We start from the raw sequence: 112,928 nt of genomic DNA on the forward strand, positions 1-112,928 counted from the left end.
TTTGACGATTACAGCGTTTTCTCTTTATAGACAGATATTTACCTTGCGACATGTACTTTCATCAATGGCATCGGTTGAAACCCAGAAAACGGCCAGAAAAACCACCAAAAAACTGATCAATTTCATGTTGTCTCCGTAAAACTGTAATCAGATCATAGAAATAGAGATTGGTTTCCGGCAGTGTAAGAACTGGAGACTGGTCCCCGGCTGTTTCAGAAATACAGATATCATTAGTGATCTTACCTGTTTAATGTGTGTTGAGGTTTAACGTGATGTCAAAGCGACTGACAAATGTTTCATTTTGTCGATTGAATCATGCGAGTTTTATACATATTTTGGGCTGAATAATATTTGATCAGAAGTTGCTGAACGGCTTCACATTAAACATCCCACTCAGTAGATTTAATACCAACTATTTACAGGATCGAGATTCGATTATTTCTGCTTTGTTTAATCTGTCTGCATCTGTTTTTCTACTGTATATTGCTGGAAATTTGAAGGACGATGGAGGTTTTACATTTCAATCGACAATTCCACGAAAGAGTCAACTTATTATTGTAAATAAACTCATGTTAACTAAACTCATAAAAGATAAACTCATTTTAACTCTTGAGTCAAATTCAACTGAACTTAGGTACTTTGTCCAGTGTAAATGGATCCTAGAAACAAGTCTAGAAGTGTGGAACTTGGTCAAAAACTGTAGAAGTAGGTCCAGAACTGGATCTATTATGCGGCTTTCATGAATTATATTTATGGGCTTTCAGGAATATTATTGAGCTTCAGTTATTTCAGTTGTTAAACTATAGCAACAAGTAATGTACGGAAACTGAATTTCATGGCCAGTGTTGCTATTATCAGATAACCTGCGTTGATGCTTGCGTCACACGTATAAAACAATAACAGTAAGAAGATTTTAACAGAAACCCGATACTGGAGAAATGACACGACCGCAACACTGATTAACATTTAGAAACCATACCAGATCCACAACACTGTCGAAGTAGGCCTAGAAATGTGGACCTGGGTCCACAACTATGAAGTAGGTCCACAACTGTGAAACTGGGCCCACAACTGCAGAAGTAGGTTTAGAAGACAGTGTGGAACTGGGTAATCGTGTCGAAGAAGGTCCAGATTACTGTGGACCGTAGAAGTATGTCCAGAAGTGTGGAACTGGGTCCATAGAAGTGGGTCCAGAAGTGTGGAATTGGATCCACAACTGTCGAATAGGTCCAGCACTGTATGACTGGATCGACAACTGTAGAAGCAGGTCCAAAATTGTGTAACTGGATCCACAACTGTAGAAATAAATCGACGAGAAGTCGTTCAATTTGAAGAATGAAAGTTTTGCATATTTGATGGGCGCCGTGATAATATATGGATTAGGGAGTCTAAAAATTCAGTTCAAAGATTGAAAATGAACTTATTTTGACAATAAATACCAGTGTTAAAACATCATTTTGTCTGAACACCGTCCGGGGCTTATTCAGACGGTACCCCTAGACTTCATCGCCCCTTCCCATTTAAATTCATTAAATTTCCTCAGGTTTACAATTCATGAGCATACAGATTTGTCGGCATGAATTCAAACCGTGGCAGAAACTTCAAGACATGACTTGGAGTATTTGCCATGGAGGTGATCTGATAAAACCGACCATTGTCATCTAATTAAAACAAAATAATTACTGGTCGGTTTAAATAGAATCTAACTGGTGATCAATGCAATCAATGATTTTATTGATATTCACTGCGTTAAAACAATCGACGTAATGCGTTATTTTCGCCCATTCTCCCCAAACTAAACAAGTTCTCGTCGATTTATTGCAAATACAGAAAAAACACAGAATATGTAAGTCAAAACGTCCTTTTTGCAGGTTGAGACCAAATTCTGCAGTTTTGCCCATGAGTTCCACACTCCTGGACCAAGTTCCATAAAACGAGATTCTGTTCCACAGTTCTGGATCTATTTCCACGTGTGGACCCAATTCTTCAGTTCTGCATGGACCCTCCAGTTGTAGACCCAGCTACGCAGTTCTGAATCTATTTCTACCGTTTTGGATCCAGTTCCACGGTAATGGAGATACGTCTACAGCTTGGTCCCAGTTCCACAATTATGGTTCTACTTCTACAGTTGTGGATCCAGTTCCAGCTGGACGCATTTCAACCATTGTGGATCGGTTATATAGTTCTGGACCCGCTTCTACAGTTGTGGACCCTGTTCCACAGTTCTGGATCTACTTCTACAGTTTAAGACCCAGTTCCACACTTCTGGACCCGTTTCTACAGTTGTTGACCAAGTTCCACAGTTGTGGACCTACCCCTACAGTTGCGGTCATGACTCCGCACTTCTGGATTTTGCTTATTTGGGATCCAGCGCCACAGTCCTGGACAAAGTTCCTAAGTTCGGTTGAATTTGACTCAAGAGTTTGAAAATGAGTTCATTTTCAATAAGTTGCCTCTCTGTGAAATTGTGGAACTGTAGAACCGGAAGTAGTTCGTATGATATTTGAATCTAAAGTTTTAATCTAGTCTTTTACAATAATCAATTCATGTGTGCATAAAAAATATGTCGAACCTCCATCGTCCTTCAAATTTCCAGCAATATACAGTAGAAAAACAGGGCCAGACAGATTAAACAAAGCAAAAATAATCGAATCGATCCTGTAAATAGTTTGGAATTAATTCAGCAACTTCTGATCAAATATTATTCAGCCCGAAATATATAAAACTGGCAAAATTCAATCGACAAAATGAGACATTCGTCAGTCCCTTCAACAGCACGTTAAATCTCAACACACATTATACAGGTAAGATCAATTCTAATATCGGTAGTTCTGACTGCCGGGAACCAGTCTCCAGTTCTATGATCTGATTGCAGTTTTTCGGATACAACATGAAATTGATAAGTTTTTTGTGGTTTTTCTGGCCGTTCTCTGGGCTTCAACCGATGCCATTGATGAAAGTACATGTCGCAAGGTAAATATCTGTTAGTCATATCACGTGTGTTAATCCATCGCAGCTACACTCCTGAACCTAAAGTCTACAAATCTCCTTGATCCTACGTGCAGTTGATATTACTTAGGGAAAGAAGATTAATTAACGGAAATACCTCTCAGTATTTGAAACAAATCTCTGAAGATGAGTGGAAGTATTCCACCCGAAACGTTAGAATGAAATAACAACTGTTGTTTAAGATCTATATTGTGGGTTTTTACGCAGGACTGGAAATAGTCTCAACTATTTATAACCTCTTAGTATAACCTCCTGATAATCGTGACATCAATGTTGTAATTTAGGGGTTCAGCAGGAAAAACCATTTTCAATTACATTTTTATTATATAGGTAGCATCTCTTGCTGTCGAACATTACGGCAAGGCCATATCGGGACCACTGAGCAAATTAGATTGCGATACCATCGTTGACAGCAAGATCTTGGACGATCTAAAGTTACAAGGTTCACAACTACCTAGCGTTTTGGCGAAAGTCTTCAAGTCAAAACAAGGCAAATCGAAGATTTTCGCTTACGTACGAAACAATGTCAACGTCATTAGAAACAATTTGAAAACTTTGAAAGAAGCATTGAAAAAACTAGAAAACTAGAAAATTCCATGCATAAATGATCGATAATTCGAGCAACATCGCATTTATACTAGAAGATGTATGTTCTAATTCTATAGATTCCGGGATTCCTTGTTCTATACGATTAAAATTTATTTCAATGTTTGAAAATGCAAGTAAATAGTTCTTAGTCGGCATAAAATGAATGTTATGATGTATTGATTTCATTGTCGGTTCGATCGCAGTTTGCAGTTCCCCCGGAAACCGGTGAGCAGATGAAACGAGTTCCCGGTGTCTCCAGACGGTGTCCAATGCACGGGACAGGTTTTTTCAAGGTTAACATTACGGGTAAGGGAGTTAGTAGTGGGACGATCTTGCATGCCAATTAACGCAAACGGGAGATTGTGAATGATAATATAATAATATGTTTTCTTTTAAAGCGCAGATCTAAGAAATAATCGCTGCGCTTTACAATATAAAACACAATACAGAAAATTGTTAGAATTACACATGCATTATAAAACAATACATAGTAGGTTTTAAGAGTAGGTTTGGCTAAAAAGGTATGTCTTAAGATTACGTTAAAAAATATCAACGCACGCACTTTCTCTCAGAGATATTGGAAGTTTGTTCCAGAGGATTGGACAAATACATTTAAAAGATCGACTGCCGTACGAAATACGTGGAATTGGTGTGACTAGAATTGTTTTATCGTGGCTGGAACGCAGAGACCGGGTCGGATTATATTGAGACAGAAGGGATTTCAGGTACTCAGGTGCTAGTCCATGTAAACATTTGTATACCCACCATAAAGAGAATCTTATATTCAATCCGCACCGAGATCGGCAGCCAATGTAAAGACTGTAGGACAGGTGTTATATGCTCACTCTTCTTTTTCTTGGTGATAAGGCGAGCGGCATTGTTCTGAACGAGCTGAAGGCGCTTGATCAAAGTGGCATTGAGCCCACAAGCAGCGAATTGGCATAATCAAGCCTGCTAATCACCAAAGAAACAACGGCTGCTTTGCACGCTGCATCGTCTAACAGACTTCGTATTTTACCTATGCAATACAGATGGTAGTTAGCAGTGCGACAAATATTGTTAACATGCTTTGATAAAGACAAATGTTCATCCAAAATTACACCTTGATTCTTAACATAAGTTGATGGATGGATTTCAATACCATCAATAGTAATATATAAATCACTGGGTAAAAGGCTTTTGGCATATGGTGAACCAAGTATTACGAATTCGGTTTTATCGCCGTTAGCTTTTAATTTATTAATTGTCATCCAATTGGACAACACCTGGACAAGTTCAGCTAGCTGAATGGAACCCGGGGATAAGTCTACAGAATTTATTCCAACCTGGGCAGATATAGCTTTTTGATATTTACTTGCTTAAATTTCATTCTCTAAATTTCGATGGATCATCCAGCCGATGATTACATAATCAGTTGGACCAGGACGGCATTAAGAATCTTCAACTTATGACAACACAATTTTCAATTCAATTCAATTCAAAATTTATTCAGTAAATAATCATATACATGGTTGCGGCTGAATAGAACATAAAATTATAACAAATTCCCTGCGAACAATAAAGTGAAAAATGGCGTTCGTGTTGCCGGACAGCCAGACAGCGTTGTGATCGATAGCTGGAAGACACGCGCGCACACCGGTCACTGTTGCAGGTATAAGCTTTCTCATTGAACATGTCAAGTTGGCACTTGTTTCTCCCCCTGGCGTTTCCGCACTGCACTAGTAGATCCGTTGACTTAAGATCGTCCAAGATCTTGCTGTTGACGATACTTTCGCAATCTAATTTGCTCAGTGGTTCCGATATGGCCTTGCCATAAAACTCGACAGCACGAGATGATACCTGCAAATAAAAACAAACGCAATCGAAAATGCTTTTTCTTGGTAAACCCTTAAGATACAACAGTGAAAATCATGATCATAAGAATACAAAGAGGTTATAAATAATTGGTACTATTTCCAGTCTTGAATACAATTGCGTAAAAACCCACAATATAGATCTTAAACAACAGTTATTATTTCATTCTAACGTTTCGGGTGGAATACCTCAACCAATCCTCAGAGATTTGCTTCAAATACTGAGAGGTATTTCCGTTAATTCGTCTTTCCATGAAGAATATCAACTGCACGTTGAACCAAGAAGGTTGGTAGACTTTAGGTTCATGAGTGTAGCTGCGATGGATTAACTCTACATATTACATTCGATTGGTGAAACGCTTTGACGATACAGCGTTTTCTCTTTATAGGCAGATATTTTACCTTGCTACATGTACTTCCATCAGCAATGGCATCGGTTGATACCCAGAAAACCGCCAGAAAAACCACCAAAAAAACTGATCAATTTCATGTTGTCCCCGAAAAACTGCAATCAGATCATAGAAATAGAGACTGGTTCCCGGCTGTGTCAGAAATACAGATATTACAAATGATCTTACCTGTATAATGTGTGTTGAGATTTAATGTGGCGTTGAAGCGACTGACGAATGTCTCATTTTGTCGATTGAATTCTGCCAGTTTTATACATATTTTGGGATGAATAATATTTGATCAGAAGTTGCTGAACGGTTTCACATTAAACATCCAACTCAGTAGATTTAATACCAACTATTTACAGGATAGATTTGATTATTTTTGCTTTGTTTAATCTGTCTGCATCTGTTTTTCTACTGTATATTGCTGGAAATTAATTTGAAGGACGATGGAGGTTTTACATTTTTCATCCACACATGAATAAAATCTTGTAAAAGGCTACATTATGAACTGTATATTCAAATATTAATTAATTGGCACCCGGTTCCACAGTTCCATATTTCCACAGCAGAGTCAAATTATTGAAAATGAACTTGAAATGAATTTCAACTCTTGACTCAAATAAAACCAAACTTTAGGACTTTGTCCAGGACTGTGGAACTGGATACTAAGTAAGCAAGTCCTGAAGTGTGAAAAAGTGTAGAAAAAAGTAGGTCCAAAATACGGTGGATCTGGATCAACAACTGTAGAAGTAGGTCATGAAGTGTGGAACTTGGCCCACAACAGTAAAAGTAGGTCCAGAACAATGGAACTGCGTCGACAACTGTAGAAAGTAGTCCAAAATTGTGGAACTTGCTCTACATCTGTAGAAACATGTCCAAAACTGTGGAACTGGATCCAAAACCGTAGAATGGGCCCAGTACGGAACTGGGTCGACAAGTAAGGAAGGTGCATTCCAGTGGAACTCGATCCAAAAATTAGGTCTACAACAATACAGTGGAACCGGGACAACTGTACTAAGAAAGTTTTCAGAACTTGGTCCAAAACTGTTGAAATTGATCCAAAACACTGTGGAAATGGATCTAGTTTTATGAAAAAGTGCGGGATTGGTTCGAAGGAAAAGTTCGAAGTTTTGACATAAGAATCTATTCTATATCGTGTGTTTTCTGTATTTGCAGTTGACATTGACGAAAACTTGTTCAATTCAATTTGGGGAAAATCGGCGAAAAAATCTAATTACACCAAACGTTTTAACAATAGTAAATATCAATAAAATCATTGATTGTATTGATCACGAGTTGATTATTCGTACTATTGATTATTCGTAGATGATAGCTTTGATCAGATACCCTCTTTAGGAAACATCCAAGTTATATGTAGAAGTTTCTGCCACATTTTGAATTTGCCAAAAAGAATCTGCATGATAAAAATTGTTAACTTGAGAAATTCTAACGAGTTTGAAACTTTAGGGCAGTCTAGGGGTACCGTCTGACTATGCCTCGGACGGTGTTGAGACAAAATAATGTTTGACGCTGAAATTTGAATTTTCACAGTTCACAAAATAAAGAATAATTATAATGAAAAAATAATAATAACTTGTCCCTAGCCCGAACAGACAGAGTATCATCAAACACACGACCATTCAAACTTATTGTATTGCAAGGCCGCACTTATTACACATTGTTTTCGATTATACTATGATCCCGACAGCTGGTGTAGAATTCGACCTAGTACCTTTACACTCCATCAGTAGTCTATATCTTCTGAATAACAAAATTTATATTTAAACATGTGGAAATGTGATTGTATAACAAGTTGAATATGTCCATGATGAGGAAACGCCGTTTGTTAATCGTCGAAGCATTTCGTCAATAATGATCCAATAATCCATCGTAGCTTAACTCATGAACCTAAAGTCTACAAACCTCATTGGTCCTATGTGCAGTTGATATTCCTCATGGAAAGACGAATTAACAGAAATAACTCTCGGTATCTGAAACAAATCTCTGAATATGGGTTGAAGTATCCCACCCCAAACGTTAGAATGAAATAGTAGCTGTTGTTTTGGATCTATATTGTGGGTTTTTACGGTTTGAGGGTTTTTATATTGTTTATCAGTGTTGTATTTGAAAGGTTCACCAAAGAAAAAGCATTTTCAATTGTGTTTGTTTGATTGGCAGGCATCATCTCGTGCTTTCGAGTGTTACGGCAAGGCCATATCGGGACCACTGAGCAAATTGAATTGCAAGTCTATCGTCAAACGCGATATCAAGCACCTACCAGGTCGACAAGGTGACTCTTCGCCGAGGGTCTTCAATTCTAGAAAGGGCAGCTCGCTGACTAATGATTTCGCAAGAAACAATGTGAAAGATCTAAGAAAAAATTTTAGATCTTCGAGAACAGGCTTGAAACAAATGAGAAACTAGAAAACTAGAAAATGCCACGGAAATGATGGATAATTCGAACAACATCGCATCATACTAGAAGATCTATGTTCTAATTCTAATTCGGTTCTAGGTTTCGGGTTTCCTTGTTCTATACGATTCAAATTTGTGTCAATTATTTTTTTATAAATGCAAATAGATAATTCTTCTTCGGCATTATAAATGAATGTTGTGATGTATTGATTTCATTGACGGTTCGCAGTTTGCAGTGCCCCGGAAACCGGCGGGCAGATGAAACGAGTTCCCAGTTGTTCCAGACGGTGTCCAATGTACGGGAAAGGTTTTTTCAAGGGAAGCATTACGGGTAAGGGAGTTAGTGTCTCGATATCCAATACCAATATTGACTAGACCAACCAATAAAAGTAAATGGGAGATTTTGAATTGAGCCTGAGTATAATTCCACCAAATCTATATCAATAATTAGCTGGCCAGACCAGGAACTGAATTTTTCAAGTATAGCTGTTTAATATTAACTTAGTTTAATTTCATTCTCTTAATTGCGAGGGATCCTGCCAATGATTGCATACGTAAGTATAGTTGGACCAGGACAGCATTGAGAATCTTCAACTTTTGACAACTCATGAGGACAGCTGATGGCTTAGTTCGGCATACTCAGATATTAAAATAGATCACCAAAATAATAATGATGGGACTAGTTTCCTTGTGCCTATCGACTCTTTATCGACTGGCCTTTTCTGGAATGTAATGAACTTTCTTCAAATATCCCTATCAGAGAAGGAAAGATCATCGGAAAAATTAGGCGTTCGCGCGATCACTATCGTTATCTGGGAGATGAAGGCATAGGTTGTACATGTATTTAGTTATTCATCGTATCAGTTCATACTAAGAAAGAAAGATACGCACAGAATCAAGAAATTGATCAATGGGTTTGTATTAATGAATAAGTTCCTTTTCTAAGTTGTAAGCAGCGCTGTTTGGACGACCGGTTTTAGGGATTAGATTCATCCAATAATCTCTACCGTGTCTGCAATAAATAAAAGAGCATGATATATAAAGAGACGCTTCCGCGCAATGTGGATACTGGTATAAAAACGTCAGGATTATCCGGCTATCAGTTTACTTTTGACGATCATGTTCATATACACTCTGTCCATATCCAGCCGCGAATGGTAAATTATGATCTTTTCCGGGTGGTCTGAATCCTCGTTCCTCGGATAACTGTAATCAATATAATTATAATGTTAATTATCATGTGAATGGATTTCCCAATGTGATTTGGATAATGAAATGCGATGCAAGATTTTGTGTACAAACCTCTTCGGACATTTCACGAATATGATAACTCTCGAATCCGCAACATCCTCCGATGTACCTCACTCCAAGTTCATAAGCTTTACGGGCATAGTCTCTACATTCCCAACGAGTAAGAATGCGTGGTTCCATCGCTGAAAATGAAAATGCAACTAAATACACATGTATTAGCTATTTCAATGTCGAGACGATCGAAATGTTATTTCAGCTCACCTAACATACACTCGGGTAAATGAGAATATCCTTCAACTAGATACTCAGTTTCAGGAGAAAGGAATCCGATTGGCTGCATCATCAGAAATGGAGATAAACCAGCTTCATTCAGGGCATCTTTCATCAATTTCATCGTTTTCAGTTGCGCGTTATAATCAAACTGGCAATTTAAACCCACAATATCGGCCCCTGGGTGATTGAAAACAAACACCTACGATTATGATTTAATAAACTTTGCACGACATTGAAACATGTTTGAAAAATAACGCATATTAAGAGGGATGTTTCTTGAGTGAAGGCATGATTTGACACCTCGTTTAGCCATTCTAACTGCACATTCTCCTGCACTGATTCCATCGATACACCCAACTGGACCTATTCTCATCGTACACGCTATAGGTTTGTTGTATTTCTTCATGACATCAATCGCCCACTCCATCTCTTCGATTGAGCAGAAAAACTGGATTCGAAAAATACATGTATACATTCGACACTACAGTGTTATACAAACGTTCGATTTGTTGATAGTGAAATTCCATGGTAAAATAGCAATGAATATCATCCTTGTCTTGAATAACAGATGCTTACCTCTGCTATAAAGAAATCGACATCCTTTTCTTTGAACACGTCGCATTGCTTTTCGAATTCTGCTTGAACCGCTGCCTTCCCTTTTCCAGCTATGTAGGTCGGTGTAGGCGACAAACCGCCGCTAACTAGTAGATTGTATGCTGTGGCAACATTACGTGCAAGATCGCATGCCGCGTGGTTTATTTCAGATGTCTAAGATAAATACATTATAAATATGTACATCATTACCACGGCACTAACCATTCAGTACAATTTGTATGAATGAATAGTTGAATAGAAATACTGAATAGAAATAAGAGTGAGATAGATAAAGACCACAACCTACGTTATAATTTTTGGCCGACTCACTACATTGAAGCATTCCATCCGTCGCGTGAAAGGTGAATGCTTGCATTACATCAGCTCCAGCTCGAGCAAATTCTTTATGTAAACCACTGACTTAAAAATGGCAAATTAATGATTTTTCTTTCATCGGCTAATTCGTTTTGACTTTGATATAACCCAACAGTTATTCTAAAGGACGTTTTTTTCTGGCTGATGCCTCGTAGTTCGCCATTGTTTAAAGTCAAGTGATTCAAAATGATGCCCACAAAACTATAGATTTTGTTGCAGGCAGGAAGGTGTGCTAAAAATGATCGGGTAAAGTTGGCTAATTGTGTTATGGGCTGTGAATAGAATAAGTCACAAACATGTAAAACCTACCGGCGTCAGGATGTTCTAGAACGCATTCAGGAGTATACAACCCAGCAGTCATATATCCTCTTTTTTCGAATGTATTCATGTAACTACCGTCGCCAATGATTACGCGTTTTGCTAATATCTCCAGTATATTCGGTTTAGCTGCCATATCTAGTATCTTGCAAATAAGGCCACCTTGAATCGTTTGACGTCTGACAAAGATTAACAAAATTGTCTAACGTATTCTACTAGGCCTATTAGGTCAACAATCGCTGTCCCATTTGATGGTTATAGAAAATGATTGCCTTGATATACATGTCACTCGTATATTCTGTTGTTGTTGTTCTATGAGGTTCCGTCTAGGCAATGAGAGTTTTGATGTATATCAAATCATTTACTAGACCGTTGCCATTGGGAAAAAGATATCCCCCAAAAGTTGCATCTGTTCACGGTGACGAATATCCGCGATATCATAAGCTGAGATCCTGCCCTTTCTGATGATATAGACGAACACTATCAAGTCCATTCAATTTGATCAAGTATAAAGGTTTATTAAGGTTTTTATGGGTTCATACGAAATTCCTGGATGCTGCGGGGACCTGCTGTTTGAGGGATGATTTCTCAAGGATTCTAGATTTTGGCAATTTGGTCGGAAGCCTTCATGAGTTGATAATTATATAATGTGTTTTTGTACGATATAGATTAGTTGCATCATATCTATAGAACTAATTACTGGATGTAATTAATCTATACCGCTGTTAATTCGTTGCTGATTTTAATATGTCAATTAGATCTTAATCGATTTACTCAATTACAATAATTAGAACAGCATTGAATTAGTTTACCTTCACAGAAGTCGAAAATGTGTAATTCAGTAATTAATGTCAGTCGCCAGTGTTTTATTAATGAGATGTGCTCCTCTCTCACGTGTCAGGTTTGAGTGACAGATGATCCCGGTATAAAACAATCTGATGAGACATCAACTAATCAGTTCAGCCAATGACTAGTCATCATCATCACTTGGATTAGCGGATAATCAGTAAGCGCGGGATTACGAATTAAAATTCAATCGATGATTTACGGATTACCACTCATAGGATTTAAAGATTACAATGGATTATTACGTCGTTAAAACGATTGTGTTGATTTCAGTAATCTATTTAGTAACGGGTTAGTCTTCATATCTTATCGATAATGACAATAAAGTTATTAAATTATCAGATGATAAATGATAATATTGAAATGTTGTTTTTCATCAATTAAAGGTTGAAAATATCGGAATAAAAAATATAAAAGTGGAGCTGAATGGATTGACGAAAAAGATCCCCGTAAACAGCACTCGTGTTCGGTAAGTAAATTGTACCTGGATTTCTCAAATAATATGTCACGTCTGAAGTAAACTACTGCTGCTGCTGCTGCTGCTGCTGATAGCTACGAACCAGTCCCATCTGCGTTAAAATTTAATTCATTAAACTTACAGAAAAACATCTGATTCTAACTCACTAGATCCTGATTGTTTTACATTAGCAAAGCAATGGTTTAATGTTTCATGATATTTTTTTCAGTCCGGTGTTCTGACTCTAAGTAAAGTACAATGTCGCGCGGGATGTCGTGAACAGATACATAAACCGGGTCAATGTTGTCCGGCCTGTAGCAGCGAGAAAGAGAACACTAAAGGATGTGTTCTGAATGGAATAACCGTCGAAGATGGGAAATCAATGACAAAACCCGGTGAAAAATGTACATCATGTAAATGCCAGGTATAAATGAATAATCATGTTTGATTCTAAAAAATTTAAGCAATTCATACGTATTTCACTGATATATACACACGTTCAATTTCATATTATATAAATATCATTGTTTTCGATGTATTTCAGTCGAGTGAATTGACGCGTATTCGGAAAGTTTGCGCAGTTTTAAATTGTCCACAAAAATATCAAGTACACGAAGAAAATGAGTGCTGTCCAATTTGTAAAGGTAACTAATCTTTCAAGATGTCCAGGGGACATGGGTTCGAGTCCTGGCGCGGTGGCATAATTATGTTTGGTCATAACTGCATCTCTTATCTACCCTCTCTTAATTAATTGGGGGAAAAGAAACATCGATCCCTAACGATTAAGAGGGCTCAACGGGTTGAGGCATAAACAACATAAGTTCTTGTCGTTTAATCTACAATATTTGATTTTTCTTGCAGGTAAAGAAGCCGTATCGGTCGGTTCTATTCACGGCAGCTGTTTATTTCGCGGTCATCTTCATCAAGAAAATCGACATTTCATGCCGGATAAATGCACGAAATGTTCTTGTTACAAGGGCGGGATGCAGTGTTATCGTAAATCGTGTCCAGATCTGAATTGCCCGAAACAATTCTTGGTCTACGATAAGAAATCGTGTTGTCCGAAAGGTAAGCGTCCTGCTGGATGTGCATACAAAGGCAAAATGTACAAGGTAAATATCTTACTATTTGAGTTAAGAGCACATGACTCTTATTGTGAACATATATTCTAATAACCGTAGGACAGCATAGACGAAATATCCCTGTACATTGTAGTATGTTTTTCATAAAAGAGCAAGAAACTGTCTTTTTAAATTTGAATTAAATCTTTATCTTTAATGCTACTCTGTCCTTTATTCCAACCTTGAACTCAGTAGTATTCTATTTATAGATTGATCAGATCTTGAAGGATGGATCCTGTACTGATTGTAGTTGTAAAGATGGAAAAGTCACCTGCCAAGAAATAACGTGTGGTTCAACTCCTAAATGTTCACAGGTAAATATCTTAGTTTCCATGGCTGAAAACCTGGTAAAATTGAGGAACTAATGTTAAGATCATTATTGATTGAAAAAACCAATAATTATTGTTCTATCATTTCTTGAGTGAATACCTACTCGATGTTTCGACCATATCCTAATACTTGTTTGCAGGGATACTATTGGGGTGATAAATTAGTAGTTTGCATAGAGGGAGGGAAGCCAGAGTTCGGGGCAGTGGCTGAAGTTAGTAAATAACCTACGTAGATGCTTACGTCGCACATAAGACACTGAATAGAAGATAGGTGAAAGTGACGTGAGTATCTGCGTAGGGTTGCTGGTTATAGCGGCAGCCTTGAGCTCTGGTATGGCTAGGAAATAAACAAGTAATAAACTCGTGACGTATAATATATGTAGAAGTATACGTCACGAGTAACATGAAATAAGATAAAAAGGGAGGGTCAGCACAGTAAGGGGGAGAGAGATGCTAGAGTGGCGGAGAAGCCTAAAAAATACGAGCTGTAGGAAGGAATAAGAATTGTGCGGGAAAATAAAGAAAGAACGTAGACCCACGAGAAGAGTTGTTATTATTCTGGAGTCAGAGGGATATCACTTATCGGATTAATCGGAACCAACAACGACAACACGAGGGGAGAACGCAACGTGGCCCCCACAACAATTGGTTGAGAAATTCAACCCCGCAACATTGTTGGAGAACCGAAAGCAACTCCACAACATTGGTGGAGAACAGTGGTGTATCCTGCACCTCTCGCTGCCAAGCGATCGTGTATATTTGGTGAGTGAACAGGGGTGAAGTAAAAGTGTAAGATGAACGTTACATTCCGTAACCGTTATAATTACATGAAATACGGGCCGCTACCGCGGGTTAAGTTGAAATATTGCGGATAACTCGATCTGTGTATAAAAATCATTCCCGTCTGGATTTAATAGCTGTTTGTTTGTCTTATTCGAGAAATGTGTAATCTTCGTATCGTCATATTCAGTTGAAATGAATTATAGAGCTTCCAGTGCGGAAAGTAGTTGTTTCTTTCCATATTTAAATTAATTGAATTATCCGATTTGGTGTGGCGTTTTCGTAAGATCGTGTTTTGGACACTACGTTTTACATGGCAGCAAATTGAATTTACGACTCCGAATTTAGATTCGTGTGAATTAACGGACATAATGGCGTTCGGAAACGAAGTGATTCTGCGATCATAGCGCGATAAATGAAAAACAGTGGAGTATTAGAGGCATTATACAAACGCATTTCATCATCGGACAGTTCATAGATCTGCTACGGGAAATCGACCTTGGAGACGTTCAACGGACTACGATTGCGGCTTATAGTAATTGTAAATAATATGATATGTATTTCCGCATGTTTTGATTGCTTTTGTAGAATGATACTCAGCGTTTTTAAGTTGCTTGTGTGCTGGGTTATTGTATCTACGTAGATATAAATATGCACTACGTAAATCTGTTATAGTTTGCTAAATTTGCTGGATGGTATTTCGCGAAAGAATGATTTATTAGTCTAGGTAAGCCACTTGGTTATCAGTGTAACGATTGAAAGCGCTCACTGCCTGTATATACCTAACAAATAACTGTGGTGTTTATGTGGTTTTAAGAAATATAATGAGTATCGCGAGTTAGTATAGAATATGTTTATTGTGAAAAGGTTAGATTGGGCGCTCAGTGGTGAATCTTACCGGAGGGGGTTTGAATAGAGTAGTTTATATGAGATGAATTAAGGTGGACCAGGGACCTGGATGAAGAGTAAGGGATGCTCTAGGGGTGGTCCGGAATAAAACGGGGGATTATAGCCCGAAGGATGAATTCTGAAGATCCTTTGAAACAGTATAATGTTTAGTGGCTAGCCTCTGGGAAAGATTGGATATATATGTTGGACATTATTAGGGTCGAATATCAAGAAATACCAAATGGGTGATTCGTCGGCCGGTTCCCTATTTATCCATTGATTTTATTTACTCCGGTAAGGCGTGACATGGGGGATGATACGGAAATGAGAAATGTCACGATACAGCTATTTGTTAGGTATGCTGAAATGGCCATTCAGGGGATTGGTTTTTTAGAAGTAAAGGGTTGCTCATTGCGTAATACAATAAGCATGATAAGTATTATTCGGTGGATTGGGTATCTTAACTGAATGGTCGTAGATAGCAGGGATGTGTGCTCGCTATGTTTTTTTTCCAAACTTTCAGTCCGTCTTGACCTGTTTATATACAGGATGATGCGTCGGCCGTTTTACATGTGGGGTTATATCCCCTGATTTGCGGGAAGGAATTAGAACAATTCGAATATCAGATGTGGGTGGTTTGGAAGACCATAGGCCCAGGAGTTAAAGTTAATTTTTGAGAATCGGCTGTTTGAATGGCACTGAATGAGTAGTGTCCAGAGGAATTTTCCCTAACTTTTGGGTGATGCATCTTAATGAGTTTTGTGGTCACTTTATGACATCCTTCCATAAATATATGGCGGCCTGCCTGTCTATTTCAACGGTTCCAAGCCGCAAATAGCAGTTCATGTTATCCCTGCCTAGACTACGGATAAATGTGCTTTCTGAGGCAATGGGTGGGGACTAGCAGCTGACATCTCAATAATGCGAATGTACGCATGCGGTATATTCATTTTTGGTATGTTTTGGCTTACCTTTATGTTACGTACACATAGAAAAATTATTATGAAATTGTTTGTGAATTCATTGTTGAGCATGTCTGTTGCCAACGTGTGCTGGGCACATAATAATCAACTAAAATAATGATGTATTTGGCATCTGTATTAATTTACGTCGTTGATTGGGGTCGGGACAGGTTTGACAAATCATCTGATATCGGTTAAGGTAACGGCTGATAGTTTGGACAGTGGGAAATTGACATGTTTGCAATGGTAATTTTAAAGACAAATTAGGCTGCACACACTGATTATTTTTTTTTGGTAAAGATAACGAGAACGAGAAGAGTCAGAAAGTTGAAGTGGTTGGTCATATATTGTTAAATTATTAGACTACATGAATGTGGATATAGAGAAATGGGTGATTGTCTATGAAAGCTATTTGGGAAGTTGTGTTTGATATGTTTTTTTTTGCAACAGAAAATAAGTCGGAACAAATTGTTAGATGGAAAAGGCCAAGCGCCCCAGCTGCTTGACGTTTATTTGAAAAATTATACCAAAACACGTGACAACCTAATTTGCTGTCACGTACAAAATTACAATATCATCAATCTAACAAAGAAATACAAAGTCATACAAAACTAACTAGGTCAACCGCCCCAGCTGGATTGACCTAGTTTCTGATTTAAACAATTATCGGAAAAAATACTACGCGGTCAAACGCCCCTGCTGTTTGACCTATTTATGAATACAAGTAACTACACCACTATTGCTAAGAAGTCGAACGCCCCAGCTGTTTGACCTAGTTCGGAGTAAAAAGTCCTCGATTAATCGTAAGTGGGCTATAAAAATGCCACAAAGCCACCCACCTGTGGCTGAGCCCACACGATCACCTCGCAATCCTTATGTATTTACGGAAGGCCTCGGAATTCCACCGGCCTGCCGCCCTAATCTGTGCGTCGGGGACTCCCCTCGATGCTGCATCGGTTGCAGCGACGATGCGGAAGGAGTGACCCTTGAACGCCCTAGGTGACAGTTTACACCATTCCAGCAGGCACACGAGGGGACGGTCGAATGCTCGCCTTAACCACGGAGCTCCACTGCAGTCTATAAAAAGCGGGCCTGGACGCGGGCCTCGGCGCTGTAAATAAGTGGTGATAGTCGATCGGGCATCGGTAACCCTGGTCGAAAGGGAGGAAAAATCAACCTGTATGACCTGAGGGCCAACGCGTGCGCTGTGCTTAAACTTCTTTAGGATTATTTGGAGACCAAAGGCGGTGAGTGCCACGTCTTCGAGCTGTACTACACTCTGCGTTAGGGCGAGTGTCCTCGGTTAGAGCTCCCCTAGGCGGAAATAACCACAAAACGCGATGGTCATAACCGATTTCACTAAAAGGCGGTTGTAGGACAGACTTTCCGTCACAGCAAGACAGTCAAATAAACGGGCCAAAACATCTGCGGTAATTGGGAGACGAACGTCGAAACTCCGCGATAGATTTCTCGCGCCTGCTAACATTTTCTGAATGATAAATGATCGACAAGGGTCGGCCTCCCATTTTATCTTGTGAAAATATGAAATTGCCGACAATGTCGACGCAGTAGCTGCGGCCGACAAACCCTTTTCGTGCAAATGTGCGACGAACAAGACGATGGAATATACCGAAACCGGGACCAAAATTGTGATGCCCAACTGCTGGCCAAACGCGACTAGCTTACCCCAAGACCGATCATAGGCCTTCGCGGTTTCCGTCGTCAAAGCCGCTGCTAACAGGGCGTCTATAGTAGGTTTATATTTGCTGGCAGCCAAGACTGGGGAACCGGCGTAGGTTGAAGGTCGGCCCATGGCGCTTCCATGCGAAATCGACGAAACTGGAACCGAGAAAGTAGGTCGGGTAAAATGTTATATTTCCCGGGTATATGTTCGCTAATGAAAACGATGTCAAATTTCAAACAAACAGAGACCATCTTGCGGACGAGGGTCATCATAGCCTTGTCCCGTGAAGATTGTTTATTAATAACGTGGACCACCGATTGGTTATCGGAATTAAAACATATAGTCTTATTTTTCCAATGTGCCCCCCAGATTGATAGTGCGGCAACGATTGGGTATCGTTCAAGGACCGCGATCGAACAAGACTTCCAGCTTAAAGGCCACGAACCGTGGAACCAGTGGGTGCCGTAAACGGCACCGTAACCAAAAGCACCGGCGGAATCAGTGTACAAATTCAAACGATCGTTAGTGAGCTTACGCTCATCGATGAAAAATGATCGACCGTTAAAATTTGAAAGGAAGACGTTCCAGACCCGGAGATCATTCTTCGCGCTCGCCGTCAGCGAAATGTGCAACGAACGGTGAGGCACGCCCACGGTGAGGTCGATCAGCCTCCTGAGAAACGGTCGTCCCGGTACGATGACTGAGCAGGCAAAATTCAACGTCCCTAGTAGTGACTGTAACTCTCGCAAAGTCACATTCCGTTTAGACAGGAATGTTTCCACCAGGGCCATGCATTTTGCCAATTTATCTTCCGGCAAACGTGCCTCGTGCAAAATAGTATCGAGCGTGATGCCGGCAAACGGTAGGATTTGCGACGGGCGAAAAGTTTTGACTTCCTTTATGGGTACGCCGAGCTGTTCGCATAGGTCAAGAAAATTTATCAGATCGCGGTCGCACTTAGATTTGCCCTTAGCAATAATCAAAAAATCATCTAAAATATGTACAATGTGGGAAATCCCGAGCTTATTAATCGCAATCCATTTAATACACGACGAGAACCGGTCAAAAATCGCGCAGGAGCTGGCTGCGCCCATGGGCAGAACTGCGTCGACGTAAAAAAGACCGTCTAAAGTGAAACCCAACAGTGGTTGGTCTAACTTATGTATAGGGATTATCCTGAAAGCCGACTCTATGTCGGTCTTTGCTAGGAAAACATCGTCACCAAGGGACTTGATGATTTTAATCGCATCCTGGATTGTCGAGTATTTAATGGTGGATGCCTCCTCGGGAATAAAATCGTTTATCGACGAGCCTTCCGGGTACGATAGATGGTGAATAACCCTAAAACCCCCGGAGCTTTTAGGAACTACCCCTAGGGGTGAAACGTGAATTGGGGTACCGTCCGGCATGACTGGAGTCTGAAAAGGGCCCAGAACTCTACCCGTTGCAAGCTCTTTGTTGACTCTTTCACGTATCACGTCAGGGCGCTCCCTAGCGGACTTAAGGTTATCGACGCATTTGGTAGGTGAGGGGCCAGAGAAAAAACTATCTAAGCGAAAACCCGAAGTAAAACCTTCAATAATAATGTCACGATCCTCGGCCTTGTAATCGTAAATGTATTTTCTAAGTTCGGAAATTTTGACCGGCGTCGGCAAACTATGATTTGTAGGTGGGGTCGCTACGTTTATATCCAGGCGAGGGGCTGGGCGTTTTCCGACGCGGACAGTGAGCGGCTGAATGTGGGCCTCTGCCTAACTTGCATTGGTGGGCGTATATGCAAGATTTTCGGGGACAGGACGAGGCGGCGCTATTAAACGCGTAGCAGAAATTGACTGCCTGGCCCGAAGATGCTCGAAAGGGCCGTTTCAAGTTATTATTTCGAGTCTTCGCTTCCAACCACAGCTCCCAATTGGTGGCGTCCCACCTGCCGGCGACATCTGAAGCCGCACGGAGCGCACGAAAATTCTGGTCGTAAAACACCCAATCCCCGCCCTGGGACGCAAGGTTCTGGACGCTTCGACCGTACTTGATCAGAGGTATGGCGTCATGAGGATGACGGCGCAAATGGACAGTAGAAAAGATTTCGAATGCCCTTACCCACTGCTCGATCGACTTAATGGCTGTAAGCCTGGGTGTCGCTATAGATACGTGAGGCGTTTCCTGACCGGGGGCGGGCAGCACGTTAAAGGAATACGCCGCATCGGGCTTGCGCAAAAGCACCACGAAATCCAGCCATTTTCCTGACCAAATAGATTCTTTTATCTTAACCGGCACTAACGCATCCAATGCCACCGCGGCGGGTAGAAAAGACCCCGGTCCGCTCAACTGTGGTTGTTGATAAAAACCCATACCATCGGGGATGATATTACCTGCTTCCGGCGCTGCCACATCCAAGGCCTGCGGTACTGTTATGGTCCCCTGCTGAGGCGTATTCTCAGCCTGCTGAGGTGTATTTGCAGCGGTGTTTGCAGGGATGGCGTTGACCTGGGGTAACAAAGAGACCGCTCTTTCGAGAGTCTCCAGCAGGCGGTCTGCCCGAGCCTCCTTCTCTGAGATAGCCCCAGCTGGCGCTTTCCTCCGCTTGTTTGAGGCTGGGGTTGCCTGTTGCTTTCTCTTGGTGCGCTGCATTATTACTCTATATGACTACTAAAACACAAAATACGTGCGGGTTATTAACCGTATCAGTATTATGAATAAGACCTGCCTACTGCCGGCAGCAGGAAAATTAAGCCCTAATATTAATGATTATTTCGTGGGCACCTGCCCAGAAGCAGGAAAATTAAGCCCTTATACTAATTATTATTTCCTGGGCACCTGCCCAGAAGCAGGAAAATTAAGCCCTAATATTAATGATTATCTCGTTGGCACCTGCCCAGAAGCAGGAAAATTAAGCCCTAATATTAATGATTATTTCGTGGGCACCTGCCCAGAAGCAGGAAAATTAAGCCCTTATACTAATTATTATTTTCCTGGGCACCTGCCCAGAAGCAGGAAAATTAAGCCCTAATATTAATGATTATCTCGTTGGCACCTGCCCATAAGCAGGAAAATTAAGCCCTAATATTGATGATTAATTCGTAGGCACCTGCCCAGAAGCAGGAAAATTAAGCCCTTATACTAATTGTTATTTCCTGGGCACCTGCCCAGAAGCAGGAAAATTAAGCCCTTATGTTAATGATTGTCTCGTGGGCACCTGCCCAGAAGCAGGAAAATTAAGCCCAATATTAATGATTATATCGTGGTAACCCGCCCAGAAGCAGGAAAATTAAGTCCAATATTCATGATTAATTATCCCATGGGCACCTGCCTAGAAGCAGGGAAATTAAGCCCTATATCAATATGTATCACAGGAAAATTAAGCCCTCATATTTAACATTTATTCATGGGCACCTGCCCCGAAGCAGGAAAATTAAGCCCGATATTAATGCTTATCTCCTGGGACCTCCAGTACAGTAGCATATTCTAAAAACCTTTACGGTAATGATCGGGAAAAATGCACGCCCTAATCAATGGTTATTGCAGGATTAGGAAAATTCCATGGGCCCCTGGCCAGAGGCAGGCAAAATTCAACCTTTCATCAATGAAGACCAGGTAAAAAACTTAAAGGTAATAACGTGCATAGAAACATCAAACTGTATCATTTCTGAGCATCCGAGCATTAAGTTATTGGCTCAAGGATTACTGAGTACGTAAAGTATATATATATATATATTTAAGGAGGCTATATCAATCACTAATTTATTTATTTATATGTTAACGAATACTATATAATTTTTTTTTTTTTTATAATATACAAGCAGTTATGTATGTGTGTCCATATCACTACGTATTTCCATGCTTCAGACCCTTTCACTCCTATTAGTCCCGAGACACTTCCCGGCCTTAACCATCGCCCCACGGAGTGACCGATATAGTTTAATGTTGCCCTGTTTGTTCAAGTGAACTAGATCCCCACCATACAGATTATATCTAGAATTCCAAAACCCCCGATGCCGCCAGGAAAATATCTTTTCGCACCCTGTACAAGCGGCGTGCAGAAATTCCTGCGCTTGTCTAACCCTACTATTCCCAGTAATTTCGTTAAAACTGCGCCATCTCTGGCGGCGAATAGGGTCACATATATACACAACACCACCCGTACGCTCGACAATGGCATTAGCGTATTGAAATATTTTCATTCCAACATACGCTGGGGTTAGATACCGGTTATCTAGGTCGTTTGACCCAATCTGCAGCAAAACTAATGTAGGCCGCTGCTCACAGATCAATGAGAGCACATCACGGTTTATCAAAATATTATTAAATAATATAGTTGCTCCCCCAATACCGATCAAATGAGGTGCCGCAAAGTCTAAACCAGCTAGACCCCAATCGGAATTAACAATAGAGGAAGCAGAACTATTCTCTCTCACAAAATCACCCAGGCGCCTTATATAACTATGGCCTACGACTACAATGTTCTTAGACATCCTATCTAAAAATACCGGTATTCAAAAGTATCGGATGAGTACGTAAAAAAAAGGATAATTAACGATTAAAAAAGGAGAAATGAAAATGTTTGTTTTTTGCATGACTACAATTGTATAGGCTTGTTCTCATTAAATGTAAGATCAATATACAGATGTACATGCCTCATAATTGTTATATATTACTGATGAAAAGAGTCTCATATTTGATATTTGTAGATGATTGCTTTCCCTTAGATAAAGTTCGTGTGTTAAGTTTATAAGTATTTAGAAATTTTTTTTGGCTTACCGTAAAATTCTATGGGGTCCATGTAGGTCTCGTTGATGAATAAGATGAACTGATGATGAGTGGGGTGTGTTGCTTAGCTAAGGTAGAAGTTATGCGGGATGGGATAATAGGGAAAGGGTCAGAAATTGTGATTTATGGCTACTTTACAGGTGTTGTAAATTGATGTACGGAATGGTGGTTGTGTATCATTAGTCTTGATGTTCTGAAGGTTTTGTGTAATTTTCATTACCCTGCGGCTGGCTTTAAGTTGTAAGAGATGTTGCTTATAAATGATGTTCTGAAGCCTGTGCACTTTTGAAAAGATTTTTTTTTTGGAAACTACAATAGGGTCTTGTGACTTTTTGGCGATTGGGGACCAATCGTCTGGGGAGGAGGATAGTATTGGGGTGATAAATTAGTAGTTTGCATAGAGGGAGGGAAGCCAGAGTTCGGGGCAGTGGCTGAAGTTAGTAAATAACCTACGTAGATGCTTACGTCGCACATAAGACACTGAATAGAAGATAGGTGAAAGTGACGTGAGTATCTGCGTAGGGTTGCTGGTTATAGCGGCAGCCTTGAGCTCTGGTATGGCTAGGAAGTAAACAAGTAATAAACTCGTGACGTATAACATATGTAGAAGTATACGTCACGAGTAACATGAAATAAGATAAAAAGGGAGGGGCAGCACAGTAAGGGGGATAGAGATGCTAGAGTGGCGGAGAAGCCTAAAAATACGAGCTGTAGGAAGGAATAAGAATTGTGCGGGAAAATAAAAAAAGAACGTAGACCCACGAGAAGAGTTGTTATTATTCTGGAGTCAGAGGGATATCACTTATCGGATTAATCGGAACCAACAACGACAACACGAGGGGAGAACGCAACGTGGCCCCCACAACAATTGGTTGAGAAATTCAACCCCACAACATTGTTGGAGAACCGAAAGCAACTCCACAACAATACTTTCGGGCTGTTTTTATTCTAAATGTGGGGGTTTATTTTAGTTTGATATGTTTTAATGCTGCCCGTCATCCATTCTTGGAGGGTTTTTCGATGGCGTTTAAATCATTTCATATTTTCGTGAAATCATGAAACTTGAATACATTATATCTTTTCATTTTTTTCAGAAATCTATTCTCTATCGGTCTAAAGGAGAATGTTGCCCTCTATGTGTCGCGGCTCATAGTATCTGTTCAGTTACTAACTCGAACAAGGATTATCTATCGTACGCTTCGTTTGACGGGTTCAATTACAAATTCGGCGGAACTTGTCGCTACACTTTACTTCAAGACGTCGCAGATCGTCGGATTAACATCCGCGTCAAGAATGAGTATCATCCGTATCCGACTGTCAGAACTAAACTCGTTACAATCATCGTATCTTCGTTATCTATCGGGCTTCATCGAGATCTGGATATCAGAGTGAATCGTAGTAAAATCGCTGTTCCGTTCAAACATGAAAACTTTACTATCGAAGTCGTCAAAAACGCGACAGTGGTCGTGAATATGATAAACGGATACAGATTAACCTGGAGTAAACAAGGCGATATCAATGTTTACGTAACTGCGAGTAAGCAGAATAAATTAGGCGGTCTTTGCGGTAATTTCAATCAAGTCGTAAAAGACGATAGTAAAATGAAAATCAAGCAGGAAATTGTCTCAGACTCGGAGGTTTTCGCCAAGTCGTGGCGGGTCGGTGGTAAATGTAACTGCGACGAACCGTTTAATAGTAGAAAGTCGTCGTGTAAAACTGTGGATCAGCGAGTTCGCGCTCATCAGAAATGTGCTGTCTTAAAGAGTCCGGCGTTCAAAAAATGCCACAAGAAAGTCCCCGTCCAACCATTCCTCAGGTAAATATCAACTTCTTTAGCAAAGAAACCATTACGCGTTGGGGAATAGGTGGTTCACGAAAAAAGAATTTGTAAAATTCACGACCGAATTAACCAGTTTCCTCAGTTGGCTGGTACCGAATAAGGAACTGTCCATATCTCATAGAAACAAGTTACGAAACTCATAAAATGAAAAACTAGTTTGATAATTATTTGTTATCTATTTTATTTTCAGGGCTTGCACTGATAACGTTTGCGAATGTCCTTCGGGTAAAAACTGCGAATGCGCCATCGTGAAGTTTTACGTGAAAGAATGCGCCGAGCACAACATACATCTCAAACTGCCTAAACAATCTCAATGTGACCATTCTACTCGGCAGAAACAACATGACTCTTACTCTTCAAAGAAGAAGAAGAACTTGAAAAAACAAAACAAGCAGAAAAGAAGAGGAAAAATGCCGTTGTTGTTACGATCATTAGGAGGTGTTGTAATTGGTGATGAGTTCGAGAACGCCATATTGGATTAGAACGGGCGAGATCCTACATAATGATAAAACCTGTTCTGAAAAAATGTGGACTTTAAAATTAGTAAAAAAATTCAGAAAGATTTAGTGAAAAAAATGATTGTATCTAGTGGAAAAATTATTGATATGATAATTGATTCTCGGTGTTATTTTTCTGTTGCTGCTGCTGCTGTTGTTGTTATTAATTAAACTTTTTATTTCAGAGTTTTTGCCATTTCAGGATTTATAGTCATTTCGTAGAAAATGTAGAATATTTCTATATTTTTGTGGCATTGTTTTCAATGTCTTTATCTCTAACATTGCTTTACATATATATATATATATATATATATATATATATATATATATATATATATATATATATATATATACACTGTACGATTTTGTTATCATATTGCGACTTTGTTTTGCAGGTTGTAATTAGTATCTTTTTGTAAGTTTAAGCATTTTTATATAATTCTCTAACTCAAATTCATTGTCTTGAAGTTTGTAATGTTACAACTTTTATATACTGTGCTCTTATAATGAATTTAAATTCTATTGATTTGTTACTTAAATATCTGGGTTTTTTCAGGATAATGTAAATAATCGTATGTTTTTATAACCACTATGTTTGAAATAAAACATTTGATATCATTTATAAACAATTTTCCGTCAAACTTCACTTGTCCGCAATATCAGCATCATGTCTTGAGTAGGGTGGTGATACTCGAACATCCCCGGGTGCGGTCGCAAAAAGGGAATTGTGGAAATTTTAACTAGTTTTTTCTTTTGAAAGGCAAATCAAAATACAAGTGGAACACAGCGGACTTCACGGGACCAGAAAATATGTTCGTTATAACCGATAGTTATAACCATTATATAATCGATAACATTCTCTTACTTGGAACGGAATTCTTCATATTTTTGTTGTCAACCGAGTTCGAAATAACGAGGTTCCACTCTATTTCTGAATGCATTTTACCAGCCTTTGCCCCTAAAAAATTTAGAAATCAAATCATGAAAATAATGTTCAAGTTCGATCTCCTGCTGTGTTTGCCTGTTTAACCAAACAATTCTCATCGATGAGCAGTGGTTTTATTCGATCCCAGGATCTCCTCCGTAATTACGGGTCTGCATATTTGATATTGTATATTTCATTTTTGTCAGGGGTCGCCGGTCGTCACAGGGCGCCCATAACTTGCTAGGGACGTGTCTAGCTATTATTGTACATGCCAGGGCCACCAGCTGTCCTCGCAGGATATATTCTACCGAATCTTGAATCAGCCGTAAACATTCAAAAACAAAGCTTGATTCTGTTTGGGGCAGTTCATCAACCCGCTGATGTCAAGACAATCCATCTGAAGCCATCTTCAAATTTTCCAAAAATATCTGAACTCACGTGAAAAGGTAGCCACTATAAACAGATTTAGAACGAAACAAAATATGAGAGATAGGAATTGAGCTAATTTAAGCCCCATCAATTTATCTATAGACTATTCTGAAAAAATGGGATACAACGAATATCAATTAGCTTCTAACACCTGCAAGATCAATTCGTTTACTTCACAAAACTACAATAAACGAAACACTCTCGTGCTTAAAGGATTTCAGTATCTTCAGGTCGAGTCATTAAATTAGATTTAATATTCAAAAGCAGCTAGGATGACTTGTATTCTGAGAGACAATACTTTGATGAATATCAATAGTTCGATTGACACATGTTTATGGGATTCTGAGTCTATAACAAACGACTGCTTTGAGTTCGGGATTAAATTATTTCTATGCGGTATTTTGTCTCCGAAAGCTCCTCTATCAAAAAGGAATTAAGTCTGGTATATATAAACGGAGATGAGATTCGAAACATTTAACTCTCATCGAAAGCTTTTCGACTCGTCACAGAGTGAAAGATTCCGTAAGTAGATATATGTTCTTTGTTTTTAGTTTTACTGTATTTTTGTTGAAAGTGTCAGCATTCAATCCTTAGTCAAATTATAGAAAATGGAAAGATTGGCCAGTTTGTCTGACTACATCTACCTATCATAGAATCGACCCATATTGGTCATTCCGATTTTTGGCGAGTATAGGGGGGTATGGCGTTATTTCAGAGGTTGATTTGACCAGTTTCGAGACAAATTATCTGTTCCGTTCTCGGCAGTAAACCCGGGTTCAGACGGGATTGGCGGTATATCGGGGGTTTACTGTATTTTCTAAATGATAATAATCTGGAATTCATTGATTACAGACGAATCGGTAAAATGAAATTGTCGGCAGTTTTTGTGTTGTGTTTTTTACTGGTGGTCGCCGTTACTGGTGATCAAATAGAACGAGCTCTCAGAGACGCTGAGACTGCTGGACACGATCCGCTGGAGTTGATGGAGGCCAGACGAACCGTTCAACTGATGAAACGAGGATGGTTCAAGAAAATCTGGAAAGGAATCAAGAAACACTGTTCAATTGGTTACGACCGAGGCTTCACAGCTCATTGCAGTGGTTAGAATAATGAAATATGCTAAAACATTTAAAAACATGAGTAAATGTTAATCGAGCAGCAATTAAATACATCTTGAGTTTATTCAATTCTATACTCTGTTATGGGACCCAAAAGATTGGTTACAGACGGACAGACAGACAAACAGACAGACGGACGTACGGACGGACGGACGGACGGACGGACAGACAGACAGACAAGTAGACAGGCAGGCAGACAGGCAGGCAGGCAGACGGGCAGGCAGATGTCATTGTCATGCATTTCAGTGTTTACACTGAGAGGTAAACGCAATAGTCCACTCAGGCTAAAGAGACAAGAAGCCTCTTAATATTTGTAACGGTGCTGTAAATTTATCACATTCAAGTAAAATAAAAAATCCTCCTTATGTATTTTGGCAAAACTAATCCTTTACAGTAGGAAGAGACCGATTTGAAACTATGGGGCCAAGGACACCATGCTCAATTGGGAAGTGGTTTCAGCTGCTCAACAATCATAACAATTTCAATATTCAACGCCCCCTGGTGACCATATACAAAAAACCAATGATCTTTAAACTCACAATCATAGAACATGTCAGCAGCTACGATTTTGTAATTGATTGTGATAACAAAATATGCCTAAGTACCAATATATTATGGAAATGCTAAGTATTCTACTATTCAACGCCCCCTGGTGACCATATGCAAAACCCAATGACATCGCAACTCACCACAATTATAGAACATGTCATGAGCTACAACGGGCGCAAAAACGAACATTATGGAGCAAAAAATCATAGAGCAAAATCGAATACTTTTGTTTTTGCGCTTATTTCGTTTCTGCGCTATATTTCGTGTTTTCTCTCATGCTGATGGGCCCTTGGGGGATTCATACGAAAGATCAAGGTAATTGATCGTCTTCAAAATTTCCCTCAGAAACTTCAAAAATGTGTGAAAAGTGCTGATTTTGGCGAACAACAATGGCTATGTACCAGTAGGCCATATGATTCTGACAAGGCCGGTTTTTGGGCTGAAGATGTGTCTAGGATAGATAGTATAGTATTGTAGTTTATTTGTCACATCAATATGTACACATGAAAAATAACAAAATAGGTTACAGACAATGAGGTGGCCGGAGAGTAGAGACGTGAAAGGTCAAGACGATGAAAGCATTGTGTCCACAGGACTGCCAGGGACAGATGTGAAGGGTCGAGACGGGAACATGGTGTCCAAGGGGCTGTCTAGAGAAGAGAACCAGACTAGAACAGCGCGTGGTCCTACGAGAAAGACAACGCGTCATAAGTTTGTCAATCATATTTATTTTTCAGAAAAATTCATACAGTTATCTTTGAACTTAGAAGAATTACATTTGAATTGATTAATGGCAAAATAATACATAGGCAAAAAGCCCCCCGAACGTGAATTTTGAGAGATTTGAATTGACAAACTCGATTTGTAGAAACCAAATGTTAAACTCGTGTCATTCATCGATTATTCATTATTTAAATACAGTAGGAAAGTTTCCAGTAGCCAGGCGTCATTTTCAGGCGGTCATCTCGCATTGTCGCGCAGATTTTAACATTTTCTAAACTAAAACCTTTAGCGCGATTAATAATTAATCGCGCTAAAGGTTTTAGGACAATTATTGTCGTCTATCCCTCCTTAGGCACAGAATCTAAACTTAAGAAATTTCTTGATACCCCTGCCCGATGATGCCCGATACCCCTGACACCTCTGACTCCTCTGACACCGTGACACCTCTGACCACCATCGATATCAGATCCTCTGATGCCCGATACCCCTGACACCTCTGACTCCTCTGACACCGTGACACCTCTGACCACCATCGATATCAGATCCTCTGATGCCTGATACCCCTGACACCACTGACTCCTCTGACACCGTGACACCTCTGACCACCTTCGATGCAAGATCCTCTGATGCCCGATACCCCCGACACCTCTGACACCGTGACACCTCTGACCACCATCGATATCAGATCCTCTGATGCCTGATACCCCTGACACCTCTGACACCGTGACACCTCTGACCGCCGTCGATACCAGATCCTTTGATGCCCGATACCACTGACACCACTGATACCTCTGACTACTGTGGCGTGACCTATCTGACCAACACGAAACATGTGCCTGACACAACGCAAGTTCTCTCGGATGTGGTATTGTGGCGCCACTGAATCCGTCAATAGCCTCCATATTGAATTGGTGTCTGGTACACCAGTATATAACCCGGTTTTGGTCGGTATTGGACGGTTTTAGGCGGTATTGGACGGTTTTGGTCGGTGTTTAGGATTACCCGCCGCTACTAGGTCAAGGTCGGTGGAGACTTATGATGGCGGCTTGTCAAAAAACTGAAAATTTTCACTTTTAAGACGATTTTACAGCTTGATGAGAGTTTGAAACATCAGTGGATTTGACTGGTATTCACAGTTTGACTGAGGCCCAGTTATCCCCGGCCCTTATTATGAATAAACAAAACTTAAAACGAGCACTCGACCAGGATTTAACAAACCATCAGAAAAAAGACGACATCATCGTCAAAAAACCTAAAAAAGCTTGTTTATCAACGAGAAAAAATGACTATTCACGCGACGGATGCAATTATTCGTTCCGTAAACCACAGGAAATCGGATGTTTTTCAGTGGACAAAAATCGTGGTTTCTGCGACGACGCGAAAAATAAATTGAAAGTTTACTACAACCCTCCGCCCTCCTCGTCGTCAGCAGCAGGGCAGCCCTCGGAGGCGCATCGGGTTCGTTTCGACCTGAAAGTCGGGTTTAGTTCGTTCGATAATCGAGATAAAGTAAAGCCGAACGTCAAGATATCTCCGGTGCCTATCGATTTATTGCTCAAGTGGATCGTATCGAAGAAACATGTTCTCTTACGCTCCGATCAACAAAGTAAGAAGTGAGTAAGAGTGATTTTGTTTTGAAATTCACAACGAAAATCAACATACGGTTCCCACTAGTCTGAATACCAGTTGTTGTTACGGTTCCGTTTCAGGAACAACGGCTAGGTACTAGACAAGGTTCCCACAGAACAGGGAAATCGCATCCTCGCTTGCCAGGGGTCCGGTATCACTCCCGAACTCGCTTCCACCAGCTCCCTGGCCTCACGAAGCGTGATTTCATTAATGGCGCTGTTGCGCATGACGTCATATATCGATTTGCGAAATACTTCTTTGTTCAGTAAAACGTTCGCTGATTGGTCCATTTAACGGGAAAACCAATAGAAGCCTTAAGTCGTTTGTTACAAGCGCTGTGATTGGTACGACCGGATTCTGGTCGGCTAGTAACGACTCCAACGACTCGTGGGGTCAAAGCGTTCGAGGAACAGCTTTAGCGTAGTGGGTTCGAATCCCTTGACGGTTGAAGATGGCTAATCGGGGAAAACTTGAGAATTTTGATTCTCATTTTGGAAATATTGAGGAATTTAAGAAATTTTCCTCAAATCAGGGAAATATTTGGGAAATTCATTTACATTTTATGGTTCATTCACAAAGAGGGCAATTTTTCTTCAGCAATTTCTCTTGAAAATCACCTTTATCAACCAGTCATCACTAATAAGATAAAAACCCACTATCTACAGATTAAAAGAATTTAAAAACAAGAATTTATTTATTCAATCTAAAATATATATAAGACACGACGTTTCGATCTCACCCTAGAGATCATCATCAGGTGTGAGATATAGGTTAAAACGGGGGGGGGGGGGGGGTATATATACAGAGGAGAACAGGTTAATTGAGTAAATTGGTGAGTGAGTAAATAATTAGTGTTTGGCAAGGCATGAAGTAATATACTTAGAAAGAAGGGAATTGTGCGGAGAAAAGCCATTATTCAAATTGGTACTAATATCTGAGTGACGAGTAATTAGGGCAGACTTAACTTTGTGGCGTTTAGTGTAATTGCTGGAAGTATAAATAATTTCGGCTTTATCAAAATTAAAATGATGACCAGTGTTCCAAACGTGATTGGCTACGCCAGTCATCACTAAAATCAGTCATCACTATTGTTGACTATAGAGCATGATTTTCTTCATTTCCGTTCGGAAAAATTAAAAAATCACCCATGAAAAACTTGCAAAAAACCTGAAAATTTTTAATTCATGTTTATCGTGGGAACCATGAATCAAGCGGGTTCTAAAACAGTGGCTTTGATAAACTGAATGAATTGAATACCGTGAGGTTTTTTGTCTGTATTTCAGTTTGTTGACTGATTTCATCTCGTGGAGAGGAATTCTGACACGGATTCTGTGCACGCCTTATGAAACACGCGACGCGTGGATCATCGCGGTCAGCAAATTCAACGGCACGTTTTATCTGTGCGAATTTGAAACGGAAAAGAAACTACGAGAGGCTTTGAATCCGGAACCGAGACATGAACAGATGTCGTATTGGGGATATAAATTTGAGCACTACGTCACATGTGAACGCAGTAAGTAACGATGCAGGTATCAATCACCACCCCCTCTCCCCCTCAGCCTAAAACTACCCCCTCAGTCTGAAACTACCCCTTCAGCACCTCAACCTGGAACTTCACCTAGATCCTCAGTGTCTGGATACCAAAGACAGGATTGTAGAGTGACAGAGATCACTGTGGATACAACCACTGCCGGGACTGGGCGAACCTGGATCTACCCACTTATCGGCCTGGAACTACCCACCTCAATCCGGAGCCACCACAGCCTGGAACCACCCCCACAGCCCGAAACTACCCACCTCATCTAGTATCTACTCCTTCAGATTCAGCCTGCAGCCCATTCAGCGTCCTGCGTTATTCCACATTATCTTGATACCTCCACCTTGGCCTCAAACCACTCTCTCAGTCTGACATTTGTAGCCTATCCACCCCCTTCAGATCACTATTGTAGTGTAGTGTGAAGTTTGAGCGATTGATAAAATGTCATAATCTTTGGTCTCTTATCTGAGAAGGCCTGGATATTGGATCCAGACTGAGAGGGAGCACATTCAAGTTTGAGGAGGTGCAGAATCCAGGCCGACAGAGTTGCAGGATCCAGGTTGAGAGGACCTTTATTGATGGTCAATGGCGTACTGCTCTAATACCTATATAAGAAACACCTTAATATATTGTTTGTTATACCGGTATTTCTATGTAGAGAATGGAGAAGTTGGTTGCCCCGAAGATCCATCAACACCGATCAACAATTCCGAATGTTTCAACACAGTTCTCAGATCGAGATTGAATTCACATTCACTCAGTAAATATTAAACCGCTCGCACTGCGTGAAGTGAGCCTTCACATCTGTCTCGGTTTCTTTAAGAGTGGAATTCTAGTTTTCAGCGCCGAAGTAGATTGTGTAGATCCTGCTCGGACCGATCGGTCTCAAGACGGGTATATCGAACTGAAAACCAGCCGCGAATTCACTCACCCTCGACAAAAAACAAGCTTTAAACGGTAAAGAATATATGTAACCTGAATCAAATTACATTCATCTACGCTGTGATACAGGTAGAATACTGCTGTCTGGACCCTGTACCCCTCAGCCATTAGAATTTATCAGTACAATATCTGATCATCCATAATCCACATGTGTTCATCGCTTCACCCTGCATAGTTTTAATCGGAAATATACCAGACCTCAGACAATTCATATTGTAAACTAATAATGAAGTTATGGTTATTTGATTTCCATAGCGTCCTTTTCCCTGTTATACCTAGGCCTATCCTTTAAAAATTGGTATTACACAATTTATTACCACCAGCCTATAACTCTAACCATGTATCAGTCATCACGATTGGTAGAACACTATATCCGTGTTGACGCGATGAGGAGAGAATCCCACAATGATAATAAAAAGTCCGAAAAAGAAACTTCGAGATAGTAGTTTATTTCAACGTTTCGACTATATCCTAATAGTCATCTTCAGGAATAATGAGGAATTATTCCTGAAGATGACTATTAGGATATAGTCGAAACGTTGAAATTAACTACTATCTCGAAGCTTCTTTTTCGGACTTTTTATTATCATTGTGGGATTCTCTCCTCATGTATCAGTCATCTCTCCCTGGGGAGATGTAACATCCGAGCAGCTGCTCATGAGTCATCTATCAGGCCAGGTACCCATTTACTCCTGGGCGAAGAGAGGCAATGAGGATAATAAAGTGTTTTTACCTGGTGACAATACGCGGTAATGTGTGATATTCGAACCATGACCTGGCTAACCAGAGTCGAACGCTCTAACCACTCCTCTACTCTGCTCCATAATCGGCACACTTGCAAAAACTGATCCTCCGAACTTCACAATACGATATTGAATGAAGGGCAGTGCCTGCATGTTGTACATGTCTGGAGGCAATGGCTCCAGGCTGTAGATATCTGAAAAGGTGCAGGACCCAAGTTGCAGATTGATACTTAAGTACCGTTATGAATATTGAACCACTAATAAAATCTACTTTCCCCCATTATATTTCTCTATAGATACAAGCTGTTAAAGTGGTGGGCGCAGTCATATTTAGCCGGTATTAACAGAATCATCTGTGGATTCAGAAACGATGATGGAATTGTCGAGAGATTGCAGTCATACGAAGTCGACAATCTGCCCAAGATGGCACAGGTGCGCCCCCTTTCGAAGAAACATCGCAACCCGTTACGAATCAATCAGACTTTTAGAATGCTTTCTTCTGTTTCGATGCAGGAAGTACCCGGCTCATGGCGACCTGATGTTTGTATGAAATTCTACGACGCGTTTTTATCGTTCGTCAAAGAGACAGTGATCGAAGATGATCCTAAGTAAGCGAATTAGAAACGTCACATTTCAGTCTCCAAGATCGTGATAAACACATTCATCGGAACCTCGTTACAACAAGTTTCAGTACCAGAAAATATGTTCGTTATGACCGATAGTTCATTATATCCAGTATGAAATTCATTAAATTTTCTTGGAACGAAATTCTATATTTTTTATATCCGATGAATCGGTGTATCTGAGTTCGTTATAACGAGGTTCCATTGTATATCCTTTTTCAACGGCAGTGTTCTTCACCTCTAGCTCAAATATTCAATGAAAATAATACCGATCCGAACAGTGGTATTATTTAACAGACTTCTGAATGTAATGATATGAAATCCCGCACTAAGGATAAAAAGAAATGTTACCTTGAGCTTATATTGACGTTCTGACTATAGTATCCTAAAAGTCGTGTTTGAGAATGTACTGTATTCGCTACTTCAAGAATACAGTATTCCTGAACATGACAATTAGGATATAAGCTCGATATAAACGTCCAATAAATATAAGCTCGAGGAAACGTCTCGGACTCATCTTATTCTTAATATGGGATTTTGTACCTTTGTTTACAACTCGTTCGGAGATAAATAAACTTCGCAATGAATCGTGTGATGAAGAGTTGAAGGTCAAGCAATCACGAAGCCTAAAGTTAAAATATCGGCAGGTTAATAAAGTTCATTTTTAAAAATCTGAATTTGCGGTTTTCTCACTTAAAACCGTGACCGTGGAATAATAATTTCAATTTTCTCACTAAACACTGAAAACCATGCCTGCTGGGGCTAAAATAGCCCACTGCCACTGAAGTCCCGAAGTGGGTTAGAAATAAATTTAATATTTTAACTTTTCTGCTTCGTGATTGTGGGACTTATTTTGAACCGACAGTGTTTTTATCGATAGTTTGACTTTCACCTCTTTCAACTTGACCCTAGTGTAGCTAGTATCACAATGTCATCCATCGATGTTTTCACAGGGCCGTCGGAACAGGGGTGGCCGAAGCTGCCCCACTTTTTTGCTTAACAAAAATTTTTTTTTTAAGCACGCTGTACCGCGTAGCAGCTCGTCGTTCTCTGTACTAGGTGGTTGGCTCACGACTTCTCATGCTTCTGTGGTGAACGAGACCGTGAAATGGCCCCAAAACGCATCTCCGGCGATTGAATTTTCCAAATTTTTCTAGGGGAGGGCCCCCAGACCACCCTTCCGAAATAAGCCTCGCCACTGAAAAATTCCTTCCGATGGCTCTGGTTCATTGGGTTCGTGTATTTCTATATTTACAGAGTTGTTCATCTGTTTCGATTTGATCCCGACGTTAGACGCGATGAAGTGTTTATCGAGGAGCAGCGTCGCGATTCACCGTACGTCTTCCTACCCGACTGGTACATCCACGAAATGACCTGACAAAACGTTAATTACGAAAAACGCGAATTCATTTCAAGTTTGTTTAATTCTCGTGCTTTTAATTTAATTCATCGTAAACATTCAAACAATAACATTAAACATTTTATATCACGTCACAACCGCTTAAATTGTGAGAATAAATAATTTTGTTGGGTAGTTTAAGCTTCTTAACCCTTTCAGTGCATCTACACCGCATGGCGGTGTATATATTAGTGACTTTGCTTGTACGCTGCATTGCGGTGTATTGGTAAAATTAGTAATTAGTATTATCTCTATTCATGGGCGTCACCAGGCTTTTTTGGCGAGTTCGGTTTTAGGAATAGTCTTGGGGTCTAATTTTTGAAAATTTAGACTGGTTCCCATTTACTTGCATGTACAGTCAACCCCCGATATACTGCCCTCCCATATACTACCATCCCTGCTTACCGCCAGGTTTTCTCAATGTACATCTCAATCCATTTACATAGGAAAACACCCCCGATATACTGCCATACTCTCCATACCGCCAAAATCGTTCTACACCGATGTGGGGGTTGACTGTATCAATTTCATTTTGCTAGTTAAGCAAATGCAGAATATGTGCCGATGTTTGTCGACGTGTGAAAATTCAAAAAAGGTGGTTCGTTTGAACTACTGAACCCCTAGGGACGCCCATGCTATTGAAAGATGGCAGCCCCTGTTGAAATATTAACAACTAACGATACGCCGCACCACAGTGAACACGCACTATAGTGGCATGCCCTTAGCACTTCGGGGTATTAGTCAGCAACAAAGAGATTTTGTCTTTTTGAGGTTGTAAACGTGAAGGCATAAATCATCGTTAACAGTGACGAGCGTGCTGATGGAGTCAGTTTCACCGGTTAATAATAAACAAGATGGCGGCGGCTGAGTTGAATCTAACCGAGCTACGGTCGTCGCGTTATAAACATCCCGTAGTTCGATTGATTTATCCGACTGGAAAACGATGTAATCAGAGATGACCGAAACTTGTGACAGTAATCTGAAATGCATGCATGAGCATAATTCTTCTAAGAATGGGAGAATGAGAGATAATAAACAGGAAACCAGTGTTTTGTTGCGCCCTGGTGGTGCCAGTATCTGTGTATTTCATCATCAGGGTCCGATCTAAGCACTTGTCCGATTGCCCGGGACAAGTATATTTTCATCAGCGCAAGTAGGTAATCATAATCACTTGTCCGCCGGGCTAGTGCAATTTTATGTCACAAAGCTTTTTTCCCACTCGATACAACGGATGATAGTGCCACCAATCGCACTGCCTGTGAAGGGCAAGTATTTTTTGGAGGGGGCAAGCCAAATTTCAGATATGCTTGCCCCCTGGACAAGTGGCTTTCATTCCTTAGATCGGACCCTGATAATGTGAGATATTTGAATGGAATGATTTGAGAAACCCTTACCCGTAACTAGTGTTGTTATATCGCTGTAAAATGACTGATGATTTTGTGTGCGGGTTCACAGCTAATAGAACAACACCGCGAGTTTCATCTTCGACTATCAAATACAGTAGACCCTGCAAAATGATTAAAACAAAACGCTACAAAACGCTATCAACCTGAGAACATGAGTGAGAGCAGAGAGAGGAGAGGAAATCAGGGGGAGGAGAGGAAAGCAGGGGAGGAGAGGGAGAGAACAGAGGAGAGGTAGATGTAGGTGAGTAAGGGAGATAGGAGAGAAAGAGTGAGATGGAGAGATATGTATACCTGTTCATGTTTAGCAAGCAGACACGATTTCAACGAGTTGATCGTTTCATTCAGATCGATCATTTTCACGATTGCTCCACTATCACAACTCCTACAATCACAAACATCTCATATATCTAACAGTTCTTCGCCCTTTGCAGCAGGATTTAGCCAGTAATCTTCAAATTAGGGTAACATGTGTGCTGGGCCATGCACTAACTGATTTCTCAATGAAATATAGTAGAGTACGCATAAGTCAACTATGTTTAACTCAGAATACGCATAAGTCGGACCAAAAATGACTGTCCCAAGTGATCCCAAGTAAATGTCTCCTCATTCCAAGTGATCCCAAGTACATGTCTCTTCATTCCAAGTAGTCCCAAGTACATGCCCCCTCATTTCTCATAGAGATGTCATGTAAAAAAAAGCCACTATACCTACATATATGGTTATAATGGGCTAAGCCTAGGGTTAAATCACTTCTGGAATTGTGGTGGACAGACCCTAGATGACCAAGAGCTGGTAACCTGGTTAACGACATGGGACGGATTAAATGGTACTCAAAACTTGACTTCAGAATGCTCAGTATCAGATTAGAACACTTATGTATATATGTATACACGTGTGTGTATATGGGGTTTTATATACCGGTAGGCCTAAAGAGAATCAGTTTTAAGAAAAGATGGAAAGTTTTAAGTAAAGTACAAAGCGGTGGGTCCGCAGATCTAAAAAATCATTTTCTTTGGGGAACAACGAAATTCCAGCGAAGCTTAGAAAAGGCCCTAAATTTCTTCAGCGGACACCACCCTCTCCTTTAACCCTGGATCCACCCTTGGTACAGTAAACCTTGCCTTAAATGGACACGGCCAATTTAGACATTTGACTCTGCAGGACTTAGGACTTGACTTACCTCAGACTGATTTAGCCAGTCCCAGTAAAGCGAGGTTTGCTGTATCATTTTTAGCCTAATGCACATATGGAAATTCAGTAGAAACGATTGAAATCTCACCAGAATGTGATCGACCGATTACTGCAAGCTAAAACCAACGATCTGATACCGTCAACGCAAACCAACGAGTAAACGTCGTCGTCGATCGAGTCGAAATCTAGATTCGCCAGGACCGTCGTGTAGTTGTGGCCGAGGATGAATTTCGTGAGGATCGTTTTCCATTTCAAACGACGACCGACGATGACTTCGCGATCGCAATCCGGATAGCACAGCATCGGATTCGAGTACCTACAAATTAAATGATGAACACACAGTCCTGTTAGTTCAATGCTGCCCGCGCTTCATAAACTAAATCTCTGATATTCTCTGAGACATTCTTAAGGGGTCATTCATTTATTACATACGAATTCGGGGAGGGGTGAAAAAATGGCCGATTTTGCGTACAGAGGGGTTGAAAAATTCAAATTCTATGCGTAAGTAATAAATGGATGATCCCTAATTGAAAATTAACTACAGTGGAACCTTGTTATATTAATCGGTTATTAAAACCTTACCAATAACCTAGAATTTTATCCCCAATAGGACAATTTTCAAACAGTGGAAAAGGAATCGAAAATGAACATCAGCTTATAGACATTTCAATGTGATCGTCCAAATGGTGAATGTTTGAAGTGGGTGGCTCCACGCTACGAGGAATCGAGGTCAAACAAGTGAAAGGAACAATTCATTACTTACTTTGATTGAGACTTCGATAGGTCACCGTGGCACAGAATCCTAGAAGAGTTACGCCCCCCTCCCCTACCGGTGCGTGCTGCTTGTAAATTGCATGTATAAATCTTAGCTGAACTTTGCATCTTATCGACTGAACACAAGACAAATGCAAGCAAAAATCTGTGAGAAATAATACAACAGCTTAATATTTCAACACACTGAAAATAAATAGAGATAATTTTCAATTAGTTTTAACATACATAATCGGTTTATGCAGGTAAATTGACGGCCTGGAAGCACCTCCAGTTAGACATTCTGCAGCCTGGTACCAACAACCCTCGGGCATTTATCATGTTTTGTGTGAAAGTTTGCTGATAAAATCTCAATTACTGGTAAAAATGTCTAAGACGAAGTGCTGAGCAAATGTAAGATGTGAACGATCAGTTATTGAAATCAAGCAGAGAGAACGACTTATTTACGGTGTTCGTAGTTCATTTTCAATCACGTGAAGTCTAAATAACCAAAATGGGAAGAATTGAGACTGAAGAGTCCAGACTGAGGATTTTTTGGGTCTAGGCTGATAAGGTACAGGGTCCTGGCTAAAAGGGTAAAGGGTTCAGGCTGAGGAGGTGCAGGGCCCTAGCTAAGAGGGGTATAGGGTTTAGGCTGACGAGGTGCAGGGTCCTAGCTAAGAGGGGTATAGGGTTCAGGCTGACGAGGTGCAGAGTCCTAGCTAAGAGGGGTATAGGGTTCAGGCTGGCGAGGTGCAGGGTCCTGGCTAAAAGGGGTGTAGGGTTCAGGCTGAGGTGGTGCAGGGTCCTAGCTAAGAGGGGTATATGGTTCAAGGATTCAGATGGTAGGCACCTATAGTTTCCAGATATAGAAGGGTTTCAATCATTTGTAGTTATTTTCAATAATGTGAAGTCTGGATGACCAAAATGGGAAGAATGGAGATATAGTTTGAATCTCTGGGGGAGCAGGGTCTGGGCTAAAGGATCCAGAATGAGGAGCTGTAGGGTCCTGGCTGAGAGGGATGCAGGCTTCTGGAAGGGATGTGTAGGTCCAGGCCGAGAGGGATGTAGGGTTCAGACTACAGAGTGATGGTATAGTTTCGAGATACAGATTAGTAAACCGTACTTGTTTATGGTTGAAAGATCGTAATTTTCTCCAGTGTTTATCATTCTCTTCGTCGTCCTCGATCAATACGACTGTCTGTGAGTTTGAACACAGAATGATCACATTCACGTTGTCCCCCGCTTTAGTAATAACCCGACCTACTCGTCCTACCGTAGGTCGAAACTTCATATTCATCGCCGATAGCTAGAAAAACATATACGGTAATCACAGTAGAATAGCCACACTCTGTTTTTGAGAATAGATAATAAAGTCTGGCTCCCAGATCCCAACTTTCAGAATAATACTAGCTAGGATTTTATGGAATTTTTCAGGGTTTAATGGTAACATATACGGCTTCAATTTCAGAAGGGGTACCCATAAGTTTAAAACCACTATATACAATACTAAAAGATTAGACTAAAAATATTTATAACCTTATTTCTCATTTCTGCTAAGCTTAAAAGTTGACGCGGCCCGTCGCCTATATACCCTGTACATAATTTTTTTTTGAAAAGATCAAGCTAACAATAAAAGACCTGGCAGCTATAGAAATGAACTGATTACAAATTTCATTGCAGCGATCCGGCTGATTAGGAGATACTAGGTACCATTTTCTCTTAGCCTTGTAAGCGAAATTTATCACCCAAGAAATAAGAATAAACTAGGGGTTCAGGGACACCATGCCCACTTGGGAAGTGGTTCGAAATGCTCAACAATCTAACAATTTCAATATTCAACGCCCCCTGGTGACCATATACAGAATCCAATAACCTTGAAACTCACCACAATCATAGAACATGTCAGCAGCTACGATTTTGTAATTGATTGTGATAACAAAATATGCCTCGTTACCACTTTAATATGGAAATACTAAGTTATTCTACTATTCAACGCCCCCTGGTGACCATATTCAAAACCCAATGACATTGAAACTCACCACAATCATAGAACATGTCACGAACTATAACTTTGTAATTGATCATGGTAACAAAATATGCCTAGGTACCAATATAATAAGGAAATACTAAGTTATTCTACTATTCAACGCCCCCTGGTGACCATATAGAATAACTAATGGCCTTAAAACTTGCCACAATCATAGATGATGTCATGAGCTACAACTTTGCAATTGATTGTGGTTACAAAATATGCATTGATACGAATATAATATAGAAATACTAAGATATTGCATTATTCAACGCCCCCTGGTGGCCATATACAAAAACCAATGACCTTGAAACTCACCACAATCATAAAACACGTTATGAGCTACAACTTTCTAAATGATTGTGGTAACAAAATACGCTTAGGTATCAATATAATGTGGAAAAACTTTTTCCCACTTACGAATGAGTACTGCTGACACCAAGATGGCCGCCAATTGCGTCATAATTGGCTGATGAAAAATACCTGTCTCAGGTATAAAACATCCCTTTCCAAAGAATACCCATCACAAATTGCAATGAGAAATGATAAACCAGTAGGAAGCTACAGGACTCAGAATTTGGGCCAAAATTAACATTTTTGGGCACTAAAAAGGTCATAGGACGGCCATCTTGAGTCCGATCGACCCAATTTTTGTTACGCTGATGGGGCCTGGGGGAATTCACATAATAGGTAAATAAAGGTAATTGAGGTAATTGATCAAAGCGTCTTCAAAATTTCCCTCAAAAAGTTCAAAAATGTGTAAAAAGTGCTGATTTTGGCGAACAACAATGGCTGCCAGTTGGCCATCTTGAATCTGACAGGGCCAGTTTTTTGGCTGAAGATGTGTCTAGGGTAGATACATGTGTAACCCAAATATCAAGACATTACCTTGAAGCGTCTTCAAAACTTCCCAAAATAACTGGATTCCGTCTACGGACGGACGGACGATGGACGAAAAGTGAACGCAATAGCCCGCTGGGACTAAAGTCCCAAGTGGGCTAAAAAGACGCAATGGACTCGCTCTCTTTCTAGAGACCATTGTCAGGTGTATCTCAAATTTCACTTAATCTTTTAAATTGTGTAGCCTATACGGCGGTTTAAACTAGTCAATCACATTCTACAACTGTATTAAGCAAAGTTTGGATTATTTTCCAAGACAGCAAGCGAATTACAGGGCAAGCACTACTGAAATTCTTCACTTTTTTTTACCTGAACACATTTTTTGAAAGTAATAATTTTGTGGTCGTCCATTGAAGTGGAACGATCATTAGAATCGATGGCGCTGAAATTCACCGCTTTTTGTTGAACGCTTTTACTCGCTTCATAACTCTCAGACATTTCATTTCGTTTGCGAATTGTTGAAATGTTAGTTGTAAGCTGATCACTAGGCCTAATTCCTTTTTTGTTCACTCCGTTTTCTGATTCTGTGGAATCGGAATCAGACACCGCGATTCGATCTTTTGCCCTTACACATTCTTCGTTTCTTTGCTGCTCAGATTTAGTGTCTGTTTCCAGCTGGTCCGGGCCGCTCTGTATCGAGTTGAGTTTCTCAATTTGAAAAGCACCAAATTCATCAGTAGGTAATTCAAAACTGGTACATAGCACGTTGTGGAACGCGGTAGGGAATTTCGGAAAATGAACTTTCGCAGTCGTGGAGTTTGCCTCGAGCAGGTGTAAACAGCTCGAGGGGGATTTGAACTCTGAAAAGCCCAGACCGTTTGAGGGTGGTTGGAATGACGGGGATTTAAGCAGGCGTGGCTGTTGTTGATGATTACGAGGATGGCTCGTGTTGGGTGGTTCAACCTCCTGAGGTTCATTTTGACTCGATCCAAATAACAGTTCATGAAAGACATCTTCTCCACCATCCCCACGACTACAGGGTAGTGCGGAGAAAGGCACTGGTATCGCCGTCGGTGTCACTGTCGTCGGCGAGTTGTGAGGTAAACCGGAGGAGGCTGTGACAGTCCGAGATGGGTTAAATTTTCGTTTTCTTCGGGTAACTCGGACATTTTTCTTGTCCTTAATATTTTCTGGGGTTTCATCCATCGGCGTCAAGGTGAAACAAGCCCCTAATTGAACCAATTACGAGTTTCTGTCAAATTTCATTTTTCGAAAAGTTGATTCGCTCGACGACCTTGAGAAAACACTCGGAACGGAATTAAATGCAATTTCTTTATTGATTAATCAAAAATTGATCTTGCATAGATAAAACAGCAGTGGCGTTATGGTTCATCATTTAACTGTCCAATTTGAACTTTTTGCAGTTTCTGTGAAGTCTAGTCGCATTCTGACCCTCTGAAAAATGTAGTTCGTCGACCGGAAGGTGCTGCCTCTTGTGGTCGAACATAGCACTAATACGGAAGTAAATGGCGACGTATAGTGAGTGAATCGCAATAATTTTCTCCGTTCGTTAATAGTTTTAAGTCGATCGAAAGCGGCGATGAATAATGTGAATAATGTATAACTCGAGGGGAAGCAGCGGATCAGAGAATTATACCACAATTCATCGTTCCAAAACTACGTCGGCAGTGAACCACGAAACCCGAGCGAAAGCCGGAGACGAGTCGAGTGATGGCTGTGGCTGGACCTACAACTCCTACTTCGCCTACAACTCCTACTCCTAATTCTCCGTCGGCTAAACTCATCGATAAACCGTATGATTATTTGTTAAAGTTTTTATTAGTCGGCGACAGTGATGTCGGTAAGGAGGAATTATTGAATGGATTGGATACCGGCGCAGCTGAGTTACCGTACGGGTTCACAACTAGCGGTAATTATGGCGATTTACTTGATCCACATCTACGTGTTACTATTCCACTTATCATCATTTACTTATCTACATCTACATATTACTATTCCACTGATCATCATTTACTTTATCCACCTCTACGTGTTACTATTCCACTTATCATTTACTTATCTACATCTACATATTACTATTCCACTGATCATCATTTACCTTATCCACCTCTACGTGTTACTATTCCACTTATCATCATTTACTTCATCCACCTCTTAAGTGTTACTATTCCACTTATCATCATTTACATTATCCACATCTAGGTAGAACTATTCCACTTATCGTCATTTACTTTATCCACATCTACGTATTACTATTCCACTTATCATCATTTACTTTAACCACATATATGTATTAGGCCTACTATTCCACTTATCATCATTTACTTTATCCTCCTCTACGTATTACTATTCCACTTATCATCATTTACTTTAACCACATATATGTATTAGGCCTACTATTCCACTTATCATCATTTACTTTTTCCACCTTCCATGATTCCATTTTGATTCCACTCATTTATCCACCTCTACTGGCTGATAAAATTCCATTTCATTCACACCTACAGGACCCAGTACAGTTCCTAATAATAATCCACAGTTCTGAGTTAAGATTTGACTCTTGTGAGTTAACTCATTGAAAATGAACTGATTTTAACTCTAGAGTTAACTATAACTCGCAACTATTGAACTACTTTTTAGGATTTTATATATCCTTTACAGCCAAGCCCCGATATACTGCCCTCTCATATATCGCCACCCCTGCCTAACACCAGGTTTTCTCAATGTACATCTCTATACAAATACTGAGTAAAACACCCCTGATGTGGGCGGTATATCGGGGGTTGACTGTATCTTTACTAAAACACTTCCTCAATATCGGTAATTGCTACAAATTTACTTAACCCTTTCAGTGCTGACTAATCAATACCCTATAGTGCTGGAGATGATTTGAAAATTTTGATAAAATGCCACCCTAGTGTGTTGAATAACGGGAATACCACTATAGTGCGTCTACACCGCGGCGCTGTGTATCGTTAATTACTCATATTTAACTACATTTGACAGGTGCTGCCATCTTTCAATAAAGATAAAACTTATCACAAATTACATCAATACACCGCAGTGCGGTTTACTAGCAAAATCCATCACCGATTTATACACTGCACTGCGGTGTCGACGCACTGAAAGGGTTAAATGAGCATCTTGTACATGAAAAAAGAAGTTGATGATATGTAACTTTAGGTTATGTATGGAAAATCTATAATCTGCCTGGGTATGGAAAATGAAATTGGTTAACTCGGTAGGATGTAAGAACCCTGTTGATAATGATGATTTTAACTCTGCAGGCTATTTGAGAAGGGTTGAAATGCTTCAGCTTGTACTCAAAAGGGCAGTAGGTGATCAGGCAATGCTGCAGAATTCTCGACGTTTATTGTAATGATTTCTGTAAATTTCAGGAATCGATTATAAAACCACAACGATTTTATTGGATGGAAAAAGAGTGAAGTTACAGTTATGGTAAGTGCAAAGAGAGTGCAGAGATGCAGAGCTGCCAACTGTTCCGGATTTTCAGTATTTGTTACTTTTCCATAATTGATGAGAAATACGGATTTGATTTTTTGATGCACATAGAAATATGAAAGATGTTACTGCGGGTCCTACTGTCGATTAATGATCAATTTGAACATGTTCTATCATGTTTCAATGAAATATTACTGAAAAAGTATCAATTTGTTACTGGTAGCACTTTTCAGAGGTTGGCATCTCTGGAGATGGAGAAATGTCCACGTAGTTTTCCCTAGCAGATATAGATGTAGAGTGTTTGAAAAGCGGGGGGATTCGGGGGCAGTGCACTGTGAATGGAAATTAATTCATAGTTGCTGGCATAGGTGATCTGGGGGATCCTACACAGGAAAAAATGCTTGTGCTGTAGAAGGCATTTATTGCATTAAATCAATATTTTCAAAAAATAATTCAGGTATTATAATAATCATTCCTCATTTATTTTCCCGATGTTTTCTTTTTTTTCACCACAACGCTCAATTGAAAAATGGGGCACGCAACCTTCCTGAATGCCCCTCTTAATCCACCCCTGCTGTAGTTTGTGAATCTCCATTATAGAAGATAGGAAGTACGCATGTATTAGAGCAGGTGTTCACCACAGACTGTAACAGTCTGACGCTCTGTTTATATAGGCCCTGATACTGAATAAAAAAACCCGTCTGTCTGGATTTATTTTCCCCCTTGTTAAAACATGTTTATTCTAATAATAAGTGGGGTACATATTGAGCATAGGCTTTGCGTTCAGGACTGGACCCAGGTCTAAACGTTTACTTAAATCATTTCCCCTTTATTAAAACATGTTTATTTTTATGATAAGTTAGGTACATATTGAGCGTAGGGTTTGCGTTCTGGACTGGACTCGGGTCTAAACATGGTCTTAAATCGTGCAGCCGGATGTAAACAGGGGCGGATCCATAATTTCCAAAGCCGGGAGGTGCTCTGCTAGTAATATTTGAGAAAATCTTGAAAAACCTCAGTCCAATTTCCGTGTGTTCTGAGCGTTTTTATGCACTGCTTGATACGCATGTATCTAAAATGTACTTTGAAATGTACGGTAATGTTGAAAACTGATGATAAATGATAGAAAGGAAATTTATGTAAGGGGGCAGGTGCCGTAGCAGCACCCAAAGAAGCCCTGGATCCATGACTGGTTAAGTTTTTGGTAGGGTTGGCTAATGAACCAGGCAGTGTTTAGACTGGTCTGGAATCAAAGCCTTATCAGCGCATAAAAGTGAATGTGGTCGCCTTCACAGGGTCGCTCTCTAGTTTATTCGTTTCCAATAATTCAAACGTTCAATTCAAATTCCGAATTATCTAACGAGGCTGTAGAACTTCAGGTATAAAGGATAGGTTGATTCAATGCACACGGCTCCTATGTTTTGCAAAGGATTCCACCAAATAGAACCCGCAGAGAGTGTAAGCAGTACTGCTGTATTTGCTCGGAGGGCAGTTTACTGTGTTTATCTCGCAGTGTTTATCTCATAGCTCTCTCTCTCTCCCCCTCTCTCTCTCCCCCTCCCTCCCCTCCCCTCCCTCCCTCCCTCCCTCCCTCCCTCCCTCCTCTCTCTCTCTCTCTCTCTCTCTCTCTCTCTCTCTCTCTCTCTCTCTCTCCCCTCCCTCCCTCCCTCCCTCCCTCCCTCCCTCCCTCCCTCCTCCCTCTCTCTCTCTCTCTCTCTCTCCCTCTCTCTCTCTCCCCCCCTCTCCCTCTCCCCCTCTCCCTCTCTCCCCCTCCCCCCCCTCCCCCTCCCCCTCCTCCTCCCCTCCCCTCCCCCTCCCCCTCCCCTCCCCCTCCCCCTCCCCCTCCCCTCCCCCTCCCCCTCCCCCTCCCCCTCCCCCTCCCCCTCCCCCTCCCCCTCCCCCTCCCCCTCCCCCTCCCTCCCTCCCTCTCTCTCTCTCTCTCTCTCTCTCTCTCTCTCTCTCTCTCTCTCTCTCTCTCTCTCTCTCTCTCTCCCTCTCCTTTTCACTTCATTGCACCCCTAACACCCCTCTAAAACATGATATCAGTGTTTAACTGGTGTAAAGAGTTGTGCCGAAGAAACCTGTTGGTTAATGATTTCTACTTAGAACTCAGTAGAGATCTCACATAGGCTGAGAGAGTGGATAGATATAGAACCATTTAACGCCAACCAGTACAACTCCCTCGATTTCTTAAAAACTCCTAAACAGAAAAAGCTTTTAAAGGCGCTTGAAGCTCCTTTTAATTTGAGCAAAAATGCCCAAAACTCCTTAAATTTTCGAGAAATAGGCAATAAGAAATGTTCGTGATTGTACAGACTACACCTCAATTGGTGCAGTTGGGACCAAGATTTTTTTTAACCCAGCTGATAAATAAGAAACATAGTTTAGTTTTTTTTAATGTATACACGATGAAATTTTGCTTTCAAAACCATCAAATAACTGGTTTGCCGAGATAAACAGTTACCACGTCAGGAGGTATCTATTGTTAATAGGGATATGAAAATGATGCAAAATTTAGAACGTTTTCCTTTCAAACTACTTAAAAACTCCTTTATAGCCATAGCCAGAAACAACTGATCTAGACTTAGAGTTTGTAGCCTTTTGTCTTTATAATGTCAAGGACTTCAAACTTTTTCACACTTTCAATCAGTACCAGGTAGTTTATGATTCTGCCGGTAGCTTTTTGATACTAAAGTATTGTGTATACACACTACTATTTTTTCTCAAAATGAATAACCGTAAAAAAATAATCATGACCTAAATACAATATGTAGCATTCAGTGAAATCACAATTCATTGTATATAGAATACGTAAATACTGAACAAGCAGCAGTTAATTGCGTATTTGATGCTGCGAAATTGATGAAGATCATTTGATCCGTACTATATAGAGATAGAACACATGATCCTCGTAACAATAAGAGTTCTATATAATACATGTAATAAAAAGGTTCGAAATTTGCAAATTCTGATTTTAGTTCATTTCGCGGGGCTCTGTTGATATCATTTCAAATCTACGCATGTTTCGTACGTTTTTACACGATCGCGATCATCAGCCGCGATCACACGTGCATTTTTGGCCCGTGCCAAATTTGGCCCGGAACAACTGTTCACACGGGTGCCAAATGGGCCCGAGCCTGTTTGGCCCGGGCCAAATTTGGCCCCGACCAAAAACGTCGGACCAGGCCCGAGCCTAATTTTAGCACCAGACAAATGATTGCGTTTGAATTGCAACTAGCACCGGAAATGATCCACTTCGCTTTGTTTAAGCATTGTTGCGTATCGAGTGAATGGTTTGCGTGTGAACACGCTCTCTAATTAGGCACAGACCAAATTTGGCCGAGCCTGATCGGTGCCAATTTGGCCCGGGCCAAATCGTCTCCGTGTGATCGCGGCTTATCGTATATATCTGTCGGGGTTTAATCTTTGCTACCTTGAATCGGCGCGGGCTATAAGCCGCCTCTTATCCCTCGCATTGCGTATCCTCTAGGCCTATCGGAAGGCCTATTAATCTTAATTGATTACATTGTACAGGGTGGCTTACTCCCTCATCTTTTATTAAGCGTTCAATTATTAAAGCGTCTCGTTGAAAATAATGCCCGCTTTTACGTAATCTATCATATCGAGGTCGCATGCCGGTATTCTCTAGGACTACTTCCATTCCTAAAGCTAAGCATACATCGACAAAGCGATTGGAGACAACTAGTTGCTAGTAAGCGTGTACCCCGCCCACATTGAAAATTTAATGAAAGCTAGCAACTGCGTGGCTCATATCGGTCGTCAGGTCCATAGGGTGTACATCGACAGCAACTGAGATGTGTTTTAGCAAGTATTCTTGAGGGCATCACAAGTCACGTGACAAATTGCTTTGTTTTAGTCAGTTGCGCCATGTGTTGTTGATTATAGAGCGCTCACATCGACGGATATAACAGCAACTGAGTACAACTAGTTGCTCAAAAGTAGAACATCGGCAACTGGCTGGAACTGGAGATAGATGGACGCTAGTCAGTCGTAAGCTCGCTCATATCGAAAAAAATTCGAGCAACTGATTGTATCCAGCCAGTTCCTCTCGTGCGCCGAAAACTGCCCGGCAACTAGTTGTCTCCAATCGCAGTGTCGATGTATGCTAGGCTATCGTATGTACTATTGTGATGTGGTTACGATCGTACATGCATAGAATTGAAAACTCAGTCAGTGCCGATGATAAATTATTGAACGAAATTCAAAACTGAATATATTGACAGTTATACTGTTGGTGATTAGTATTCTCGGTGTACATTGTATTAGTATTGTTTGAATATTGGATTGAGTTTTTACGCGAGGAAACTTAATTCGATTGACCAGCTGCAGTTGCTACTGCTACTGAGCCTCTATACTTACAGCTCATGTAGTTGGTATTATATTTGAAGTATTTTCCGCTCAATGGTTTAACTCTCTGGTTTTATAGATTTTATATGTAATTAAGGCATGCATTGAATTATTAATGAAGTCCTCCTGGACCCAATTCCACCGTTCCGCTGAGTCAGGATTGATTTGACTCAAGAGTTAACTCATTGAGAGAATGAACTATACAGTCAGTCAAGCCCCAATATACCGTCCTCCCATATACCGCCACCCCCGCCTACCGCCAGGATTTATCAATGTACATCTCCATACAAATACTGAGTAAAATACCCCCTATATACCGCCATAATCTCTATACTGCCAAAATCGTTCTGCGCTGATGTGGGCGGTATATCAGGGGTTGACTGTAGTTTTAATTAAGTTAACTTGCATCACTCTGGGGCTGGATCCTGGAATTATTTACGTTATTGAATGAAGTTTGAGCCACTTCAAACCACATTGATGAATTATTCAACATTTCCACCCCTACTATCCTTAGGCATTGGTTGCCGCAAAAAGTGTATTGGCCACTAGGGGGCACTAGTTTAGCCCAGTTATTAACCAAAAAAAGAAATGGACAGAAGAAGCATGGAAAAACTGGAACAGAATCAAAATCAGAATGCAAAATAAAAATGCTTAAAATTGCTTACTTTAGAACAAAAAAATTTTAAGGACCTTACGAAGTGCTTTCTTTTCACAAAAAAACAACTTTCAATAAGGCTAAACAGAAATGATACCTTGTTTCTCCGTAGCGGCCGGGTAATTTTTGTTGAATATAATAAAATTAGTTATCAGTTCATTTCTATAGCTGTCGGGTCTGTTATGGTAAAATTGATCACGATTTTAAAAAAAGTAATGTACAGCGTAGATAGGCAGCCGGCCGGGTCAACCTTTAATAAGCTCAGCAGAAATGAGAAACAATGTATCAATTTTTTTAGCCTAAGTGCTTGCTTTTGACTCACCTGGTTGACGTCCACGAGTTGTGTTCGAATTAGGACGAAGATCGCAATCTTAAGCGATAAGAAAAGTATCGCTTTCGCCCCTGAAAAACTGCTTTCTTTTTCTATTTCGAAAAGTGTTAAACTTTTTTCCTCATCCCGATGAACCCTCATTTTATCGTTTTTTGTTTACGATGCATTTCAGGGACACGTCGGGTCAAGGTCGATTCTGTACAATATTCCGTTCTTATTCTCGAGGTGCCCAGGTAAGAGATATATCAAATTCGCTGTCTTTCTCCGACATTCCTTGGTTTATGTAATGTATGTATGTAACACGTGGTGGCGCTACTGCGCATTTAATTGTACTTAGTGCTGTAGATAACAATATACTAATTAAACTCGCTAGATTTGTAAATGCTGGTCTCAAGCTACTTAAGTAAAATTCATGTACACGTATTGGTTATCTCTATTACTTTTCTATTCTATGTGTATTTCTGTTTTCTTGTTTTTAAGTTTTGTAGATTATAAATTTTTATTGTGTAAATTCTTGTAACCTCTATAAACCAATGTTTGGTTAGAGAGAAATAAACCATTCTATTCTATTCTGTAGGGTATTCTACTGGTTTATGATATCACTAATAAATGGTCGTTTGACGGAATCGATCGGTGGATAAAAGAGGTTGACGAGGTAATTATTATTCGATGCGCCGCTGTAACCGCGTCTACAATAGCTCGTTGTACCCAGGTTCGCCGAAAACCCGCATTCGCAGCGAGTAGTGTTTACGCTTACCGCAGTTTCTGTCCCAGGAATCCACATCTGTAGTTCAAGTTCAATGTCAATTATGGCGCCCGAACGCTGCATCAAACGTGGGTTTACCGTCTACTCTAGAGAAAATGCGGTTTTACGTGAACACGGGTTCAACACGGAGTGTACCCTTCTTTTTCAAGAAGGGTTTTGCTAGTTCATCCCACTGAGGTGTATTAAAATGTAAAAAGTAATTAGTTTTTATTTCTATGGAAAGATGGCTGCACCTGTCAAACATTGTGAAATATTACTAACTAACGATAGACACACTATAGTGGTATTCCCATTATTCAACACACTTTGGTGGAGTTTTTCAAAATTTTCAAATTATCTCCAGCACAATGGGTATTAATTAGTCAGCACTGAAAGGGTTAAACTACAATGTTCACCGTGTTGAATTGTTGAATTGTCGTTTCAGCACGCTCCCGGCGTTCCGAAGATTCTCGTCGGTAACCGGTTGCATCTAGCGTTCAATCGTCAAGTTTCCGAGGACATGGCCGAAATGTACGCGACGAAGAACGACATGGCGTTTTTCGAGGTCAGTCCGCTGTGTGACTTCAACGTTACCGAGTCGTTCGCCGAGTTGTCGAGACTCGCTCTGAAACGAAACGGGATGAGTCGATGTTTGTCTCATAATAGAGGTATGTATTACTGAACTGTCCCCGCTCTTTCAATGCCAACTTCACGAACTACAAGCACAGACAGATCCATAGGGGTTGCTTTGGTTGCTAGAGCAACCCCCTCAGCAAAATCCTTGGTGACTTAAATTGAATTCCAGAGTAGTGATTGGACAGGAGAAATTCTTATACAATGTATATGGTATTATTAAATGCAGTGCCTTAGAACGCTCAGAATGTAATCTTCACTTGCCAGGGTTTGATTTCCGCCCGTCGAAGCTTACGCCAGCACAAACCTTGGCCTCAGAGCCTTCATTGGTCTCTACCCTGCCCAAGATTTCTTTGGCTCCAGCAGCCACAAGTCTATATATCTACCCAATCAGATGTGTGGTATTGTTAGAGCAAATCTGCCGGTGAAAAACAATGCAAGCGGCAACCAGTCCGGTGTCATGGACCAATGAAGGGGTGCGCATCCAGGTTTGTGTTGTCCTGAGCTTCTGCAAGAGGCAATCAAACCCTGGCAAGTGAGGATGTCAGAATGTGTGAAAATGAGAGTAACGATTCAAAATTCTCAGCAGAGAGCTTCGCCTTTAGAAAATCCTGGATCCGCCTCCGGTCAGACGTTCGCGGTCTAACATTTGTATTTTATCCTTTCAGTGCTATCGTTACAAGAATTGTGCTGTCGATCGATCGTAGCCAACACGACCATATATGGTATCGAACACTTACCGTTGCCGTCCTCGTTAAAATCATATCTGAAATCGTACTCAATGACGAATAAAACGCGCGTTCGAATGCAGATCTATTTACACAAAGACAAACATAAACGCACGAAGATTCTGAATCCGAACGACTCGCCGCCGATGAACTGTCGTAAGAGTTGTAGTTTGAGCTAGCGTTCTTCAGTCGTATGATGTATATACAGTATCCAGTATTCTACTACTCGACAGCTATTGATCTGCGGCCTGCAACCATGCGCGCTGCGCTTCACAGTGTTGAACAGGATCGTTCGGGGCTGCAGATTTTCCGATAGGGTGCTCCACGCTGCGTGCTGAGGGTGTGGTTCAGGACTGCAGATGCCTGAAGACAGGGGCGTGTCCAGGAACTTGTACAAGTCGATGAATTTTTTTGCCTTCGTTATTCGTCGACAAAGATAATTAATGCATTTCAGCGCGGGAGTACACAATATTGCCTTATTGGACGCCAAAGCGCTTCATGGTACATGACGAGCTCTTCAAAATTAGCCCCATAGTGCGGGAGTACACCTGATATGGCCTGTTTGGACATCAACATGCTCTTTTGGGACTTGAAAAATTCTCTGATTAGGCCTCTCGATCCGCCCCTGGAAAGGAAGGTGGTTAAGGATGGGCTGGTGGTGGGTTAGGGCTGCAGATTCATACTTGTATAAAAAGTCATCTTTCAATACGTGTATATATTATTACAGAGCCCAGTTGCACAGCCATGACTTCCGTTACATGTGGTCTATTAAGGAGTTAGATTGGCAATGGAACCATAAGATCAAAATAAGCTCGAACTGGTCTTAAATCTGAGCCTTGACCGTGTAACTGGGTTCCGTGTAACTGGGTTCTGGGTTCTAGTTTTGAAATAATTGTGGTCAGTTTTTATACGTAACTTCGATTGAGCAATAATTAATTCTATAGCATACAAATTCAGGGTCTCTATGACTCCTTGATTCCCTAAAAACTCCTTCTAAACAGGAAGTGCTTTTAAAGGTGCTTGAAACTCCTTTTATCCGAGCTAAATGCCTGAAACTCCTGAAATGCCTGAAATAGGGGATTAGAAATTTTTGTCTAGTTTGTAGTTGTACAGTCAACTACGCCTAAATTGGTACAGGGCTAAGTTTCACAAAAAAGTTAAACTCAAATTTTTGGTGTAATTGCCATTGGTTACTTCATGTTTTCAATGAGGACAACAATTCAAACTTAATCGTTTTAGGCTTAAACTTTTCGTGAAACTGGGCCCCATCGCACAGGGACTTGACACAAAAGGATTTTGACGGTGTATCTTAGGTACTATATATAAAAAGATTTTTTATATATAGTACCTAGGATACTGGGCTCAAAATCCTTTTGTTTTAAGTCCCTGTGCCCCGTAGGGATTTGGTTTTACCATAATAGGGGGTTACCAAATTAGAAACCGAGGATATATTTAGGAGTAGTCTACGGTAATTGGAGTATGAAAGTGAGCAGAAAATTGAAATCTTTTTCTAAAACTCCTTATATGCAGGAATGACTGATCAGTAGGGACCCGGAGATTGCTAGGTTCACTGTATAGCCTTCAAAAACGTTGAGTATCGTCAGTATGAATTCAGAGTTCAATTGAAATCTGCTGAAAAATAGAAATGTCGTATCGATCGCCATAGAGAGCACTATTGAAAGGCATTGAATATTTCTACCATTTAGATTTGCAGATTACAAATTCTGCCGGTGTTGTACGTACGAGTATGTCGCGGTGCTTTTCCTATACATATTTACATGTCTCAAATAAACTGTAAATAATTGATGAAGTTTTTTTTTCATCTGCGAAAATAATCTTCCATTCGTTCATGAAAAAAGGTCTTTGTTGTTGAAATCGACTCGAAACAGGCAGCAAATTGTTTTCAAGCAAATCAAACTTTTGAAAAATCTAAATGATCCATGATTTTCGATGTATGTGTCTCAGGAAAATATATACAATGAAAAAACGTTTAACTTCTAAGTGTCTGTAACAAAATTATGTCATTGCGTAATGAATTCTTACTAGGTTGTTAGTTACCCGCAGTTATCGGATGCAGCACCTGCAATCTCAGATGCACGCCGATGTCTAATATCTTATGACCGATTAAACGATGCCATTTTAGTCAACATAGAAATAACTTCTGTAGTGCTAGGCATTTTCACGGGCATATTTCTCCTTACATCGTCTTCTGATACTGGTGCTTTGAAGTAAAAAAAAAAAGATACGTTCATTTCTTTAACGATTAGATTTAGGTGTCACAATTAACACAATCATAATTTCATGTGCCTTTTAAAACCGTTTCATATTTAGATAAAACATATGTACTGTACATGTTGTGAACGTATTTGTAAATAGTGTTTTTACTAGGAAAGAGCCGATGTTTTCTCTTTTCAACCTCTAAAGCAACGACAACGTCTTTACACCTGTTCGTAGTTAATTGCCTTCAACCTTTGAAGTTAATTTATATTTGTGTGTATGGTATCTACCGATACGTGTAATGTAGTAGTGCCCCCTCTATTGGATTCGAATTAAAAATTGGTGTAAACTTCATTTGTAAATTGTTGTAAATATCTTTGTAAATACGTAGTATGGTATAATACTGTAGTATCTGAATGATGTATTTATTTATTGAGTGACGAGGCCCTGCTACTGCGGGTTGCTCTGAATCGTGTGGCCCCTAACTCCACCATAGGGTGCACCGATATCAAACACGGAGGTATTATCTCTTAGTTTTTTTATGACCACGGTTTCATTTTTTGTCAAAATATCGCGGGCCGTGTGAAAACACAGTTGATGAAGATACGAGAACCAGAAAATAATTGGTGTGAATAATGAGAACGAGTCTACGCTTACTTAGCGCAATCTCATTCAAACTGCCGAGAGTATCAACTCTGGTTGAATTTTATACTCATCTAGTTTTCTAAGAATTCCAAGATTAAAACTTTGTCCGTTAGGAGCTGCGTCTAGTGACGCCCCCTCGGACGATAAATATTGTTATGTTAGGCTTTGAAATAAATGATACCTTGTTTCTCCGAATCGGCTAGGTTCAGGGGCACTTATGAGATTTGTATAAGTCCATCAAATATCTTTCAGTGGCCTTTTTTATTTTGTCAACAAAGATTATCGGTACCTTCCGGCGCGCGAGCGCCTTAGATTGTCTTTTTGAGATGTGACAAGTCCTTCAAAATTGCCCTCGGCCTGCCCCTGGGGTCGTTATGTGAAATGAAACAAAATTAACTTGATCATGATTTAAGAAAATAAAACTAATGCGTACAGGCTAGACGGGGCCGAGTCAATTTTTAAGCGCAGCCGAAAGAAGAAACAAGGTAACAACGTTTTCTAGCCTTAAAAACTCGTATATGATATCAGAGTCTACGTTTCTGTGTCCGTTTATTAAAAAGCCAGTGTTTGAATCTGAATTTTCGATAAGTGCTTTGGATTTATTGCTCCCGGGGATGATGCCCGCCGACACCTCCCCTTAGGCCTGAGATTCGCAGTATTATTGACCACTAATATATAAAGATAGTATTTTAATGTTATCTGTTAGTGCCCCTTCTCTATATGATACTGAAATAAAATTAAAAACAATAACATTTGAAAATCATTGTATAATCGTTGTTATTATTAGTTTGTTTTAGCCGTTTCCTCATAAGGGGCGAGAGACGGCTGATCTTAGTAGTTTACGTATTTGCCCATGTCATTCAACAGGATAACCAGATTCCCTGATTTCCCTGATCCGCGCGGGTCCGGCTCATGATAACCATTAGTTAGTTACGTGATCGTTGGTGGTGAGCTTTTTATAATCGGATGGGCTTATACTTATGTGGTTTGTGAAAATATCCGATCGTGAAACTAAACCACAGTCAGGTTACTGACTAGCTAACCATATGACTTCATTCCGTCCCAGCGTTTAAAAAATGCAGTGGTGCCATCTATAGTTGAATAACGATACTAAAACGACTGGTTTCAGTTTTAACAGCGATTTTAGATCAATGTTTCACGATTACTGTTCGGATTAATGTAGTTCTGAGTTATTTTTAATGCTTCGTCACATTTGCATTGTATTTAGACAAAATATTTGAGGAGACTTCTTTCTGTCCCGGCGTTAAAAAATGCAGCGGGTGGATCTTGGAAAGTTGAAAGGTCGGGGTCCAGAAAAAAAAGGAGAGCATTTCTCAGCAGCCATGTCATAGGCCGCTAGTAAGGTCACTCCATCCTAGGGTTAGATATATTTTTGAAGAAAACTGCCCTTAAACATTCAAATACCGATAGGATGAGTGTCAAATTTGCAGGTTTGAATGATCTCTGTCTTAACGAAAAGGGCATCCTCAGTGGGAAAAGACAGAGCTCCGGGCCCCGAGACCACCCTTAAATCCACCACTAAAATGACACCCTGGTTAGCATGTCCAGTTACCGATGTCGCTTTCAAAAATTGTTTGTTTGAATTCAGCGCGACAAAAATCCATCGAAGCGAAAACTTCAAGTATTACAGAGAAAATCTTGAATCGCGCTCTTTGAAATATCGGGGGATTTGTCGACCTCCGACGGCTATTTATACCGTAAAAGAAGGTCAATGAAATATTCCAATTACACGACAATCACAAATACATCGATAGAAATAAATGAATCAAAGAATGGAGCGTTACGGGTAATCGCCGGCGAGTACGCGCCAGTGGTGCCATCTATAGCTGAATAACAATACTAAAACGACTGGTTTCAGTTTTGAATGCGATTAGATCAATGTTTTACGATTACTGTTCGGATTGATGTAGTTCTGAGTTATTTTTAATGCTTCGTTACATTTGCGTTGTATTTAGACAAAATATTTGAGGTGTAAATCGCTATTGTACTTCATTTATTACAATACATAAGAACACCGATCTGGTACATACTTGTTTTTCAAGATATAAACTATGGTTTACATTGTGTCGAATCGAAAAGTGAACGCAATAGCTCGCTGTTTTGTGGACCTCATGCCTACATTACTAGCTTTATGCTATTAAGAGAGTTTTTGAATCCCTTTCGGGGAATTGTTCAAAGCGACGAGTGTAGAATTTAAACATACCATCAACCGAATCGCCCGGATTCAGCATAGACGTAGCATGCCTGGTTGGAAGTACTCAACACCCTTATTCATTCTTCCAACGTAATATGCTGCATTTCGGTGCAGGGTAACGCTTGATAATGCCTTCTAGGACACTAAAGTGTCATTATGAGATGTGACAAGTCCTTCAAAATGGCCTCTGGATCCGACTATTAGCCGGTTTCCCGTATTCAAGTCTTGGGCCCTCGGTGGGCCGACTGAGATGCTGTAGGATGCTTCGTTTGGTCATCGGTATTTTTACGCTCCGATGGTCATTTTCGGTATTTTCTGTCGACGTTGTTACGTTACAGGAATCTAGTATCTGAGTTTAGTATTTCAGTATAGGCGATACAGTTATATAGTACATGTCGTTTTTCAACAACCTGCTGTTTCGTTTCCGGCAGGTGTGGTGGTGGTGGCATAGGTCCCTCGGTCTTGCGACGTCGGTGTCGATGGCAGTCCGAAGGGAGCCTTGTCTGTGGGTCGTTGGCGAGTCGCAAGGCCGACCTACGCTCGCCTTATAGGGATACTAAATAGGAAAAAATCAAATCGCTTCTAATCCAAGATCAAAACCAGCCCCTGATAGATATGAGAATTTTCCAACTTAATTGTTATCAACGTGAAGCCATAGATGATCTTTTCAGTCTGTATCGATTACTTTATTTTATCTAGAACTCATATTAACGAAAAGAGACCACTTGTTGCTATTTATAAGCTGCACCACCATCCACAGTAAGAGCGACACCAGTCGTAAAAGACGCGTCATCCGAAGCTAAGAACCTGACCGCCTTCGCCACCTCTTCAGCCTCGGCGTTACGACCCAGCGGGTGGAATACCGCGCCGGTGTTTTCCATGTACTGAAACACAGATTTCATTTCTATTTGACTGATTTTACATAAATACACAGGAAACATTCAATTAGATAAAAATGTCATATGCGTTGCAACCTTGTCTAGTTCGGCTTTAGTCGTTTCAAAACGTTCCTGCAATTTCGTCAGTACTTCACCAGGGCTGAAATATGATATTTGAATATTCGTACAACCATATGAGCCATTCCGTTTGTATCCTCTGGGGCCGCAGTCAACCCCCCCTCGTCAGACATACGTAATTCGTCGTCGAATTTGTGACGAAAACACATTTCAAACAACAACGAATTCAGGGTTCATTTTTTCAAAGATGCTTTATACTTAAGGCCATTCAAGGCCAACCAACACTAAGATTCAGGATCAATCCAAAGACTTGTTGCCAAAATCAGGGCCGGCTCCCTATGACAACCATAAGCCAGTAACAAGTGGTGAGATTGAAATTCGTTAAAACTCGTCCATTGTTGAAACGTCAACGACATTTAATCAAGTCAAACTGTCTTGACCGGGCTTAGTTCATAATAATAGTTATACCGATTGTTATTTAATTCATTCATAACGCAAAAATATAAAAATAAACGCCATGCTTCAACTGAAGGGACTGTGTTTAATCTTGTGTAAACATGTCCAGGTGTCGTTTCCAAACCTTTGATGATCTTGTGTTCAAGTGAAAAGTATGAGCGTTATGATGTTGAATCGTAACAGTAAGGAAATAATGGTGTCGATCTAGTGGCGAGTTCCGGGCAGGGGGCTAGGATTGTCATTGACCACTGCACAAGTTAAAACTTAGGTAAAATTTTGCTACAAGTTACTAACACTATTATCCATATTATTTGACAAAAAAACAAAGGAACTCACTTTACAGAATTGACTCGAACTCCAAATTCTGCAAGCTCTGAAAGTACGTTAATATTATAGTTTCATTTTAGAATCTCTTTCATCCCTTCAGGAGTTGTGGGCGATATGTGACGTTTACCTATTGCTAGATTACGCATTAGATGATCAATAGCTGCTTTCGACATGTTGTACGCAATCGTTTCCGTAGCCTTAAAAACAGAAAAATAATGGTATATATCTGAAAAATCTGGATTTAAGACCTTGACAGGGAACTTTCGATTTCTTAAACTCACGACAATTAAACTATTGACGCTTGAAACCATGACTATATTTCCTGAAAAGAAAAACGAATTTCGCATTGGGCTAGTTGGTACAGCATTGCGGCCGAGTACATCAAACATATTCAGTTCTAATCAATCTTAAGACTTTAAGACCAGACAACTGTGCAACTGCTGTTTGAGGAAGTTTGGAGGCTTAGTGTCTAGGTCGAGTTCCACAATCCGTGACTTCATAAAATGATACGTAAGACTGGTTTTAAGTGGATTACATTGGTCTCACAAAATGCTAAAAACATAAACACACATCCCACACGTGTCCATTAGACTGACTGCAATCAATCGGTTTTCAGATCGAACTGACTGGTCACACCGCGGGTATAGTCCTACCTTTTTGTTTAATGATGTGAGGTCGCACGAGTTTGGTCAAATAGAACACAGATCTGAGGTTGACTTTCATTGTGAGGTCATAATCTTCCATCGTTTGTGTTTCAAGGTTTCCAAGTTTTGCAGTACCTGCATTGTTCACCTGGGAATTCATAGGTTTAACATCGTACATGTATCTCTCCTCCTAAGATTGAAAAATTCTAAGACATAAAAATTCTCTCTTACCAGAACATCTATGACTCCAAACTTTTCAATAGTTTCATCAACCAATTTTCTTATTCCTCCATCTTCACCGGCAAAATCTACTATTACACTTAAAATCTAAAAAATAAGAAAAACAAAAAAACTAATCCATAGAAAACTGAAGACATTATAAACTGTGGACGAGTCAGTTGAGATATGGACTATGAAACGAATCGTTTCATAGTGGTTGCGATTACGTATGATTTCTGCCAACCTGCGAATCAGTGACCCCTTCGCGTTTACACTTATGAACCGTATCTTGAAGGTCGGTTCCATTTCTTCCGGTCAGGACTAATTTCGATCCGTGTTTAGCGAATTCCAAAGCTATTGCTTTTCCTATTCCATTACTGGCTCCTGAAAACATACATGTTTTCTTGTTATTGGTTGAATGAAAGCATGCAACGCGTAGGTGTTTAGGGGTGGATTAAAGCGCATGTAAGCTGAACATAGACATCGCATACCTGTTATAAGAACGACTTTATTTCTCAACGACAACGCCATTTCACTAGGTCTACGCCTTGCAACAACTAGTTATATTGAAAAATGCTTTATTGTGCCTAGGGCGAACATCCGGTATCGGAGTAAGTGAAACCGAATGTCATTTAGTCGGGACTGTATGATCCGATGGTCGACCACGGGATTGAGCACGGTCGCAGTAGTTCGGACCTATTTCCAAGACAGTGTGAATTACGCGACAACTGACGACCTAAATGTGTTCGGTAGTTGCGACCACCAGTCGAACGAAAACCGAAGTTCACTTAGGCATATATAGGTGTATAACCTGCTATCGTGTTTCGTGTACTGTTTTTCACTATGAAGATATCTCTTATCTATTCAGGCATTATATGCAAGCACGTGTCTGATTGTCGTTTCGCTATTCACTACCAGCTATCGCAAACCTTTTCTCCATAATGCGTTAGCAGAAAAGGGATCCAGGAAGAAAGACACTAAATATTTGGATGAATATATGAAAGCTGTGGGTACTGTAGTGTGTAATGGGGTAGTGTAGTGTGATCTGTGTGCATTTGTGGCCAGCACACAGATCACATTGTTCATTGGGGTTTGGTCCAGGACTCGCGAGATTTTCAGCAACACGGAAGTAACGTGTAATAAATGATGACTTGAATTGCATGACTACCTACCACCCCTCATTACTGTTGGAAAACTAAACGTTCCGCACTGACTAAAAATTAGTAATAACATTTTAGAAATGGCCAGAATTTTAACTTAGGATCTATCTCATTTTTATTTTACAATTGCGATTGGTATAATTTCTTTTTAAACGGCCGTTAAGGCTTCATGTTTCGTCTGCAATTCACTGCAAATAGTTACGCAACTACGCACATTTCAGTGTTTTTGGCAGCTGTACACTCAATCGGCACCGTTCGTGTCTAGCTTCACTGCGGAATTATCATTAATTAACATCGCCATATCACATCATCAACTTATATTGTGCCTTAAAACCCTAACAATTAACCGAAATAATTGAAATGCACACACGATTTCTATCATTGAAAATTGAGAGAGTGGCCATGTTTGTGTTCTGCTGCTTCGCGTAAATCCCGCGCGGAGTGGGGCCGATACGTCTAGAGCGCATACTCTGACTTAAAAAAGTTAGGCTGCTTCATATATATCTCATGGAAATACAAGGCGTCGTGTTGGCATCGTAAGCCGGCTTATCAGCCGAGCGATGCGAGAAATTCTTGAATACAATGTATTTTAATTCAGTCAACCATTGATGATCAAGTTTGATTCACTATACATACAACTTTTCGAATGTATGTTTATGTTCTTTTCAATTTATATGACATTTTTGTTAACTGTCATCGAGAACTGCGCTTACAAATTCCGGCAATGGGATTAGAAATTTAGACAGCAAGTCGGCATTTTAGTTTCTGGTCATAAAATTTCAAACCTCTTCTTAAGGCAAACCGAACCTACAGCACAGAAGGTGATTGGACAGACGAAACGAAATTCGTAAATATATGGCGTGAGCACCATCTCGATAAATATCTATCTTGTTTCGCAGTGAGCCCATCATCTTAATTCGATACGGTAATTAAGCTCGAAATGACCGAATGTCACCACATTCCACCTCATTTTGAACGAGCATACAAATGTATGTTCAAATTGAAACTAATTCTCTAAATGAATATTATGTTCTTCACATGACAATCGGCTCAGTTGGCAGTCGGTTCAGTTGCCAGTGATCGCAGTAGTTTGCGGAAGCAACTGGCTGGATCTCGTATATCGCGCCGCTAGTCGGGTTCATCAGTTGCTGGGAATCGGAGCGTTGACACAAGCTTGGCTTACGAACACGGTTCTCCTCAGTACACTTCTCAGTTGTGTCGGTAGGCGTCGCGTGGCAGGTCACATAACTTCAGTGTTGTTTTGTAAATATTTGTATATAAATGTGTAATAGTTTTCCTCCATATACCATGGAAATGGTTGGAGTGTAAATAAAATCGTAAATCGTAACCAGCCTGTGACCGTATTGAATTTGAATCCAGGCTGCAGATACCTGCGATTTTCAGATAGGCCAAGACGGTTAGAGACTGCAGTTCACCTGGATGAACGCGCTGCATCCGAAGACTAGAATTTATCCAACAATGAATACAATAAGACGTTCAATTATACACCATCAAGATACTATCAATTAGTTTATACACAGAATGAGCTCAAGGAAGAGGACCCCCATCGAAGTTTATTTTATTTCTTATGCGCTGCACCACCATCCACAGGGAGAGTTACACCAGTCGTAAACGAGGCGTCATCAGAAGCTAAGAACCTGACCGCCCTCGCCACCTCTTCACGTTCACCACAGCGACCTAAAGCGTGAACCGTTGGACCAACTTCTTCCGCGTACTGAAATATTGATTTCGTATATACATGTAATTCTTTTTTCCGGTTCTCTGTTGTGACAAGAATTTCCGAATCACCATTCAAATGACACGCGTGATCGTTTTGTACCTTTTCCAGTTGGTCTTCAGCTATTCCAACGCGTCCTTGTAATTTCGTCAGTACTTCACCAGGGCTAAAACGAATAGATTTAGATATACGTAGGCAAACACGTGCATGTATTAGTGGGGGTCGTAGAGGTAAATCGCGTTGAGGTGACCTCCGGTTTAATTGGAATTAATTAGCCAAATACTTACTTTACAGCATTGACTCGTACCCCAAATTCTGCTAGCTCTGAAATTGACACAATAAATCTTTCTTCTATTTATGAATGACCGAGACTGAGCTAGTCGTTTCAAAGGCTATTAATATTTCGTCGATGATATCAAGATTTGTGCAACGTGCCGTTAAAAGTGGATGCTTAGTATTACATATACCTATTGCTAGATTACGCATAAGATGATCCAGTGCTGCTTTTGACATGTTATAAGCAATCGTTTTTGCAGTCTATAAAAGCAGAAAATGACATTAGAAAAATTTAATCGATCTTGTGATGTATGGACAGCCAGTGTTTTCCATACTTACCACGATTAAACTATTGACGCTTGAAACCATGACTATATTTCCTGTAAAGAAGGAAATGACGTTGGTGGAGTTGATAACATCAGGACTGATTGTTCAACATATTGAGGTGGTGGATATAGTCATCTAAACATGGACGTATAAACTAGATTATACATCTATTTTATAAATGGATACCTTTTTGCTTAATGATGTGAGGTCGCACGAGTTTGGTCAAATAGAACACAGATCTGAGGTTGACTTTCATTATAAGGTCATAATCTTCCATCGTTTGCGTTTCAAGGTTTCCGAATTTCGCGGTACCTGCATTATTCACCTGGGAAAATTTGATGAAATAAAATCGCTAAAATCTATTATCACTTATAGGACGCGCTAATATATTTCTAAGTCCTTACCAGAATATCGATGACTTCAAACTTTTCAATAGTTTTATCAACCAAATTTTTTATTCCCTCATCTTCACCGGCAAAATCTACTATTACACTTAAAATCTAAAGCACATAGAAATAAACAATGGAAAACAAAAGAACGCTTGTCACTGTAGCTGAATCCGTTCAGATTGATTTCAGTCACCTGCGAATCCGCGACACCTTCGTGTTTACACTGATCAACCGTATCTTGAAGGTCAGCTTCATTTCTTCCGGTTAGGACTAATTTTGATCCGTGTCGAGCAAATTCTACAGCTATTGCTTTTCCAATTCCATTACTGGCTCCTGAAACACGATGTATATACGTACTACGTGTAAAACTAAGGTAAAAAAAAAACATGTTTCTAAAGATTCAGGAATGAAAAATCTAATTTATTTTTTACTTTTATTTTTTGAATTTACTTTTATCTTTTACTTTTAAAGAATTGACCCGCCATAAAACCTTGTAGCCTTGATTATAAACGGTACCGGTACTCATTTTTACGTATTTGAAAAGTAAACTATGGGTCCAGGGACACCATGCCCAAAGGTGAAGTGGTTTCAATTGCTAAACAATCTAACAATTTCAATATTCAACGCCCCCATCCAATGACCTTGAAAGATCTAATGACCTTGAAACTCACCACAATCATAGAACATGTCAGCAGCTACAATTTTGTAATTGATTGTGGTAACAAAATATGCCTAGTTACCAATATATGGAAATACTAAGTAATTCTACTATTCAACGCCCCCTGGTGACCATATGCAAAGCTCTATGACCTTGAAACTCACCGTAATCATGGAACATGTAGTGAGCTACAACTTTGCAATTGATTATGGTAAGAAAATGTGCCTAGGTACCAATATAATAAGGAAATATTAAGTTATGCTACTATTCAACGCCCTCTAGTGACCATATAGAATAACTAATGTCCTTGAAACTCACCACAATCATAGACCATGTCATGAGCTAGAACTTTCCAATTGATTGTGGTAACAAAATATGCATAGGTACGAATATAATATAGAAATACTAAGTTATTGCATTGTTCAACGCCCCCTGGAGGCCATTCTATCTATTTCTCACTATGTTTCCCACATTTATCCATCGCATAAGCATGTAGAAAGGGAATGACTGGTGTTGCCACGATGTAAAAACGTGTTGTCGGGCCTATGTGTTGTCAGTCCAGCAGTCGGACCAGTTCACAGAATCACAGGTACAAACGTCGTAAAACTATATGATATTCTTCTATCCCGACTTAGGTAAAATGCGTACGTATCTAACTTGGTCGACCGGATTTGCTAATTGATTTTGACTCTTTTTCGACTTCCTCTGATGACCCGACCGGCCATGAGAAACGGGTACATTTTTAGCTCTGGATTTATTAGGCTTCAAAATATACCTTATTTCTCAAAATTCTGAAGTCCAAAATTGTACACCCACCCATCCTCGCTTGCCAGGGGTCCGGTATCACTCCCGAACTCGCTTCCACCAGCTCCCTGGCCTCACGAAGCGTGATTTCATTAATGGCGCTGTTGCGCATGACGTCATATATCGATTTGCGAAATACTTCCTTGTTCAGTAAAACGTTCGCTGATTGGTCCATTTAACGGGAAAACCAATAGAAGCCTTAAGTCGTTTGTTACAAGTGCTGTGATTGGTACGACCGGATTCTGGTCGGCTAGTAACGACTCCAACGACTCGTGAGGTCAAGGGGTTCGGCGAACGGCTTTAGCGTAGTGGGTTTGAATCCCTTGACGAGTGAAGATGACACCCACCAGGTTGTTTTAATGAAAAAAAGAAAAACTGAGAAAGACGGCCATAAAACGGCAAGGTCTTTGTAATTCAAACTTAGCCTGTGCCGGTGTTTTTGCGTATACACACCGATTGATCCCCTATTCAATAACGTATTACCCACGTGCTTATTGAAGAAATTGCATGTTCACTTCAAGAAACATACAATATGATATGCATTTCATACCTGTTATAAGAGCGACTTTGTCTTTCAGTGACGTTGCCATTGTATCTGCGCTAGGCCTACTTATTCTCCAGCCCGTCTGTGTGTGTGCTGATATCACACTCCACGCGAGCCGTCCGGCGTAAGAAGTGGATCAATACAGCGATATCCCAGTACGTACATATCAATCTAACGTCTAACACGAGCTTTTACTGCATAAACTTTATTTGAACTACATGAACGTATGACACGAGGCCTTTATTTCAACTATGACACAAGGCTTATGATACTTTCAGGAACGGAACGAAAAGGATCAGGGCTGAGTATAATAAATACGTATCTTGTTCCTTTCCGTTCCTGCTTTTATCAATTCCGGAATACTGGAAGTAACGCTACGTTCAATGAAATAGGCTGAGACCCACTTCACGTCTGGCAATACGGCAATATGGTGTGGTTATTTATCTCTTGAATATGATAGCACCACCATCCACAGTAAGAGCCATCCCGGTCGTAAACGATGCCTCATCTGATGCTAAGAACCTGACCGCCTTCGCCACCTCTTCAGTTTCGCCGTAGCGTTTGAGAGCGTGGACCGCTGGACCAATTTCTTGCATGTACTGGAAGTAAATAAATGATGTTGAATCTCATTGTTTCTCTTAATAAAAGGCGCGCATCACAATTCAGAAAGAATTCGGAAGTGTTGTTGTCATTGGCCAGTTTCACGAAAAGGTCTAACTACCATCGATTTAAGACAAACTGGACTCCATCGTTGTGAGGGATAGAGCTTAGAACCCGGTTGACAACTTATTAGTAAACTGCACTAGAATTATGAGTTATTTAGGAGAGGTTCCGATAAAGACCTACGGCCACTGTTGTACTTCTTTGTGAAGTTGAGAGAAGAAATCATTTCATGTGTCTTAAATAGCATCACTAAGAATGTACCTTTTCGAACTCTTCCTCGGTCATTCCAGCCCGTCTTTGGATTTTTGTGGGTACAGCTCCAGGACTACAAAATGTAAATTCATACATGTACCAAACATCTAATACATAATATAATCTTAGAAAACAGATGTTAGCCCTAAATACGGGTCATGTGTTAAAGACTATAGTTTATCCACGTAACACAACTGACTCCAATGGGTCACAGTTATCGACTGAAATTGTCTTTTTTAACTTAGAATAAGCATTGTCCCTGTTAATTATTTGATGATATTGGTAGATGTGGTTTGATTTTTCCCTTACAAACCCACCACACCTGCCAGGTGCGAAACGGGGGGGGGGTTGATTTTGAAATCATGATTCGAAGTTATGCACGTTGAACGATCGGCGGTCGAATTAACAGAACTTTTTGTTAAAATTGATGTATAATATAATTGGAAATTTCGCGGCAATCGACTGATTGGCATAATCTTTAACCCGAGCCCAGACCCGGGTCGTAGAATATGGGATCAAAATTAATGGGGAAAAAACTTACTTTACAGAATTGACCCGAACTCCGAATTCTGCTAGTTCTGAAAGTACGATCCAATTGTTTCATTTTAACACTGAAAGCCTCTAACATCCATTCGGGGGTTAGTGGTCTATATAATGTATCTACCTATTGCTAGATTTCGCATCAAATGATCAAGTGCTGCTTTCGACATGTTATACGCAATATCATTGCGAGTCTACAATAAAATGGATACATCAAAGATGAAGAATTTGGAATCCGGGATTGTATGTACGAATTTCAATCAGTTTCAAACAATTGATTTCTTACTTACTGCAATAATACTGTTAATACTAGACATCATAATGATATTCCCTGAAATGAAAATATCATTCCTAGTATTCAATGAAGTTCAAGTAAGGCCGCATGTCTTCAAGGACAGGGCCTAGTTGCACAGTCATACCATGAGGCCATGCGTGGTTACGGCTAGTCTCAGGGGCGGATCCGTGGCTTAAGGTAAAGGGTAGCACAATTTTGAACAAAGGGCTGATCTAGGACAAACAGGACATTTTTGTAAATTTATTGCTTTTTGGTGCAATTTTCATGGACACGAAACTATCGGTACAGTAACATTTAGCCGCGCCTGAGTTTTGGACGTAAGAACTACGATGACCTTAGACTGGTCTTAAATCTGACTGCGACTGGTCCATGTTTGTATATATGATTCTAATACGGGCACCATCTGAATTCTAATCATAAGTTACCTACCTTTTTGTTTAATGATGTGGGGTCGAACGAGTTTAGTTAAATAGAACACAGATCTGACGTTCACTTTCATTGTGAGGTCATAATCTTCCATCGTTTGTGTTTCAAGGTTTCCGCGTCTTGAAGTACCTGCATTGTTTACCTGTAAAACCGGAGAAAGTGTTTTATCTATGTTTTTACTAATTGATTCCCCTCAAAAAGACCCATCAGGAGTATTATACCAGAATATCGATGACACCAAACTTTTCAATAGTTTTATCAACTAAATTCTTTATTCCTTCTTCTTCACCGGCAAAATCTACTATTAAACTTAAGATCTAAAACAAATAGAGAAATTATAGAAAACGAAATAAGACTTGAAACTGTGGATGAATTAAGTGAGTGATTTCAATCCACCTGCGAATCGGTGATTCCTTCGTGTTTACACTTATCAACCGTATCTTGAAGGTCAGCTTCATTTCTCCCGGTCAGGACTAATCTCGATCCGTGTTTAGCGAATTCTACCGCAACCGCTTTTCCTATTCCACTGCTGGCCCCTGAAAAATACGAGGTTAGCCCATATAGTTTCTTCTCAAAGCTTCGGCAGAGGACCTTTGATATCATCGAGTTAGTTATTTTCAGTTTTCCTACCCGTTATAATAACGACTTTTTCCTTAAGCATTGTCATTCCACTCTTGTTCGGAGAAGACTCAAAGAAATAAATGGTGATCTTATCAAAGTGTGCTGTGACATTAGGTCTTCGTACCTACGTACAACAACACGCAATACAGTAGGCTGTATACATTGTTATACGCAGTCATGTAACAGCTTTTCCAATAAAAAACAACGCAAATCTAATAAATGCCGCTCTTGGTTGGTACGTAATGTTGATTTTATCCAATTACACCCGATTTTGAATCCAGTGGCTTGATCCATGATAACATCTCTTGCGTCTGTTCTGAAAAACGTACACCTTTATGTAATTAAAAATTAATTCTTTAAATTCAATGGGCAAAACAAATTATGTTCATAACTCTCTAGATTTTTAAAAGTTATGTAAAATCTTAGGAGAACTCGATCACTACAAGCTGTATCATGTTTTGTGCTGTTTCGGATTTTCTTTTTGGATTGTGAAGTGTTATGCTGCCATTTTCATAAAAGTGTTGCTTCCATCTTTATGAATATATCAATATGAATGTCATTTGTCAAAAGTTTATCAACCGACAATAAAGTTTAAAGTATATATGTATATATATAATATAAAACCTATATTTCCATCCAGTTTGATTGTTTCTCGGAAACAGGTCACAACTGGCGTTGGAAAGAAATGTAGGTAGGGCGTGATTTTAGGAGGTCTTTGTGTTATATGGTAATTTGTTCCTTGCGCTTGTTCCTCTTTTTGGTTCATATCGTTTTCCGAGTTAGGGCAATATTCATATCTAATATCATATCATGGCAGTGGTGATCACAAGAGCAAAGTTATGCTAGGCTGACGATGCGTTCAAACTTCAGTTGATCTTCATAAACGTTTGTCCTATGGAAAAAAATCGATTGCAATATATTGGAATCGATTTTTACTTTAAACTATAGTTTAAAGTTCAAGTTGCCGTATAGCTTTTAGGACGTGAATCATAGCATGACTTGTTGTTATCAGCACCAGGTCCTGGACTTTCGTTAATAATAGATGTTTGCGGAAAAGTCAGTCCACTTCCACTCGAGACTGTGTCACCGTTTGTTAGTGATAACAAAACATATTAGGTTGCAAATTTCACTGGAAGCCAGGTAGCGTCTGTTATCCGTGCCGTCTTTTGGATCAAACCGTTAGGAAGAAATGGTCAAAGCGTATTTCGATCTAGCTTCAATGTTATTGGTTTTTATTCCCTACATGTTTCAGCAGGTGAAAGCCAACCATCTAATCCGTGTTAATATAAAACATGGACAAACTCAGCTGATAGATTACCGTATATATTCCTGATAACTGGGTGAGGTTCGTGGATATTCATACATGTATTCTTAATAGTTAAGAAATGGTTGCTGTAGTTGAAACATACTTATATAGCACCACGAGCCTATAACCATCACTACCATTTTGCTGTCCACCGTAGAACCAGTACACCTCCATTTTGAGCTATCTCTCTTAAAAAGCCGATTTCGTTGAGAGATAATTGTCGTGATGGTTAAAGGCTTGTTGGAAGCAGAATATCTTGTTTGTATTGAAGCTTATTTCATGTGAATCGGTTGAGAATATTTGCAAATACAGTCGATTGAGGTGGAGAGGTCATTTTGAGATTGATGATTGGTAACCCAATTGTTTCTTATAATACAGGAATACCGGGAGTCGTTAATGATATCAACTGTGTGACAAGCCCCTGTGTGTTTTTCCTGAATAGAACTGATACATTTTTCAACCTGTTCAGATCCTTCACTATAAGATATTTCACCATTTACAATAAATTCATGTACAACGAATATTGATATTTCAGTTTAGTTAATTTGTCATTTACGCAATAAACTCTCGCAATAAATCTTAGTAATTTGTGTTCGATTCGCGAGAATTTTCTATTCGCAGTTCACAATAAATCTTACGATAAAGACTTAAAGTGATTTCTTTATATCGACGTTAGATTGATAACGCGAGAAGAGGCAGTCAGTTTTCCAGTACATTCTGAGACAGTCAGTACGCAGGCAGACGACCAGTACACGATCTGTGCGTAAATGATGATAACTCAGATGATAATTGGTCGAACCTACAACAATTACATCATTCACGTGGTGAACAGCTCTCGAATTTACCGTACTGTGTCACTGGCCATTCTGTTTATTGCGTTCCTGTTAGGAATCTTCGGAATTCGGCTACATTCCTTATAATGTTTAGTCGGATTTAGTCGCAGTTTATCGTACGCTTACAATCTTATCGTTCTGTCTCCCAGCGATTCCATACACTGTATCAATTATACGCTTATGCCTGTTTTACGATTTGTTTTCTTGCACGTTAGAGACGGTCCTATATTCATGATGAATTCACGGATCAGTTGTCAAATCTATGAATTTGTAATGCAACTCGCAGTCTGCGATAGTTCATGGTTACAATATCTCTAGAACGTGCGGCAGTTGTGCTCTTCCCGTTCACATCTCGTTTGATATGTACACCGAGATTCGCTAGATTTGCTTCATTGATGATTGCTGCATTGTGCTGTTGCTAAATCCCACACCTGTTTTATCGATACATTTTACTGACCTGTTTTTCGGATGTTACCATGAATTATCAGACCAAATATTTTTCATCACAATTGTTTACATCTACATTTTACAGTTGAATTGAATTGAATTTATTTGCAAAATAAATTGTTACAAAAAATATCGACACAATATACATTATATTCAGAGTAACAATATATAGTGCGAGGAGTAAGGAGAAGTCAAAATTTGACTTATACGAGTCCTTACCCCTCGGTCAACAATCACACTCACATGCACTCATCACTTACACATACACGCACATTCGTTACAAGAATCACCCTTTACATATATAAACAATTAAATGGCGGCCACGTTGCGGGCATTAGTATTTTGCGACCAAATAATTGGTTAAGCATTTTTTAAAGAAAGGGCGTGATTTCGAAGATTTGAGTTTTCTGGGAAGGGAGTTCCAGGATCTTGCACCTTGGATTTTTAATGATTTCATTCTAAAGTTAGATTTCGCATATTCCACTTTTAAATTTAGTGGGCGACGAGAAGGTCGCCCTGTCATGGATTTTAGAAAACAGTAAAATTCATTGAAAATTGATGGTAAGTTTTGATTAATTTGACTAAAGACAAAATTGCACAGCTGAAATTGATATATGTCGTGTAGCTTTAAGATTTCTAATTTCTTGAAAATTGGAGATGTATGTGCTAGCCAAAAAGAATGTGTTATTATCCGAATTGCTTTCTTTTGGAGACGAAATAAGGGTTCCAAGTAAATATTACATGAATTACCCCAAGTTAACTTCGATTCTAACATCAAATTTCAGTTATTCAGAGGTTCAAAAATGGTTTCGTCTTATCAGAAAACTTCAAAATCAAAACGCACAACAAAAATGCTTGTAACAGTTTCGCTCGCATTTGCAATATTCACATTTCCATCCACTCTTACTGTATTTTTACCAGCCTCACCGGAACTGACAGAATTTCTCTACGATAATTTCACACATTTCATAATGTGTAACTATGCCGCCAATTTTTACATATGTCTTTTACCGGGGCATGAAATTCGTGAATATTTTTACGAATCGTGGACACCTTCGAGTTTACACTAATCAACCGTATCTTGACGGTCAGCTTCATTTCTTGGATCTTTGAGTTCAACGGTTAATGAGAAATAAGAACTTTTCATTTGCTATTTTTAACAGGTGCCCTTACGCAACAGGTTTGGGAATGTGTGGAAATTGTTGACGTCATCAAACAAACACTTAATGCTACTGAATGACACGGTTTTGACGGGGTTATTGAAAAGTAGATTCATATTGAGCAATATATAAGATTAAGAACAATAAACTTGATTCGAAAGCATTCCTTGGAAACAAGCACTCTATATAGTCCGACAGTTTCCAGTCTTTGAGAGAACCGTGGACGTGCAGCTACGGGTGAACAATAGCTTAATATTTTGGCGGATTCTTTGTTTTCCTAACTTCAAATTGTTCAGCATGTATTATGTAGTAGGATAGTTTTTTTGAAAGTAATCGTTAGATTATGTTTCAAATTGTACGTGTAGTACACATTAAGCTCACGTGCTGGTGATGCAAAAAAACGGATGGCAAAAATGTCGCATTCGATAATCACAATATCCTGACGTGACGTTGAATTGACGTGCATAAGTCCCTTTGAATTCAGCAATGACATCAAATTTTCACGATGAATGTAATTCGAGGTTCTGCGAAGAACTAGAAAAAGAACTAATTCAACACGATGTGTGAGTGTTTTGGGGTGCAGTTTCCATCTAATGCTGGTCATGAATCAAGGAAGTTTGCTGTGGTGGTTTTGAGATGAAAGCTCATTTCGTCGCGTAGTTTTATTGTAAGTCAATTGTAAGACCTTTCTTCGTTGACATCAGGCACGAAAGTTAGGTACGTTAGGTATGTGATCCTCAGGAAGGTTACGTAGATGTGTGTAAACGGCTGCGACGTGAATGATCAATCGGTGCGTCATTCGTGCACATTTTCGTCAGACGCGCACCATGGACGATTTAGAGCCCATGGACGCACTTATACACCTTTTACACGTATATACACCTTTTTACGCCGACTAAACATCAACGTATACTGCCCAACTTAGACGCAACGAGATGACGGATAAAAATTTCACCGCCGCTATAATAAACATGACCACAAATGTTGGTGGACCGATCGAACTGCCACCACGCGATTACGTAAAACGCTTCATCAATTTCTACCGAAATTCTGTTCCCGATAATTATTCTCACGGGCATCGGAGGCAATGTTCTATCGTTGATTATTTTCCCACGAATGAAAAGGCGCGATAAATCGACGTCGCAGTATTTGACGCTTTTGGCGGGCAGCGATCTGGTTTATCTTCTCACACACAGCCTGACGGATACTTGGATGAACAACGCCGGATGACTTCACGGGCGGCAAAGTTCACTTCGACTTATTTTGGCCAGCAACGTGGCCGTTTGTAACATATTTCGGTATCTGTGGTACATTTCCACGTCGACGTCGACGTGGACTTTGATGTTGTTCAGCGTAGAGAAATGCGTAGCGATACATTTTCCTTTGAAACGCGAACGCTTGATCATATCTCGCAGGCGGAAAATTGCGATTCTTTTCATTTTGATCGTAGCCATCATCACCAATGCGCCGTTTGCGCACGTGTACGAGCTGAACGAAGAAGGAACTCATTGCAATTTTATTTTTGATCGTCTGCCCGGGGCCGGGGCGGTCATCTTGATCATAGTAGATTTGACGACCACGTTCGTGGTACCGTGCTTCATCGTGATCGTATCGAACGTCGTGATCGCCATGACCTTAGTTCGAACTCGCCGCCGTCGTCCAGCCACCGGAAGTGCGACCACACAAAAACATGGCGGACATTCAGACGAAAAATCTTATCGATTTCTCGTCAACTTGGTCTCGGTATCGGTTTTGTTTTTGGTTACGGTGACACCTTCTTGTGTTCTGTGGAGTATGTTCTGGATTCGGGTTCTCATGCACACTCTGCTCGAACTAGATTTCGATGGTCTTTACTACGCTTTGTTGTCGACGAATATTCAAGATTTGAATTTTTTTTGTTTGAATTTCGTAGTTTATGTCGCCTGTTTGGATTTCGGGCAGCAAGAAGCTCGTAAAATCCTCTGTAGGTGCTGCACGATCGCAAACATGGACAAATAGTAGGCCTGTCGGACCTTATATGCTGTATAAACTTGTCCGCATCGCATCCGGACAATTTGTTATATTATTTGAAAGTTGTTTCCAAATACCGATGTATTAAATCAGGCAGCCAAAAAAAGTTAACTCGCATTATCCGGGTTGAGACTGGGAATAATATTGTTTAGCCGAGCCCGGATCGAAATTGATATAATATCTTTTATTAGAAATATGAAGAGCGCCAACAAATGAGAGTGGTTTACGAATGTTTTCATATGGTGACAAATTCTATTAAATATAATAAACTTAATTCGAAACGTCAGCAGCTCATTATTTCTAGACCTTGGACTAAATGTAGCAACACGGGCATTATTGTGAATCTCTCCTCCGTTACGCTCTCGTTGTATTAACTATTTTTCTTTACCTCACCGCAAGATGAACATCCTGGATTTTATGTCTGAATTAGAACAGCGCAAGACATCCTCCTCGAATTTTGACTACAACTTTATGTTTATGAACTTACAAACTATTTGTGATAACCTCAACTACTTTCAACTACTCAGAATTTTTACCTCGTCGTTTCAGGATTGCCCTCTCTGAACTCAAGAAACTAGACTCTGTTCGTATTTCCAAAGCTGATAAAGGTGGCAAAATTGTTCTCTTAGATATCTGTATTTATCATCATAACATGTTCGTCCTTCTTGGCGACTCTAATGTTTATAAACGATTGAAATAAAACCCCCTCTCTCGTATGCAAGCGTCATTTAATAAGAATTTGTCTGGCATTATTCAAAGGTTTCTGGACCCCAAAGACATTCCTTCGAAATTTCTACCACGTCTACCCTCCCTACCTTATATCTATGGGCTCCCTAAAATCCGTAAGAAAGATGTTCCGCTGCGCCCCATTGTATCTAATTGTAATTCTCCCTCTTATCGTCTATCCAAATATCTGGTTAAACAATTATCCCTGGTTCTTGGTTCTTTCTCCCCTTCTCATTTACGGCACAACCAAGATTTGATAGAACGGTTGAAATACATTATTCCTGGTAACGATAGATTCATTTCGTTTGATGCTAGTTCCCTTTTTACTAATGTTCCTCTTAGGCCTACCCTGAATTTTCTTAAGCGTTAACTTCCTTCGTTGGATTTTAATTTTGACATTCCTACTGATTGTATTATCGACTTAATTGAAATTTGCTTTCAGAACTCCTTTTTCAGGAGGTTCTTTCAGAGAAAATTGGACGTTTTTCATTGTTTTGGCGGGGGCGCCATAATGGCATTTTCTTTGTTTTGGACGCCAAAACGAACTTTCAGAGAAAATTGGACGTTTTTTTTCGTTTTGGCGTTCTGGCGCTCTGGCGCCCTGATTTGCATACCAGAAATTTTTCGCTATGGCCATTATCAGCCACCATAGTTTGCTGGTGATTTCATTTTGTGATTAATTTCGTTCGAAAATCAAAACAAAGCTTAAGAATGCACTGGGAAAAATTGTATATAATACTGGATCGTATGGTGGCTGATTCGGGCCATGTTATAAAATATCACAAACGTTACAAATTTTTTTTTGCAGACGCTTAAAAGTCGTTTTATTGCGCAATAAAACGAAAATTACCACGTTAAAACGAGAAATTACCGCGATAAAACAAGAAAAAGTCGTTTTATTGCGCAATAAAACGACTTTTTCTTGTTTAATAAACGCGCGATAAAACGACTTTTTCTTGTTTTAACGCGCGATAAAACGACTTTTTCTTGTTTTAACGCGCAATAAAACGACTTTTTCTTGTTTTAATGCGGTAATTATCGTTTTATCGCGCTATTTTTCGTTTAAACATGGCAATAAAACGACAAAGTTCGTTTTATCGCGCGATAAAACGACTTTTTCTCGTTTTATTGCGCAATAAAACGACTTTTTCTATTTTTAACGCGGTAATTTCTCGTTTTAACGTGGTAAATTTCGTTTTATTGCGCGATAAAACGACTTTTAGGCGTCTGTAAAAAAAAATTTGCACCATTTGTGATTTTTTTACATGGCCCGAATCAGCCACCATACCATACTTTTGACTGATCGGAGTATGGGATAGGCACAAGGCTTTATGCGATGGATTCTAATCTTGATGATTCAGCATGGTTTGCTGCAGAGGGAACATATGTAACGCCCCACCGTCAACAGACAAGTTGACACCAGTCGTAAATGACGCTTCATCCGAAGCTAAAAATCTGACCGCCTTCGCCACCTCTTCCGGTTGCCCATGACGACCTAGAGCGTGTATCTGAGGACTGATTTCTGTCAAGAACTGAAATAGAAATCCCATGCTTAATAGTGAATTTTCTGAGGATTTATTGCAGCTGTGATTGATTTCAGACATGAACCTTTTCATATTGATCATCGGTGATGCCACCTCGTCTGTGAATCTTACTATAGATAGCTCCAGGGCTACAATACAAATACAGTTGTAGCCACGACATTTGAGAAAGACTGCAATGTCTGAGAGGTTCTTATCTATACTCACTTCACTGCGTTCACTCGAACTCCGTATTCTGCCAATTCTGTAATAAACATGTTTAAACATAATATCAATCCTAACCAACAACACTGTGGAACTAGTTCGTGGTGAATTTGCACCTTTATATCTGCATACCTATTGCAAGATTACGCATCAAGTGATCCACAGCAGCTTTTGACATAGTGTATGCAATAATATTAGTCATCTATAAAATCAAAACAAACAACCGAAATTTCCAATTATGAACTTCGATTTAAACAGAAGATTCTGTAAATCTGACCGTCGATCACGCAACTTTATCTGTACTTCGATTCCCTATTTCAAAATCAAACCCCGTTTCACCCCCAGCAGGTGTGGTCAGTTAGTATTGGATCAGTGGGTTCAAATCACAACAAATCAATTGAAATCTACCAATCAAATAAATTCCATGGTCTATGATATCATCCTTTAATCAACAAAAGTGACCAGTGGCATCATTGCGAATGGATTTCAGTTCAGTAAACACTCACCACTGTCAGAGTACATACACTGCTGATCATTATGATACTGCCTGAAATAAAAGACAACATAGACGATATAATTGATGTGTTGTTGCCAACAGGTTACCGTTAGTTTAACAGGTGAGGTCCTTTCCTTGTCGTTTAATGATGTGAGGTCGCACGAGTTTAGTCAAATAGAACACAGATCTAACGTTTACTTTCATCGTAAAGTCGTAATCCTCCATTTTCTGGGATCCAAGCGTCCCGAATATAACAGTTGCCGCATTGTTTACCTTAAGAAATAACGTTGAAGTATATAGAGAATCTAAAATCCCATGAGGTGGCAATGTAGTAAGATACTATATTAGTTACATATTTAATTTATTTTCCTCTAAACGAGAAGTGCAACTTTGCAATGCTTACCAGGATATCAATGACTCCAAATTTTTCAATAGTTTTTTCGACGAAATTCTTTATTCCCTCATCTTCACCGGCAAAATCTACTATAACACTTAGAATCTAAAGCAATTAGAAAAACAATTGAAAATGCTTGGAATTGTGTATGAGTCAGTTGAGATAACGATTTTAGTACACCTGCGAATCAGTAACACCTTCGTGTTTACACTTATCAATCGTATCCTGAAGATCAGTTTCATTTCTTCCGGTCAGGACTAATTTCGACCCATGTCGAGCAAAATCTACAGCTATTGCTTTTCCAATTCCATTACTAGCCCCTGAATTAAAGGCTACAAGTAGTTAAGCTTAACCGTGGACGCATGATATAGTTTATACATCCATGGTTTTTAAGGTTGCATACAGAGGTACTGTTTCAGTATCGGTGCTTTAGTATGAAATGTTAGTAAATGTTGTGTTAACCATTGATTACAAAGCGTTTGTCCAGGGCCTGGTTTTATACACTGGTATTACCTTTAACCCGGGGCTGACTCGATTGATAATGAATTGACCTAGCCCTCGGTTTAAAGGTAATACCAGTCTACAAGACCGGCCCCATGTGTTCACAGTTTTATAGTTAGCTATCCGGACTGGTTGACTTGAACCAGTTTTAGTTTTTTTTTCAGCAAGATCTTTATTTGCCATAATATACATCAGTACATGAAACTTAACTTACAAACGGCATTTAAAAGGCATTATATGCAAATGTAGAGATAAAATATTAGGTGTAAATATATGGCAGACCAAATGCAAAGGTAAGAAAAAAGAAAAGGGAAGTAACTAAGAAGCTGTAAATGCGCGTAGTAGTATTGTTGGTGTGATTTCCGCTTTCAAGGTTAGCATGATTGACTGTGACAAATTTTGCTACTGTAATGGTAAGTTGGCTACTTACATCGAAATCAAAGTTGGGGCTTACATGTAGTAAGAGCCAGTTTTGATTGTTACTATCGTTAGTTATCCAAAGGTTAACTTGAGTTAACAAGTTTTAATTTCTACTAGGTTAGAGTAATCCAAAACTTTGCTCTGATTTTTTCTAGTCTACTTTTGAGAACAAAGCTTTTGATCTAAGAACAAAGCTTTTCTACGTGGTAGTGAAAAACATATGCATGTACGTACCTGTTATAATGACAACTTTATCTTTTAATGATGACTCCATTTTGATTCAGAAATGTGTCTGGAACGAAACTTGCTACCTCGACTGAATTTCATTTGCACAGTGAATACAAGCTTTCAGACAAACTTGTCATTTATCATTTTAGAGTATAATAGCTTTAGGCCAAGTCATGACATTTATTTTTTCAGAAAAGTACGTACGTATCAATTTCAAGTAGTAACCGTGTCTATGTCGACGAGCAATTAGTATGCTATAATGGGCTCGACATTCATCGAGACATTTATGTATCATTGTAACGTAGATTCACAAACTAGCCCAATGCTACCAGATCCTCAACAATTAAGCACTTTAAATTCTAAAACGCACCCTGGTGTCCTATATTTCTCAAACAAAACAACTATTTCCATCAAATCTACCGAAAGATACTGAAGAAACATGAGTCACGGTTTATAATCGTTTTATCTCAAACACATTTCATCCAGACAACGATAACCCGAAAAAGAGTTTTGGTACATACTTCACATTTTCAGAATAACCATTCAACTTAGTAAATGTAGCTGCAACTAATTATTTAGTAGCTAAAATCATTCGCATCAAATGGAAACTTTTTTGAATATTTTGTTGTTAGGACTAATGCTTTGTCTCGAAATCAACTTTTCGGATGGCTTGGAAATTAAACAGATTGGACACCAAAATAAGGAAATACATGCTTAATACCACTTGGCTATAAAAGGGACAAGTAACAGTTACTTGTTCCTTGTTCCTTATTCGGAGATGAATTCTCAATAGTAACGGAATAAGGAATAAGGAACAAGTAATGAACTTCACTGGGGTAACTCTTACATCAGCAGAACTCGAACCTGCCGTCTCCAGCATGCAAGCCGATCAACCGCTAGACCTAGGCCAGTCAGGGGTAGATCCAAAGCTTATATTGGAAAAAGGGCAATAATAAAAGAGGCACAATCCACGATAAGCGGATATTAGCCCCTGCATTAGCCCCTGCAGATCCCATTGCAAGGACCTGAGCTTGTTTCAACCAAAGAAAAACATAATTTTTACAAGGAGCCTTAAGACATCCTCAGATGGTACCGAATTTTTTAAGGGAAAGGATTTTCGGGGACCCAACTGAAAATATAGAGGGTAGCACGTGCCCCAGGTGCTACCCCCTGTATCCGCACCGTATGTTTTTCGAGTCGTCAGGTCTGGTGACAGACCGGTGGTGAGCAAGACGTATATTCAATTATAGATTATGATGATCAGAAATGTTAAGAACCATGAATCGTCACCTCCATTAATATTGAAGAATGAAATGGCAATAAAAGCATATCTTTTTTTGTTTTAATCATTAATCAGGATTTTATTTCATCGACTCATACACAATACTTCACCAAGAACCTTAGTGTCTGATGTGCCACAGGATCGTAGAGCAACGTAGATACACTGTGGAGACAGCCACTGCCAGGACTGGGTGAAACACATTACATGATGTGGATTCGGTACATCCACTGTGGATTTATCTTACCCGAAATGTAAAAATGAGCGACGTCTGAGATAACTACTTTCTTTTCAAGTTCTTTTGCAGTCGAATCATCAAGTGCGTCTTTGGCGTTTGCCATCAACCACGAACAGATTACTAACAGCATCATTGGAAGTATTCTTCTCAACATTCTCATCCGCGTTGACGCTACAAATTAAGATGATGTTTTAATATTGAGAGGTGCAGTGGCCGAATGGTTACCCCCGGTCACTGTTCTCGTCAATCCAAGGTTTATCGGTTCAAACCCTGGTGGCAACATAGTTTCTTTGTCGAAGATTCTTCTCTGGTCTCTCCCCATTGGAAATAAGAAACATCGAACCCGCTTATAATGCCCTGCGTGGCGCTTAGCGGGTTGAGAGTGTTAACAAGAGAACGTTTTGATATTTATTATCATCGCCATAACCAGTCAGCGGCGCCGGAACCGCCCCGACTACAAGCGATCACAAGTTGATGAAATGTTGATGAAACTGATTTGCCTATATTGAAATCTGGTTTGATTGTTGAAACTCAAACTCTGCTGGAAATTTTGGATGCATGCGAAAAATTCATTCAACCAAAGATTGAAATAAAAGATGTCTCTATCTACAAACTGTATAGCTCATGCACCTCTGACCCCTACGCGCATCCCCGACTGATGCCGTCGTAGTCAGGGCCTCTATTATTTCTGTGTTCGGTTGAATGAATTTTTTCGCAGGCATCTAAAATTGCCAGCAGAATCCGAATTTGAAACAATCAACCAGATTTGACAAACATTGAAATGATTGTCAATTTTTGGTTCGGCAATTTCTGATGATGGTTGGCAGACGCTGCCAATATAAACCAATTAGTTTCAGTTATTGATGAAATGACAAATATTATTGCAATTCTATCAGCAAAACTTGATTCTAATTCTAGACATTAGACGTGTTTATTTCTGTTTAAGTTTAACTAGAACTAGGTTTCCATGATATAGATGTATCAATAATTTGTAATGACTGCTAAAAATCAGTTCAAATATCACGGATGTATTGTGTCAGGTTTTCCAAAATTGCTAGAGTAAATCTGTGATTTGTCGCCAGAACAACTCTCAAAATGATCGGTAAGTAAAAATTTTAGTTTTACTGTAAACCAAGTACGATTAGTTTTATTCATGAACTGTTTATTTTCTACAGTAATGTTTAACGATTATAAAAATGATAGTGTTAAAAAAATCATCATCATGATGATTTTTTTAACACTATCATTTTTATAATCGTTAAACATTACTGTAGAAAATTAATATGATATTAATTTGAAGCGTCAACGTTGATGATAATGTTGAGAAAGGTTTTTTTTAAATTTTTCCAAGGAATTGACAAAAGGTACGACAATGGACGAGTGCGCCGATGTCGAGGTTTACAAAAATGGGTACGACGGGCTCTCAAAAGAGCTTTATTCAAAATGTCGTCAGGGTAAGCTAAATTTAAGAGGGAAGTCCAGAAAATCTGGGTCAGTTCAAATCTCAAAGAAAAAGGGGTCATGTTTGACATTTTCAGTTTATAGGAAACCCGCCCATTCTGGATCGTACCTGCTTTTTTTCGTTTACTGTCTATAGCGTAAAACTCGGTTTGCCCAAGGTTTATTTATTCGTGTGTTTAGGATTTGTGACCCCCTTTGCTTGGCTGAAGGGTGGAAAGTTGCAGTGTAGTGAAAAAGAAGTGAAAACCTTATCGATTTATATGATTGTAATGACTAATTGTTGATAGCGAAGCGTGTAAATGATAACGGTTGGGTTATCTATAGAAATACGCAAATACGTAGCTTGAACATTTTGGGGATTATTGGATATCATTTTCGTATATCCAATGAAAAAATAGTCCCCAAGTCCACACACCAAAAGAAATCCTGTTTCTCGGGCGGGGCCAATCGCCAAAAGTGGTAGGTATGGTAGGGATTTGTTTTTCTTTTTTATAGAAAATAAAATTTTGGGCATACTTCTAAAAATGGGTAGGTCGCCGTAAATACTTTTTACAGCACCAAATATTTTGTTAGAAATATGATTAGCAGCTAGACCGCAGTAATAAAATGAGGTTGAGGTGTTTGTGCAATACAAAAATTAAGATTGATTAAAAAACTATATTATTTTTAAACATATTTCAGGGAATTCCTGGAATTTTACAATCCAAGGTTGCCATCAATGTCTGATTAGCAAAGTTGTCTGAGCATGATGCACCATTTCCAGAATCAAATTGTTAAATCTGATGTGACAAAACATTTCTATGATGTTGATCTAAGTGCCGACATCACGATTTGATTAAAAAGAACAATTATTTACGTGAATGGAGAATAGTTTTGTAGTCGGTCGGCCACAAATATATATTTTTGAAAAGATTTTTTTCACCCAAAATTTTGAAGAATGGTCGGTAGGCAGTTTTATTTTATTCTGATAGTAATTATTTGAAATGACCAAATATCGGGTCGGTCGGGCCTGAGAAACAGGGTTTTCTTTTGGTGTGGTCTAATGCTGACGATTTACATTGAAAATTGTCAGGATGCCTCTTCCTTGCTACTAGCAAAGAATAATAAAAACAACTGACGCTGACGTTCGACGCTAAAACGATCCTGATATCTTATTATTTCTCACTCACAAATAAAAACAAATAAGTGTACATAAAATTTACAAGCAGTGACTAGTGAAATACTCAATTTAGTAATAGTTTTTTTCTATGAAAAAAAAATTACATTCAATTTTCGATACATCAAACCGGAGGCGTTCACTAAGTACGTATGCAAAACGGAGCAAAATCAAAAGTTAGATAGCCATTTTACACATACTTTCTTGATACTCCGGCCAGAAACTCTTTTGGAATAGACGTTTTTGGTGATTTGATCTACTCTCTTAACCAAACATTATTACAAAATCGACCATCCAATTGGACGTGTAGTTCGATTTTCCGATTTCAAAATCCAACCTCTTATTTCGTTCCCGGTAGGTACGTATGATGGGTTTGTAAGGAACACTTGAAATAAGCATCGAATCAAACTAAATCAGTCAATCAAATAAGTAAGAGATAAGTAGGAGGGACAATCATCCATATTTGAAGATAGAAAATACACACTGAAACATCAAACAACAGGACCATCGTACATTACTAGCCTATTTTACAGCAACATCATTAGAAATATACGTAATAAGATGATTTACAGTTTACGTCGTGGACTTTAATGTAAATAGCTACTTAGCTATACGCAGATCACACGCTTTTGACTTGTTTGCTCCTACCTAGCTACGGCTTGCATACGTACTTACGTATGCGACATTGGCAAATTTATACGGAATAAATAAATCACTAAATGTTTTTTAATAGACATTCGATTATATATCAGAGTAACTTTTGATAACTTTGAATTTTGTTATAAACTATATCTATACACGTGTGCAATAATATATATATTTACAATTCATCTCTAGATTTTCGAAGCCGTAGATTTTCATCACCATACCACGCACAATTTCATGAACACAAAATCATAAAATAAATCACAAAAGGAATTGAAATCACGTAATTTTTTCAAACGGGTTTAACATTCAATACTTCCACATGCAGAATACAGTCGAAACTCAGGGTTGAGTCGCACAGTCGTGACTTTAGTCCAAAATGGTCCTATGATAAGAATCGGGAAAAATCTCTACCTTGATGGTGCGACTGGTCCCTGGGTTCTGATCACAGATGGTAATGTATTCAAAGCAAGATTAAGATATTGATTTGCAGTACTAGTTCGTGTACACGTGATAACCTAGAGTAACTGCTATACTTTCTTGAATCAAGGTCAAATCCCTGAAATATTCTACATCACTAACTGCGTTCTTAAAGTTTCTTAAACTTTAAGACCCACTACTAGCGCTCGCTAGACTCAATTATTCAAAGTAGACGCATCCTTTAGAAATCCGTTCCACACTCCTCCTCAACCGGAAGTCCGAGACTGCCTCGCCTTCGATTATTGGTCGTCTGAGCTCCGTGAATTTGACCTTCGATTTCCGCATCTCTGTAACCTTTCATTTGTGACGTCACGCCTAGATGCAATTAAAACGAAAGTCAGTTAAATTTGAATATTAGGGAACACGTGTCAATGTAACACGAGGAGAAAAAATTCGTAAATATGACCGAAAACAAAACCAACTCCTATTGGCGGGTTGACATATTTTGTTTATGTATATTTCGTTTATGTATACTAAGAAAGTGCATGAAAGTGAATGAAGTACATTTCTTACTTCGTAAACAATAACATTAGTAAGAAAGAGTAATGTCATTAGGAACGTGAATCTCGTTAAAACCGTACCACTATTAAACTTGTTAATACAGAGAACCGACGGTTCGGCGTCTTGATACCAATACGTCGTAAGAATTATAATCCTAATTATGATGAGTGTTTAAAACGTGTCAGTAATCAAGCGAAACACGTGCGTTGAGCGTATAAGTTAACGCGTTACATCGAAATGAATACACGTAATAATGTTGTTATATGATATGATTATCAATGATACTTAATTTTCAAAGTGGGTTAGGCTATTTTTTCGATTGTGGACTTCTCAAGACCTGCGAGCAATTATCTCAGATTTCTCGGTAGAAGATTTCTGCAGTCACAGAGACCGCTGAATATGTACAAAGATAACCAATCAATAAATAGATACAGATAATTCCTTCGTCGGAAGAGCACAAATCGAAAAAGACTAAGGCCCTAGTGTCTTACTCAATCAAATATCTAAGAAGCTCTTGATCAAAGCGAGTATGCAAGAAAACGTTTTCTTCAAGATGACACAAGTAGTACAGTGTTAATATACAGTGTTAATATCCATTCATTCATTCTTACAATTATCTCTTTTGAAACCACGTACGTCACAATTCATCTTTGGTACGTAGTTAATATTTGATTTAACTACCATACATATCTCATATAAAGGCAGTCATGTTGGATCACGCGTGATTTTTATCAAATCAAGTGAAACTTTGGCAAAATTTCAGTTGCCAAGCGCACCGCCTTGCACACATCCCGCGAGATTTGGGTAAAGTCCATTACGACCGCCTTGATATGAAATAAGCACATTGAACTTCAACTTAGGTCAAATTTAACGAAAAAACTGTGCTAAGTTACACTGTACTAAGTAATATTAGTGTCTCAGAGGAATTTTGTTGTTATTGATATTTTTACCGGTAGATTGAGAAGCGATGGTTTGATCTGTGGGCGCAGTAGGTTTAGACGCCAGTTTTCGACCTCGTCTATTCGCTCGAGGTTGTCCACCAGGCTCAACTGTAAAATCCAATCAGAAGCATGCGCAATACATTACCAGAGTATAGATATTGAAAGCGAAAAGGTTTTTGGTTTGAACATTTCTCCTTAATCCAAACTGACATTATGTAAGGCGAAGATAAAAATGAATCAGATCACACTGATATATTGATCAAATAAAGACCCGATTTTGGTAGAATTTAAGATTGAGAAAAACATGCTGATGAACTCATGCCTGTATCAATCTGCGGCCTGGAAACACCAGACATGAAATATTGTATCGCCAATGTTCCTACTTGTGATCATCCACACTTCGCATGTGTGCCGCCTATTTCGAAAACGCCTGACATATGAATTTTATCAGCACCACTTTCAGAATTAAATTTGCAAGGTTTCACGCGCAGGGGCTTGTTATAAGATAATGAAGGATGGATGGTCTGCACAGATACTGGTATCATCCATCCACCATCAATTAGCCCCTTTCCACAGCGGTCTTTTAATTGTGTGATATTCATTACTTTGCTATCAATGTAAAAAACAAGCCCCTGCGATTTCACACTAAAAGGCGAATGTATAATGGTTCAGAGGTGCAGATGGATACCTGCATAAGGAAAACGGTTCTGAGTTATTTGGATTTCGGAGAAACCGTTCTTTCATTCCTAGAATAAACAGAGCAAAGAATGGAATTCGGATGACGCGGTATATAGTGAATTGTAAGGCGGAGGCGACACGTGCTGAAATGATGCTACATCTACCTATGATTGACGTAAATCGTTTACCTGGCTGTTCACCGTCATACGCGCATGGATCTACTTTCACAGCAGGGATAAGAGGCGGGTCATTACTACGCAAAACGGGAACTACTTTCTGAGCCGGCGCAGGAGAAGGAACTGCTGGGGCGTAATACGGCTCGAAAGCTTCTTTGATCGGTGTAGAACGTGCGGATGATTCGTTCGATGTTACCGATCGTGATTGGGTGGCGTCGGATGACGTCACGCTTCCGGGTCCTATGCCACCGGTTGAGATTTGTAATCTACGAAAAGCCTTTGAAGGGATCGAGTCGCCGCAGTAGAGATGAGCTTCTTTCTCTTCGCTTTCAGCTTGGTTTGATTCTGTAATATTGTTAGTTGCACAGCAGAGGGTAAATTACAACAACTCGTGAACAAACGATATCAAACATGGAAATGAGGGGAACCTGTAAGTAATCCCACCTGGCGGCGTGACGCACAAACGCGTCTTGCGTAGTCGAAAGCAATTGATTTCTATTCAAATTCAAACTAAATTGCTGGCTATCCAAATTTCATCAAAGAGCTAGCCTCGTTTTTCAGATAATTGATTTTCTTGTCGAGTTATAATTGAAATCTCGACGAAATTGAAGCTCGTCAGACCGAGTAACTACTAGCACACCTGGTGGATGTTCACTTACCACAAGTAGTAAAATCCAATATTTTGGTTCATGCTGAATTGCTGTACACAAAATGGACACGTACTTTCCTTTTGTGTTTTTGCACAAGCAAATTTGATCGAAAATCAATTTTCATTTTCACTTATAGATCAAACCTAATATTTCGTTAATGCACATTTGATACTTTTAAGCCATTTCTAACTTAATTTGAGAATTCACACACCCAGTCCCAATAGTGCCTTTCATGAATCACTTCTTAACAGATTTAAAAAATTCAGTATTCTTATTCACATTACTTAATTTAAAAAAAGAACAAATATGAAAAGTATGGATATGAAATGGAAAATGTGGTGGAAGAAGAATGACGAGTTGAAGACTTAAGATAACTATAGAAGTTTAAATAAGGAGGTAAGGAGGTCGTACCTAGTTCATCAATACTGCTTGTCCTTCTATGAAGCATTCTGAATGTCTTTGATGGAATTATTGATGAATTGTTGTTGCTGATTCCGTTTAATGATGGATTGAATGATGTATGATGATGATCTATAACGACAACTACATATCTAAACATCTATCTACATCATCTATATACAGATTAACAAAACCGTGTAACAGAGAAAGTAAATCAATTATTATTAGGACCCGGTCTTATAGACTGGTAATATCTTTAACCCAGGAGCTCCATTCAATCGAAAATGAGTTAGCCCAGTTTACAGTAAATACCAGTCTATAAAAACTGCCCAAGTACATTGTTAACATGGTCTATCTAAAACAGGGACCAGCTGCATTGTCGTAACCTCTTAGTCTAAAGTCGTCTTAAATCTTAAGACCGGTCTCAAGTCGTAAGATTGGCTATAGAACTAAGATTATATAGACTAGTCTTAAATCTAAATCATGACTGTGCAAATGGCCCATAGATGTAACAAAAATTATAATAGATATTTTGCTAAAGTAAAAGCTGAATACAAGCGATCTTTCCTCCTTACTCGGTAACGGTTAACTCGACGAACTTGACTGATGACTCTTGGGTCGTTCTGCTTCCCTGCAAACTTTATGAAGAATTTGCAATCCAAATGCTACCGAATAAGACTGGGCTTAGAAAGACTAAATTATCCTCGAAAAATGGGGGAAAATCAACCAAAAAAACACTTCTAAAAGTTCAAGAAATTGTTGCCAAGCAAATCATGAAGAATAATAATCATCCAAAACAAAATACAAATATCGTTGTGAAATATAACTGTAAATAAGTGGGATACGAAACGAAGAACGAACAAAGGAAAATATATAAGCCATGCATGAAGCAAATTCTAATATCAACCATCGTATTATCAATAGTTCGTCATTTTCAATAGAATGTATTTTAGATACTTACCCGAGTTATTATCTACTAGATCTGGGGGTATGGGGGGTTTAGCCTGGTTTTCAGGAAGTACATCATGTTCCGTAACTCCGATCATATTCTGTAATCTCCTGAACGCTTTTGACGGAATATTTTTCGACGTTTCTCGAATTCCGCCGAATGTCATTTCATCGTCTTGATTTGAAACTTTCCTCTGAAGAACTGTCAACAATAGGAAATAAAAGCAGTTAATCGAAACTGTAAGCAGGTAGCTACGGCATAATGGATACTTTCTTATTGCCTCTTACTGGCCAGAATGCATATATGCATACATGTAGATAAACGTTAATTTTCATCCCGGTTGACGTGTTGAGATAATTTCATATGTATATAGTTGGAAGAAAGGATTAAAGGATACTGAAATGCTGACTTGTCCTTGGATTACTTAAATGGTTGGATTATTGATTCCTGAAGTACATCGACAAACGATGTTACATATTACACACAATTAGAGATGTACGTAGGCTACGGGTGATAATATCAATATCACTTTTCACCTTCGAGAGAAGACCGCGATACGCAGTAAGAGATATTCGGCCCAACCAAAAACGTCGGACCAGGCCCGAGCCAAAATTCTAGCACGGGTCAAATTATTGCGTGTGTATTGCCACCGGTACCGGAAATGACTCACTCTGCTTTGTTCGAGCATTGTTTAGTATCGAGTGAGTGGTTTGCGTGTGAGCGCGCTATCTAATGGGACACCGGCAAGGCTGTGGGAAGCGAGGATTCAGCGATAATCCGCCAGGATCGCTAGTGGCACTGGGTTACCGCGCTTCAATTTTTTCTACATTTCAATTAAATTCGAGTCAACTTTTCCGATTAGTAAATCAGTTTTTTCAGTGAAATCAATACCATCCACTGAGTGAGAAGGGGAATCTTATATCTGTCCGATGAGTCGTTTGATAATTTTCTCATTCGTAAGCCTAAAAGTGAAGTTCAAATTTCATTGAAAATGAACTGATTTTCACTACGAATAACCCGGTGTTTTATCGCGCCATCTGGTGTTGCCGGTATCCCATTAGGCACTGGCCAAATTCGACTCGGGCCTGACCCGGGCTGAATCGTCTCCGTGTGATTACGTCTAAAGGCTAGGGGTAGCAATACCACCCCTCGACAAGAAGAGATACTGACGCGCTTACAGAAGCGTAATAATACGAATAAGAATACGAATGAGTACATTTAAGGATTATTGCGCTGGGTGTAAGTTTTTATAACGTAAAGAAAATCACACTTTTACATTTTTGTATACTCACATTCGTTGCTCTCGGCGGGTGGTAGAACTCTTTGTTGTGGGACCGGTGAATATCTACGTTTAGGAGCTTCATCTCCACCGTGTAACATTGAATAAACCGCCGATTTACTTTTATCCCACTGCGGTTTGTCACCACCCGGCTGTTGACTACAACGATAATGAAAAAAAACCAAAAAATATCTGAAAGCAGCAATAACGGGTTTTCTGCGAAGCAAAAAGAATAATCATAATCAGAGAATAACAATAGGGCATTCTGCCAAGGGAACAGAAACCCCCTATAATGATGGGAAATAATCCGAATTAGCTGATATCTAATTTCATCAAATTACTAAAAACGATTGATGATTAGAAAGAAACAAATGATCCCGAATCAAAATGGAAATAACTAAAGTTCCACGGGTCTAACTTGAAATTAGAAATTAGAGTTAGCAATTGGAACTGAACACATGTAACGCTACCGATGACGTGGAACTGGATCAGGATATCTAAAAAAACTGGCGAATCGGATTCATCGTAGGAAACTTAGGAACAACAGGATCCAGTTCCAAAGTTCTCGGTAAAGTTGGTCTTTTCGAGTTAGATTAGTCCCTTTCCAAATGTAACTTCAAACAGTCAAATTCTATTAGAAAACCGTGGAACAGGTGATACATGATCCAGTGGCACAAACGAGTCTAGATAACGAACTAGACATACTTCCTCATGTTTTGTACGTGTTAGAATATTCCTCCAGAATTCGTTGGACACCTGTACCTGTTCCGTGCAATCTGACGGACACCTGTACACACCAGTAAGTAGTATATAATACTGACTGGTTTCATCAATCACGAGTTTTGTAATAACAAATCATAGAAAAAAAATCAATCTCACTTCACCGGCTACAGAGAAATCTATCAGGAGAAGCAGGCCTCAGTACAAACACGCGTCAATAACCGGTGCATGAATGAATTGATGATGAATTCAATTGGATCTGGAAACTGATTTCAACATCGCATCAAAGTACTGAATCACTTCGATGCATTACAAGCATAATGCAAACGATTCTTTGCATCTATTCAACCATTTATTATTTATTATATGTATGTATGTATGTACGTACGTACGTACGCACGCACGTACGTACGCACGCACGCACGCACGCACGCACGCACGCACGCACACACACACACACACATATATATATATATATATATATATATACACACACACACACACACACACACACACACACACACACACACACACACACATATATATATATATATATATATATATATATATATATATATATATATATATATATATATATATATATATATATATATATATATATATATATATATATATATATATATATATATATATATATATATATATATATATATATATATATATATATATATATATATATATAACTAAAAGCAAATATGAAACTAAAAGCAAAATCAATCTACTACGAAAACAGTATTCAAAACATGCATTGAAACGATCCAATTAAGACAACAGAATAGCCCTGAAGATAGTAAGTCTTGAAGCTCAAAAGTTGATATAAGTTAACCGCCCGATAGACGCCAGTTTTTGATTTACACTCTGTCAGTATAAAGCTTTACTTTAACCAACTTTTGAACAACGATCACAGGAACTGCTACTAGCCTAATGACCCCTGTAGAACATAAATTAACTACACTACTGCATACCTAAGATTAATCTAATTGTATGGATCTACTTAATCCTCTATCGAAAGAATATCATCTCTACTCTATATCGGCTAATAAACTTACGCTTGTTGAGCTGGGGTAGGTTTTGGAGGTGCGGGTATAGGTCTCAGCGGTGCCACAACGTGTTTTATATCAGCGCTATAGATGTTTGATTAAGAGAAAAATGTTCAAAAGATAGATCCAGAGTTAAGAAATGTCATCGTAAAATTGATACAATGGGCTGTTTCTACGGTACTACGTAAAAACTTACGGTGGTTTGAATTCTGGCGTGTTGTTCCTAAACAAAGATGAAAGGCAAAAATTTAATTTTTCTTTCTCGGAATGAATTTTATAGCCACTTCGCCAATTTTTTGTCTACAGATAGTCCAAGACCCAGACTTAACCTCCTTACTTGGGAAGAAAACCATATCATCAACGTATCAACATTGGCATTGTTTCTATAGAGTTGGTTTCCTTTACACTCTCCCGGTGAGAACTTCAAAAATATGACCATAGTCTCAAACACGGTCGCAGAAAACCCAGAGTTAGGTCTGCACAAACACGAGCTCAGATTGTGTTTCTTTTTTATCAGATTGTGGTGTTTTAGGCAAAGGGTGTTGGAAAATGCGTACCTTAAAGGAAGGCTGCTCAAGTGTATTGGATCCATGGTATAGCGGTTATCACATTCTGCGGAAGGTTCAAAACCTGATGGCACCCTTTCCTCTTGCAATAATTCTTATTGTACTGATTGTTATTTTAATAAAGACCTGTGGGAGGGTCTGGCCAAATGAATAAAACTCGCAGATTAGTTTATTAGTACTACGAGCAATTATCTAACTCGTAGATTAGTATAAGGAACTCTAGTGAATCGGTTCCATGGTGTAGTGGTTATCACATCTGCTTAACACGCAGAAGGTCTCGGGTTCGAAACCCGATGGAACCTCGGGCACTTTTTATGAATATGGCATTCATTTTGCACGTGGAATTTTTTCTAGAGACCCTCAAAGTCGTGCGCATTGAAGTCTCAATCGAGGAATAATTTTCTCTCCAAAAAATGATTATGAAAATCCATATTGTGAATAAAAAGATTTCAAAATGTTTCCTTGAGCTAGCTAATTCATTCGATGTTTTCGTGGTATTTGTCATTATCCATACAACATGGGCAGAGTGTTTCATCAATGGCAAAATAAATTCAGTCATATTCATCACTAATGATAGTTGTAGCTAACTGAGTGACAGGATACTTACTGAACGGGTCTGGCGTCAGTCACGACTCCTCCAGTTTGAGCCCTGAACGAATCTGCCACGTTCTCATCGGAATAAACTTGATGCGGAGAATTATACTGAGCGTGTTGAATAACAACCGATCCCGGACCCGAGTGGTGAGCTGGAGACCTCGGATGTTCGGATTCAGCCGCATCAATAGTTCGTTGAGCTTGATTCGGTAACTTAACCGCTGGAGGCCTGCGTATATACGGTATGATATACATATCAACAATTCATTTTTGATATACAACAGAAGATACAATGAGTAACTTAAGGTAAAGAGGGAAATATCTATTTTAGAAATGAATATTGTGACTTATGTTAAATCATAGTTAGTTATTTCTTAAGACGAAAATAAGCATGATTTATGCCGAAACCGAGCATCAAGAGGCAGTCAGCTTCCTAGCGAACTTCACGTAGAATTGAAATGACTTTTTATCTCCTCAATCTCAACACAGACATCATATTGAATGCACAAGTTACATTCCACCTACATTTGAATAACACTCCAGTTCTACAATTATCGGTTAAGTCAAAATCTAAAGTTAAAATCATTTCATTCCCGATGTTTTGATTCATATTTCATTCAGCGTGTCCCCTTACCAACCGGGAGCAATACACGGCGTTAATCAACCCTTTATGGCCAAATTTAAGTAACGACTGGATCCAGATTTTTACTTCAATCCATTTTACTTACCTGGGTCTATTTTTAGTTTTAAACTGTTTAATATGGTCACCGAAATCATCGCCGATATAAGAAAAGGGCTTCTTCGATGATCCACCCTTCGTCATCTGACGTTGAACGACATCGGGCACATGTTCCTTCGATGGACTTCGGGGTTCGTTGTGGGCCTGTAGAAAACACACATAACAACACCATCAATAACACCTATACTGTGAACTGTAAACGTATCTTCTGCGCAGTAATCTAACCGACCCCTTACTTACTAAATTCCTCCTTCGATGCATTATTCAACTACATATATATCCGAATGATAAAACCAGAATGTTTACAAATATCTTGAAAATATCATAGACAATCGTATATCTATATCTAAGCTAAATCCATGAAGAATTTGTATATCACTACATTTTAATCCATATTGAACGCATATAGAACTTATATTTGAATCAGATCATAATGTTTTGACGGTTGCCTGAACGCGGCATCCTGATGCACTGTTAGTTACCAGGTATCTTTTATGTATGTGTGTTATACCTGTATCTACGTACAGTATCTAAACCTATATCACTTTCACACGATGAGAAAAGATGTTTGAAAGCTAGAGGAGACCTCGTATCGGAATACCTAAGAAAAATGCGCTACTAACTTAATTCCTCAAACTTGAGTAAACAACAATTCTAAATTCTATAACGCTTTGAAGACAGACTGATATTTCAGTTCAGCAAAATAAAGTTTGAAAAGGTAAACAAAAACGGTGGTTAAAAGCAAGGCGGTTGAAAAGCGATGAAACGTACAAGGGGTCGGAGAGATAGTCACATGAGGCGTCGTCTTCGCCCCGACACACAGGCTAAGCCATACACTATAATGGTGATGATCTGATACTCCACCACATCATTAGTTGACATAATGAAAATATTGACTCGTACTTAAAACAGAAGATAAAAAAGTACACAGCACATCACACACTCATGCATAGCTACAGTGTCGCCGCCTACTGGTGTGATCTATCATACGTATTTCTTGAAAGAATGTGAGGTTTTTAGCTGAAAATACAGTCAGGAAAGTTTTATCCTACATTCAACTGAACCATGCGTGAAGTTAATCATTTACGTCGTATTATCCACTATCTACTATCCTCACTAGGGGGCGCATTCTCGATAAACGAACTCGACTACCTGTGGATGTTTAGGTATATAGCCTAGCGGTGGTGGAGGGGGTGCTGGTGGTATATGACCCAGTGGAGGTGCAGGTGGGGCTGGGGGTATCGGGCACGATGATGCTGTATTATGATTTAACGTATCCAATGGTGGAGGAGGTGGTGCCACAAACTCCGGACTCTTTGGTTCCATCGACGACTGTGGTGACATCGGTGGAGGAAATTCAGAGGACGCCTGACGGCCATATTGAACAGGAGACGGTTGTTGTTGTAGTTCTTGTTGTCTTTCTTGAGAGAGCCAGGGCATAGGACGCTGATAGGGCAGCGGAGAACCGACAGATCGTTGAGTTGTGAATTGGGGCTGTTGCTGAGAATAAGGAGACACTGGTGGTTGATTCTCTGAAGAGGCAGCCTGGTTGCCATATTGATATTGATGTTGAGAATAAGGAGACATTGGTTGACTGTCTGGATTCTTGGCAGCCTGGTTGCCATATTGATATTGATGTTGAGAATAATGAGACATTGGTTGACTCTCTGCAGTCGTGGCTTCCTGGTTGCCATATTCATATTGTTGATCGATTGTGGTTTTATTGTTACTGTAGCTATGCGACCTATCATTAGGATACTGTTGCGAAGCGTAATGCGAGGATAAATCAGGTGGGTTTAATTGACTGCTGTCACTAGGTAGCACCTCGGTATATCCACTTCCGTATCTCTGTGGTAAACTAGCCGTTGACTGAAACTGAGGCTGTTGATGCTGCGGCTGCTGGTAATGCGGCGGATAACCGGGATGAGACTGCTGTATCTGAGGTGACCTCGGCTGCTGTTGGTACTGATTATAGTTATGTGCCGGATGCATCGAGGGGGGCTCGTATGGTTGAGCTGGCTCGAACTGTGGGTAGCGAGGATACTGTTGTCTGTGATCCTCGTACTGTGGATACGGGTGTTGAACCTCGTATTGTTGCTGGTTGTTATAGTTACTGGTGTATTGTTGTTGCGGTTGGTATTCGCCACCGTGCGACTGCGGAGAATGCCCGTTCGGGGTGCCGTAATATCCGTCGTAACCGTGTTGTTGTTGATTGTAGTGAGCCGACATGTTGGATTCTAGATTTTGGACGGGTTCCGGTCGTTTGGAGTTACCTCCCCTGAAAAACATGAATAAAGTTATAGAAATTTCATTCCGCAACAATCTGAAAAACAATTTTAGGTTACAATGAAATGCAGATCCAGGGGCAGACTTTGACAGGAGCGTGAAAATGAAAACGGCAAAACCGACAAAATTTGAAAACTATTTCATGGCACTTTCTTGGACGAGATTTAAGCGGATATCAATTTTGGTCAGAATACCGCTGCTTTCGTTAGATGTGGATGGGAAAATTGCTTCAAAATGATCCTGACTTTTTTCCATGGGTGGTAGCACGATGCACGAAGCAACAAGAGCACGCGCTTCCATCTGAAAGCGTGCAGATATCGTTCCTTGACTAGTTGCGTATATTGTGGGATTTGTCTGAATTCTCAGCACGGATTACGTGATGATGAAGCCTACACTGCGGATAAAGAGAGAGGATAGGAAATGGAGAGAGGGAGAAATGCAGAATTCGATGTAAAAATAAACGCCGAGAACAGCTGATTCTGTGGAAACTTTGATAACTCTTCTCACAGCTCTCTACAGTGTATACCACACATACAACTATACATCACCATCATCGTTAAACCACTATATCACAGAAATACATGGGTTTATAACTCTTTCGTAATTTTTGTTCTGGCTATATCTGTCATGTTACAATTTCTAAATCATCGAGTAATTAGTTAAGTAAGTTAACGCTAGGCCCTCGAAAATTGAGATTCACTTCCCCGCAATTTAAGGACTCTAAAGTTTCCTACCACATAGATCCAGATTTTCAATATTTTCCCATTAGATGAAAATCATCTTGGATTCAAACAAAATTCTAATCTTAGAGGGCTCAGTCTTTCTTGTGGAAAAGTTTTGCCAGTGTACATACAAGAAAATCATTAGTCTGGTTTAAGACAATTCTATATTATTGATATACAGTACACGAATTGTGCGAAAATTTCATAGTCTTTAAGAATCTTTGATTTTACCTAACCGCTATATACACGTATTCGGAAACAGGCTCATCCCTAGCTTGGGATTCTCAAAAGATTTGTATAAATACAATATCTTTCTCGGTAGAGTTTACATGTTTATACGAACCGCGATCGACTTCAACTTAAACTTGCTATGATTCAATTATAGATAAAATTCTCAACGAACAAATATCTCCTACGTACCTCGTACACCGTCTTCTCCTATACCTTCCGGAAAATACGTCCTTCAGATTACATGAATATAACCTTGTGGATGAGGGAGAGAGAAGCTGGTGGTGGAAGCTCTACTGGTTAGTAGATACACCTCACATCGAGATGATTGAGCGAAAGGAACACATATAACATAGGGGTCTATTTTAATCCAACTTCTTCTAACACTCTTACACTATGATTCAGATCCACCACTTCTCACACAACTATAACTCGATCGTACTCAATAGTTCTCTATATTAAACCTTAAATTAAGTGTATGAATCATGAGTTATTTCTTTTATGAAGGGAAAATCTGATATCTGAAACACTCATCGGGGCAGAAAAAAATTCCAGGCTAATACCATGTAAAACCTCTTCGTGTCCTATGGTATAAGTTCATGTTACATATACGCGTATGTTTGTCTGGAATTTAGGAAATGGGCTAATCGAAAGTATGAATATAAAATTTGATATTTTGACGAAATGTTGTCAATCCTTTCGATCCATTTCCACAGCCATGGTTTGAGTCAGTTAGTTCATTTCCGACGAGAGAAAAGTCGAGAAAATACACAATCTCAGGTGAATATACGAGGAAAATCCCACAATAATTCAGCTAATTCAGCTTTGAGACAATGGGATACCAGAAACACTAGATGGCCCAACAAAACACCGAAATTATTCGTAACAAAAATCAGTTCATTTTCAATGAAATATCGAATTGAGTTTTAGGCTTCCGATTCCGAAAATTATCAAACGAGTCATCCGATAGGTATAAGATCCCCTTTCTCACTCAGTGTATAAGTATTGCTTTCACTGAAAATTTGATTTAAAGTTGACTCAAATTTAATTGAAATGTACGTAGAAGAAATTGAAGCGCGGTAACCCAGTGCTACTAGCGATCCTGGTGGATTATCGTCGTAGCCTAGGCGGTATCCCATTCGCCATTATCGGGTGCCATTATCTTCTGATCATCAATACGCCTATTGATGGCTGATAGTCTCAAATATATAATCACTTCTATTCAAGATCTTTACATCTTTTGCTGAATAATTGCGAGGTTTCTCTCGTGCGTATATGACCCGAGAGTATTATGGTATCTCAGAACTGAAGATCTGGGTCCGAATATAAACTAGATATTTTGAGAATGATAACATAGAAGAACGATAAACATCCATAGAATGGTGTAGTGCCAAATAAAGAACAAAAATATGTGGCTTATGCTGCAGAAAAGTTAATCCCAGTATAGTTAACTATGGGGTCTTTATATACAGTGGCGCAAAAGCACGAAGTATGTATACGTATATACACTATAATTCACTTATAACTACTACTCCAGACTCTTAGATTACTCACTTTTTTATCGTAAGCTGTAAAACATCTGGACACGTTTTTATAAATTCTTGCGCTTGCGCATGCGTCAGATCGCTCGCGTCTATGCAGCCGATTTTAATGATCCAATCGCCTTTATCTAAACCTGTTGACGCGATGCTACCTTCCGTTACCTGAAAATAATAACGGAAAAATCAGGCAAATGAATATCGAATCTTCTATCTTCTTTGATGAAGGGTGAGGCAGTAAAAAGTGGACCCATATAGATATATAGACGGGGTTGAGGCGATAAAATAGCCGCAATCACCCAACGTTTTTGGCACGGGTCAAATTTGGCTTTAGCACGCGGGTCGAATTATTTATTGCGAGTGTATTTTTACTTGTTCCTGAAGTGCCCCTCTTCACTCTGTTTATCATAGAGAGAGTGGTTCACGTGAACGCGCAAGGCACGGGCCAAATTGGACTCGGTTCTGGTCCGGGCCAAATCGTCTCCGTGTGATCGCGGTTTTAACATAGAACTGTACTATGGGATAGATGAAGGGACTACGGTGACCATATAGCCAAATAGGTTTAGCATGTGCATTTTCAATAGGTTTTATCAACCTTTTGAATTCTTGTTCTCCATCTCAACGCTCCGTACGTGATAAATGCATCAACCATTGCCGAGATACAGCCTACATCTCTACACAGTCGACATATGAAGACGATATTGGCATTCCTGCTCGGAGCGGGGCTTTGTTCTTATGCCATCAGAATAATTTTTATTAAAAACAATCCTATCTTGTTCCGGTACATCCCGGTACATATTCATCGACTATAGCCTGTAAATATTTTACCTATCTAGTTTCTATGACAACCGGCCGGTATCATTAAATTCCGGAACAATCCTCCGGTAACCACCACCGCCCGACAAATCTCTAGAGGTAGATCGAAGCTCTACACTTCAGACAGTTACACCTGGCTATTATCAATTTTACTTTTCTTTCTACACTTTCTACACTTCTGATCAATCAATCATCTGATTTATGTTTTAAACACTGAAGCTCTCTGGTTTTTTTTTAAATCATTTGATAAACCTGCCTTTACGTTCCCAGTTAAATGGCCTACGCATACTACTTCCTTCCTTGAGGTCTCAAATATTCAAAACATTTTGACACATCCAAATTGATGTTTCAGTGTTAATTGGTTCTGGAATTGAAACCTTGATATCATTATATCCGGTTGCAGTATTGAGAAACCAGCTTAGATTCATGCACAGTAAACCTTCATCAACACTACAACATTTATTCCATGATTGTATAGATTAATTTCGTTATATTCGCTTATCGGTTTCGAAATACGCAAGAAATTAATTTCGTATGTTCGTATGAACGAAGGGGATATTGTATTCTAAGATGTCTTATACAAATTGATTACATTGTAATTATCAGGTTTGGGCGGAGGTATGCATAAGAAGGTAGGTACTGTACTCGCACATGCACCGGTGAGCAGTTTATACCACAGCTGTTTATCTACATCCCCCACACTGTGTATAAACTTTCACCTCTTGTATTTTCTTAATCTTGTTTCCAGACACTCGTCTTATAGAACCCCTTGCCCCCTATCCACACACAGTTAAGTCCGTAATGCACATTTGCTAAGAAACTTTTTAATCTAGTCAACACGCGGGACAATCAACTTAGAGGACTTCTACATTAACAGTATAAGACTGGACAACATGATCTTCAACCTTGTAATATAATTATTTACATTATAGTTATTACGCATTTACAAAGTCGCTTGGTTGGAAGATTTTTTTGAGTGAACCGGGACCGAATTTTTTTTTTGATCATGTACTTTGATTTAGAAGAACAAATTCTATAAAATTCGACTACCAATTACACAATCATATCTGTACTTCGATTTCCGATTTCAAATCAAACCCCTTTTTTCGCTCGCGGCAGGTGCATTGCGTTTGTCGAGGAAACAGATCAAACCAAACAAAATCTACCAATCAAATGATTAACTGGGCCAATCCCAATTCTAAGATAAAAAAACAAGCTGAAAGCCAGTATCTGACTGGTCACCAATGGTCACCACACTAACCAAACAAACTTACAAACTAAGTGATATGATGTGATACAAGGTTAAGGTTTTCAGAAGATTTTAGTATCAAGCGTACTTCCAAGGGCCGAATTGATCTGCGTCCGGGGCAAGTTTTAAGTGACTTGGCTTAAAAGAGAAAATGATTTCGGTGGCAAAATATATTCTTCCTTTTCGGATGCAAGAAATCGCAAAATCACATGCTCCGAGCCACAGGCCAGACGTCTTGAGACATCATCTTTTTCATCTCTCCTAGTGGCGATACCAGATAGATATTACATCATGAATCATCGATTCATGATTCTCTGCAACGAGTTCTTCTCGTAAGCAAAGTAAAAAAAACCACTTGGAAAAAAATTTAAGAGTTGTCTGGTAGCTTCGACCACATCGTCTAAAAACTGTTTCGAAAATCCTCGGCTCGAGAGTGAGCAAGTTAACCTATCAACGTCTTTGTTTTAGTTTTACACCAAAATTGTGGGTATTTCTAAAATCACAAGAACTTCTGAGGATCATAAATTGATGATAGTTTATAAAACCTATATTGATGATTCCTGTTGGAACCAAGTTGGTATCGCCAAGTTTATAAAACTCTCTTTCTGATTTATGATTTGTTGTGAGAAACGTGTGATTCTATGACAACCTCCATCCAGCTCCAAGAAGATAATAGCTAAAACGTTAACTTACATACGGCATTCAATGGAACCGGGAGTCCTGATTTTGACTTACCCTTTGCACAGATAAAGGTTGCTCGTAATCGCATCCTCCGATTAGTCGAAATCCCCAGGGAACGTTCGGATTCGATCTACGAAGCCAAATTGTCTCCATGTTCGTTTCTCTTCCTCTGATAGTCCAGCGGTTTCTATCGTACCTCGTGTGAGTATGTGAGGGGTACAGGTAGAGTATACGTGATAGTAGAGTTGTAGGGAGATAGACAGAAATAACAACTATATGAAAGTGACTAATGAGAAACTACATCATTGGTTCTTAACGCTAAGCACAAGAACTACTTAATAAAACCAGGGCCAGTTACTCAAATCTGGGTAAGCCTAAGCGTCAGATAAGTAAGTCTCATGTGGATAATCCAGTCTCTTAATTGTCGCTATGAAGCCGACTAACTAAAACCAATTAAAATTATCATTATTATCATTTTTATTATCATTATCATTATTCTTATTATTATAATTAGTTCTGTTATTATTATTATTAATTACTGTGTTCTTGCACCCGTATGTACCACGCACTGGGTTGAGTGCCTTAATTCTAAGTACAGCCAGCTGGCTTGATCCTCATAACCATATAGCGCACTTAATATCTGACCAAATATTACATTGTATGTATGGATAATAAAAAATGAATATGCTATACTATACAATACTATACTATATTAATTTTTGAGCACCTGCCCCCTTCCTTATTGTATAAGATGAAATTTAATTGGCAATCGTTAATCTTAAACTGTGAAAATTGGCTCAAAGGGAGGAGATTTGCTTAGAGTTTTCTTAAGATGGTCATACACAATATATCGATTGTATCCAAGTAATCCTGTGAATCGAGAGTCAGCCTGGTCCTTATTTCAAGCCGACTAGAACACTATTTACAAACAACAAATAATCAATTTTGATATATTCTTATTTCATTTATTGGAAAATAATGAACTATTACAATTCTAACAGTTTGATGAACGACAAAACAAAATGGTGACGTTAATTTGCATAATTTGCATAAATATGGCTAATATAAACAGTGCAGTGATATTGTAAGCAAATTTGTAAATAAATAACTCTTTTGAGTCGAGGAAAGACTTGGTGAGGTATATGCGAATAGTTCGGGATTATTGACGGATAAATCCAAGATCACAGAGCGAATTATAACTGGGAGTAAATCTAAATCGCAGTTGATACATTATATTTATATAGCATGTAATATGGATTGTGAGCAGTTTAACTGATCATGGTTGAAGTTAAAGGAATGTTATCTTGAATGTCTATAATTGTATCATCCATAACTCCAGCAGCTTTATTAGTAGCAGCGTCTACTGCGCCATCTATATTCGCCCTATTAGAAACTGCATCTACTGCGCCGTCTATATTCGCCTCATTCGAAACTGCATCTGCTACGCCATCTATATTCGCCTCATTCGTAACTGCATCTTCTGCGCCGCTTACATTGACCTCATTTGTAGTTGCGTCTGCTGTGCCTTCAGTGTTATCTATGAAACTGGTTTCTTTTGCATCACCACCTGCTGTCTCATTGGTAACCGCATCACTAGCCGTCGGCTGTTCCCCGGATGTTACACCACTCGCATCACCACCATCCGTCAAGCCAGAAGAAGCAGGTCCGTTTGCTGTAGCGCCCTCAGCGGCAGCGGTACTCCCCCCAGCTGCTGTACCACCCCCTCCCGCCGCAGCGCCACCTACTGCAGCACTACCCCCAGCTCCTGTACCAGCCCCTCCTGCCGCAGCGCCACCTGCAGCAGCACTCCCCCCGGCAACTGCACCACCCCCTGCCACCGCAGCACCCCCTGCAGTCAGATAACCAATAACACCAGCCACTACAGCTATAAATACGGCTAATGCTGCAACGGCGCCCCCCAACATAGGAGCTAAAGTGTTAGTCAGAGTACGGCTTAGTGTCGAGACAGTGAGCGGCTTTTCTGCAAACAAGATGAATCTTTATTGAATCCAATAGCTACGTTGATCGCAATCTATAAAACGGATTCTAGGAAGTGATTTGTTTGGAGATTTAAAGTTTTATTGGACATACCTTCGCATTTAGGAGGAGTTCCAGACCACGACCCGGTCGATTGACATGTGACAGTATCGTTACTAGTGTTTACCAGTTCGTAATAATCGCCACATCGATATTCAACCGTATGTGGAACGTTTTGTGTGTTTATAATAGCTGCGTTAGAATTCTCAACGACTGGAGCCGGGCCACAATCAGTAGCTGGAATAGAGAGAATTCAGTTGAAGTTCAGGGAAGCACATCAGGGTGTATTGCATAAAATCCAGCAACGGGAAGAATTGCTTTTAGCGCTTAACAAAAAAAGCATCATCTTTCAAAAGGAAATGTCATGTCAGGTGTGCTTTAGATCGGAGCCTTCCAGGTAGGGTATGCCATACGTATATCGAAGTGCTGGTGGGTGTGTCATAAATCGGAGCGCTCCAGGAAGAGTGCTGCGTGTGCCTTAGATCGGAGCCTTCCAGACAGGGTACGGGCTATTGGAATATCCCAGTCTAGGTCGTCAATATGGCGGCTTTTTAATCGTAGTTACTGTATCTAGAGGGTTTAGAGGGTTAGGGTATTAGGTTTAGAGGGTCTAAAGGATTAGAGTTAGGGTGAGGTGAGGGGTTAGGTTTAGGTTAGGCACTGGTTAGTTCAGGGTGAGGCGATATATAGTAACAAATTCGGTGTCAGTCGGCTACCGTTGTGGCCGAGCGGTTAGAACGCTGCGCATCGCAATTAGTCCGCAAAACAATTTTCTGTCGAGCGTGCTCGCGCATGCGCAGAGGAGAAATCGACAATATCGACCAACACACGTACGTACGTAGATCGGAGTGCTGGCGGGTGTGTTACAAATCGGAGCGCTCCAGGAGGAGTGCCGGCTGTGCCATAGATCGGAGCCAGGAAGAGCAATTGATCCCGGAAACATTTTCAATTATATTCTGAGTTATATTCTGAGTTTCTGCGTCGGAAGATGTTTCTTAGAGTGAAACATTTGTGCGCCTTGCAGTGCGAGCTGGGGTTTATAAACTAGAGACTACATGTTGCCTACTCTATTTGTATTGTGTAGTCATGAATTTAGCAAAAAGATTGCATCTAAATCATCGAAAGATCTACTCGTTTCAATGCTAATTGTAGCAAAAGGCGACCATTTTCTTTCACGGCAGGTGTGGTGGTTTTGTAAGTGATACACCAAAATAAGAACGCGATCAGTTAGATATGATTGACAATTCCCTTTGAATATGAAAAATATCATACGGGTACAAACTCCAGATGGAGGGGTGCTCCAGGTTCCCTGATCTGTACAGGTTATTTCAACCGCAGCCGCCGTGTTGAATCCTGGTAAACAATTCACTGTAGCTTTTGAATTGTAAGTGGTCGTCGTGAAACTCATCGAATACGAGCTCGTATTCACAGGGATACCGCAATCTTTCACTGCAAAAAAACGATATTTTACAGTTCATTTTACATCGATGAAACGTTTTGCTATGCAATAAATTTGAAAGAAGATGTAGCACATTTTTGAACGAGCTAAAAGTGGAGTGTACATGAACAGGAATACAGCACAGTTTCATTAAAACGGAGCTGTTTTTCTAACACCGGCATCAACTAGTGTCAACCAGGGCCAACTTCGGTTTTCGTAGCTATTCGACTATAGTGGTCGGAACTAATATCCGAACGCACATAGTTCGGACGTAACGTATTTCACAGTGTCGGCCATCTTGGAATTGGGTCGGAACTACAGCGACCGTGCTCAATCCCATTCGACCATTTCCGGAGCATAGTTCCGACTCACTGACATTCGGTTTCGTTTAGTTCGACTATAATCGACAACCGAATAACTCCGATAACCGAAGTTCGTCAAGGGGGTTACCTTAAAAGTAATCTCCCGGGTTGAAGTTTCAAGCAACCTTAAAAACTGGCCTCAGTAGACTACGCGTTTGTCGCTGATCTCACGAGAGCGTTAGATATTCACGAACAGGGGCAGCAAGTAAAAATCTGGAGCAATCGGGACGACGATGGGTCGTCATCACGTATGAATCGGAGTTGATTAGCCGGACAATCTGCGCAATCTAGCGAGTGGTGAGCATAAAAACGACCTTCTCATTTTCAATTTATCGTGGCAGTTATAACTAATTTTTATTAGCTTTTCTAAACTAGACACGGAATGTTTCTAATAGCGCAGTTATTTTTTTCAATTAAAAATCCAATATCATTTAGAAGGAAGCAGATAAACTTAAATCTCATCATTGGAATTATCATTTATATCATTTGACGAGTATTTAATCTATCATGATTTACATGTCGATAAGATGATTAATTTCATTGTGTTTTTTATTAATTTTCAATTAGATTCAAGTCGTTATCCTTAGAATTATCATTTATGATATTATTGACGATTAATTTAAAATCATTTAGCGAGACGATTAATCAAACTCTTAAACTATGGGAGCGACCTGTGGGACGTATTGATAAAACTAATTTTGAGGTTTATTCTGTTTTTCGAGGTTTAGCCCGAGTTATTTTCGCTGGAGTTGTTTATTCCGATTAAGCCAACTCGGAATAAAGCTCGAAATAGTAGAATATCCCGTACACTAGGCGTCGAGAATAGATTACCATGAAAAAGCCCACTATGTACAAAATCTTAAAGAGTAGAAAATTTATCATCAAAGACACGACGATTCACAATCTCTCATGGGTCTATATGAATTTGCATTAAAGAGGATTTTAACTTCGAAAAAACCTCGAAAAACTATTTCACAAACATGTGCTCCGGACGCTTCTGTACTTTAAGGTATATCTTCGAGGCTTGGTGGTTAGTTCATTTTAACCATACAACTATAAGCGAATGGGAAGGCCGACTCCTCAAAAATCCGCTAGGCACCGCTAGTAATCTTGTGTTTAGTACAGCGCCTTCATCGGTGCGATAAACAATAGATTTTGTAGACTGGTTGCCGGTCTCTATTCTTAATTTAGCGTTTTTCATTGATTCGTTTAATTCTTAATACCAAATCTAGAAAAACGGTAATGTTCACTGCTCGCAGTGATTAATATAATTAAAAAATATTTCCGAGAACCTATTGTTTATCGCCACCGGTGAGGGCGCTGATCAATTTCGAAGATAGCAAAGGCAAATGTATAGTGACGTCACGGAGTTGGCCTTCCCGTTCGCTTATAGTTCAATGTTTTAACTTACAGTGACAAACTATCGGATGGTAAGGCAGGCTCCATACCATATTGCCGTCTCTATCTATAGTGCATGTGCGTTTATTTTGGCCTCCTATTTGTTTATAACCAGTGTTACATCTATAAGTTGCCACGGTTCCGTATTCGTAATTACCATCTCTATGTTTACGTTTTGAACATCTTAGCGTCGCGTGTCTATAATTTCTAAGTTTTCGTAAACACGTCCTCGCTGGAAAAATATTCTGATATTTATGCACGCCGAAATGGACGCATTTTACTTCATTTTCAAATCGTTAGCTATCGTTGACGCAATATAAAGGCGTCCATGATTTTCTTATTGATACCGCAATATTTATTCATGAATATTTTCATCAAATCATTAATCGAACGTTAAACGTTTTTTTTTTCGTTTTGTTGCCTGTTGATTAAATCACGATTTTATTCAAAACATTTGATTTACGTATGATTTTCATAATTTATTAATTGATTAATTTACCATTAATTGATTTATCAATTTATTATGGATTAATCACCCAGAAAAATAAGTTCTATTTGACATTAATTATTTTCTCAACGGCGGCCATTTTTTTCTCGAGAAAAGAAAATCACGAAAAATGGCTTCATTTATATAATGAATATATTCGATATGTTTATCATAAATTGTTTCGTCAACATGTTGCCAATGGGTATTGTTTATCCATTTTACTATGTCTCCGCATAGGTTTTTGAAGGAGCTGATTATGAAAAAAATGAATTCAAAGAAAAAATCGTCGCTTTCAAACTCACGTCTGCAGTTAGGGAGACTATGTCCCGGGAGCAACATCCAGGTTCTGTCCGAAGTACAAATCTTGTGGCCATCTCTATTCGGTTGTCCGCTAGTATCCTCAGCGTAGGGTAGACATTCTACTGCGATCTCAGATAACCATTTATTACCGAAAGATCGCGGTACCTGAACTAACGTGGCTAACGGCGGAGCGCTGGGAGTCGGGCAATCCATATCTAAAAATATTTACAATTCCTCTAGAACAGATTTCTGTACGCGGGATGCGCTTTTTCATCATTACCAGTTTTGTTAGTGACGAACTTTTTTTTGACGCGCTCGGAAAATTAGCTGATGAGAAACAGGCAATTTTTCTTGCGTGGCCAAACCAGTTTGATTGTCACTATGTTAGCAGCCCACGGGTTTGCTTTAACCAGTTTTGATTGTCACTATGTCAGCCAGCCACGGGTTTACTTTAACCAGTTTTGATTGCCACTGTGTCAGCTATCCACTTGTTAACTTAAACCCACCTTTGCGCGCAACTGGTGCCTGCTATATGTGTTCTGGACCCATCAGAGGTTGTCAGCAGGGGCGGATCCAGGGACAGTCAAATAAATCAGAAGGGCGTATCTACCGAAAAAGGGCACGTAAAGTAGTATCCACGCAGACAAAACAAGGGTCTGGAAATTTTGTGATTTCAGTGCATTTTCATGCAATAATTTCTGGACACTTGAGGGACATTTAAGAGAAAATAAGAAATCTTGCGCTGCGCACTTCCGGTAGGAACGAGTACCCTTTGAACAATATCGTCATTGTATTTTCAAAAGGGCGCGGGAAAATTGCGACAAGAGCATGTGTGCTCCTTTTGCTCCCATCCGATCCAAAAAGCTAAATTCAACTCAATAGTTAGAATTGTTCATTTTAAAACGTTTTATCCTAGAGTCTGATCTTAAGGCTGTGAAATCGGATCCAAAACTGTGGAATTGCGTACTGATTAACAATTTTTCCATCTAAATGATGCAATGTTAAGGCAACAGTTTTAGAATGAACTTTTGATTTCGGTTTGACGTGTAATAAGATCACTTACTTTGTCTGCGCCAAACCGATGTTGCGCATTCATTTAGTAGATCGTTCTTCTGAATTGAATTACCGTTCTCCCATCTGCCCACTTTAATATCATGCGTGCAGCTACACCGCGTATCAGCCGTTCCTCCAACAGCAGGTAAGATAAATTCTAAAAAGAACATAAATTTTTTCAACGCCGTTATAAGCGTAAAAATAATGTATCGACTACGCGTTATTTAAGGGCTTCGGGTGATTGTATCAGGGTTTGTATCAACATATTGCTTTTGTAATGTACGTCTAATAACGAATTTGACATATATATCTATGATTTTCAACAATGATTATACAAAGTGCTTATTTTTTCATCACTTATAACTGGAACAAAACATCATATGTATACTGCACGTATTGGTGCAAATTACTGAGTCATTCAGTGATTCAGTTATTTTCGTCAATACATTGCCAATACTATATAGATCTTCAATCATAATAATTCTATACACCGAAGAACAGTTAAACTAGTGTGGGTTCGAGTCCTTTTTTTTATAAATCTTATTTTCTTTTTAAAAAAAACTTACGCGGGCATCTACACGACTGTTCACACGATAAACTGCAGGGGCCCGCGGTTGGAGTTGGCGTTAGATCACAGGCGCCTGAGGTTTTCATTCCCGGACAAATCGGACTATTGTCTAAACATTCTGAAATTATCGAAACACATGACGAACATTTTTTATAGTTCTTTTGCATTCAATCTCTTTACGTTTATTTTCTATAGGCATCCATGTCGTTCGTAGAAAATCTCGGGGACGATAGTTTATCAACGATATGAAAAAGAATAGTCTAAAAAATGTAATCGTGATTAATATGTTCACATGCCAAAGTCTGCAAGATAATGTTTAAATCAAAGCGCCGAACTATCAACTCGACTCACTGTTGATTGACCAAATAAGGCTGGTGCGGACATGAAGACCGGACGTACTTGTAGGCGTGCGTATTGTGATTCCGCGAAACGGGCTTGTGCTATTTTAGGATTATACATGATTAGCCATGAAACTGAAATACCTGGTGATAATTTTACACTCCTCAACTAATGATTTGAAATCTATACCCACGTCCATTAAAAGCCCACCAAATCATATTTACATTTACCAAAATAAAATTTTCACAGGATGGTGGAAAATAAAATAGCTGGAAACTGCTCGAGAATACACGGCTTTAATGGGTGTCATATAGCCAAACCACAGCAGCAAGAAACCATGCTTACGCCTGGGCTGCTTATGGAAAAAATTCAACATATTCAACATATATACTCACGTTGACCAGCGGTGTGTTCGAAAACAAATATTACTAAATACATCAACAGAAATTCCAGAAAATCCATTTTCCTTCTTCCAGGTTTTCTCGACTTTCCGATATCTGAAATATCTCCCACATCAAGCTGTATACGCCTTCCAGGTTTAGACGAGTCGCTCTGAACTCATTAAGTGATCAAATGTTTTGAAAAGGCGGAAACAGATAATAACGTCAAATATCATCTGAAACCAGCTGCGTTTAGCTGATGCGTTTCTAATGCGAATATGATTTAAATCCGTGTCATATATGTGTCTTTAAAATCGCGAGCAAAAGTCTTTAAAAAGCATTTATCGAAATGCTGTATATACGCAGAAGAAATGACATGTGATGTCTGATTCACGTGTCTTTATACATGCTTAAAAAGGTAACAACTGTTCGAAGAAATTTACAACTAATTAACGCAAATTTCAAACGCCATCAATTCAATGCGTAAATACTTTTCCTAGAATCAAATCCAAACCGTGATTAGAAATTGTCATGAAACCCACGCACTGGGTGCAGTAAGGCATCTTCCCGTATGATCACAATCTTTTCAAACTATATCAATCTCAAGCTGGCAATGATCCTGTTCTTATGGGGGCTGATTCTGGCCATAGTAAAATATTACGTACGGCTAGAGCAATGATAAAAAACATTTTCACATTGGCCCGTTTTTTTTTCTCGCGCGAAAAACCAAAATGTTTTGTTTTCTCGCGTGAGAAAACCAAAAGTTTTTAATTCTTGCGCTAGAAAACCAAGCGTTTTGAATTCTCACGCGAGAAAACAAAAAAAACGGGCCAATGTGAAAATAAGTGTGTTTATCTTTGCTCTAACAGAAAATGTTTTTACTGTGGCCCGAATCAGCCACCATATGTTCCTCCGTTCAGAGTTAACCATAATTTCATTCATTTGTTTATATTGATTGCATGTATCTGTAATAAAACTGTCATCGTTTGTAGCGAAAAAAGAATCAATCATGAATTTGCATTTTCCATACTAGCAGGTTCGAATCCCGAATTTTGCTAATGCCCTCATTTGTTTAATTGTTACGTATCGTGTGTAACGGTTATATACTATGGATTTACGTTGTATAAAATATATAGGCTGTAATATTCTATGAATTATCAATGAGGGTTTGTGTGTTTGTATATTGATCGTATAGGGACCATGCACATTTCACAAAAAATGACATTAGCAATATGTAATCAAGGCTACCACGTTCATGAAACTTGAATACGTATGTGAAGCGCCCCTCCAGCTTATGACTTTTGAAGTTTGCGTCACACATTTTTCATTAAAAACAAGCGAGGTCAACTGGCGGACTTTTTGTTAATAGCGCAGCAGATAATCTGAATGTATTTATACATGACTGATATTCAATAAGGGATTAAATATAGTATAACGGAATGAAGTCTGCGCGTTATTAGAATAAAAACCAGTGTCGGTTATAACGGTATATACGTACACAACCTTCACAGGTGAGTGTCTTCTATGGTAATCAATCTGATAATCTTGTTTATTCGATTAGCTATTCGATCTTAATTGCAATTTGTTAACTGTTTGCTTAAAACGATAAGGACCCAGTTCCCAGAATTGAATCTAAAACCTAAAACATCAGGAGGGAGTTTGTGTTAGATTTACGACCCTACCTAAGCTTATTTTTGGTTTCGTAACGTATATAACGCCTGAACACCAGTCTGAGGTTTGCTGAGGTTCTAAAGCGATTCTGATATCTTAAGACTGGCTCACAGTAATAATGCACAGGTGTGACATTTTAAATCTAGATTGATCTGCGAGTACTATGCAACATGGCCCCCGGTGAATAAAGTTTTATCGTCCTATCATTTTACAGCAGTTTCAAAGATGACAACAACTCAGACATCGTCGATACGTAACGAGAGTCCCGGAGCGACCTCTAAACCGGCCAGTATATGTGGAATAGTCCAATCATTACCTAATGACAATTCATTCTTATTACCGGAAGAATGGACGTTACCTCACGAACATATGATGGAGAAACGGGAACCTTACATGGCAAGTATAAAGGGGGGGGGGGGTATTTGTTTTAAGACGAATTCTAAGTCTTAAAGCAAGAATATCATATAAACCTTAACAGGTTTCTTCATGTTTCTCTCCATCTTGAATTTTTGTATTTGTACTACTTTGTACGATTATTATAATTCAAAATGGAAAAATTAAATTATTATTGTTATTACTAAGACTCGGGAGCCGAGTTCCAATCGTTCCAGGAAAATGCATCCCACGATAAGTTCATTTCCAATATCGGTTGTTTATTGCTAATTCATGAGCACGACTCTAGTAGACCTAGTCAGTAACCTGACTGTGGTTTAGTTTCACGATCGGATATTTTCACAAACCACATGTTGGTATAAGCCCATCCCATTATAAAAAGCTTACCACCAACGATTAGGTAACTAACTATAGTAGACCATACTTTCTCGCTTGTAAGGCTCGCGCTATTACTAAGCTGACACCAACCCAGCCCCTGTTCGTTAACTACCTTCTTTGGTATATCATACGATATTCTTTTTGATGCAGGTTACCAAGTCTTAAACCTAATGCATCAAACATATAGCTTAGTAAAGTGAAAATTCCTCTTTTCTTAGAATTGGAAGAAAGACGTTCAAAACCAGATCCTGAATTTAGCCACGCGACTGGTAAGTGTTAATCCTAAAAAGCTGCACAGTTCCATCGATTTCCTCTCATTTGTCACAAAGTCTACTCGAACTCGGCGTTTCTTTCAGGAATTATCACTACGACAAAATCCACATCCCGAATGCGGACAAAGTCTACTCGATGGAACTCCAGATTGGAACCAGCCTAC

General features: G+C 39.5%; 9 protein-coding genes and 1 non-coding gene across 17 annotated transcripts; 4 read left to right on the forward strand and 6 right to left on the reverse strand.

Annotated features, from left to right (window-relative positions):
• Nucleotides 1-5,131: 5,131 nt before the first annotated feature.
• On the reverse strand, nt 5,132-11,244 carry LOC141903724 (betaine--homocysteine S-methyltransferase 1-like). Of its 2 annotated transcripts, XM_074791982.1 has the most exons (9): nt 11,063-11,244; nt 10,686-10,798; nt 10,361-10,552; nt 10,085-10,232; nt 9,773-9,961; nt 9,563-9,693; nt 9,369-9,466; nt 9,152-9,272; nt 5,132-5,436 (listed from the first exon to the last, which is right to left on the reverse strand). In XM_074791982.1, exons 1-8 carry the CDS (start codon nt 11,205-11,207, stop codon nt 9,182-9,184), a joined length of 1,107 nt encoding a protein of 368 aa, XP_074648083.1. In that variant the 5' UTR covers nt 11,208-11,244; the 3' UTR covers nt 5,132-5,436; nt 9,152-9,181. The 2 variants fall into 2 exon arrangements, with proteins under 2 accessions (XP_074648083.1, XP_074648082.1); XM_074791981.1 differs by lacking the exon at nt 5,132-5,436 and having other exon boundaries at nt 7,998-9,272.
• A 906-nt stretch (nt 11,245-12,150) lies between these two features.
• On the forward strand, nt 12,151-25,436 carry LOC141904411 (BMP-binding endothelial regulator protein-like). Its single transcript, XM_074792996.1, has 7 exons — nt 12,151-12,189; nt 12,604-12,798; nt 12,919-13,018; nt 13,236-13,486; nt 13,705-13,809; nt 23,997-24,718; nt 24,933-25,436. Exons 1-7 carry the CDS (start codon nt 12,151-12,153, stop codon nt 25,222-25,224), a joined length of 1,704 nt encoding a protein of 567 aa, XP_074649097.1. The 3' UTR covers nt 25,225-25,436.
• A 4,573-nt stretch (nt 25,437-30,009) lies between these two features.
• On the forward strand, nt 30,010-35,957 carry LOC141904229 (decapping and exoribonuclease protein-like). The gene is made up of 7 exons (XM_074792791.1): nt 30,010-30,596; nt 31,896-32,125; nt 32,808-32,909; nt 32,986-33,106; nt 34,131-34,266; nt 34,348-34,442; nt 35,715-35,957. Exons 1-7 carry the CDS (start codon nt 30,154-30,156, stop codon nt 35,833-35,835), a joined length of 1,248 nt encoding a protein of 415 aa, XP_074648892.1. The 5' UTR covers nt 30,010-30,153; the 3' UTR covers nt 35,836-35,957.
• Nucleotides 35,958-35,963: 6 nt separating this feature from the next.
• Nucleotides 35,964-43,356, reverse strand: LOC141904228 (uncharacterized). The gene is made up of 7 exons (XM_074792790.1): nt 42,445-43,356; nt 40,330-40,512; nt 39,217-39,410; nt 38,542-38,769; nt 37,554-37,644; nt 37,251-37,363; nt 35,964-36,835 (listed from the first exon to the last, which is right to left on the reverse strand). The coding sequence occupies exons 1-7, from the start codon at nt 43,279-43,281 to the stop codon at nt 36,598-36,600; spliced, it is 1,884 nt and encodes a 627-aa protein (XP_074648891.1). The 5' UTR covers nt 43,282-43,356; the 3' UTR covers nt 35,964-36,597.
• A 248-nt stretch (nt 43,357-43,604) lies between these two features.
• On the forward strand, nt 43,605-56,643 carry LOC141903643 (ras-related protein Rab-40B-like). Its single transcript, XM_074791854.1, has 6 exons — nt 43,605-44,005; nt 45,495-45,555; nt 51,085-51,145; nt 51,490-51,567; nt 52,103-52,325; nt 52,959-56,643. Exons 1-6 carry the CDS (start codon nt 43,807-43,809, stop codon nt 53,195-53,197), a joined length of 861 nt encoding a protein of 286 aa, XP_074647955.1. The 5' UTR covers nt 43,605-43,806; the 3' UTR covers nt 53,198-56,643.
• A 1,978-nt stretch (nt 56,644-58,621) lies between these two features.
• On the reverse strand, nt 58,622-61,557 carry LOC141904113 (3-oxoacyl-[acyl-carrier-protein] reductase FabG-like). Its single transcript, XM_074792624.1, has 9 exons — nt 61,189-61,557; nt 60,942-61,081; nt 60,710-60,805; nt 60,488-60,626; nt 60,116-60,156; nt 59,962-60,031; nt 59,844-59,880; nt 59,070-59,133; nt 58,622-58,979 (listed from the first exon to the last, which is right to left on the reverse strand). The coding sequence occupies exons 1-9, from the start codon at nt 61,226-61,228 to the stop codon at nt 58,827-58,829; spliced, it is 780 nt and encodes a 259-aa protein (XP_074648725.1). The 5' UTR covers nt 61,229-61,557; the 3' UTR covers nt 58,622-58,826.
• A 1,813-nt stretch (nt 61,558-63,370) lies between these two features.
• LOC141904412 (putative short-chain type dehydrogenase/reductase y4vI) lies at nt 63,371-69,507 on the reverse strand. Its single transcript, XM_074792998.1, has 18 exons — nt 69,400-69,507; nt 69,166-69,305; nt 68,991-69,086; nt 68,773-68,911; nt 68,339-68,379; nt 68,173-68,242; nt 68,050-68,086; nt 67,518-67,581; nt 67,046-67,192; nt 66,600-66,723; nt 64,781-64,920; nt 64,603-64,698; nt 64,385-64,523; nt 64,211-64,251; nt 64,063-64,132; nt 63,883-63,919; nt 63,698-63,761; nt 63,371-63,592 (listed from the first exon to the last, which is right to left on the reverse strand). The coding sequence occupies exons 1-18, from the start codon at nt 69,434-69,436 to the stop codon at nt 63,437-63,439; spliced, it is 1,638 nt and encodes a 545-aa protein (XP_074649099.1). The 5' UTR covers nt 69,437-69,507; the 3' UTR covers nt 63,371-63,436.
• A 7,596-nt stretch (nt 69,508-77,103) lies between these two features.
• Nucleotides 77,104-79,757, reverse strand: LOC141904159 (3-oxoacyl-[acyl-carrier-protein] reductase FabG-like). Of its 2 annotated transcripts, none has more exons than XM_074792694.1 (9): nt 79,663-79,757; nt 78,688-78,827; nt 78,517-78,612; nt 78,247-78,386; nt 78,124-78,163; nt 77,750-77,819; nt 77,621-77,657; nt 77,481-77,544; nt 77,104-77,404 (listed from the first exon to the last, which is right to left on the reverse strand). In XM_074792694.1, the coding sequence occupies exons 1-9, from the start codon at nt 79,700-79,702 to the stop codon at nt 77,216-77,218; spliced, it is 816 nt and encodes a 271-aa protein (XP_074648795.1). In that variant the 5' UTR covers nt 79,703-79,757; the 3' UTR covers nt 77,104-77,215. The 2 variants fall into 2 exon arrangements, with proteins under 2 accessions (XP_074648795.1, XP_074648794.1); XM_074792693.1 differs by having other exon boundaries at nt 78,688-78,839; nt 79,663-79,751.
• Nucleotides 79,758-83,765: 4,008 nt separating this feature from the next.
• LOC141904569 (uncharacterized) lies at nt 83,766-101,892 on the reverse strand. Of its 6 annotated transcripts, XM_074793174.1 has the most exons (12): nt 101,743-101,892; nt 98,959-99,107; nt 95,993-96,446; nt 94,158-94,312; nt 93,443-93,658; nt 92,466-92,492; nt 92,279-92,353; nt 90,502-90,647; nt 89,222-89,410; nt 87,224-87,556; nt 86,367-86,465; nt 83,766-85,230 (listed from the first exon to the last, which is right to left on the reverse strand). In XM_074793174.1, the coding sequence occupies exons 1-12, from the start codon at nt 101,839-101,841 to the stop codon at nt 85,097-85,099; spliced, it is 2,076 nt and encodes a 691-aa protein (XP_074649275.1). In that variant the 5' UTR covers nt 101,842-101,892; the 3' UTR covers nt 83,766-85,096. The 6 variants fall into 6 exon arrangements, with proteins under 6 accessions (XP_074649275.1, XP_074649280.1, XP_074649276.1 ...); XM_074793179.1 differs by lacking the exon at nt 87,224-87,556; XM_074793175.1 differs by lacking the exon at nt 86,367-86,465.
• Nucleotides 93,065-93,137, forward strand: Trnav-aac (transfer RNA valine (anticodon AAC)). The gene has a single exon. It is a non-coding gene; the product is annotated as a tRNA-Val (tRNA).
• Nucleotides 101,893-112,928: the final 11,036 nt, after the last annotated feature.

The sequence above is a fragment of the Tubulanus polymorphus genome, chromosome 4 (genome assembly GCF_964204645.1).
Source record: "Tubulanus polymorphus chromosome 4, tnTubPoly1.2, whole genome shotgun sequence".
In the NCBI taxonomy this organism is placed as follows: Eukaryota; Metazoa; Nemertea; class Palaeonemertea; order Tubulaniformes; family Tubulanidae; genus Tubulanus; species Tubulanus polymorphus.

Coding starts and splice junctions, on each gene's coding strand:
- LOC141903724 (XM_074791982.1), bottom strand. CDS start 11,207: ATGGCAGCTAAACCGAATATACTGGAGATATTAGCAAAACGCGTAATC. Junction 10,553..10,685: donor AGTCGGCCAAAAATTATAAC/GTAGGTTGTGGT, acceptor TATTTATCTTAG/ACATCTGAAATAAACCACGC. Junction 10,233..10,360: donor TCGATTTCTTTATAGCAGAG/GTAAGCATCTGT, acceptor TTTCGAATCCAG/TTTTTCTGCTCAATCGAAGA.
- LOC141904411 (XM_074792996.1), top strand. CDS start 12,151: ATGGATTATTACGTCGTTAAAACGATTGTGTTGATTTCA. Junction 12,190..12,603: donor AAACGATTGTGTTGATTTCA/GTAATCTATTTA, acceptor TATTTTTTTCAG/TCCGGTGTTCTGACTCTAAG. Junction 13,487..13,704: donor ACAAAGGCAAAATGTACAAG/GTAAATATCTTA, acceptor TTCTATTTATAG/ATTGATCAGATCTTGAAGGA.
- LOC141904229 (XM_074792791.1), top strand. CDS start 30,154: ATGAATAAACAAAACTTAAAACGAGCACTCGACCAGGATTTAACAAAC. Junction 32,910..32,985: donor ATTGAATTCACATTCACTCA/GTAAATATTAAA, acceptor GTGGAATTCTAG/TTTTCAGCGCCGAAGTAGAT. Junction 34,443..35,714: donor GTGATCGAAGATGATCCTAA/GTAAGCGAATTA, acceptor CTATATTTACAG/AGTTGTTCATCTGTTTCGAT.
- LOC141904228 (XM_074792790.1), bottom strand. CDS start 43,281: ATGGATGAAACCCCAGAAAATATTAAGGACAAGAAAAATGTCCGAGTT. Junction 39,411..40,329: donor GATCTTTCAACCATAAACAA/GTACGGTTTACT, acceptor ATTTATTTTCAG/TGTGTTGAAATATTAAGCTG. Junction 37,364..37,553: donor TGCTTGCTAAACATGAACAG/GTATACATATCT, acceptor ATCATTTTGCAG/GGTCTACTGTATTTGATAGT.
- LOC141903643 (XM_074791854.1), top strand. CDS start 43,807: ATGGCTGTGGCTGGACCTACAACTCCTACTTCGCCTACAACTCCTACT. Junction 51,146..51,489: donor CTTATTCTCGAGGTGCCCAG/GTAAGAGATATA, acceptor TCTATTCTGTAG/GGTATTCTACTGGTTTATGA. Junction 51,568..52,102: donor GGATAAAAGAGGTTGACGAG/GTAATTATTATT, acceptor TTGTCGTTTCAG/CACGCTCCCGGCGTTCCGAA.
- LOC141904113 (XM_074792624.1), bottom strand. CDS start 61,228: ATGGCGTTGTCGTTGAGAAATAAAGTCGTTCTTATAACAG. Junction 60,157..60,487: donor TCACATCATTAAACAAAAAG/GTAGGACTATAC, acceptor TTTTCTTTTCAG/GAAATATAGTCATGGTTTCA. Junction 59,881..59,961: donor AATGCGTAATCTAGCAATAG/GTAAACGTCACA, acceptor ACGTACTTTCAG/AGCTTGCAGAATTTGGAGTT.
- LOC141904412 (XM_074792998.1), bottom strand. CDS start 69,436: ATGACAATGCTTAAGGAAAAAGTCGTTATTATAACGG. Junction 69,306..69,399: donor AAAAGTCGTTATTATAACGG/GTAGGAAAACTG, acceptor CGTATTTTTCAG/GGGCCAGCAGTGGAATAGGA. Junction 63,593..63,697: donor CTGAAGACCAACTGGAAAAG/GTACAAAACGAT, acceptor TCAATATTTCAG/TACGCGGAAGAAGTTGGTCC.
- LOC141904159 (XM_074792693.1), bottom strand. CDS start 79,702: ATGGAGTCATCATTAAAAGATAAAGTTGTCATTATAACAG. Junction 78,840..79,662: donor TAAAGTTGTCATTATAACAG/GTACGTACATGC, acceptor AACTACTTGTAG/CCTTTAATTCAGGGGCTAGT. Junction 78,387..78,516: donor TTGGAGTCATTGATATCCTG/GTAAGCATTGCA, acceptor TTATTTCTTAAG/GTAAACAATGCGGCAACTGT.
- LOC141904569 (XM_074793174.1), bottom strand. CDS start 101,841: ATGGAGACAATTTGGCTTCGTAGATCGAATCCGAACGTTCCCTGGGGA. Junction 96,447..98,958: donor TTACAGCTTACGATAAAAAA/GTGAGTAATCTA, acceptor CATGTTTTTCAG/GGGAGGTAACTCCAAACGAC. Junction 89,411..90,501: donor ACCCGCCGAGAGCAACGAAT/GTGAGTATACAA, acceptor TATTGTTGACAG/TTCTTCAGAGGAAAGTTTCA.